Consider the following 138,269-nt stretch of genomic DNA (forward strand, 5'->3'; position numbering starts at 1 on the left):
CACCCAGTCCTGAGTGTCTGGGGATCATCCAACCCTGCCCTGGTCTCCACAAACTCCTGACTTGCCCCCGTGGCATGTGATTCTGGCCTGGGATCCCCCTCCCCAGTAACTCATCCCACCTTAGATCCTCCAGAAAGCCTGCCTTGACCAACCCTGAGGGGAGGATCCTGTGACATGGCCCTTTCCAAGGCCAAGGGAACAATTCTGCCTATCTCTATCCGGCTACTCCTACAGGACAAGAATCGATTCTGCTACATCAAATCATCACTAGTCAGTCCCCTGCAGATGTTTACCTGTGTCCTCTCTTGGGGCATGTGCAGGGGAGTACCCGTCCTCTCCTTTTGCTCCAGTGTTACTCAACTTTCAGTCCTCCGCTCTAAGCCAGCCCCACACGAGCCCACCAGACAGCTCTTCGGACAGTGCCTTCCTGCCCTGTCTCATGTGACCCAAGTGCCAGTGGCCTCTCCCAGAACTGGCTTGTCCTGGGGTTCCCCCAGTAGATGGGCTGTAGGCCAGAGAAGAAAGGGGAACAGCCAGGGTCTTCAGGAAGACCGAGCCCCCCATTCCTTCGTTTCTCACCCAACCTCCAGCCCCTTCTTTGGCTTGAGTATTGCAACCAAGGCCAAAAGGGCCAGCAACCCTATCTTGGTCATGCCGGCCACAACCCCTGCCAAACCTTGGCTGGGAAATGGGCCCAAGAGTGTCCCTTGCAGCCCTCTGCCAGGCTCCTCCCAGTTTGTGGAGCAGGCTGCTCCAGCCTCCCCTTTCCTTGGCTCCTCACACTGGTATCTGACTGTGGGATCTGTCCTGCTCTGCCTTCACTGTCCTTAGCCAGCCAATGGGTACACAATTCCCGTCTTACCACCTCTCAGGCCCGTGCAAGGGAGCCACAGAGTCAGATGAGGAAGTGGGTTGGGATGGTGGAAGAAGCAGAAGGCAGCCCCTGAGGTGATGGGCTGGTCAGACATGCAGGTTGTTCTGGCCTGGCCTCAGCTTGAGGCCTTTAGGAGCTGAGTCAACTCACCCACCACAGTCACAGAGGCGGGATATCTGCTGTGTGGTCATCGCTGGGGGCATGAGCCCCCATCTGTGCCCCTTCTCTTGCTATCTCTTTTTTTCAGCAGGGTCTCATCTCACCCTCCATCCAGTTATATGGTTTCCTCCTCTTTCTCTTGGCATTCTTTGGTCACCCCCGTTTTTGCCCATGAGATGCTTTCTTCCTGACCCTGGAATGGCCTTGTCTTAAGGGCCTACCAATCCTGGCCTCACGGGAGGCCCTTGCAGTTTCACAGGACTGACATCAGACTACGGAGTGGCGCCTGCCTGGGATTTTGGCCTCTACTCCATTTCCTTCTCTGGCACCCAGAACCAAGTTACTCTGAACTGGCCCCAGAGGCCCTGCCCACTCATGAGTAAAGTGGCATACTCAGGGGACACTGCTACAGCCAGGCATGGGCAGGTGTGTAAGCACAAGTGCATGTGTGAGCGAAGGGGGTGGGGGATACAGTGTGGTACTGCCAGGATGTGGGCAATGTGAAAGTGACCAAACATGGGGCAACCATCAGCTTGGAGTGGGGGAAACAGAAGCATCCGAATGATGACATATGAGAGGCCCACAGAGGCCCCCTCTCCACAATGATGGCCCAGCCACCACCTAGGCTCTGTGAGGCTCAGCGCCCTGTGGTCCCCACTCTGCTGCCTGCTTGGCCTGGCAGTGTTTCTGTGCAGCCTGCAGCCAGCACAACCAGCCCCCAGCCCCCACTGCCATCCATGCCAGAGCAGCATTCCGCAGGCCTGGCTGCATCTCCCCAGCAGAAAAAGCAGGAAGGCCTCTCAGCAGCCATCAAGCTACAGGGCAGAGGGACACAGTGGGCCCTGGGCCTCTGGCCCTCACTCTAGTCTTGCCTTCTCCCGGCTCTGGGTCTGTCACATGAAAGGCTTTGATCAATGCAGCTGTGGTTCGCATTCTCCCATCTGTCCTGGGCGTCCCTGTGCAGCCAGAGGCAGCCATCAGGTCGGTATGGATCGACAAGAAGCAAGTCCTGGAGACAGAACAACATAAACCCTGAGCTGCCCTGGGATCGGGGTGGGGGGCAAGCTCAGTTGGAGATCCTAGACTCACCCTCAGGTCAGAGCAGCCCAGGTCAGAGGGTGGGGAAGGCGACCCAGCGAGGATACGCGGGGTTCAGTCCCTCAGTGTGAGGTCGCTCAGGCGAGCAGGTGTAAGCCTTTTCTGTAACTGGTTGGTGGGGGCGGGAGCGTCCAGCTTCCCCATTTCGGGGGCCTCCTCCTATTACGACCCCACCTCGGTGGCGCAGCTGGAGGGCTCCCAGGCTAGACTCCGGGATGAACTTTCCTGCGGAAAGGGGGCTCGGTGAGAAAGAGTAAGTCCAGGGACCATCCTCTAGGATGGGAGCGGCGGGGCCTGGCCGGAGCCCGCGGCGGCCCGAGGCGGGGCTGGCTGCACCCGGACGGCGCGCGCCACGCGTGTCCGCGCCCCCGCCGGCGCGCAGGGCGGCCTGGCCCTTTAAGCGTCCAGACGGCGGCCCCAGCTGACGCGCGGGCTCCAATCGGCGCCCCGCGCCCCCCGCCCGCCGCGCCTGAGGCTCTGGGGCCGCAGCTGCTCGGCGGCTGGACTCGCCGCGGCCCTGCGCCTCCGCCCGCCCGGCCGCGCCCCCGGGGGCCATGGTCGCGGGGCCCTGCGCGGGGGCGGCCCCCAGCGCGGCGCTACATGGAGCGGCCCCGGCCTGGCCGCCGGGGGCAGCGCGATCCCGCGGGGCCCTGTGAGCCCCCAGCGCCACGGCACCATGGTACGCAGGGCCCTGCCTGTCCTCCCACTTATCCGCCCACCTGCCCGCTCTGCCCTCTCGAACGAACAGCCAGTCGTCTCGGCGTGGAGGGGTGTGAGGGATCTTAGCCCTCGCCGGGTCTCCCCTACCCCTTCTCTGGGTCCCTGCGGGCTGGGAATGCGGAGCTCTGACGCGGCCCTGAGTTGGGAAGGGGTTAAATTCCTGGGGTTGGGGCCCGGGCGCGAGAGGTTGAGGTCCTGCTAGGCACGGGCGGAGGGGGGCGCTTCTCTGGGCCGTGGACGGCGCCGCCCTCGGACTGGGTGATGGGGGGAGGGAGGAGGTCGGATTCCCGCCTGGGCCTTGGGCCACGTGGGCGCTGGAGCCGCCCTGCCAGGGGATTCGGGGCTCCTGGGCCAAGCGGGATGGGGGGAGGACGCCTGCGGCTCTGGTCCAAACTCCTGTGTGACCTTGGACCCGTCCCCCGCCCTCTCTGGGCCTGTTTCTCTGGAAGGACGAGTGGCCTGAGTTGAGAGGAGGCTGGCACAGATACCCTCTCCCTAAAAGGAGGAGGCTGTAAGTCATGAGCCTGTGCCCCGCGGTGCTCAGCCTGGGTCCACCCACTGCTGTCTGGGGACAGAAGGATTGACAAGGAGTAGGGGGTGCAGATGGATACCCAGGTTTCACCCTGGGGCCTCCAGGGAGATTCTGGGGGCAGGGTAGGGAGCTAGCTGGTGGTTTTGTGATGGGGAGGCAGGGTACCTCTCAGGAGTAGAAGGCTCTGCCAGTGGTGAGCAACCTCAGCAGGTGTCCCTGGCACCTGGCCTGCCCCCACCAGCCTGGCTTGCGGGGGAGGGTTTGACAGCATGAAATGCCCTGGCAACAGAAGTGCCTGACCACTGCTCTGGTCTTGTATCTTAGCCCAGCTGGCCTGGACTTGGGGTGGGGTGTGTGACTGCAGCTGGCACAGCCAGATGGGGAGGGCTATCTCCAGCTTCAGGAAACTGCCACATCTGGCTGGAGAGGCAGACACAGCTGGTGGGCCCTGTGTGGGAGGTACCAGGCCAGGGGGTAGCCATACGCCACTGAGGGGCTGCCAGATAAGGACTCAGGCAGCATCTATGTGCTTGGTCAAGAAGTCCAGTCAGGGCTCCTGGTTGTAAGATCCTTGGACCCCTCAAGGGCCAAGGATGTTGAAGCCTTGCCTGGGGGTATTGCCTCAGAAATGGAGTCTCTGGGGCAACACTACCCCCTAGGCTAACCTTTCCTCCCCTGCTGAGGCCAGAGGAGTCTTCACTGGATCCTGGGACCAGACGTGCACACAGGAAATGTTAGGCACTGCCCTTGACCCATGGCAGACAGGCACTGGGGGGCATTCTGTGAAGGAGCAGTGGACCTGGGGTGGGTACCCCACAAGGGGTCTGACATTGACAAGTCCTTATCCAAGCTACTTCCCCACCACTCTCTGGCCCCTGGAGGCCCTGAGGAACTTCTGTTACCACCAAATTGCATCCTGACCCCTCACTGACTTGCAGGTGGCAGCAGCTCTAGGGAGGAGAGTACAGGTTGCCGGAGGTGCTGGTGGGGTCTAGGGAAGCACAGCTGGTCCCAAGATGCCTCGGCCTGCTTGTTGAGTCATTAAAGGCCAAGAAATACTTCCACGTGGAACAGTATCCAGTCCAACACAGATTGGGTGGCCCCAGCAGGGCTGAGAGTTCAGGGGCTCTGCTTCTGTTGACTGTGAGACTTGCATTCTGAGCCTCAGTTTCCCCATCTGGGTAATAAAGTTTGGTCCCAGAAGATGAATCAGAATGAGTCAGAGGATGGAGATGAGAGGGGGGGTGGCACCTTATTCCTGTTAGATTGGCCAGGCCTAGATGGGCTAGCAGCCCCGAGACAGAGGAACAAACAAGTGGCTTCTTGGCTGGGGTGAAGGAGGTGTTGGGGAGGAACTCAGGAGAGATGGTGGACTTCCCTGGTGGTCCAGTGGTTGGGAATCTGCTTGCCAATACAGGGAACATGGTTTCAGTCCCTGGTTCCAGGAAGATCCTACGTGCTGCGAGGTAGCCGGGCCTATGTGCCACAACTGCTAGAGCCCACAAGCTGCAGCTGCTGAAAAAAAGAGAGAGCATGAGGTGGGTGCTGCCCTGGGCTACTGGGTATGAAGGGTGAAGCCCAGGGCAGATCATCTCATTCAAGTGACTGAAAGGACGGACATAAAGAGGAGGGGTAGGCTGTGGATGGATGGGACTGGTGTTTCATCCCAAGGCTTCCAGAGACATGCATAGGGTAGGAGAGCTGATGGCTTTGCAGTGCAACAAGGTACCCTCAAATGTAGGAGGCTCTGACTTAGCGGACAGGTCCGGAGGAGGGCCAGAACCTAGTACCTGCAGGGCAGGTTCAGCCAGGCAGGTCGTCGACAGCTGTTAACCGAACATCTGCTGTGCGCTGGATCCATGCAAGGGACTGGGCAGCCTGCCTGTCTGTGCTGCTCAGCTTTTGGGGAAGTTGCTGTGGTGGGACCAAGAATTAAGCCAGCCCTTGCTCTGGGCAATTCACAGGCATTGAATGTGACCCAAGGATCTAATAATCTGACCAATCAGGTTCAAGGGCCTCCTTCAGGCTCCACCGAGATGACATCATCTGGGAACCTCTGGGCCTGTACCACACCTGACCTGAGGTCTGGGGGGCCTAGAGGGAAAGGGTTTGGTACAGGCCTTGGGATGCAGGACTTTTGATGGTAAAACCAGGGCTGTCCCCAGCAAACCAGGACTGGGTCATCTCCCCACAGGCATCCTTTCAGTATTTTCAGGCCCCATGGATTCTCTCCCCTACACTCACTCACAGATAAAACCAATCCTGCCGGACCCCAGACACCTCAGGAACAGAAGTCACCTGGCTCACTGCTCTGCCTCTGACCACTGTACCTCTGGGACAGTGACTGTGACCTTTGTTTCTGAGGGGTCTGGGGCTGGGCAGGATTGGTTTTATCTGTAAGTGAGTGTCAGGAAGAGAATCCATGGGGACCAGAAATACTGAAATTATGCCTCTGGGGAGACAACCCAGTCCTGATTTTTGCTGGAGACGGCCCCGGTTTTAGCATCAAAAGTCCTGCATCCCAGGAAACCCCTAGGTTCCTGGCCCACCCGCATGGTTGGTCACCCTTGAACCTTTTCCTTCCCCTTTCCTCCTTTTCCGCTTCCCTTCCCGGGATGACTACCCCCATTTCACAGTGGAACAGCGGGAGGCCCAGAAAAGTCAACCACTGACCCAGGAGCTGATACACGGCCGCAGAAGGTCACGGCCAGAGTTTGAGCTCTGAGGGAGAGCTGACTCGGGCTTGAATCCTGGTTCCCTGTTGTCTTTGCTTGAGTTTCGGCACCTTCTCTGTCACGTGGACCTAAGAGTGATGGGGCGGGGGAGGGGGCACCTCCTGGCTGGCCTCGACCTGACCTGTGCCCTTGGCCCCACAGTTGCTGGTTGAGAAGACAACGGACTCACCGGCGGCCGAGTTCTCGCTGGTGGAGGACGTGGCGCTGCACTTCGCCTGCTTGATGGGCCGCCTGAACGAGCAGCGCCTGTTCCAGCCTGACCTGTGCGACGTGGACTTGGTGCTGGTGCCCCAGCGCAGCGTCTTCCCGGCCCACAAGGGCGTGCTGGCCGCCTACAGCCAGTTCTTTCACTCGCTCTTCACCCAAAACAAGCAGCTGCAGCGCGTGGAGCTGTCCCTGGAGGCGCTGGCGCCCGGCGGCCTGCAGCAGATCCTCAACTTCATCTACACGTCCAAGCTGCTGGTCAACGCGGCCAACGTCCACGAGGTGCTGAGTGCTGCCTCACTGCTGCAGATGGCCGACATCGCCGCGTCCTGCCAGGAGCTGCTGGACGCCCGCTCCCTCGGCCCCCCGGGCCCCGGTGCCGTGGCCCTCGCCCAACCGGCTGCTGGCTGCACCCCGGCTGCACCACCCTACTACTGCGACATCAAGCAGGAGGCCGACGCCCCGGGCCTGCCCAAGATCTACGCCCGAGAAGGCCCCGACCCCTACTCAGTGCGCGTGGAGGACGGGGCTGGGGCCACGGGTAGCACAGTGCCTGCCGCCCTCGGGCCGGCTCAGCCCTTCTTCAAGGAGGAGAAGGAGGGTGGCGTTGAAGAGGCCGGCGGGCCCCCGGCCAGCTTGTGCAAGCTGGAGGGTGGGGAGGAGCTGGAGGAAGAGCTCGGGGGTTCTGGCACCTACAGTCGGCGGGAGCAGTCCCAGATCATCGTGGAGGTGAACCTCAACAACCAGACGCTGCACGTGTCCACAGGGCCCGAGGGCAAGCCGGGCGCCACCACGGGCCCGGCCACCATGGTGCTCGGCCGGGAGGACGGGCTGCAGAGACACTCGGAAGAGGAGGAGGACGACGAGGAGGAGGAGGACGAGGAGGAGGAAGAGGAGGAGGGAGGAGGCAGTGGTGCGGAGGAGGAGGAGGACGAGGAGGGCGGCAGCCAGGGGGAGGAGGGGGAGGAGGAGGAGGACGAGGAGGAGGAAGGGCAGAGCGAGCAGGAGGAGGAAGAGGAGGAGGAAGAAGAAGGGCACAGTGAGCAGGATCAGGAGAGCTCAGAGGAGGAGGAAGATGAGGAGGACGGGGAGGCGGGGGGCCGGCAGGGCGGGCTGGGGCGCCGAGGCAGCCGGGCCGAGCCCCCGGCCCACAGTCGCATGGCCACGAGGTCCGCCCGGCGACGTGGCCCCCCTGAGCCGGAGGAGGCCGGGCGGCGGGGCGGGAAGCGGCCAAAGCCCCCTGCAGGAGTGGCTCCCGCTCCTGGCTCCCGAGGGCCACAGGCTGCCGACGGGCTGGGGGCCAAGGTAAAGCTGGAGGAGAAGCAGCACCATCCGTGCCAGAAGTGCCCGCGAGTTTTCAACAACCGCTGGTACCTGGAGAAGCACATGAATGTGACCCACAGCCGCATGCAGATCTGCGACCAGTGCGGCAAGCGCTTCCTGTTAGAGAGCGAGCTGCTGCTGCACCGGCAGACGGACTGCGAACGCAACATCCAGGTGGGCCTCCAAGGGGCCTGCAGGGGGCAGGCATCCAGGCTGAGCCAGGCCGGAACTGGGCCCTGGGCACCCAGTGTCCTGCTGCCTGCGTTGTCTGCACAGTCTGCAGAGACCAGGCTCAGCTCCCCGGCCCCCCACCCCACCCCAGGGACAGTGGGACCAGCCCCGGCCCAAGGGTGAGCCCAGGGTGGTGAGAGCTCAGGGGATGACGTCAGGGAGAGCTTCCTGGAGGAGGCAGATAGAGCCGGGCTTCTGCAAGAGCAGAGATGTGCAGAAAGGAGTGGAACAAACAGTACCCTTGCCAGAGAGGCAGAGGGGAGCAGGGCCTCAGGAGAATGAGAAGAGAGAGTTGTCTGAGCATGTGAGGCTGGGGGACAGCCAGCTCTGAGGAGGGATGAGTCAGTGTTTTGGTACATCTTTGGACTGCTGCAAAGCCAGGAGGGCCACCATGTATATAGTTTGGTAGATTGAGCACTGCAGGGGAGGGGGGGCTTGCCCGGAAGGGGGCGCCATTTTCCACTTACTGCAAGAGCTGAGTGGAGCAAGGGGCAGCCAGGCGGGAGGAAACCCCAGCATTCAACTCTTTGGAGGTACCACCTGGCCTGGGCATGGGGAAGAGGGACTGGATGAGCACTTTGGGAAGTGCAGGGGGCCCAACAGGAAGGCTGCCGGGGCCAAACAGGGGAGCTGGGCTGACTGCCAAACCTTGAGCCAGCCTGCATCTGGGCCAGCCTGGCCTTTCAGGGTGAAGACAGCACAAGGCCAGTCAAGTGATTTTTTGCCTTTTTCTGGCTGGGAGTGAGGTTGAGGGGCCATAAGTAGGCGATGCTAATTGCCTGAACTAATTGCTAATTGGAGAAAGTGGTACCTGAGGGTTACCTGGATTCCTGCCCCACCCTCAGGCACACGCTCCCACTTGCCTGCCTGCTGGGCTGCCCTGTGCCTCTCCACATGCACACCCCTGAGCTTCCCTCCTGAAAGGGAAAGATGCTTGTACCTCTTCTGCCCTGGGTACCCTGACCCAATTTCTGCCCGAGCCCTGGCCTACTGCAGGGATAAGGGCCCAGGAGACGAGAAGGAGGGGAGTGTGGTCCCTAGGGTTCCCACTACCAGCTTGTGCCTAAGAGGCCCTTGCACCCGCCGCAGTCCCCCAGCCCTTTGGAACCTGTTCCCTCGGGGACCTCCGTGGTGTCAAGGTATGGGTCCCAGCAGGAGAGGCAGCAGAGATAATGTCTCAGCTTTGCCAGGACCTGTTATCCGGGGGGCTCCCCCTTGAACTGTAGCCTCCTCACTTACTGTGGCCCTTCAGCCAGTTATGTGTCTCCCCTCTGTAGAAAGATGTCTTGTTGAAATGAGCACAGAGGAGGGACTTCGTGGAAGAGGTGGCCCATGACCCTAGTGAGTTCAGGATGAGGAGGGAGGGCCCCAGGCTGCAGCCCTGGGCGGGTGGGCAGGTGGGTAAGAATATTTAGGGATTTACCACCCCTGACTCTCAGAATATCAAACACAGCTGGTCCTTGGCCATCAAGGCCTCGCTCTCCAGCATAGTTCAGGTGGTGAAACTGAGGCCCAGAGAGGGGCAGTGACTTGTCCTAGGTCACATGGTCCTGACCCAGGGCCTAAAGTCTTCTCCTTCCACAGTGTGTGACATGTGGCAAAGCTTTTAAGAAGCTCTGGTCCCTCCACGAGCACAATAAAATTGTGCACGGCTACGCAGAAAAGAAGTTCTCCTGTGAAATTTGTGAGAAGAAGTTCTACACCATGGCTCACGTGCGCAAGCACATGGTTGGTGAGTCTAGGCCTGTGGCAGAACGGGCCCGAGGTCCAAGCTGGGCCAGCTGCTGGGTGTGCTAGGAAGTCTTTCATATCCAGGGACAAGATAAAGGGATGAGAAGGCGCCAAGTAGCTGGGAGGTGGGGTGGGGACAGTAGATGGGGCAGTGGGGCCAGGGCTGCCATGTACGGTTGGGCAGGTTGCACATAGCACAAGGGCTCATGACAGGAGGGCAGGTGGAGACCAGAATCCCGCTAGCGCACTGCTAACCAGGCTGTGCGCCCCAGCACGGGGCTGGGTCCACCAGAGCACCTTCCGCTAAATTACAGAATGCTCGCTGTGTGGGCTGACACAGCCCCTGTCTCAGTCTGAGGACAGCTGTGCCCCTGACAGGGCTTCAGACTTCTCTGAATGCAACCCTCCTCCCAAGGGTCATACCTGGACACAAGTGTGTCTTGGGCCACTTCGCTGCCTTGGGCATGGCTGTCCCTCCCCTCTAGGTGGGCCTGGCTGAGAGTCTGGTGTCTAGGTGGCCCTCCTTTCTTTGCCCACTTGGGGACTGGAGCTCTCCCCACTGTCTAGCCAGGGAGACAGTGAGCCCTGGCCAGGCGTAATGCCCTTTCTCTGCCAGACAGTGCTGGAGGCTTCCAATATGAACTGACGAGGAGCTGGGAAGCTGGGGTGTAGGTATCAGCCAGGAGCATGCTAGGCACCCCAGGATTGGTGGTCCTCCCTGGGCTTGGATTCCCCAGCTCTGAACTGTGAGGGGGGCCCTCCCTGTCTCCAATCGCTTCCTCCCACATGTTCCTTGGAGTTTGTTTTGGGGGGGGGGGGGCGGCGGAGCGCAGATAACTCCTTCTGGATGGCAGGGGACCCAAGGCTGAGGCCTTTAGAGGTGCCATCCTTTGTAAAGCCCAGCCACCTTGGAGACCCAGGACCACTCTTCCTTTTTTTATAGAAGAGGATGCTGAGACTCACTGAGGCTCACAGCAGCCATGCAGCCATGCAGGGAACCAGTGACTGGGCCAGGATTTGAGCCGAGGCTAAAGAACCATGAAGGCCTCTGTGCTTGTCTGAGCAGAGACCTAGAGGGGGGAGAGGGAGGGAGGGGCAGGGAGGGAAGGGGAAGGACCTCGCCTGGGGGACAGAGGGCACAGGGCAGGTCCCAGGGTAGATGGTGCCCCAGGAGGGGGGTTCAAGGCTCAACGTGGGGGGTGGTCCAGCAGGGGTCCCCTGGGGGAAGCCAGATGGGTCCCCCCGAAATGTCATGGCCATCGTGCCTGCCCTGTAGCCCACACCAAGGACATGCCCTTCACCTGCGAGACCTGTGGGAAGTCCTTCAAACGCAGCATGTCTCTCAAGGTGCACTCCCTGCAGCACTCCGGGGAGAAGCCGTTCAGATGCGAGGTGAGTCCACTTCTGCCCCAGGGGCCACCCTGAACAGGGCAGGGATCAGGGGCAACAGCAGCTTAAAAACCAGGGGGTGGGGAGACTGGAGTATAGGGTGCAGAAAGAGAGGGGGCCCTCCTGTCATCTGCCTCCTACTCCATCCTTCCCTGGTTGCCTACCTACACCCACCCCCACATACACACCCTTGCTACCTCTCCCTGTCTCACTGCTGCACGTTCAGGGTGGGAAGTCTGCGTGGGTTGGAACCGTAGGACAGGCTTTCTGGAGAGGTGGAGAAAGACACATCTTAGGCAGAGATCAGAGATGGAGTTGCAGGTGGGGATGAGGGAGGCCTCTGGACGAGGAGGAAGGATGGAGAGTCTTAAGCACAAGGGCTCCCTCCACTCTGGGGCCTTTTCGCACTTCCTGAGCCCCATTCCTGCCTGGGCCTCTCTACCTGTGCCCCGTGCACTGCCCCACCCCAGGGACACCCCCGCCGGCCTTTGCACCCACCCCTCCTTGCCCAGGAGTCCCTTGCGCTGTGAGTCCTGTGGCCCTATGATCTGGGGACCAGCACTCCCCTCCCTGAAGGTTATTCACCCCTGCTCTGCCCTGGGTCTTGCCCCACCCCACCCCGCCCTCAGAACTGCAACGAGCGCTTCCAGTACAAGTACCAGCTGCGGTCACACATGAGCATCCACATCGGCCACAAACAGTTCATGTGCCAGTGGTGTGGCAAAGACTTCAACATGAAGCAGTACTTTGATGAGCACATGAAGACCCACACAGGTACCGCGATCCAACGGTGACGGCCTCCGCTGTAGCGGGCCTCCTTCTCTGCCCTTTTCTGAGGCTCAGCCCCGGCCTCCCTGGCTCCCAAGGTCGGGTGAGGGAGGCTGGCTTACAGGTTGGGGGTGGGGGGCGTGGCGCCCGCCCCCCCCCCCCCCCGCTCCCCCACCAAGTAACTCCCCGAGGCCTATCCCCACCCACCCTGCAGGGGAGAAGCCGTACATCTGCGAGATCTGCGGCAAGAGCTTCACCAGCCGGCCCAACATGAAGCGGCACCGGCGCACGCACACCGGCGAGAAGCCCTACCCCTGCGACGTGTGCGGCCAGCGCTTCCGTTTCTCCAACATGCTCAAGGCGCACAAGGAGAAGTGCTTCCGGGTCAGCCACCCCATGGCCAGCGACGGCGCCCCCGCGACCCCGGGCCTGCCCCCCACCCAGCCCCAGGCGCTGCCCCTGCTGCCCGGGCTGCCGCAGACCCTGCCACCCCCGCCGCACCTGCCGCCCCCGCCGCCGCTCTTCCCCACGGCCTCCAGCCCGGGCAGCGGGAGGCTGAGCACCAACAACTAACTGCCTGCCTGCTGCAAGGGGCCCAGGACCTCCTTGGGGGGCAGTGACACCTCCGGAGTTGGCTGGACACCGGCCTCGCCCTGAGGCCCCTGACCCTGGGGGGTGTGCAGGCTGGCAGCCCCCAGAGCTGGCTGAGGACACCTCACTACCAAGTGCCCCCGTTCAGTGACTTCTTGAAGCCTTTACTTTTTTTGTTGTTTGTTTTTTGGGAAGTGAAGGAAAAAGAAAAGAGAGGAAACCGTTGGCAGTATCCCCCTCCAGGTGAGGGGGGCGCTGGAGGCGGCAGGTAGGGGGGGACAGGGGCCCAGGGAGCAGGTGTGACTGGTCACTCTGCTGAGGCCTAAGCCAGAGGGAGGGGGGGTGGCCCAGCCCGGATCACCTTCTTCCACTTATCCGCACCTCTCCTGGGCCCCCTAACTTGTGCCTCATATCCTGGAGGGTTGGGTAGAAGTTGGAGTGCCATCCCCCTTTGGAGGAGGTGTGGACTCAGTGTGAGGCCTGTGGATATCCAGGCAGAGGCTTGAGCCTGGGTGCCCTGGGAGCGTGCTGGGAGGCTGTGGCAAGGCGTGAAGACTGCAGCTCTGCACAGGGAGGGTCAGGGGGGCGTGGGGCGGGCAGGGGCTGGACCCCAGATATTTGCTTTCCCCATTCACAACCCTGCAGCAGGCACAGGGATCCCCGACCTGCACTAGGCTGCACTGAGGGCCCTGGGTCCTGGAGAAGATGTTCCCAGAAGCCGCTGGGCCTCAGGGTGTTGTGGGCCAGGCCCTGGGTGGACAGACGGGCTGGCTCCCACAACACCAGCTCCCAGGGTCTGCCGCCCAGGAGCCCCTGCAGATGGGTGGACCCCAGGGGCAGGCCCCTAAGGAGGAGGCTTGGGCCAATGTTCTGAGGTTTCAAGGTGCTATCAGTGGGGCGGAGGCCAGGGCAGCTGTTCACAGAGCACCCCATCCCTCACCAGCTGCCCCAGCTGCATCTGCCACACTAGAGATGTGTGTGTCTGTGTCTGTCTGCTCCCTGAAGGCAGCGCAAGCCTCCTCCACTCCCTACGCCTGGTCACAACCCGCCCCTGGCTGGCATCCAGCACCCCTGTCCCTCCTGGGCCTCTGTGCTCATGGGTGGCACAAGGAGCCTGCATGATCAGGCCCTGGGGGTCAGGGTCGGGGGCACTGGGAGAGCCCCAGCCTGTGCTCAATGCTTGCCCTCACGAGGCCAGCACTAAAAGGACATCCTTTTTCTGTTGTCATTTAACGTCTTGATTCCTGCCTTTAAAAGGGGGAGGACGGTTCCATAAGCTACATATTTCCTAGTTAAGCTCTTTCCTATTGTGTTTATACAGTTTGTTTGTTATACTCTTTGCACCTTAAACCCCCATGACTACCCCCACACCACCACCTTCCCAGCATGGCTGGAGTGGGAAGAGGCCTGAGCCCAGGGGGTGGTGGAGGTGGGACTGGCCCCATCAGCCCAAGGGCTGAGGGGGTCGGGACCCCTCAGACCTCCTTGTAAGGTCCATGGCGCTGGGGCAGGGGGCTGGGGACATTTTAATCATCAATAAACGAAGCACTTTATTCTGTACAGATGTGGGTAAGCCCAAGGAGCCCGAATGATTTGAGGATTTAGAATCCAAGCCACACAGCCCAGATTGTTCTCTGGGCTTAGAGGGTTTGAGTTTGGGGCTGTAGCAGGAACAGTGCAAGCCAGAGCCTACGTACATACCCTCAGATGCCCCTGCTGTCCTCTGGGCACCCCCTCAAGAGAGGAAAGCTCCCTGTCTGGTTCCCAGCACTGCAGCTCCCCCACCCCGAGGCTGGGGGTTCTAGCCTCCTATGGGGTCAGGGTTGCACCTCTCAGGCTCCTGCTCTACTCTAGCTCTTTTCTTCTGCACCCCTTGATCTCTGGGCTTCCATGACGTCCTCAGGGTCCCCCCCCCACTCCCCCCTCTCCCTTGCTATTTCCAACCTCCAGTCCCAGTGCCTGGCAGCTCTTCAGAGCTGGCCCACATTTTCCTAAGAAAAGTCTGATTTCCCCAAATGGGCTGTAGGCTGGGACTCCCTTGAGCTTCTCATCCCCTGTGGCTGACACCAGGATCTCCCATTACAGCTGGTGGCCGTGCCACCTGCTACCCTCACTGCAGCCTTAGAGAGCCTAGGGGGCCCTGGCCAGGCTGGGCTTCTGATCCATGAAGTCAGACTTCCACAAGCAAAGGCTGTAGGGAGCTGCTGGTGAGACCCTGCCCCAGGACTCGGGTCTCCTACTCTTGTACGCTTCCCTTCTCAGGGCACGAGAGGGGTCCAGAGAGCAGGCTGGGCACTGGTCAGATGGTCATTGTATTAATAGCTTAGATGGGCGTGGCCAACCCCTCTCCTGGGAGGCCCCTGTCCCAGTGGGGACAGGAGCCCTGTGTCCCTGGTGCTAAATGCTCTCTTCCCCTTGGGCCAGTGTTGGTGGGAGCTCCTTTCTGGCCAGACCACAAGGGTCTGAAGCAATAATGGAACCTCAGCTGTGCCCGTATGGATAGGGGTTCTTGTTTTACCAGCTTTTACATTTCTTTTTTAATTTTTAAAACAAATTAACAAGCACCTGGATATTGGAGCGAGGGGCTTGGGCCATCATACCCACTTCCCAGGGCTGGTGATGGGGAGGGGGCTTGGGGTGGTCACCTCCCACTGCAGATCTGCCAAGGGGGGCCACTTTGTCCATCTGGACTTCTCAGCCCACTTGGCCGAGCCTCAAGTCTGGAACCTGGCCTGCCCCTCCCCATCTCCCCTTGTAGTCCCTGGTCTTGGGCCAGCTGGGGATGAGTGGCCACAGAGATGACCATTCAAGCCCCATGACCACAGTTCTAGGAACCTGGGCCAGGGGGGCTGGCGGTGGGGGCAAATCCTGAGCCTCTGATCCTGACGTTTGCTGCCATGGCCCACATGGCACCCCTTGGCAATCACGGGCAGGGGATGGCGCTCAGTGGCAAAATGGCTGTGCCCAGGCATGTGGACCCTTGATGTCTGCCCTGTGTGGTCGTCCCACAGCCCCGGAGTGTGTGGGGGACTGCAGGAGGGTGAGGAGAAGAGTGGAGGGGAATAAAGGCAGTACAACTGTCCCTTGGCCCAGCCTCTTCTTTACACATGCCACCCTGACCGTGGGCTGAAAGGACTCAGACCAGAGTGAGATGAAGGACAACTCGGCCGCCAAAGACCACATGGACAGCTGTGCCTGGAGCATCCACAGGTCTCGTCTCCCTTGCCTGAGGATGGGCTGGGCTCCTGGGGAGTCTCCAGAGTCCAGAGCTGAGGTCTGGAGGAGCCTGGTGTCTGCGCCCGGGAGAACATCTCAGATGGAAGACCGTGGCCTCCTAGGAGGGAACAAGCAACTCTCCCCGTGGACCTCGGAATTATTTTGCTGGGGCACTGGCTCCATGCAGGATAGAATTCTAGGCTGTGGGGACACATGGTGAATGAATGAATGCCCCCTCACCATGTATGTAGCACTTGGTCTCAGATGCCCAGAGAGGGGTCTCAAGATGAGATACCAGGGTACCTGAGGGGTCTCAGACACCGGGAGGGGCTAGGAAAGAGACTCCTGGGTGGTTCACTAACTGGCCAGGGAGGGGGTTCAGGTCCCCAGGATGAGGACGTTGCCTTCCACACAGCCCCACTTCCTGAGGGGAACAGGGACTCACTCAAGTCACCCTGAAAGTGCAGCTCGTTGATAGGCCTGCGGGCCCGGCTGCTCCCTGCTTGGTGTCTTGTGGGGATTCGGCCTCCCTGTTTCCCGTCTGCTACCTGTCCATCCGTGTGTTGCCTCCATACCACCTCTTCGCACCAGCCCCACTGTACCGTGAGCGACGGTCCATGCCACACAGCATGGTTTTCTAGAGAACCTCTGAGGAAAATATCTATTTTTAAAATTAAAGTTTTATTTGGACATAGTTGAAGAAGCCAAATATTTCTAGAACTTTTTTTTTTTTAAACAAAAACCTGCAGTTCCCCACAACTCCTCCTTTCCAACTCCCAATAAGTGAGCAGTTCCAATTCAGTTGGTATTTTTGGTGTTTTCCTGTCCATGGAAAGCATACCTCCAACACCGCTTTCCTCCTATTTTCAGTTTTAGGCATTGGCTATAGATGTATTTCTTCAGCACTCCCATCACACACACAAACACTATATACACAATTCCCCTTCCTCCCAACATGGTTATGTTACTATTTGAGGTTACATTAATACTTAGTATCTATATTATTATGACTAGGTAGACACCGATCTCAACCAAGCCATATAATACAATGATTCTATTTCCTTTCTCCTATAACTTTTTACTTTTGGCTCTTTTAAACATAATTTACTTTGGTTTCTGGGTGTTTATCACTGCTGCATCCCCAAACCCTTTGTCTATAAAGGGTTTCCAGTATGTGCAAACACAGCGAGTGTTCCATCCATTTCATCACTCTCACAACCAAGGAGCAGTGCAGGAAGATAACCCTAGGAACACACTGTGCAACCAGCTTCCCACGAGGAGACGGGAAACTGCGTAACAGCCTCCCCCGGCCTGTCATTCCCTGTCGCTCTTTGCTGAGACTGTGTCCCTTCAAGTTCACTGCAGAGATCTTTAACTTCTAAAAGGTTTATGTCTTAGTGGCCTCCTTTTTCCTAACCCTAAAATTTACCTTCTCCTCTGGACCACTTCCAGGAATGACATTCTGAAGAGCTAGACTGTATCGCCCTGGGTGTAAAATTGCCTGCGTGTAAAATTCAGGCTGGAAATGACTTCCCTCAGAATTTTAGATGCTGGCATTTCTGTTGAGAAGCCCAATGCTGTAAAGTTTAAAAGGATGAAATGAAATGACAGCCCCCTCTGATCAATATCAAGCCCTGGAGTCATGCTTTCTCCCTCCCACATTGATCCCCGGGCATGTCCTAGGGTGAAGACAGAGTGAGAGGGGCTGGGATGACACAGGGCTGGCCATGACTTCATGACTTGGTAGTTGTTGAAACGGGGTGCTCGGTACATGAGAGATCAGTATATTACTCTTTCCTTGGAAATGTTTGCATTTCCCATCATTGTAATTTAAAAATAAACAGTGGTTCCCCATTTCACAGAGGGCAAAAAAAAAAAAACGGTCTGTACACTGGTCATACATGATACCACCCCCTCTTACCTCTCTGCCTTCATCTCCTACTCACCCTCCTCATTCATTGCTCACTGGCTTCCTTGCTGTTCTTGGAACAGGACAGGTGTACTCCTGCCTCAAGGCCTTAGCACAAGCTGTTCCCCTGCTTGGAATGCTCCTCCTCCATGGTTTAAACCTGCTCAAGCATAGTCATCTCAGTGAGTCCATCCTGACTATTCCATTTAAAATTGTGACCTCTGCCACCCATCATTTTCCATGCCCCTTTCCCAGCTACCTATTACCACAGCAGTTATCATCCGACACCCTGTATAACTATTTACTTGTTGCTGTTCCCCCTTGCCTCAGCTGAAGTTAAGCTCCAAAAAGACAGGAATTCTTACTTGATGTGTTCACTGCTGAATCCTCAACATTTAGAATAGTGCACAGTAGGTTCTCGATGAATGGATGAGCCACATATAAACATTCTAGTAGAATGCCTGGTAGGAAGTGAGCACCATGGGACTCATCATAATCTAAAAATATGCCACTGAATCATCTGATAAATATAAGTTAATTGTTCAGCCAGTACCTTCTGTCCTGGTCTTTGGAAAGTGAGACAACGAATAACGGACATTTTCTTTGGAATCAGCAAGGCAGGGAGGGATTCCCACAGTCTTAGGAAGTGGGCAGATCTGCTTCGAATCCTGGATCAGCCACTCGCCAGCTGTGTGACTTAGCCACATGGCTGAGCTTCTCAAAACCTGGTCTCCTCACTGATGGTGCTGGATGGAAATGTTCTGCAGTATAGGGCTGGGCTGGAGGCCCCTGGGTGAGCCTCTGCCCTTCCCAGAAGATAGGACTATTTCTAGGTGATCCTACCTAGGTGCTATGTCCCTATGAGATCTGCTAGAGGGGTCAGCAAGCAATGGTTGAGAGCACTGCTCAGGAGGGACAGGCATTGACATCACTGGGATCACAAAACTGGGTGGTGACTCAGTCCTGGCCCAGGCTAAGCCCCCCTCGATAATCCCCCCGCCCCTCAAGCCTGAGGTTATAAACAAGTGACTCAGGAATGATGGGAGAATGCCCCATAACAGTTCACACCAGTGTCTTGGGGGCTAAATTTAACCCACAGCTGCAGCCTCTGGCACTTTGGGAACAAGTTAATCTTGGTGGCTGAGGCTGATGTGTGTGTGCATGTTGTGGAGTGGGGGGAGGTGGTCAGCGGTCCAGAGCAGGGTGGGCATTGGGACTGGCTGCCCCAGACCTCTACGCGGATCCCTTAGATACTAGACAGGTGTAGGGACCCCAAGGCTGGGCAGGTTCAGGTCAAGCTTAGGATGGACAAAGAACTGAGCATAGACAGCTTTCCTGGAATATTCAACTCTGAGTGTAACTTTTTGTTTGTTAGTTTTTTGATCCCTGGGTGTTTTAACAGCTAGAATAGTTGAACCTACAAAACTGAATCTAGCACGTCTGACAGCTTACAATGTGAAAGCCTGTGCCTGTGTATTGACAGGGACACAGAACCACAGTGAGTGGTACTGTGTGATTCTGCCCCTGCACAGAACCACAGACTCACACAGCAGTGTGATTCTGCTTTCGAATCACAGCAGAACTGAACTGAAGCCCTTAAAAATCGAACTCACCCGTCTCTTCACTGTGCAGGAAGGGAAACTGAGGTGCAACAGAGTGATCTGGCCTTCTCAGGCCCCACAGGAAAGTGGCAACTTTGTTTATTCGAGTGTCTTCTTGCTTTCTTGCACAGTCCAGGGAAGATCTCCGAGCTGGGGGAGAAAAGTCTTCCCATTTTAAAGCTGAGGCAACAGGTTCCCCAGGCCCAAATTCATTGAGTGGGAAACCTGAGCACACGGTGTCCAGGACTGGGTGGAGGGAGATACACTCCAAGGAGGATAGGAGCAGCTGGGCAGAAAGGCCCAGAAGGCCTGGAGGAAGGGAGACCCTTGAGGGATTGGAAGGCTTATCCCTCCTTGGACTGACAGACAGAGCTTGGGTCATCCCCTTCCCTGAGGGGCATCACCTAGACCAAGGAAAGCTGTCAAGGCCTCACTGCGCTCCGTTTAGAGAGGAGGCAGGGAGGCCCTCATCTTTCAGGGAGGACCGAGACACCCCACCCCAGTCCCATGAACCCCCGGGGGGCTGAGTCAAGGTTGCTCTGGGTGGGTGGGGGGGGGGGGGGGCTCAGCCCAGCTGTCCCCTCTGCGTCATGTGCAGGAGGCCAGGCAGCTCGTCTTACAGGGCCCGGTCCAGCTCTATATATAGCCCGGCTTGGACAGCTGCGTAGACTGCGTGCGACCCAGCAGGAAGGCAGGGAGGGCGGAGAGGAGGCCACCCACCATGGCGCTGGGCTTGGAGCAGGCCGAGGAGCAGCGGCTGTACCAGCAGACGCTCCTGCAGGACGGGCTCAAGGACATGCTGGACCACGGCAAGTTCCTCGACTGTGTGGTGCGGGTGGGTGAGCGCGAGTTCCCGTGCCACCGCCTGGTACTGGCCGCCTGCAGCCCCTACTTCCGGGCGCGCTTCCTGGCCGAGCCTGAGAGCGCAGGCGAGCTGCGCCTGGAGGAGGTGTCCCCTGACGTGGTGGCCCAGGTGCTCCACTATCTGTACACCTCAGAGATCGCGCTGGACGAGGCGAGCGTTCAGGACCTGTTCGCCGCGGCGCACCGCTTCCAGATCCCTTCCATCTTCACCATCTGCGTGTCCTTCCTGCAGAAGCGCCTGTGCCTGGCCAACTGCCTGGCGGTCTTCCGCCTCGGCCTCCTGCTCGACTGCGCGCGCCTCGCCGTGTCTGCTCGCGACTTCATCTGCGCGCGCTTCTCGCTGGTGGCCCGCGACGCCGACTTCCTAGGGCTCTCAGCCGACGAGCTCATCGCCATCATCTCCAGCGATGGCCTCAACGTGGAGAAGGAGGAAGCCGTGTTCGAAGCGGTGATGCGATGGGCAAGCAGCGGTGACGCCAAGGCGCAAGCCGAACGCCAGCGCGCACTGCCCACGGTCTTCGAGAGTGTGCGCTTCCGCTTGCTGCCACGCGCCTTCCTGGAGAGCCGCGTGGAGCGCCACCCTCTCGTGCGTTCCCAGCCAGAGCTGCTGCGCAAGGTGCAGATGGTGAAGGATGCCCACGAGGGCCGCATCACCGTGCTGCGCAAGAAGAAGAAGGAGAAGGGGAAGGAGTCGGCTGGAGCCAAGGCCACTGACAAGGGCACAACTGAAGCCAAGGTGGAGGAGGAGGAAGAGGAGGCAGAGCGCATCCTACCCGGGATCCTTAATGACACCCTGCGCTTTGGCATGTTCCTGCAGGACCTCATCTTCATGATCAGTGAGGAGGGCGCCGTGGCCTATGACCCGGCAGCCAATGAGTGCTACTGTGCCTCCCTCTCAACCCAGATCCCCAAGAACCATGTCAGCCTAGTGACCAAAGAGAACCAGATCTTCGTGGCTGGAGGCCTTTTCTACAATGAGGACAACAAAGAGGACCCCATGAGCGCTTACTTCTTGCAGGTGCCTGGCCAGCCTTGGGAGGGGCGGCCAGTACTGACTTCTGGGCACTGGGGGGCGCCTTGGGATCCAGCAGAGGCCTGTGTCTACTTGTTGGGGAATGTCATTGGGTATAGGCTGAGATGTAGACCAGGAAAGATGAATGACAGCCACTTGCCTGGAGGCTGAAGATCGTTATAGGCAGTTGACAATAAGATGTATAACTTTGGTGTCTCAGTTTCAGGGAGAAGTCAGCTTTCAGATGGTCAATATGTTGGAGGCCCTAGCTCTGTGCAGGGATTGAGGTCAGGGACAGTGAGAAGGAGCAAGGTCAGTGTAGGGGTCCTGGCTAAGACCTGTGCATGAAGCTGGGACTGGAATGTGGAACAGTGTGTCTCAAACAAAGGGGCCATCCTCCCTTCCCTTCCCATTGCACAGATAAGGAAACTGAGGCCCAAGAAGGATCAGGAGAGCGGGGTGCCTGGTTCAAGTTACAATGTGACAGTGGGATCTCAGAGGGCAAACGTCGTTTCCTCGTGACTGGCCATGTAGGTTTAAGCCTTGCCAGTTGGGTGAATTTGGAGACATGGAGGGGAGGGTGCAGTGCTTCTGGGTGGGAACCAGTGAGCACGGAACAGAGATGGGAAGGAGCCTAATGAGTAGTGTGCTTACTGAGGCCTAACCAGGCTGGAGATGGGTGAGGGGCAGCATGGTGCCAGTGTTAAACTGGGGGTGGGGGGTGGGGAGAGCATCTCCGCCAGCCAAGGCACACGGTGGGTGCATTGTGTATTCTCTCTAGGCCTCTGTTTGTAAATGGTGATATTATACTTCCTAGCTTGATAAAGTTGTCTGAAGGTTAATTGATGGTTATAAAGTGTTCATCAGCATAGTGCTCAGCCCTCAGAAAACTCCACCAAAAGATGAGCCACCAGTATAGTTATTAACAGACTGTTGGGAATTCCCTCTTGGTCCAGTAGTTAGGACTCCACTGTTACTGCTGGGGGGTGGGGTTGGGGTGGGGTTCAATCTCTGATCAGTGAACTAAGATCCCACAAACCATGCGAGTGTGGCCAGAAAATACGACTGCTGGAGTGCACAAGGCCACAGACTTATTACACTGTAAGTCTGAAGGAGTGGGTGGCTGTATTTGGGCCTTTCCTGTGTAGTGGGATGGGATGGAAAACGGGGCAGGCACGCCTCAATTCAGGAACTGTACTGGGGAAGGGCCAGGGCGGCAACTGGGCCTCCCTCTCAGAGACTCCTTCTCAGCTCTGCAAGGGATGCCCCATCACGGTGCTATAAAAGTGATCTCCGGGCCCCTGTGGGGTCGGGACCCTCGGCTGTCCTCAGCCCGATAGGAGGAGGGGCACTGCCTCCAGGCACCGCCTCCAGGCTGCGCTGGCCCTACCTGCAGGCCCGGACTCCTCAGGACCCGGGGCGGCGGGTGGACAGAAGGCGCTGGGCCGGGGCTGGGGAGAGGGGTTGATGAGGGGGCGTGAGGAGGTCGCTGACTGGCCGCCCGGTCCGCAGTTTGACCACCTGGACTCGGAGTGGCTGGGGATGCCGCCCCTGCCGTCGCCGCGCTGCCTCTTCGGACTGGGAGAGGCTCTTAACTCCATCTACGTGGTCGGCGGCCGAGAACTCAAGGACGACGAGCAAAGCCTGGACTCCGTCATGTGCTACGACAGACAGTGAGTGCGGGCTGCGGGGCGGGGCCAAGGTTCGGGGGCGGGGCCAAGGATCCGGGGGGCGGGGCGGGGCGGGGCGGGGCGGGGCGGGGCGGGGCTGGCAGGTGAAGTGGGAGCGAGGAGCTGAGCGGTCTGGGGAGTTCCGGTTAACAAGTTGGGTGCATCCCAACACGTGTTGCGTGGTGGGCGGATGCAGAGACTGACAGCGCCTTACTGCCCTCCCCTTTAGGTCGTTCAAATGGGGCGAATCGGACCCGCTGCCCTATGCCGTGTACGGACACTCGGTGCTCTCCCATATGGATCTGGTCTACGTCATTGGCGGGAAAGGCAGCAACAGGTGAGGCCCGGGCTTGGAGCGGGGACTGCAGCAGCCGGGTCGGCGGGCGGAACCGAAGCCGTCTCCCCGAGGCTGTCAGGGGTCTGTCCTGCCTGCCTTGGGAGGCAGCTGGAGGGACTGGACCAAGGGAGAGAGGCGGCTCTTGGTCCCCGCCCCCTCCCCCCGCCTTCTCCTTTCTAACTGCCCCCCCCACCCCGACCCCATAGGAAGTGCCTGAACAAGATGTCGGTCTACGACCCTAAGAAGTTCGAGTGGAGGGAGCTGGCGCCCATGAAGACTCCCCGCTCACTCTTCGGGGCCACCATCCATGACGGCCGCATTTTTGTAGCTGCTGGGGTCACAGACACAGGGCTGACCAGCTCAGCCGAAGTGTACAACATTGCGGACAACAAGTATGGCTGCTTCCCGCCTCCCCGCCCCCTTCCACAGGACAGCCAGGGACGAAGGTCCCCACTGTAACCCTCTGGCCCCGTGGCTTTGGGCCTGTGTCAGCCCTCTCTGTGTCTACCCTGGCAGGAATCATAGCACCTACTTTGGGTCTCCACTGTTGAGCTTGGACATCAGCACAGACCTAGCCCCTTTACTCTGGTCAGCAGTGAGATGGCTTCCCCTAGAAGATGGGGCAAGTGTTATGGCCAGCCAGGTCTGCAGGCAAGAGTTCCCAGGAGATGCCAGGTTCCTCATTCAGAGACTCATACCGGTCACTGGCCTGATGGCTAGAGATAACAGCAGTAACCAAGATAGAAGCTGCTCTGCCCAGGGAGGTCAGGAAGAAAACTGTGCTAGCAGGCCAGTTGGACTCTGCCAGCTAAAGGAGTGGTGGGAGGATGCCTGAAGGCAAAGGAAGGCTAGTGCCAAGGCAGTTAGGAGGAAAAAAAGGCAAGCCCATGGAGAAAAGGGCTTTGGTCAGGCTGGATGGAGTGTGGTGGGTGAAGGGAGGTGGGGTTGGTGGATACTGGGGCTGGAGAGATGGCCAGTTGGGCTAAGGCACTTTATCCCCAGAGTAGTGAAATGCCTCCGATGGGTTTTAAGCTCCCATCTGTGTTTTACCAAGATGCCTCATGGCAGACCATGTAGAGAAGAGATTAGGGACTTCCCGGGAGGCAGGGGTACAGCTGTGTAGCAAGTGCTGATGGTGGCCTGGAGCTGGGGGTACAGCAGTGATGGGGCAGAAAGGATGCACCAGAGAAAGATCTAGGCCAGTGTTTCTCACATGCACAAGAATCTCCTGGGGATCATGCTAGAATGCAGATTCTGAATCTCAGGTCTGGGGAGGGATCTCAGAGTATATTTCTAACAACCCCCCGGGTGATGCTGATAATGCTGGCCCATAGGCCATACTCAGCAGCAAGAGTTCAGGAGACAGAAGCAGCAGGATTTAGTAATTGATTGAATGGTGGGGGTGAGAGGGACAGGTGGATACTTTTGTGTGAGGCTGGGACGTCATTTATTGAGGAACTATTGAAGTTAGGTAGGAAAAATGAGGGTCCACTTAGAACATGTGGATGTGAGATGCTTGGGGGTGTCCAGGAGGAGCCTACAGGACAGAGAGAGGGCTGAGCTGGAGGGTGGGATCTGGGGGTCAACAGTACTCCGTGGGGACAAGCTCCCTCAGGGGAGAGAGTGTGAGTGGGAGAAGCTGAGGCCCAGGTTCTGAGGGACAGCAGGGGCAGATGCTTTATTCAGCAAGGAAACCTACGAGGTGAGGCTGGGGAGCTGCAAGGTGAAGAAAGTCATGTCAACAGAGGTGTGTACTGTGGGCCCTGGATTCCAGAGACCTGAATTCCGGTGCTTGGGAGAGGGGTTTTGGAGGGATGGAGGTCCAACCTCGGGAGTTAGGGGGAGTGAAGGCAGCTTGAGAGGCTCTGGGCTGTGAAGGGAAGAGGGATGGGGCCGGAGTGCACAGGATGGTCTCAATGGCGACTGAGGTGGCCAGTAGGAGTTGGTTTAGGAGCAAAGGCGGGACCTTGGGGAGATCCCTGGTGGGTTTCACGGGGGATAGGTTGGATGGAATGATAGGGGAACAGTGAAGGGAAACGTGAAGGGCAAAAGAATGGGGAAGAAGAGAAGACCAGAGGGTGTTCCTGAGCAGTCAGGGAAGAGGAGGTTGTGCTTGCAGAATGGATGCCTGGGAGTTGGAGTTTGAAGGGTGCAGCTGAAGCTATGGATGCTGGCAGGGGATAGTCACTGGGCTTGCCAAGGCCCATGGGGGCACCCCCCTCATGCCCCCTCCTTCCCATCAGGTGGGCACCCTTTGAGGCCTTCCCACAGGAGCGCAGCTCACTCAGCCTGGTCAGCCTGGCGGGCACCCTCTATGCCATTGGTGGCTTTGCCACTCTGGAGACGGAGTCCGGGGAGCTGGTTCCCACAGAGCTCAACGACATCTGGAGGTGAGCCTGGCCCCAGGGAGGGAAGAGGAATTGTGAGCAAGGCTGGCTGGGCACCGAGGCAGTGCCTGGCAGGCTCATGGGCGGGGCAGAGCTGACCGCCTTTCAGGGAACCCTGTGGGGACGGGACAGCAGACATGCCTTGCTTAGCCCAGGGTCTCTCCATTTGGTTGGGAAAGTCTGGGTGCGCACACATGGCAACGCACCCCACTATGGGGTATCAACAGTGTCACAGTCAGAAGCCGATGCCCAGGTTAGGACCCAGACCCACAGAAATGGGCCCCAGGGAGCAGAGTGGGCTTTTCCTCTCTCCTCCCTCCTGAGGGAGAGAGCTGGACTGGGATTGAGAAGTAGCTGGATCCTAGCTTCTCAGTGCCTTGCTTCTTTGGCTGATCCTACCTGGGGGTGGTCCGGAGAGGTTTCAGCCCTCTGGGGCAGCTTTTGAACCTTCAGTGATGCCAGTACTGCAGGCGGCCTCTAGGGGGCAGCACTGCTGGGAGAACAGGACCCAAGACATTGAGGGTGGTGGGGGTTACTTCTTGGAGGGTTCAGTTCAGAAATTCTCAAGAGGAGGGGATTGAGGAGGTGTAGACCTTCCTGGAAGGAGGTGGACTTCCAGGAGTATGGGATTCTTGGAACTTCCCTGGTGGTCCAGTGGTTAAGACTCCATCCTCCCAATGCAGGTAATGCAGGGGGCATGGGTTCCATCCCTGGTCAAGGAACTAAGACCTCATATGCTATGTGGTTAAAAAAAAAAAAAGAATGTGGAATTCTTGAGAGGGAGCCCTTCCTAGAATGTAGGTGTTCTTTAGGTAGGTGCCTACCCCTTTCCCAGAGCATGAAAAGGAAGGAGGTGGGCCTGGGGCTGGGAGGCAGCACCTCCCAGGGGTGGCCTGCTGCACTCTTCCTGCTGGGTCCCACCCTGGACTTGGCTGACTGAACTCTATGTCCTTGTCCCCACTCCTCCCACCCCAGATACAATGAGGACGAGAAGAAGTGGGAGGGGGTCCTCCGGGAGATCGCCTACGCCGCCGGCGCCACCTTCCTACCTGTGCGGCTCAACGTGTTGCGCCTGACCAAGCTGTGACCTGCCCAGAGGGCCTCAATGTGCCCTGTCCCCCATGCTGTAGACCACAGAGGCCTGGCCTTCTGGGTGGGGACTCCAGGGAGGAGTCCCTGGCAGAGGAGTTCGGCAGAGGCAGAGCCCACCTGGATCCCATCCCGTCATGGTGCCCCAGGAGCTGCTTCAGCTGGGACAGGGAAATCGCTGCCCAGTGCTGGGCCTTCGGGCAGGGATAAGAAACTTTTGGCCTCTCCAGTGTCTCATATCCCCCAGTGTTCTTGGTCTATGAGGCAGAACCTCACGGGGTGTCAGGCTGCACCCTGGTCCAGTCCCAGACTGGCTGTGTGCCGGTAAATGCCCCACAGGACTCAGCCTCCTCGCCTGTCAGGTGGGGAGCAACCCCATCTAATGCACCTTGCAGCCTGAGTAAGTCTCCTTCTGCGAGAAGAATAAAGTGCCTTCCGAGCAAGCAGCTGAGTCTGGGATGAGATGCTCCAAGCAGCAGTGACCAGGTGGTTTGAAGACCTGGGGCTTCTTGTGTTCAGCTGCTGGGCTGCCAAGGTCGGTGGCCTCTGCCCTCCACGTGTGTCTCCTACATACTCTGTGTGTGTCGAGAGTTTGAGCCCCCTCCCTGGACCTCCAGCTCCTCATCTTGCCTGGACAGGGAGCTGGGAGACCACGGGGGGAAGGGGAAGGGAACGGCCGGACCACGGTAGAAAAGTCTTTTATTCTATCAGTCCAGGCCCCATCTGGCCTGGCCTGGACCAGGGCCCAGGAAGAGCCGAGCAGAACCCATCCCGCTTCCCCTCCACCCCTACTCCAGCTTCTCTTTGTCCTGCTTCTGCTCCTCCTCCAGAGCCAGGGTTCGCTCTCGCTCCTTCACCAGCTGGACACCACAGTAGGTGACAAACAGGATGGCCAGCGTGGTCCGGGGGAACCCTGGGTGGGGAACAGGTCATGGGTCCTAGGAGCAGAGCCCCCCTCCCCCCGTGACTCTTCTCTCCCCACTTGACTGCCCCCTCCCTGTTGGGTCCTTGAGGAATCGCGGTGGGGTGGGGACATCTCAGGAGGTCACGATTCTCGAAGTGGACACAGGGCACATTCTGTATCCACTGTCCCTCACCTGAGAGCAGCAGGCGCTGGATGACCAGCTCTGTGAACTCAGGGCTGTTCAGGCTTACAAGGTTGTACATGACGATGGCCCAGAAGTTCATGGCCCCAAAGACGGCTCGGACCCTGCGGGACATCTGCTCTGACAGAGAGGTCTGCTTGGTCCAGGAAAACATTGGCAGTGAGGCAAGAGGCCCAGGGGAAAAGAGGATACAATGAGTCAGAGGCCTTGCCCACATGGCCACAGGATCCTAGGATATGCCCGTGTCTCTGAGACTCACAGGTTAGCTCTCCCTCTTTGTTAAACATGGGAAACTGCACCCTGGAGAGAGGACATGACCTGATCAACACATCTAGTGCCAGGTGCCCCCACCCTGCAGAAGGTAAGGGAGGGCCAGATACCCAGAGGAAGAGTCATTGCCCTGATGACCAGGAGGGTGGTGGTGAGAAAGTTCTGGACTGAGAGTCAAGTGTGACTAGAAGACTCCAGAGGTCAGTAGTGCCACCTACTCCAGGGCCCCAGCCAACCCCAGCCCCAGTCCTTTCCTGCTCACCTCAATTTGCGCTAGGGGCTCCATCTCTGCCAGCTTCTGTACCCAGAGCTCAAAATTGAGCCCAAAGCAGTTAAGGCATGACCACAGGTAGACAACATCACAAGGTCCAAGCCACAGAGTGGTGATGGCAAATGTGGCTATGGTGGCCCCCAGCTCTGGGATCACTGCAGAGTGCTCCCCACCAATGTGGTCATACACGTACCTGGAGGAAAGGTGGAAAAGGGGACTGATGGGAGTGTGGGAAAAGGAAGGTGGGAGGTGGGCAAAGGATACACGAAGTGGGGCAGCTTCCTCAACACTATCATCCGGGGCATATTCAGCATCCTGGGCCTCAGGTGGCTGCTCCTCTTCTATCCAACTTCAAAATATGGAGGGCTCGGCCTTGAACTTCCCGTCTTCTCCAGCTACCTTCCTTCTTCAAGTGATCTCATCCACACCCAAGACTCTGAATGCCATCTCTATGCTGATGAGCCCCAAATGTATCTCCTGACTCATAAGTCCAACTGTTACCAGACACCTCACGGACTCACTTATCCCTGCCCAAACCTACTTCATTCCCATCTCAGCTAATGATGCCACCATCCATTCCGTTGCTGCCAGAACTCTTCGTGCCATCTTGGATTCTCAATTCCCCTCTCCACTCACATCCAAGTGAGCAAATTCTACAGTCTCCACTCAGTCCTGAGCACTGCTCATGCCTCCAGTAACACCACTCGAGTCCAGGCAATCATCTCCTCTTACACAGATTATTGCAGGGACCTAAGCTGTCTCCCTGCTTCTGCCTCTGCCACTGTCCACTGTCCACACAACAGCTTCTGTTGTTTCGCTGCTCAGTTGCATCCGACTCCATGCGACCCCATGGACTGCAGCATGCCAGGCTTCCCTGTCAAGGCAGGTCTTTTAAGAGTATAACCCAGATTACCTCACTTCCACAATTACACCCTCCCTCAATAGCTCCTCATTACAGTTAAACTCAACCACCTTCCTATGGCTGGAAGATCCCACGTTGTCTGATTTCTGCCTCCCTCCCTGACCTCATCACCCACCATTCTCCGCCTCATTCACTGTGCTTTCCCCTTACCAGTCTTTCTGACACTCAGAGACACACAGCTGTTCCTGTCTTGAAGCCTTTGTACCTATTTTTCTCTCTGCCTGGAAATCTGTCCTCCACATTTCCTATCATTCAAGTCTCAGTTCATCTCACAGAGGCCTGCCTGGACCCCAACTAAAGAAGAGTCTATCCCATTACATCCTTTTATTTTCTTCATAACACTTACCACTCTCTAAAATTATCTTTCTCTCTTTTTTTACCTGTTTATGGTCTGTTTCTCCCCACTAGACTGTAACTATCATGAGTTCAGGGTCTTTGCCATGTTCACAACTGTATCCCCAGAGCCTAGAACAGTCAGTGCCTGGCACACAGTAGATAGACACTCAATAAATATTTGTTAAATAAATTTGGTTGAAGACCTGTTGCATAGCTAGTGTCTCTGTTACTTGACCTCATTTCCAGTGATTTCTTCTCCACTCCATCCAGTCACCCACTCCCATGGCCACACCCCAACTTTTTCACCACTTCTTTTAACTTCTTCCTGATTTCCATCCTTCACCCAGCCCCTAGGGGCTGATCTGACTCCCTAGTTCCACTTCTTCAATCTCATTGACTCCCCCTACCTTCCTCATCTCCTGATGCCATTCTATTTTTACCACCCTTCTTAACAGGCTTATATTCAATGAGTCATCATCACAAATAACCTAAAAACCCTTCTCCCTCACTTCTTCTTTCTCACCCATCTGGGAAAGCCCAAATCACCCACTTCCTCCTCACCTTCACCCTAGAAACTAAACCCTGATGGGAAAAATCCCACACCTTGACATATTAGAATCCATAAATCCACCACCTCCCACACTATCTGGGCTGTCAGTGTCAAAGTTTCTCTAGTCAGCTTCTTCTCCCAGGCTCTGCAGTGGCTACTCCACCTTCATTTCTCCAGTAGGTATGAGTGGGTGTGTGGTGATCTAAACAAGGGAGGCACATAGATGCTGCCTCCCTCCATCCCCAAACAAACAGCTCTCAGCAGATGACCTTGCCTCTTATTTCACAGAGAAAATCAAAGCCTTCAGCAGGAATCCCTCACCTTTCCACACTCACCCACCATTCTTCTACATCCACACTGGCTTTTCTTCCTCCTCCCTGTCCTAAAGCCAGACCTCTGCCTGGCACTGGTTCCATTGCCTCTTCCCTTCTCAGGGACCTCCCTCCATCAATCACCCCTCTATCCAACATTGCCAACTTCTTCCCCTCTACTGAATAATTCCTCTCAGCACCCAAGTATGTCTCATTATTTCTTGTCTTTAAAACACCTACTTCTCCCTTCAGCCATTCCTATGTGTCCCCTTTCAGTGCCAAGCTTCTTCCAGGGGTTGTCCACGTCGGAACTCCCCTGCAGTTCCTCAGTGGCCCTCCCCCCAACTTTCCCTCTCCTCCCCTGCCCCTGTGTCTCCCGAGAAACACTGAAAACCTGCAGGGAACCAACACTCATGCTCAGTCTCTGGCTTCAGCAGCATCCAACCTGCTTGCCCCCACCATGCCAGAATGGGCTTCCCTTAGCTTCCAGGGTGTCCCATGATCCTGACTTTTCTCCTGCTCCTCTGACATTCCTTTTAGGCCCTTCTGCCAGCTCCGCCTTCTCCCTTCAACTATAGTCCTTCCTAGCACACGACTTCCTGGGAGTCATCACCCCCTCCTTCCTGATGCCCTCAATCCCGGGTCAAGTCCTGTCCAGGCTGTCTGCTGTGTGTCTCCACTCCACCATTCTCTCATCTCCAGGGCCCCTACCCACGTCCAAACCCCCATCTTTCACTTAAACCTCTACCATGACGACCTCACTCCCACCTTGCTTCCTCTGGCCCAGGGGTTGACCTTTGAAATCGTGGACCCATCTGGACACTGCCCTGCTTAGACACCTGGGGGATGGCTGTGACATCCCTCCACCCCACCCCACCCCAACTCACTTGCAAAGCCAGTCATTGATGCCACGGTCAAAGTGTCTGTAGGAGGAGAGGAGAGCAGACAGGTGTAAATCGTCCAGGCGCCCAGCTCTGGAGCATGGCGGAAGAGGCTAAGGGAAGGTGGGGATACGGGGGGCGTGTCCCCGGACCTCTCACTCACGTCTCTGCGAAGACATAGAGCGCTGTGATGCACTTGGGAGGCTGGGGCGGGTCCAGATGGTCGAGGCGCGCAACGGTGTTGACGACGCCGAAGAGGACAGCCGCTTTCACCCAGTCGTACACAAGATTTGAGTAGGCTAGGCCAGCTGCGGACAGAGGGTCGTTAGTGCCTGGGGGCCGTCACATTGGCATACCCTCCCGCCCCTCACCCTGCCCCGGGCCTTCCCAAATGCAGCGTGGTAGCTGAGCCCAGTCCTACCCTATGGAAAATTACCAGCTCCTGGGGCTGTCCTTGCGCCCGGACCGCCCCCACGAGGCTCCGCCCCCACGGAGGTCCCGCCCCTTCTACGGAGGTCCCGCCCCACTTCCGAGGGCGGGGCTGGCCCTGGGGAGATGCTGTCGGGCTGTGGAAATCGGCCCTAGGCCCCAAGAGGAGTGGGGCGCCCTCTGTAGGATACCCCTCCGGGCCTCACAGGGCAAGCCTACCTCCAAGTCCCGCGCATTTCAAACAGCAAAGCCCCGCTCCCCCACCCTTCCATAGATGCTGCCGCTGTCGGGGGTGGGGGCGGGGGCGGGGGTTGGCAGAGGTCGGTTTTGAGGTGGATGCCCACCCCCGGTCCCTGTGCTGGGCCCGGCGCGCACCCACCGAGGGCGCTGTCCGGGAGACGGTTGACGAACTTGAGGTCACTGGGGATGGTGAGGATGTAGAAGAAGTGGAAGAAGACGTCCACGGCCAAGATGGCTACCACACTGAGTCCTGCTTGGGCCCGGATGCGCCACAGCTCGCCCTCTGGCCGCACGGGCTCCACCTGGCTCACCTGAGGGGACGCCAAGTGTCTGAGCGGGGAGGCCAGCCCTGCCTGCGGGAGGAGCCCTGTCTGAATGGTGAGTCACCAACTGTCTGGGGACCTCTGAGGGTGAGGGGAGACGCCGCTTCATCCCGGCTGCCCCGAGTGTGGAGACCAGGCCCCTCTGGTTCCTGCGAGGGGTTCACTACCCGTCATGGTGAGGGGAAGGGGCTTAGTCCTGTCTTGGGAGCCCACAGGGTGTCCGTCCCCTCACCTGAGCGTGGAAGCGATCAAAGGTCATGATGGGTCCGAAGAAGAAGAAAGGCAGGTAGAAATTGTACTTGAGCAGGTCGGCTAGGGAGTAGCGGCGGTCAGGGTGGGCACAGCTCTCCAGCGCGAAACTGGTGCAACGCAGCACCGTGAAACCGCTGCCCCCGTGAAACAGCACCTCTTGAAGATCAAAAGTCCCTGTTACAAACCCGCTCTGGATGGGAGAGAACAGGCCGCCGGCTCACCAGGATGCCCCTTGTCTCTGGGAAGCCCATCCCGCTTCCAGCAGGGGCCCAGCCTGGTCCTGCCCTCTCCCTCTGCCGGTGCAAGTCAGCACCGTGCCAGTGCCAGTTAAGTGCTGGGGTAGAGCTGGACACGTATGCTGAGGTGGAGGTGACTGCCTCATGGGCCAGACATGCTCTGTAATCAAAGGGTTGAAGACAGGTGGGAAAGTGAAAGACATGCTTGGGGAGACTCTGGAGGCCAAGGTTTTGGGTGGAGTAAGATGTTTGGGGTCCGGTCCCTGCACCCTCCACCCCTGCCCTGCCCCAGCACACACCTGCCAGGAAATGAGGGGGTCCAGCTTGAAAGAGGCAAGGCTGGCCAGGCCGACGCCAAGACAGAGCCAGGGCTGGCCAAAGAGTGAGACAACATAGAGGCCCACACAGTGGCCAAGCAGCAGCAGCAGGTACCAAGGGCCCATGATGCCCACCACGGCCAAGGCCCCATACACAGCGTACATCCAGGAGCGGAGCTGTGGACAGGGGAAGTGTGAAAGTGAAAGTGTTAGTTGCTCAGTTGTGTCTGACTCTTTGCGACCCCATGGACTGTAGCCCGCCAGGCTCCTCTGTCTGTGGAATTCTCCAGGCAGGGATATTGGAGTGGGTTGCCACTGGAGAACGCTTAAGTTACCTCTTCAAGTAAATGGAAGTGGGACCCAGGATGGTCTTCCCACAACCCTTACGAGGGGAAAGGGAGGGGGAGGCTGGGGTGGCTCAGGTCCAGCTCACCTGGGGGGCAACCATTGTGCAGAGTTTAGCAAATAGCACGTGTCCGGAGAGGGTGAAGATGATGACATTGCGGAAGGAGGTGAACCACATGACCCATTCGAAGTCAGCCACATCCTGGGGCAGGTCCCGGCAGGTTAAGGTGGGGTGGAGGCAGAGTGGGCTGGTCAGGGTCCCAGCACCTTCCCCACTCCCAGAGCCTTCTTATACATTAGAGGAGAGCAGTGGCAGAAGGTCCCTGCCTTCCCCTCTTGTGGCAAGTACCCGGAAGATAAGTTGAGAGGAATGAGGGGCACCATATGGGCTGCCCTGCTCCTCAGAGCTCCCCCTCTGCCCAGCACCTTGCCTGACATTCTGCCATTATTGCAGTGTTCTGGGGAGTATGGTGCTGGAGGCCCTGCTGAAGCATGCCTCGAGTTGTTTCTTAAATGAGCAGGGTCTGGGCAGACTTGATGTGACCCCAGGAGGACAGAGGAGGGGCCACTGCAGGAATGGAGGCTGCTAAAATTCAAGCCAGGGCCCCTCCCCAGTGAGAGCCCTCTTGTTATGTGGGACCACTGGGAACAGGGGAGAGTCAAGAAAGGTTTGGGACAGGAAAGGTGTGCCAGGGATCAGGGACCCCGGTCAGGTACCCCGAGGCGTGGGGAACCTACCATCTTCCGACCAATGTACTCCCAGCCGGGTCTCACAGACTCCCGGAAGGCCTTCCTGTGGGCCCCATCTGAGAACAGAGTGTGGCCTCAGGGAGGGGTCCCTTCACACCCATACCTGCTTCTATAGCAAGGCTGATGCCACCCTAGGGAGAGGCGAGGAGGTCTGGGTCTCTCTCTGCCTTTGATTCTCTCTAGGTCTCGTTGTGTGTCTGGGGCCAGGTCTCTGTATTCCCGAGTGTCTGAGCCTCTCTGTTTCTGTCGCTCTGGCTCTGGCTCTGTCCAGGTCTCTGTTGATTCTTCTGCATTTGAATCTCCCTATGATTGCATTTGGCTCAACACCCCTCCCCCCTCCCCCCCGACTCCTTCCCTGCTCAGGGCCTAGGGACTACCCTTGAGTCTGGGGCTTCTTAAGTTTCTACCTTGCTGGGCAGAGAAACTTGCTGAGAACCCCAGGGGAAGAAGGGTCCCACCCCTCTGTCCCCGGGCCCAGCTGTTACCTTGTGAAGCCTCAAGGAGGCCCCGGCCAGCATAGGCTAGGGCCCCACTCAGCACCAGGGAGTACAGGCCTAGCTCTGCCGCGGGCAACGCTGTCTTGATGCCCATAGCCTGGATGGGGCTGAGGGAGAAAGATCCGGTGAGGACCCTGAAACCCCTCAGCACTCCCTCGTGCAGTTCTTGGTCCCTCACTGAGGTGGTAGGTATCCCACTCTGAAGAGAAACTGCCTTTCCTGCCCCTTGGGGACCTCATACCATCCTTCCCCCCCACCTATCTCCCGCTCCTCCCAGGCCCCCTACCACCTGGTGCCCCATCCTAGCTGCCACTCTAGCTCCCTCCCTTCCCACCAAAGGCTCTTGAAAACATTCTGTTCACTCTCAGCCTTCCTTCTTCACCTTCATTCACTCCACCGTACCTTTCAGGTGGACCGGTCCCCACCCTCTGCACAAACTGCTCCTCCAAGGTCTCAGATGACTTTCATGTGGAGAAATTCCCTCTGCATCACCTCCGTTGTATTTCTGGCCCCCAGGGTCCGCACTCCTCTCAGTAAATCTCCCACAGTTTCCGACAAAACCCACCCCCTCGGGGCACCCTTCTGTGATTCCCTACCTGCTCCTGAGCTGCCTTTACTTCCCAGGACCTTGGCAGGTCCTGCCCTAGCACCAAGCCTCCATCCCTCTCATTCAGCCTCTGGCTTCTCACTGACCCCCATTACCTCACCCAGCCCCTGAGCCTCAGCCTGCCACCCCCTTGGCCACACTGGCCCACTCTCTCAGTGCTCTGTGTATTCAGGCCCTGGAAGCTGGCTGGAGGAGTGCTATTTGAAGAGGTGCCCTGGAGTAGTGGGTGTGGGGCTAGGCTGGCCCAGGCAGACACCAGGGAGTGTGCTGGCCCCTGCCCAAGGTGCTGACCAGTCTTAGGCTTAGGGTGAGCCTGGCCACTCCCTCCTGCCAGGGCCTAGCTCATCCCCAGGAGTCCTTCTGGGTCATCTCTGGGACCTCAGTTAGAACCTGTGCCCTCTGTATCCTGCTCCAACCTAAACCAGGACCTTCCCAGGGGCCCTGTGGGTGACAGGCTCAGGGCCCAAATTAAAGGGATGAACGTGTCTAGGCATCTTTTCGGTCTGGGCTGAGCAAGAGGGTGGCTGGCATAGCCGTCTCCTGCCCCAGATCCTCTCCCAAACCTCCCTCACCATTTCTGAAACCAGCTCCTCTGGGCCACTAAAGTCAGCATTCTCCCTGTTGCAGTGATGGAGGGGTCGTGGACCAGAGAGGGGCAGGGACCTGTCAAGGTCACACAGTGGACCAGGGACGGGATTGAGTGGTCTCAGTGAGCCCCCTGGAGTCCCTAACTGGCGAAGCCAATCTGTTGCCCCTGCCACTACCGGGGGCTGCCCGACCTGACTTCTCCACTGCGGGCCTGAGGGCTGAGGCACCTTCTCATGGGCCGGGTGGGGGTAGGGAGGCCCTGAGGATCGGGTTAATGGAGCAGAAGCTTGAAACCGGAGCACGGTGAAGAGCCTGCGAAATAGCTTTGTCAGCTGCCTCCCACTCGCCACTTTCCAATTTTAGCTCCCCATGGCCGGTGCCGGGTATCCCCAGTGAGGCCTGTGTGAGCGCGGCCGGTGCTGGCCCCCAGCCTGGGACCTCTCCTGATAGACCCCCGGACCTGGGCCCGCCTGTGGACAAAGGAGTGCCCCCTGCCCACTGACCTGCCCGCCTCAGGTACACCTGGAGTAAAGCTGGCTTTGGAACCTGAGGTTTGGGATGAGGAACCTGGGGTGGGTTCCTTGGGTCTCAAGGACCCTGAGGTGGCTGCATCCCTGGCAGGCACTGACCTTGAGGCAGCTGTGAGGGACCCTGGCACACTGCCCACCTCGGGGCTCCGGGGTCCTGCGTCCGACCGTGCGACCGTCCGATCAGCTGGGCTCTGGGGCCACGGTGGGGTGTGTCCAGCCCTGGGGTCCCCACCCCCTCGAGGCTGTGATCGGTGAGTGGTGACAGCGGGAGGAGGGGGGAAGGAGGAGGGCAGGGAGGAGGTGGCCTTCCTGGAGCGGAGCTGAGCGAAGTGGAGCAGAGCCGAGTGCTGCAGAGCTGCTGGCCACAGGGAGCTGCAGGGAGGATGGTGGGGGGGCAGAAGGGGTGGCCACTGGCGTCGGCTCTCACCGGGACACCTGGGCCTGTCTTCAGCCTGCCTTCCCTGGTCCAGAGAGCCTGTGTCTCCCTCTCACTGCTCGCCAGGACTCCCCTCTTCCAGGAAGCCTTCCAGGTGGCCCCCGCTGACTTCTGCAGGCTTGTGAGCCCTGCCCTGCCTTGCCACACACACCATGCACACGCTTTGATGGTCAGCTGCATGAATTTCGGCACACACTTTTACGTGTGAATTCTCAGGGCACCCCCACCTAGCCCCCTGTGCTGGTCCAGTTTAGCATGCAGAGTCCTGCCTGGCCAGGCATCAGTGCAGGGGCGGAGGACTTAGTGGCCCAGTGGAACTGGAACTGACAAGAGAGATGTGAACCCCATACCCCGACCCTGTCCCACGGGGAGCTGCCCAGGTGGAGGGGTGCCAGCAGGTCCTCAAGTGTAGGCACTCTCTCCATGCAGGATGGAGGCAGACCGCAGTGCTCCCAACCAACTGGGACTCCTCTGGGGGAGACAGGACCCTCATTCTGGGAAGGGGTAGCCAAGGCCTCAAACCAGCCAACCTGATAGAGAGGGGTATCCTGAGGGCCACTCCACCCCGGCTCCAGAGCCCAGTGGGTCAGACGGATACATGGGTGGATGCCGGACCCGAGAGTTCCCTGCTGGGGCATGTGCCAGGGTCCCTCACAGCCTTCTTAAGGCCAGTGCCACCCAGTGATCCAGCCACTCTGGGATCCGTTGGGGTGAGGATCTCAGTCTGTGAGGGCCTGTTTGTGCACGTGCAAGGAGGGGCAGAGTCGGGGGGGGGGCAGAAGGACCTGTGTGGTGGTCATTCGTCAAGGATAGGTCCTGGAGCCCATGCTGATCCCCTGACCCCCGTCACAGGCTCAGCTGAGACTAGAGGAGGGAGGGGTGCTCTCCTCCATCTGCCCCCAGCAGGGGCACTTCCAGGGCCTGAGCAAGGCCCGGGCAGGAGAGTCCCCTACCTTCCCGTAATGCCTTAAGGCGACAAGCTGCCTCCCAGCACACACTCCCCAGAGTGACCAGAGGCTGGTGTGGCTGGTCCCTGACTCCGAGGAAGCGGTGATTCCTGCCCTGTTGGGGCTGGGTGGGGGCTCCAGTCATGGATCACAAGTGCTGGAGGAGACCAGCATCAGGCAAGGGTGCCTAAGCCAGGCTGGCGGGGTTAGGGCTGGCTTCCTGGAGGAGGTGGGACACCTGAACAGAGTCCCGACGTAGAGGCAGTGATGGTTAGAGGAGAAACAAGTTAATCACGGTAGCCAGGCATGGTTGTAAGACCGTACATGGATTAACTCTTTTTAATGTCACCACAATCCCTCGGGAAGGGGTGGTTACCATTTTTCCTAGTTGACAGAAAAGGAAACTGACATACAAGGAGGTTAGAATCAGCTGTTGGGCCAACTGCATAAGCTTCTGGAACTGGTTGCCCTGCAGGGGCAGGAACCCGGCACACCCACACCCGTGCTGGCTGAGACCAGCCTGGGCCAGCCATCCAGCTGGTGCCCTTGTAAGGCTCAAAGAGAACGACTCTGGGGAACAGATGGGGTGGTCTGGCTTCACCATTAAGAACCCAGGTGCAGCTGGCCCGACTTGAGCCTGAGCTCCGCCTTGCTGGCGATCCACTTCTCTGAGCCTCAGATGGGCATCTGTAAATGGGCACCCTGCCGGCCCTGACCTCACTGGGTTCTTGGGGGTGATTCGACAACTTCCTCCATGGCCAGGGCCTGGCTCACTGGACTGCTCATAGAGAGAAGCTGTTAAGAGAGGTGGTGACCCCTCGCTCATTCCAGAGGCCTGGACAGGCAGCACTCACACACAGCAGGAGGTCCACCAGGCGAGCCCTGCACAGTGGAGTCTGTCGGGAGCTTGGATGGGGTGGACAGCAGGTGGGTGGAGGGCTAGGGAGGCCTCTTGGACCTCGGGTTAGACAGCCTGAGGCCAGCTCCTCCCTGCATGAGGGGTGCCAAGGGGAGGGCACCTGGCACCCACAAAATGAGGGGCAGGAAGTGACTGACTTAAGATCAGCAAGGGCCAGTGGGAAAGATGGGCAGGGGGCCAATTCTCTCAAGTGTCAGAGTCCTTTTTATTTGTTTCTGGTTGCTGCTCATAGTAAAAATTTGGGGAAAGTATGTGTGTGTGGTATGTTTATGGCATGTGTATGTGTGTGTGTGTGTGTGTAAGGCTCAGGGACTGTAGGAGATAGGGTATATGTTCAGGCAGTGCCTGTGAAGATGGAGTGGGTGGGCAGATGCTTCCTTGTATGGTGGATGTGGTCTCGCTGGAGGGAGGGGTATGGGGGCCCGGAGGAGTCCTCTGGAGGGCCAGGGGCAGTGGAATGTGTTTGGGGCTTGAATCAGCCTGAGCCAGACTGCAACCTTATTCAGCTCAGCTCTGGTGCCCCAGAGGCCCCCACAGGGACAGTGGCCAAGCCACACCCATGGCCCAACCAGGTGTCACCTGTCAGTGTTGGAACCTGAGCACCCAGGCCCACAGCCCAAGGTGCGGCCAGGGACAGCCCTCACGTGAGGCCTCTCCATCCTCGGCCTCTTTGTTTGTTGCACTCTCCGGGCACCTGTCTCCTATTCCCACCACCGTGTGGCTCTGGGCAGGGACCTCAGTGTTCCCATCTGTGAGAGAAAAGTCCAGCCCACCGGCTGCCCACCTGCCTGGGCTGGGGAGGTCCTCCTCAGGGACAGGCACTGCTGCTCAGGGCACTCACCTGGACAGGGCACTCACCCCGTCCTTGTCCCTTTTGACAACACTTTCTTCTCCTGGGCCTTCCCCTTCCACCCTCTCCCATCCATACCTCAGGGAGAGCAGGATGGCCCCTGTCCCACTCAGACCTGGGCAGTGAGCCTGGAAGCCAGAGGGAAGGTGGGAGGCTCTGAGGTGCAGTTTTCTGTCTCTGCCTCCCCCCACCCCGCCCCACCTCTTCCTGCTCCATCAGGGCCCTCCGTTTCCCACGCCTCTTTGAGCAGACCAGCAGCTCTCTAAAGGCGGCAGCAACAAGTCAGTTTCACCTCTGGGCCCCTAACAGGCCTGGAGAGGCTGGCATGCTCTTGGCCTTCGGTGACTACTTGACGGCCAGCTGGCTGGGTACATGGTGGCCTGGGAATCTGTCTCCCCAGCTGGTCTGGGGCTTCCAGGATCTCAGGGGCCGAGTCTGCCTTACCCGGCGCCCCCTTACCTGGGGCAGAGGAGCCGCTCGACAAGTATTTGTGGAACTAATAGAGGAGATACTGAGGGCTGACATTTATTGAGTGCTTACTGTGTGCCAGCCACTGTGCCAGCACTTGGCACCTTTTAATTCAGGGAGTCCTGAAGAGGGATTCTGCTGGGGGAGTGGAGCAGACCTTTAAGCTAGCCCCTCCACGTGTGTGTGTGTAGAGGTAGATGTACATTCCTGCTAGAGAAGACCAGTCACTTGTGTCACTTGGGCAGTGACTCACATAGGCGGCGTACATACTGTGAAAACCCCCTCCTCAGGGAAGGCCATCTGCAGCTTCCTGGACCCTGTCTTTTGGAGCCCTTCTTCAAGGATGGGGCTGAGGAGGGAGTCCATGCTGGCCCCCCTGCTCGGAGCCTCAACCCTGCATGGGGTGACAGGTCTAGAGACCTCAGCAAGTGTAGTGAAGGCAGTCAGGATGAAGGGCCCCTGAGGTTTCCTGGGAAGGAAGTTTTTCTCTGATGCCACTTGAAGGGAAATGGCCAGGCAGGACCTATGAGTGTGGAGTCAGCACCATCTGTTGGCACATGTGTATACATATGATTCATACTCCCGAGTCCAGGGACTTGTGTGTGTCTGTGTCTTTGTGTGGGCCCATGAGAGCAGAGATGTGGCTGCCCTCCATGGAGCCACCCCTCCCCATGACAGTAACTGCAGTGGAGGGGGTGACCCAGTGGCAGTCACGGAGGGGCCTGGAGCTCTCCTGCAGCAGCGCTCCCAGCTCAGCCCTGTGCCGTGGGGAGGGAGGTACACTCTTCCTTTGCCTGGACCCATTGCCTCAAAATCCTCCTGCTGGCCTCGCCTCTGCCCTCTGCCGCCAGTGCCTACCAGCTGCAGCCTTTGGGAAGCAAAAAGAGGTGCCTCTTGGAGCAGCTGGTGGGGGGGCAGAGCTGCCCAGCAGTGGGTAGCATGCCCACCCGGGGTAATCAGCTCAAGGAGGCCCAGGCTTTTAGAGGCCCCGGATTTTGGAGGCCCTGGCTGCTGGAGGCATGCAGACCAGAGTTAAATATTAGCTCTGTGTCTTTCCATGAGCCTCAGTTTCTCCATCTGTAAAATAGAGTGACAACCCCCTGGGTTATTGGAGATCTTGATGGGGGTCAGGTTTACACAGTAGATGCCCACTCACTGGGATCTGCAATGATCATGAAAATAATCATTATTATTACAAACCTGAGGGTCTGAATCTAAGGAAGAACCCTAAGGTGTGGGTCGACAAGATGACTAGGAGCATAGTGGCGCCCAAATCTGCAGAGGGAGGGATGCCCACAGATGGAGCCCTGGCTTAGGATTGGCATTGGGCTATGAGGATGCTCTGGTGAGGGAGATGGAGTGCGGCTGGGTGGCTGGGGGATGCTCCCAGCCCAGAGCCCTCTGCATCCTCCTGCACATGTGGACCTCTGTGGGCCTGCAGGGTCCCCTGCAGGGGACAGGGGCAGTGAGCACCTGCCCAAGGGACTGCATCTGTCCATCCACAGCTGGCTTCTCATCCCAGAGCTCTTGCAGATGCTGACAGGGTGTCAGTCTCCTTCCCTGCTGTGGCTAAGCATGCCCAGGGATATTGCCCTCCTGCCATGGGATATTGGCTCTGGTCACCTTTGAAGCACCTCTTCTGGCAGAAGGGGCCCAGATGGCTGTTTCAGGTTGGCTTCCAGGAGCAGATGGAGTCCTCAGATAGAGCCTCGTCCTCTCAAGGCCTAAGGCTGCCCTGTCCAGCCAGGCTGACACTGGGCTGCCATCCTAGTGCTTGTCTGCTTTCTGCTGCCGCAGGGCCTGCAGGAAAACCCCTTTCACCTGGTCCAGGGTCTCATGGTACATTCGGAAGTCCTCCTCCTTTCCCTGCAGGGCATTGCCTAGGGCCGCCTTCAGCATTTCATTCTCCTCCACCTGGATGGCCAGCCTGGACCACAGAGAGAGAGGGCTCAGCATGGCTGAGCTGGCATATGTGAACATATGTGCATGTTTGCGAAGGGCCCTGGGGCTGCCAGCACAGCTGTTCTTCACACTCAGGGTACTCTCTGACCAGTCCCCCTCCTCTCAGGGACCCTCGGGGAATAATACCATATGGGATTCCTCTCTGGGCCCACTCACAGCTGCTGGGCCTAGTATCTGGTAGTTCCCCAAAATGTTGATTGCCTCAAGGCATGAGTAGTAATTTATAGAGGTTCCCCTTTCTTCCTTTCCCACCACTGCATTTGACCTTAAAAAGTTTAGGTTGAATGAGAAAAGTGGATTCAGTAACCCACACATGATAAAGCTTTTCTTGGGACCAGGAGATCTTTAGTCATAGTAGGGTCTCTCTGCCCCCTGATGGCCAATCACTGAATTGCAGGCCTAGAACCCAGGACCCTGCAGGACCAGCCTTCTGGCCAAATAGAAGTCAGGGGGGAAGCGATGTGGTCCCTCTGCCTGTCAGAGCACCTCCACCCATGCAACATCACCCTTTTCAGAAGAAGGGGCAGGGGGCACCTGGTGGTCAGCTCCTCCATCTGGGATTCCATGGGCACACTGGAGAGCTGGGTGGAAGATGGGTCCTTCCTCTCACTTTCGCTTGGGTGGTGCCTGGTGTTTGAGGCAGGCAGACCTGTGGGGCAGCAGTGGCCACTTTCTGTGATGAGACCATGGCCATGTGTTAGCACTTCCCCCCCACCCCAACCCCCAACTGTCCACTTCCTGTTTTTCCACTTTTTGAAACATTATACCTCCTTCAGGGTATAGGCTGCCTCCCTCCAGGCCCTGCTTTGTACTGAGATGGCTCCTCTTGTTAATGTTTCCATGTTGGCATTTTACAAGTTTCTGGAAGTCAGCTGGGCCTGAGGTCTGGCCTGCAGGTTGGGTCTGAGTCTAGGCGGTCATCGGACCTGATGCTCTCTTACCATTGGGCCCCTAACCCCCGGCTCTATCCATACATATAGGGGATCCAGGGTGGCTGGGTGCAGGGGACAAAGAGTGCTCAGAAAAAGAAATCAGGGTCCACCTGGTGGGGAACTCGAGTACTATCACAGCATCAGAAAACCTCTGTGCTGAATAAGACCTCAGGGGCGGCATGGTGCAGGGTAAATCACCTGACATCAGCAGCCCTGGCTTTTACCTCCTGCTGTGTGGCCCCAGGTAAACCATCAACCTCTCTGAGCTGGTTTCCTCACCTGTTTCATGAGGAGAATAGTTCTTGCCTCCAGAGCTCCGTGAGGCCACAGTGAATGCACATCTGGCCCTCAAGGCCTGTGTGATGGAACCACCTCCTCAGCACTTCCTGACTTCCCTCCCTCACTTCATATTCCCCTCCCCATGCTGTAGTCTCACTGCCTCCAAGCCTCCAGCCATGTACCCATCTCAGGGCTTTTGCACTTGTTCTTCCCACTGGTATCTATGCCACATCCCCACCCCCTTCTGCTGTGTTTGCTCAGATGTCAGCTCATCAGTTAGGGTGACTGCTCCACAGAAATCAGCTGCTCTCCGTACCTCCTGTCCTCTTCCTCTGCTGTGAGCCACAGCCCCTGCCTCCATCTGACCACCATCCTTTGCTGGTTTGTTTATTGTTCTCTTCCCCACTGGCATGGAACTGCCACAAGGGACCACATTTCACAATCAGGTTTCCTGTTGTATACGTGAAGGGGTGTGCTGTGCCCCCCAGAGGGGTGGTGCTTCTCCCAGGTCACAGGCCGCATACACAGAAGCCACATGGTCACTTTCTCTCCAGGCAGTTGCCCCTTCCTTGTCCAGGCAGTGCCAAAGTAGTTTTCTTACTGTGGCTTAGCCCTCCCTAGTTGGGAGCTCGGCTGCCTGGCAGGAGGTAAGTCCAAGGTCGGGAGATACTACATCTTGAGGGACCTGTTCCTGAGAGCTCAGCAGAGCTAAGCCCTGTAGTCCTTCCCCAGCCTGTACTCTCAGCAGCTCCTGGAAGGCCCTGGAGTCTTGGCTCTGCTGGTGGGAAAAGGGCTTTCCTCCCTCTCTATGCCCTACTTCTGCCATGTCCTACAGTGTTCTGATCTCACCTTCCTTGGGAAAAAAAGATCTATGTGTCCTTGGCTGGGGGAGGGGTACTGGGGTGTTGAGAGGCAGGGAAGTGGGGACAAAAGTCCACGCCAGAACCTGGAGGCGTTGGGATAGAGATATCAGAGAGAAGCAGATCCATCATCTCCACACTGAAGATTCTCCCTCCCCAAAAATGGCTTCTGGCTCTGGCATCTCGCACCCCCACTTCCCCCGCCCCACAAGATGCTGCTGCTTGTGGTCCAGAGACTGTACCTTAAGAACCACTGTGTTAGAGCCACAGAACTGAACTTTTAGTTCAGGACACCTAGACTTCCCTCTGCAGCTGGTGTGGTCACGTGACTAGGATCTGGCCAATGGGATGAAAGCAGAAGTGACATGAGGAACCTTAGGGTCCTGCCCTTGGAAGCTAAGGGGCTCAGGACAGAGGGCAGAGCCAGTCAGCAGCCCCTCCACCAGGGTAGAGCTCAGCCTGCCTCTGCTGCTGCGTGTCCTCTCCCCCTGGCCCCCCCAGTCAGACAGGAGCCCCAGGACACCATCAGCCCATGTGGCCCTGGGCTGGCCCCACCCCCAGCCCTACCTGTTTTGCTCCTGGGGGCTGCTCTCTGAGAGGCTGACATCCTGCCCGGCTCTAGGCGCATCTTCTCCAGGTGCTGCTCCAGCACCACGGCGCGGTGCCGCTCCTCCTGCAGCCTCCTCTCTGACTCCAGAAGCTTGCTGTTCCTCTCCTCCACCCTGGTGGTAAGAGAACAAGGGTCACCATACTCCCTGGCACCCACCTGCTCAGACCTCAGAGAGTTGGGCACATCTTACACTGGTGGGCACGGGACTCCATTCTTCCTTATTTTTATTGCAGTAACATAGATATGTGCATTTAAAAACCATATAGTTCTCTCTAAGCCTTAAAATGGAAAAAAAAAAAAATGCAGCCTCTTTCCACCACTCCTCACTCCCAATTCCTGCTCTCCAGAAGCAACCACTTACACCACTTTTAACTGTTCCTTTCACTACTGCCATATTTCTACAGATGCTTATGCTGCTATTTTTTAAGGCTTAAATATAATCTTATGAGTATATCTTATGCAACATGAGATTTAAGTTTTATTTTAGTACTTTCTCCTCACCAAAGAGAATCACCTCACCACCTCGCAATGTAGTTATATTACCATTACTGGGGGCTGAATGAATGTTAGGTGGCATATTTGTTTTCTATTGCTGCTATAACAAATTACCACAGACTTAGCTTAAAACAATGCAGATTTATCACCCCATGGTTCTGTAAGTCAGAAGTTTAGCAGGTCCTGTTGGTTTCGGTGCTCCAGGTTTTATAAGCCAAAACCAAGGTGTTGGCTGAACTGGGCTCTTACCTGGAGTTTCTAGGAGAGAATCTGCTTCTAGGCTTATCCACGTTGTTGGAAGGCTTCAGTTCCAGTTGAAGGACTGAAATCCCTGTTTCCTGTTGGTTTGTTGGCTGGGTGACTTTCAGCTTTTAGAGACTATCGGGCCCCCTCCATCTCCAAGGCCAGCCGGGTACCCTTTTCATGCTCTGACTCTGACTTTTTCTGTAGCACCTCTCTGTCTGACCCCAGATGGAGAAATTTCTCTGCTTTTAAGGGTTCAAGTGATTAGATTGGGTAATCCAGGATAATCTTCCTGTTTCAGGGTCCATGATGATTATTACATCTGCAAGTCTCTTTTGCCATATAACGTAAAGTATTCACAGGCACAAGAGTGGGGGTGAAGGACACAGAGAACAAAATCCTGTCTACCACAGGGGGTTACATTAGGACACTCAAGAGGCAGTATATTCATGATTACTTTTTTTTTTGGCCATGTCACACAGCATGTGGGATCTTAGTTCCCGAACCACAGATTTGAACCAGGGTCCTCTACAGTGGAAGCACTCCGAGTCCTGAGCACTAGACTACCAAAGAATTCTGAACATTTTCTTTTTTATTTGCTTGTTGTGCTTAGACTAGTGATTGCTTTCTGTTCATTATTATGATTACTTATTATTTTCTATATACTTGTCATGAATTTATGGGCCTTCAAGTCCTTGTTATTTGGTTATTTCACCAAAGGATCTGATTATTTTCTCACTGAGTTTGAGGCTATGGTCCTTCTTATGGTGAGGTATGGCATTTCAGCCTTTTGTGATACCAAAGGTTCAGCTAGAAGGCCAGGACTGTTTGAGGTTTCACCCAAGCAAAGGATCACATACACACATCAGTTCAGTTCAGTTCAGTCGTTCAGTCGTGTCTGACTCTTTGCGACCCCATGAATCACAGCATGCCAGCTTCCCTGTCCATCACCAGCTCCCAGAGTCTACTCAAACTCATGCCCATCGAGTCGATGATGCCATCCAGCCATCTCATCCTCTGTTGTCCTCTTCTCCTCCTGCCCCCAATCCCTCCCAGCATCAGGGTCTTTTCCAATGAATCAATTCTTCACATGAGGTGGCCAAAGTACTGGAGTTTCAGCTTCAGCATCAGTCCTTCCAATGAACACCCACGACTGATCTCCTTTAGGATGGACTGGTTGGATCTCCTTGCAGTCCAAGGGACTCTCAAGAGTCTTCTCCAACACCACAGTTCAAAAGCATCAGTTCTTTGGCACTCAGCTTTCTTCACAGTCCAACTCTCATACCATACATGACCACTGGAAAAACCATAGCCTTGACCAGACAGACCTTTGTTGGCAGAGTAATGTCTCTGCTTTTTAATATGCTATCTAGGTTAGTCATAACTTTCTTCCAAGGAGTAAGCGTCTTTTAATTTCATGGCTGCAGTCACCATCTGCAGTGATTTTGGAGCCCCCAAAAATAAAGCCTGACACTGTTTGCACTGTTTCCCCATCTATTTGCCATGAAGTGATGGGACCAGATGCCATGATCTTAGTTTTCTGAGTGTTGAGCTTTAAGCCAACTTTTTCACTCTCCTCTTTCACTTTCATCAAGAGGCTTTTTAGTTCCTCTTCACTTTCTGCCATAACGGTGGTGTCATCTGCATATCTGAGGCTATTGATATTGCTCCCGGCAATCTTGATTCCAGCTTGTGCTTCTTCCAGCCCAGCATTTCTCATGATGTACTCTGCATATAAGTTAAATGAGCAGGGTGACAATATACAGCCTTGACGTACTCCTTTTCCTGTTTGGAACCAGTCTGTTGTTCCATGTCCAGTTCTAACTGTTCACACATAGACCCATGCAAATCAGAGTGGGAACCTGGAAGTGTAAGAACAGTGTTGGAGGAAGCATTCTTCCCACCTTCCCAGCGTTCTTCTTCCCTTCCTTCAAGAAGGAACAGAATGGTAACAATTTTGAACAGAATACAACTACCAACACAGAACTGTATGCCAACACAGTATACAGCTGCTAACACAACCTGTTAGTGTTGTGTTAGTTCATTGAAACTAACAATGTTAGTTTCAATGTTCCTTGTTATTTTGAATGTTCCTTGAAACTTTATTTGCTGAAGCAAATGACTAAAACAACCTAAAGGTGCATCAACAGGGGAAAGACCAAAGGTAACATATTCACACCATGGGATGTGGTAGAATATGATGGAATTGTGCTGCTCAACACAGCGGCTGCAGCCTCGTGTCCACATATAGCTATTCAAATAAAAAGTCATGAAAATAAAATAAAATGTAAAATTCAGTTCCCCAGAAGGTCTGGGTATCAGCTGAGAGAGAATCACACACGTGTGACTCTGAGCGTGTCTCTTGAATATTGTACCCTAGGTCTCTCGCCTGCCCCACCCTTACCCCAGCCCTGAATGGAGAGGCCCTAGAAGATGAAGCACCACCTGGAAAGGGAGGCAACGTACAGAACAGAGGCACCCCTACCGAGCTAGCTGAACGGAGCATGTGAGTGATCCCGCTGGCATCACGTGAAGCAGAATTACCTAGGCCGCCCACAGAATGGTAAGAAGAGTAAATCATGTTTGAGGCCAATAGGTCTGGGATGGTTTGTTAGGCAGCAATAGATAACCAAGTCACCTTGCTTCACACCCACACTGCCCCAGACTCAGGTGTAGCTTAAAGAAGATGGGAGAGAAAGCCATAACTTATGTTTCTTCCATTGGATAGGCTGGAGGCTTGTGCTAGCCATTATATTTCAATGACAGAAAAAGAATCAGTGTTACTTTTTCTCATTTGCTTGAGCAAGTCTGAAATACATACCCTCTCTGTGTACATACTACTGAAAAGAAAACAAAGCTGATTGACCCTCACTGCTTAGGCAGTTGCCATCCCAGCACCTCAGCTCCTTGGGTGACTTACTCCATCTTTTCCTTTGGCAATTTGCCCCTCCTCCATTTAATTTAATTTTTTTTTTTTTTGGCTGCAGTGTGTGGCATGTGGGATCTTAGTTTCCTGACCAGGGACCAAACCCATGCCCCCTGCAGTGGAAGCATGGAGCTTTAACCACTGGGCCACCAGGGAAGTCCCAGCCTTCCTCCATTATGTGAGCACCTGGAGGTCCTTCCAGTAAGGGTGTCTGGCCTTTGTCCAGGGTTGACATGTGAGCCACCCAGGCCAGCTAGACCTTCTCTCCCGGGACCCGCTGGCACAAGAACTGAAATCCGCTGGGCCTGCATCATTCTCCTGGCCCAGGAGAGACTACTCCAGGGTTCCTGCTACCAGTATCCCTGGACTTTCTTGGGCTCCTCTTCTGCCCTGCACCTTGGAGTCAGCCAGTGCTTTCCCACACTCTCCTTTCCCTTGACTTAGCCAGAATTGGTTTCTGTTGTCACCAAAGAGCCCTAACTGACATGTGACATGGCCTGTTCAGGGAGATACTCTGTGGTATCCTTTCTAGTTTTCAGTGTGGAGGTCACACGGTTGGGCCGTGTGTTGGCCTGGGCAGCCACCGTTCTTGCCAAAAGTATCACTTGAGCAAGGAACACTGGTTTATCTGAATAGAAATCTGTCAACAACCCCTTAGAGGAAACCAAACCCCCGGTCCGCTACCTCAGGCCACACACTTCCCTCCCCCAACCAGGAAAGCCTCAGCTCCCCATCTCTCAGTGACCCTTTTCCTCTTTGTTATTTCAGGCCTCAGTCTCGCCTGGAACTTCCTCCCACCACAGCCTGCAGAGACTCGGAGTACAGTGCCATGCTCATCCTAGATCTTTCTTACTGGTGAGTGGACTTGACTGATTTACCCACTTCAGAGAGTCCCCTCCTTGAGACTCCCACCTCATGGCCACATGTGTCCAGCAGTCCTACTGGGGGCACACAGGACGGGGCAGGACACAAGTGTGATGACGGGGCCCCGAGACTGAGGGGCACTCGGGGGCACATGAGATGTGGCTGGGAAGGCCTGGGACCAACTCTCTGGGAACCGAGCTCACCAGTGAGGTGGACCTGGTCACAGACACAGCCTAGCCTCTGTCCAAGAGGGATACCCCTGGGTCAGGCTGCCCACCACCAGCCTGCCTGGGCCCACGAGAGTGGTCCCTGGCTCCAGGCGTTACCGTTTTTGCAGGACGGTGACAAACTCGGTGAGCCGGTCGCGCTCCACCTCGGCAGCCTGCCAGAGGGCCTTGAACTCCGTCACCTGTGTCTGCCAGCCTTTTTGTTCAGGGGAGTCCAAGAACCTGGGGACCAGGGTGGGGGCAGAGGTCAGTTAAGGGTTACCTGAAGAGACGCTTATCCCTGTGAGGGTGGGAGGGACTGGAAGGACATTCAGAGGTCCTCAAAGGGAACCAGAGAGAAGGAAGACAGTCCAGTCCCTTCTGGCCTCTTCCGCTAGCTTCTTCTCAGGCCTCCATTCCTGGCTCTGCTGAAGTCTCTCGACTTCACTTAGCTGGCTCCAAAGCTAGACCCCACCAGGACTAGAGTTTCATCAGCACCTCTTGTCTACCCAATCCCTGTAGGGGCCTGGAATCAGTCTGGTTGCCTTGGAAGCTGACTCTTCGGGACCTGGTGGTACCCTGGGAACCTGTGTGGTGTGGGACCTGTCCACACCTCTCTGCCAATTGGGCCCAGCTCCTGTCTCCCTGTCAGCCTGTCTTGGTCCTCCTGTATCTCCTGGTGTGACCCCAAGCCCAGTCCTCTTTCCTGGGCCCTGGACCCTTGCTTTGTAATTTAGTCAGTTTTCTCCAGCCCTGATCCAGCCCATCTCTGGTTCCCTTCTTACCGCTGGACCTTACCTGCTGGCTGGGGTTGGGACCAAAGGGGAGCTCTGCATGCCCCCACCCCAGAGCCCTTGTACAGTGCCAAGCTGCTCTCTGCTTTGCCCTCACCCTTCCTGGGGAGACCTTGGTGAGGCAGACTTCTCTCCCAGAACCACAGGACATGAGGAGGGCTGGGCTGGGGCATGGAGCCCAGAAGCTGACTGGCTCCCCCTCTCTCGGCCCCAGTCCTCCTGCTGAACAGGGGTTGGTTGAGATGGGCTTCAAGGATTGCAGGCTCCTCCCTGTTCTGGTTCCTAAGTATACGCTAAGGTTTTGCCACTCAGTGTGGTCTCTGAATCAGCGAGCTTGCTGGAAATGCAGGATCCCATTTCCAGCAGGATCCTACCTGCGGAGTCAGAACCTGCTGTAACCTGGCAGATCCTCAGTTGATTCGTGTGCACAGTAAGTTAGGAAAACCTACTTTAGTCACCTCTGTGATCTCACATGTGGGAGGAGGGAGTTATCCCCTCACTCCACCTGCCTCCTAGGCACTGCATCTGAGCCAGCACGCTAGCCCTGATAGACACGCTCTCTGGGGTCACTCCTACTCGATGAACATCTGTCCTGTCCCTGATGGGAGGGAACTGTGAGCTCTATGAGGGCAGGACTCACATGTGGTTGGCTTTAGTAAATATGTGTGTCTTGTGGAAGACACAAGCTTAAGAACCAGCAGTCTGGCCAGCCCGGGGCACATTGGCTCCTGCAACCCTTTGGAGTGCAGAGGTCATGGCCACATAAGCCTGGAAGGGACCTTGGGGTCATCTTGTCTATCCTCCTGCTCTCACTACTATGATAACCTCAGAGCGACAGAGCCTCTGTTCTCCCTGTGCTGTGAGGAGGGTGCGACATGGGCCCCTGAGGCTCTGAGTCAGACCCCTCTCCCCTGTGCCCTTGTGGCCCCAGGCTGATGGAGAGGGCATCTGCAGGGCTGGCCTCAGCTCTTGGTGCCTGTGCCGCCAGATGTCAGGCCGGAAGCACCCCCAGACACTTGCTGGGGGACAGCAGCCCCAGGGAGGACTGATCTGCTGAGAGCCACACAGCAAGGCGAACGTGAGACAGAGGCCCTTGAGAGGCCCCAACCGGAACCTGAGCTGACCTGCCCGGGGAGCGGGGGCAGGAGCTGACAGCAGGAGCATGGCTCCAGTGGACAGTACACAGGACAGTGAGGCCGGACAAGGCGGCCCTTTGTCCGTGAGCTGGCAGGAGGAACAAAGGGCCCATTTGAGTGCTACGGCTTGATTCTATCAACAAAGAGCGGGCCAGAGAGCAGAGGGGATATCAGTGGCTTAAAGTGGGACCGTGTGACGTGAAATTCTCCCCCTAGAGACGGACTCTCAATGGGCAAGAGGAGGCAAGGGAAGGTGCTGGGCTCCAGGCCCTGGAAGGTTCCTGGTGTGAACTCTGGTAGCAGAAAGAACACTAGGCCAGGACTCCTATTCTGAAGCCACTTGCCCTTTCACCTTAGATAAGGCCCTGGATCTCCCTGACCCTCCATGTCCCTATGGATCCTGGGAAGAGTCCCCAGACTTGGCCTGGCCCCAGTTTCCCATCCTTGTAATGGGATGGTAACACCGGCTCAGTGATCAAGGATGGGAAGTCCTGTGAGGGTGTGGTGCTGAGAGGGCTGGGCTCCTACCTGGGTGAGGCCCCATGAGGACTGGGCAGGGAAGGCCATGTGAGAGAAGATTCCACCAGTGTGTGGCCCAGGCTGGTCACGGAGCTGTGCGAAGACAGAATGGGCTCATCACCACGGGCAGGCAGGCTGGGCCCGGCTCTGAAGGGAGCAGGCGCCAGCAGGGACCTGGGAGTGGAGGGGGCAGTGCTGGCCCTTACAGCCACTCTGTGGATTTGCTGCCCTCCTTTCCAGAACTCTAGCTTGCTTAAAAACAAGACAGAACCAGGGGACATTAGAGCCTCAAAGGGTCCAACATGGGTCTGTTTGAGAATCCTAGAGGCAGGTGAGAATTGAGGCCAGCTGGGAGCCAATTTTACAGAGAGCTGCAGCCAAACACTCTTGAGGTAATGGTATCTGGAACTCACTGGCCCCTTCATGCAGACACGAGGCTGACTGAAGGGGAGGCCCACGTATCAGAAAGACAACACCACAGACATCATAAAATTGCATCCATGGCTTCCCTCCCTTTCTTCTGAATAATGAAGATGCACTTTCCAACCCCCCCCACCACCCCCCCCCCACCATTTTTTCTTACCGGGAGGATCCAAGCCTGCCAGCATGATTGCCTGCGGAGGCTGGGGGCTTGGTCAGGCCAGGGTCATCGGGGAGCTTGGCCGAGGCCCGGCTGACCTCGGGTCCACTGGAGCCCTCCTCTACTCCTTTATTCCGAAGATACTGCAGGGAACAGACGTGGACTCCATCATCCGGGCCTTGGCTCAGAGGCCTGGAGAAGGCAGGAGGGGGCCTTGGCTTGATTTCAGGGCTTTCAGGGGATATGAAAGAGGCTTCTTTTCAGGAGTGCAGAGCGAGGCCTGTTGGGTGAAGGCACTGCTTGCATGATAATGACAGCTCATAATGCCTCTCTTCAGAAAGGGAGCTTTACAGCCAGAGGAGGGTGACCGGGCCAGGAAGCTGTTCCACATTCAGGTCCCAAGGGGAAGTGAGGGGGCAGGTCCACCTCTCCGGGTAGCCCCACCCACATGGGGGTGAACACCAGGTGTGACTTCAGGCCTTTTTCAGCTGGAGACACGAAGACGTTCCAAACACCTGAAGCCAAGATCAAGGGCCAGCAGCCTGGCCGGGAGGCTGGGCTTCTCAGGCCCCCACCTTCCCCATCCCTCCCTCTTCCAGATGGCTGGTGGGGCCAGTGGAAGGAGGAACGTTTGAGGACCCCCAACAGGAGGTCTGGCCACCATCAACAGTGGGACAGTTGGTGTGAGCCCCACCCACCCTGAGAAAACTTGCCATGTGCGCCCATTTGTCGGGTGGGTAGTGCTCGGCCCCCAACTGCTCGGTGTGACCTCTGAGGTGCAGGTCAGTCCTCTTTTCTGTGCCTGGAGCCAGGACAGCAGTGAGGTGGAGATACTGTGACCTCCAGGCCTCTGCTAAGGCAAAACATCCTCAGGAGCTTACGCGTTAGACAGGCATTTACTGAGCAACTACTGTGTGCTCAGTCCTGGGCCAGGCACCGAGGTACCACAGTCAGTGCCCCCTCAAGGAGAATTTGGGGGAGAAAACAGGAAAATGATCACACCGTGTGACAAAAGTTTGGCTTGGGCATGCACAGGAGTTAGGAGAGTACCCAGGAGGGGCTTGTAATACAGACTGGGAGCCCTGGAGCTTACTGGAGCAGCTCTGGACTAGTAAGATGTCAAAGCTGAGGGGGAGGGCAGGGAAGGCGTGTGCTTTGGGTATGTGCACAGGCCCAGAGTGGGGAGAAAGCAGGGCCATGGGGGAGCTCAGTGGCATCCACGTGGTCAGAGTGGTGGACGGCAGGCAGTGAAGAGAAGATGCAGGAGGGGTGGCAGCAGGAACCAGTCACCTGGTGCCCTGCAGACTGGATAAAGGAGTGTGCTTTGCTTCTGCCATCCTGCTGCCTGGAATGTGGATAAAAGTGCTGGCACTGTGGCCACCATCTTGGGTCATGAGGATGAAGGCCACAGCTGGGGAGGGAGAGGGTAAGCTGGCGGGAGCCTGGACCCTTGAGGACCAGGTGAGGCTGAGGGTGATGGGGAGCCACAGATAGGTTTTACAAGGAGCAGGGAGGCAATCAGATCTGTACTTTAGAGAGGAAAGGTGGGTGTAGCATGGGCCGGGGAGCCAGATGGCAGCAGGGAGCCAAAGCGGGGCCAGGTAGGAGATGGTGCAGCCCGAGGGAACACAGGTGGAGAGAAAAGGAAGTGGCTGAGGTTTCTCTGGGTAATGGGTGGACTTGCCCCGACTTGGGAGCCAGCAGGTTGAACCAGCACCCTGCTCACCTGCAGACTGAGCTGCCCGATCTCCAGCTCCAGCTGCCGCACCTTGGCCTCCCGCTCAGCCACCATGGCCCGCAGTTGGGCCACCAGGCTGCTGCTCCGCTGAGCCTCGCTGTTGAGCTGCTGGTCTAGGCGGTGCTGGGACACTCGCGTCTTCTCCTCCTGCAGACTCAGGCTGCTCAGAATCTCCTGGAGCTGCTTCAGCTGGTCCTGTGGCGCCGGGTGGGAGGGTGGGCGAGGGGAGCCACGACTCTCGATAGAGAAAGGCAAGAGAAGACCAGCAACCCACTCCTTCCCTGCTCCTCGGGAACCTAACAGTGGGACGCTAGTGTTCCCTTGAGAAGGAAGAGTACTTTGCCTGCCCTCATTCAACAAGGTTTTCCTGTCCTCAGCTTCCTTCTCCTTGAGGTCAGGGTTAAGGACATCCAAGGGGTTTCCAGGAGCCCCATCCAAGGAGATTTCACGATCAGATAAGTCTGGTTTGAATTCAGTTGTGTGGCCTTGGATGACTTAACCTAGCTGTGAAATTGGATTATGTGCTCCTAAGGGTTATCTTCCCTGGAAGAGGCAGTGGCAACCCACTCCAGTACTCTTGCCTGGGAAATCCCATGGACAAAGGAGCCTGGCAGGCTACCGTCCATGGGGTTGCAAAGAGTCGGACATGACTGGGGACTCACCATCATAAACCACACCCCGAGAGCCCAGAAGGGTGTGCTGTTCCTACCACACAGACAAGAATATGCACCGGCTCCCCTCAGTCATCCTTTCCATTCCTCCATGAACAATAACCCAGGGTGTAATCACATCTGCTCCCCCCCTCATCCTCTTCTTTCTCCTTTGGGGTCCACAGGCTCAGTGGCTCATGGCCAGCATTAACCTCTCACAGCAGGTCCTCTGCTGGCCCTCTGGCAGCCTCTATGCTGCTTCTGTGCCCAGGGCCAGGCTTTGGGGCTGGACCCAGCAGAGCAACGAGCTCCCGGGTTATGTGGGTGGCATGTTGGGGCACATGAGGACTCTGGGGGCTGGGACTGGGTCACAGGTCTTTGGGTGGGGTGGGGGCCCCAGAGGTGACTGTACCATGAGAGCGTCGATGAGCTCATCATCATGCCGGCCCTTCTCCACAAGGGTCCCCATCTGACTCCTGAGGGTCTTCACTTCACTCGACAGCACCTTGTTCCGGGACCTCATGCCCTCAAACTTCTTTTTCAGCTCTTCGAGCTCTCTCTGGAGGGCATCCCGCTCCGCCGCAAGTTTCTGTAATCAGAGTGGGCAGTCACAGGCTGCAGGGCTGAGTGGGGCCCTGGGTCATGGTTGAGCCTTCACTGCCATTCACTGATGAGGCCAGAGCAGAGAGGGGTTGCTAACCCATGGACTGTAGCCCGCCAGGCTCCTCTGTCCATGAGATTCTCCAGGCAAGAATGCTGGCGTGGGTTGCCATCTCCTCCTTCAGAGGATCTTCCTGACCCAGGGATCGAACCCACATCTCTGGCATCTCCTGTATTGGGAGGTGGGTTCTTTATCACTGAGCCACCTAGGAAGCCCCAGTGTGTCTTCTGAGGACCCTCAATCCCTTCCTGTGTGGTGAAAGAGAAAAGCCATGCTTCGGTGGACAACACTAAGGCTAAGGTTCAAACTGAGGTGTCTCACCCCATCAAGAGCTAGTTTCAGGCCCAGCATCTCCACAACGTCCATAATGGGGCCACCCTGATATTCATGAAATGGGCTTGGGGTGAGGAACCAGGCAGGTCTCTCAGGGTGGACCAACAGGCCATGAGGAACATGCACAGAGGTGACCCCGAACCTCAGAGCCTCTGAGTCTTCACAGACATGGTCGTGGTTTCCCGACCCCACACGCCCCTGACTTCCTGCTGGGCACACTCACCTCCCAGCCTTCCTGTTTTTCCCTCTCCAGGTTGCGGATCCGCAGCAGATTTTTCTCTTGGGCCGACAGCTTCCTTGGGTCAGGATAGACAGACAGCTCACTGGCTGTTTCTTCAGACTGGCTCCGGGTCTGTCCCAGCTGTTTCTCAAGCTCTCGAACCTGAAGGTGGTTCCACAACAGGTCTGTAGTCAGACTCGACCCCTCAGAGGGGCCACCCTATGATGTGATGGTTGTACGACCCCCCTGGACAGACAACACCACAGTTTCAGATGGATGTGGAGGCCGCTAGGAGAGGGACTGCGGTGGGGGAGGGATGGGAGGGGCCTGTGGCAGCATCCTGAGCAGAACAAGGGAAGACACCAGAGAGGCTTTGCTTGACAAAGAGAAACTTCAAAGTAAATGAGAAAAATCACCCTATCTGAGGCCAAGAAGCAGATGTGGAGCCCCGGGAACTTGGGAGGGAAAGGACAGCAGGTCTCAGTACCAGGAATAGCTAACAGACAGGCCACCTGAGCCTGGGGACGCTCCTCGGGAGGCCACGGGTTCCTGCAGGAGATGCTGCGAGGGAGGGCAGGGTGTGGAAGCTGGGAGACCAGCTCAGAGCCTCGCTGGCTGTGTGACTCTGCACAGATTACTTCTGTGAATCTCAGGTCCCTCGTCTGTTAAGGGGGTCTATGAATATACCCTGTATAATGTTATGAGAATTCAGTATCCCAACTTGTCTGAGCCTGGGAATCCCCAAGACGTTTCTTGGGGTGACAAATCTTGGGGCCCATTCCAGGGGAAGAACCCTGGGATCTTCATTTTAAACAGGTGCTATAGATGATTGTTAGGTTAGGCAACTTTGAGAAACCCCAAAATGGCCCAGGGGAAGCCCTCAGCACAGGGGAGGTGGAAGTCATCCTACAAAACAATGGCTTTATCACATTGAGTTTAATGTGGATAACCCCTAGGGCCCTTCTAACCCTGATTTCTGTGTCAACACAACATAAATGGTGTGACCCTGAAAGTGTTAGTCACTCAGTCATGTCCGACTCTTTGCGACCACGTGGACCGTAGCCCACCAGGCTCCTGTGTCCATGGCCAGGAGAAAAATTCACTGGGATCCCTGGTAAAGGGCTGCAGGATCAGCGCCCTCGCATGGCACTGTGTGGTAATTCCATTTAAGCGGTAAAGAACACTTGCTTTTAACCATTTATTTACATAGCTTTACAACACTAACAATAATAACTAAAGTGCTGAATGCTTATTATGGCCAGGCACTGTGCTGGGTGCTTCCCAAACGTTATTTTGTCTAACCCATAACAATCCTACAAAGAAGGTATTATCATCTCCATTTTACATGTGCGGAGACTGAGACGCAGAGAGATGAAGAGATTTGTTCAAAGACACCAAACATGTAGACCAATGACTGAGGCCAGACTCAAACTCAGGTCTCTGGAAGCTCAAGGCCACACACTGGTTGTTAATTACAGTTTTGTAGAGACCTCTTCATTTGGCTTCAAGGATCCCACAGGAGACCCTGAGGGCAAAAGCCACTGGAGAACCTGGGGTGAAGGCGAGCCTGCACGTGGCAAATAGTGGAAGTGGCCCACCCAATTGTGCGCCTCTTAGTTTCGTGGTCCAGCTAATCTCAGACAGCATTTCCTCCATGCCAGGCATGTGGTAAGCGATTTACACATGTGCACTCACTCAGTCCGCCCACAACCTTAGGGTAGATGCTGTCATTATCCATAGTACAAAGAGGAGGAAACTGAGACACAGAGGTGAAGCAGCTTGCCTGAGGCCACACAGTTGGTGAGTGGAGGGCTAATGTTTGCTGTTTTTTAAAAAATATATATTTATGTATTTGGTCATACTAGGTCTCAGTTGGTGCACATGTTAGTTGTGGGATGTGGGATCCAGTTCCCCGTTCAGGGATCAAACCCAGGCCCCCTGCGTTGGGAGCATGGAGTCTTAGCCATGGACCACCAGGGAGGCCCCAGAGAGCTAGGATTTGCATCCAAGCAGTCTGGCTGTGGAGCCCCCACTCCCACCCTCTTTGTTGCTGTTCAGTCACTCATTTGTGTCCGATTCTTTGCAACCCCATGGACTGTAGTATGCCAGGCTTCTCTGTCTTTCACCATTTCCCGGAGATGCTCCAAAATATTTAGAACATAAAAAGGGAGACAGGCCAAGTTTTTTTTTGGTGGGGGGTGGAGTGGGTAATTGAAACTTTCAAAAGCCTACAAGCATCTGGACAAAACTGGAAAAAGCCTACAAGTACAATACTCATGCAAATTTACATGAACTAGGGGGAAAAAAATTTGCCTGGAGTGAAATAAATCAAAGGCTCTGGCATTTGTTGAGCGCCAGTGCCTGGCATGTAGTGTTACATAAATGCTTGTTCATTAAATAACAAATGAAAATCAGGCTGGTTGGGAAGAATGTGAAACAACAGCCCTGCGAGTGCGCTCCGCAGAACCTAAAGGCCTTTTTTGGGTTCTGTGTCTCTTAATGTGGGTCATCGTGGGTCTTTCTAGGGCATCTCAAGCCTTACGTTCAGGGCCAGGAGGTGTCTGATGACTCACTCACCTTGCTCTGCAGGACGAGGATCTGTTGAGCCCGACCCCTCCAGGTCCCAGGCGAGGACAGGAGCTGCTGGATGTTCACATCTTCCCCAACCTCACTAGTCAAAACCTGAAAAAGGTGGGGCCGTCAGTATGACCCAAAGCACAGTATGTGCCCAGTGCTGGGTGCCTGGCGTTCCCGGAAGACCCGGCCTCCACCTGCACAACCACCCCCTCTCCAGCCTCCCCACCTCCCAGGCCAGTTGACCACACTGTACGAACAGCTCTCTCCCTGGGAAAGCAGTAAACCCACCTTTCCCAGCACTTCCCGGTGATGCTTAGAGCAGACAAGGAGCTGGTGACACTGCCCAGGTGGGGCGGCCTGCTCTTGACACATTCTGAGATGAGTGAATCACAAAGATGACCAAGACCTGCTTCCTAAATTTGTTTACCTGTCACCCTGAACTGAGATTGTTCTGGAGGTTACAGGGACGACCTCACCACAGGGCCTTGCCCTCTGTGCAAAGCCACAGACAAGGGGCCGTGTCTGAGTGCAGCAAGGCAGGGGCCTACCAAATGTCAGCTGGGGATGTTTGCTTCCAGAAGGGCCCAGATTTGTGGCTGTTACAGGGAGATGTTCAGGCTCAACCTCGAGGCTTTGAGGTAGAAACAGTACACCCCAGCTTGTGCCCTGGGCCCCTCTGTAGCCTGTCATGGAAACTGATCTAGCGTACCAAGTCTCTGGTGCTTGTTTCCACAATAGAACTCTGTTTTGGAAATCTTGGCTGGTCTGAGTGGTTCCAGCAGGGAAGACAAATGCCAGAGAATTCACTATGTAAATAAAAATAAATAATGAACCAGCTGGGCCTGCCTCCCAAGTCTGAGCATTTTCCTTTGAAAGGGGCCTTTAATCCACAAACAACCTTTCCATTTTCTAATATTAGAGACAGCAGAGGACAGGAGGTGGGTCTTGGTAGGCTTCCAAGTCCAAGGTGGCTTATTAAGGAGACACCCAGGGTCTGTTGGGGTACACATAGCACAGGGATGGTTTAAGGGACTTTCCAGGGTGGACAGCGCTGTCTTCCGTCCAGGGTTGGGTGGGCACCACAAGGGCCTCTGTGCAGGGACCTGCAGCGGCCAGCAATCCCCCTTACCAGATGGGTCTGTTTAAAGAGCTGGTGGAAGGAAGTTACTGGATCTGGAGTCTGACCCAGAACAAGCAGCATGATGCTCACGGGACCAAACTCCTGAATGGAAGCCATTGTCCAGCCATGCCCTTCCCAGCTCTAGTCCCAGCAATACAAGAGGACCTGAACTCTGGCCCGGAAGTACCTTCTGGGCCATCCGGAGCTCCTGCTTCACAGCCTGGATCTGGTTGCGGAGGTCACTCATCTTCAAGTTTGTGGCCGCCAGCCTGTCCTGCAAGACTTTCACCTCTGGGTTCTCCGGCTGGTTGGGAAAGACAGGAGGGAGAGAGGTCACTTGAAGCCTAAACAGTAATAATACTCACAGTCTCCGTTTCTCCAGGTGTGTGCAGGTACCACGCTAAGGCTCAACAAGAGGAACCCATCTCATCCTCATACCCGCTGTGAGGTAGGTCCTGTCGTCAGCCCATCGTGGATGCAGAGCAGAGGCTGGTGGAAGGTGAGCCCCTTGGCTTGAGGGACCTCAAGGGGAGTAGGGATGTGGATCCTGGCAGCCCAACTTTGGGGGCTGAGCCCTGTGCTCAAGTGTGGCACCCCACACGTGTGGACACCTGTGGTTGACCACAGCCCGGGAGCATCTGGAAGAGGCTGTTCGCCACCTCCCAGGCACTCACAGACTGTGGGCTCTCTGCTGTGTGCAGAGACTGGCATCACAGCAAATCCGCCCTCACTCAGGATGAAGAGGAAATGGGTTTATTTATAGAAGCCTGCCCTAGCTTGGCAGCAGGGCCACAACCATTCTAACTCAGGGCCTCCCTCTCCTAGAATCGTCAGACTGGGCCTTGGGCTCCCTTTCCTGGCAGTACGTTCACTAAATAGAAATAAGGACCCAGGGCTTCCCTGGTGGCTCACTGGTAAAGAATTTGCCTGCCAATGCAGGAGACACGGGTTTGATCCCTTATCTGGGAAGACCTCACATGCGGCAGAACAAGTGTGCCCATGTGCCACAGGTACTAAGCCTGTGCTCGAGAGCCCAAGAGCTGCAACTCCTGAGCCCACGTGCTGCAACTACTGAAACCTGTGCGCCCTAGTGCTCTGCAACAAGAAAAGCCACCCAATGAGAAGCCTGCACACCGCAACTAGAGAAAAGCCCAAAACTCGGCACAGCCAAAAACAAATAAATGAATGAATAACATTATTTTTTGAAAAAAGAAATCAGGACCCAGTTTAATCCCCCAGTGCTCCATTTCTGTGGCATAAAGAATTGCAGGAACCATGAAAACTCTGCCTGTTGGAGTTCTTAGCAGTGTCTTTTTTTTTTTTTTTAATAATATTTCATGTAAACTATTTGGATGAAATTTTTCTCAAAATGGCGAGCTAATGTGCTCCGCATTTCTGGCTTCAATAGAAGTTCCTGAGGCTCACAGAACTTTGGCATTAAAGGGACTCCAGGGCCAGCCCATTCAAACCCTTTCCATAGGTGATGAAAATAAGTTCCTGAGAAGGGAAATACATGCCCTCCCAGGCACACAGCTGGCTGAGGTGACAGCAGTAGGATTAGAAGCCTGGTCCTTCCCTTGCACCAACTGATTCTCCCAGTTTAAGCTGGGACTGATGCCTTTGCATAGTGGCAACAGGTACACTGGTTGGTGGGCTGAGGGTCCCACTAGGCAGTGACACTGAGACCATCTGCTCCTGTCCCAAGACATCAGGTGGCTTAAACTTCTGGGAAACAGGGTGGATACCACAGTGGCTTGCTGAATTTTTCTTAGTAGGCACAGATTAAAACCTCCAGGGAATGTTGGTGAGAGATAGACCCCAGGAGACTGGGGGTGGGGAGCCCCATGGACCCCAGAGGTTCTGGGCATCCCCTGTGAAAACCACTGATCAGAGCAACTAGACCTGCACACACAGCCAGGAAAGCCTGGACTCACGGGGTCTCCTCACCTAGGAAATGCCTGCGTCCTCACAGCGCCACCATGAGGCTGAATAGAGTAACCAGTGTGAGCAGAATTTGCAACCTGAGAACTTAGGCAAAACACAAGGGCATCTTTTTATTTTTTTTAATCTAATTTTTTGTCTGTCCCTCCCCCGTCTGGCTGTCTGCCATCCCTTCCCACTGCTGTTGGGGGCCTGTCTGCCTCCTGCTAAGGTGCTGCTTTGAATCTGCCCTGGGTTAGGAAGCAGCAGCCCCTGCCTGACAACCCCCCTCCCGCCCTGTCCCCCAGGCTCTGGTGGGTGGTGGTGCAGAAACTGAGAGAACTTGAGAGCATAAGGGCACAGAAAGGCCACTCAGACTGCATCTCAGTCTGGAGCCCAGGCAGCCACACACCTCTCCAAGCCTCATTTTCTCGTCTGTGAAATGGGGGCATCTTATACCAGCCCCGGGGGTACCTGTGAGTGTTGATGGGATAATGCATGTGCTCCTTGGGGCAGATTCTGACAGACGGTGATGCCCAGGGGGCATAACTTGACTTGGGTCAGCAGCTGGCAAAGGTGGCTGAGGGTTAGATGGTGTTGTGGTGAGGGCATCACCCCATCTGCTCTGTCAGGCTCCACACCTCACCCCCAACCCGGGAAGCTGTGCCAACCCCACCTCTTTGGCATTTCAGAGCTGTTTCTGCCCAGAGTGAGATACCACAGGCTTTCTGGGGGTCTTGGCTTTTTCCCCTGAGGGAATACCTGAAATGGTGTCTAGGGGAGCAGACAGTGCCAAGGCCACACACAACAACAGCTTCACGAGGCCCCATGCAGAGAGGGCGTTCAGCTTCACTCTGGAATGCACTTGGAGTTCTGGGCCCAGACGGGGGTGAGCCCGAAGGCTATGGAGCCTGGCCCAGGCCTGGGTTGACCTGAACAGTCTAATGAAAGGGACATGGCTATTGTTCTCGCTCTCATCAGAAGAGGCTGGGGAAGACGTGTGTCCTGAGGAGTGGAGACTGCAGTCCATCAGAAACCTCCCAGGCTCCCTGCTGCCAGAGAACAAAGTTGGAGCTCCTGCTCCACCTACTGTCAAGGCTTCCTTCCGCAGGTGACCCCACCCCTTGTTTGTTCCCCTTTGTTATGTTCCCCTTTCCCTCCTCATGGGCCCTGGGCTGCAGCCAAATGTTGTCTAACTGATGCCCAGCTAACAGACAGAATAGGAACAGTGACACTTTCCTGCTCTGAGCTTGCGCTGCTTCTGCTGGAAGGGCCACCCCTACCTTCCTACTCCAGCAAGGCCACCTCAGGAAGCCCTTGCCCATCCCACCTCCTGGCCTCGGGTGGAGTGCGTTCCCTCTGTGAACTCCGAGCCAGGGGGCTCTCCCTGAGGGCCCTGTCCCTGCTCCTTCCTTCAATATGCCTACTCATCTCCCCTATTGAGCCCCCTTGTGGACAGTGGGCTGGTCTTTGATTCTCTGTGTTACAGAAAATCCCATCAGGCTCAACAAGTGACTGAATGAGCAGTTTCCCACCCAGCACAGTCCCAGTCAGAGATGGGGACGTACATGGGGCAGCTTAGCAGCATCCCCCAGAGCTGGGCAGAGCGCTGAATGACACCCAGTCTGGCCCCCATTGAGGGCAGAGCCCCTCCACTGCCTCCCTAGCAATGAGACAGGTCTACACAAGACTAGCCTTCAAGAGATATGTCGCCCTGTACATGGAGGGGCCCATCACTGTACACCGAGGAGAGGACTGAATTCTCCTTGAGACAGGCATGATGTGGCTTGACCCTGAGTCATAGACAACAGGGACGATTGGGTGGAAAGGGGGGCACTGAACTGGGAGTACTGAGGCTTAGATTCCGTTTCACCAACTCATTTGGCTGAAGAAAACAATGGGGGGATTTCCTTGGCTGTCCAGTGATTAGAACTTGGTGCTCTCACTGCTGGGGCCCCAGGTTCAATCTCTGGTCAGGGAACTAAGATCCATAAACCATGTGGTGCAGTCAAAAAAAACAAGAACAAAAAAAAAAACTGTGGGGAGGCCTCCTGGGATGTTCTTGAGTGTGTGCTCAGTTGCTCAGTCATGTCTGGCTCTTTGTGACCCCATGGACTGTAACCCATCAAGCTCCTCTGTCCATGGGGATTCTCCAGGCAAGAATACTGGAGTGGGTTGCCATGCTCCTCCTCCAGGGGATCTTCCCAACCCAGGGACTGAACCCTCATCTCCTCTGTCTCCTACATTGGCAGGCAGATCCTTTACCACTGAGCCACCTAGGAAGCCTGTTCTTGAGACTCTGAGCTATTTATTGTCTGGCTTGGGTTCGGTGCCCCTCACCAGTAGCCCACTGGGTCAGACTGCCTTCCTTCATGGAATTGTAATTCCCATTTCCTGGGTTTCATGGAGGCTCACTGGTTTAGTAAAAACTGGAATCTTGGAAACAGCCCCCATTCCCAGTAATCACTTTTACTCTGTAGATTTGGAGTTCCACCAAGGGAAGACTTACCACAATATGGATTGCCTCCCTCTGAAACCAGGGTTCCATTGAGGAAGAGTGAGCTCCCTGTCGCTGGGGTAAGGTAGAGGCTGGATGTCTCCCAGTGAGAAGGCTGTAACAGAGATCCTTCATGGCTGGGCTGAGAGCGGGAGGCCAGCTGGACCAGGCCTTCCCTCCTGATCCTGAAATTCTAGAATTCCAGGGTCCTCAGGCCCCTCCTAACCTCCCTCTCTGGGAACTAAATCAGTTAGACCCTCAGTAGCCTTCACTGGGGCATTCCTGGCCTCAGACGGTAGACTCGGTCACTGTGCCCTGATGGCTACTCTGAGGATGCTGCTGCAGTAGCAGCACTGGCTCAGCAGCGGGGTGGAGGTGGACCCCCGAGAGAGACACCTGCGCCCCCATGGAAGAGGGGAGCCCAGGCCTCACACACTCCCCAGCACAGAAGAGAATTCATACCAAGACTTTGTCTCCCATCTGGGTCCTCGGTGGCTTGGCTCCTGCGTCAGTGGGTCCCTTGGCTGGCAGCCTGGCCTGCGTCATCTGCAGCTGAAAAAGCAAACCTGGCACTTAATATTTGATTCTACTCAGTGGTTGTGGCACCTTGAGTGAAGGCCTCTGGTGCTGCCGTCAGATGTGTAGTCACTGATCTCAGTAGCCTGTCTCTTCAGCTCACTTTAAGGCCCATTAATGGAAGAACTGTCTTTTACAAGCCATTCTGCGATGGGAAAGGGTTTAATTGATTGTTTGCCCCATTCCCAAGTCACGGAATGGAGCAGTCCTAGGATTCATGAACAGCTTAATAAATAATGATTCTGCAGCCATGATCTGCATCTAATAACAGCCTGGGAGACAGAGAGAAAAGGAATTACAGACTTCACCTTACACTCAAGGAAACAAGGTCAGAGACTCTAAGAAACCTGCCTGACAGGCTTGTGGGCTGGCCAAGACCGCCGCTATATACAGACAGTCAACCAACCCTTTAAGGGCTTCCCAGTTGTCCTTCACACCAAGACCACCCCTGTCTGACACGGCTGGGCATGACCCGCCCTCCCACCTCTTTGACCTCACCTTGCTCCACGCTCGGTCACACTGGCCCTCTTTCAGGCCTTTATCCATATTTAGGTCCTCTGCCCCTGCTGGGTCCCCTGTCTGGAGGCCCCAGCCTCAATCCTCCGAGTCTAGCCCCTTTTCATCCTCCAGGGACCCACTATGCATGCTACCTCCTCGAAGGGGCCTTTGCTGCTGGTCTGACTCCAGGAGGAAAAGAATAGGACTATTTTGCGCCTCACAGTCTCCCCAGGGCCTGGCACAGAGCCTGAGATGGTTCTCAAAAAAAATTTGTTATAGAATAAAGAGGTTCTAATGCAATGCCAAGTATAATGCCTGAGGAGGGTTTTGGAGAACAACAGAACTGGATTTGAAGTCTGGCACCACCACATGCTGTGTGACTTGAGAAAGCCTCTTAACCTCTGCCAGCCTCAGCTCCTCCAGCCACAGGAGGAGAAGCTATGCACGTAGGTTCATTCCAGCTCTGGAGGGACCATGAGCCGCTGGGGCTGTGCCCTCGCTCAGCTGGAGGCGTTTATGATCAGCTGTGAGAGGGTAGGGGCAGCAGAGAGGGAAGGTGGACAAACATGGGACAGACTGATGGAATGTTCCTGGTTCTAGCTTCAAGTTAGCCAGAATCCCTGATAATGTATCTAACAACATCTTTTTGGTGCTAACTACCTGCTAGGTACTGTTCTAAGCATTTTACAACATTAAGTCATTTAATCCTCAGAAAACCTTGAGGTGAGCGCCATTATCACTGCCATGTGACTGGTGGAGGAAATTGAGGCACAGAGAGACTGTAACTGGCTCAAAGTCACAATGCAAGTTGGTGGTGGAGCTGACATTCACACCTGGGTGGTCAGGCTCCAGGCTCGCATCCTCTCCAGTGTGCTGGGTTACCTCTCCAGGCCTGCTTCCTCCTTGCTTCCCAACACTCCCCTCTCAGGATATGACAGACTGAGGGACTCAGGGCAAACACTGGCCCAAAGTCCTTGCGAAGGACCCAAGGCATCTAAGTGTGTTCCCTCTCTGGAGGAGTGGTGTGGGGTGTGAGGAGCCCACGGCGCACCTGAGATTCCTCACCTCCTGCTCCAGTTCCTGGATGCGGTTGCTCAGCTGCCGCACCCTGGTCTTCGCACCCTCGGACTCTGCCATCAGCACCCGGTTCTTTTTGGACAGCTCGACGATTTTGGTGGCAATCACATCCCCAGCCACACCAGCTGTCCCTAAAATGAAGGGAAACGGTGAGGTCCATTAAAAACACAGGCCTGCATGTTGAACAAGCTTGCTGCTGCTGACCTGGGCCAGGCAGTGACTGGGGAAACTAGGAGTAGCCCTCGGCCACCTCATGTCGAAGAGGATGATGACACGTAAGGAGAAAGAACCTGGGGAAGGAAACAAAACCTAGAAGTGCAGATGGTCCAGTGGTGAGTTTTCTGGTTATGTTTCCCTCCCAGGACTCAAAAGCATTACAAATCCTGGAACTAGACATCAGAAAGCGGTCAAAGTGATCTGCCCTCTCTCGTCCAAAGGGCAGGCAGTGGGCTCAGAGCGAATGGGGGAAATCCTTTTCTTTTGCTTATTCTTTCCCAACTCTGTCTCCAGACAAGCCCCACTATTTTTTAAAATAATTTTATTTATTTTTGACTGTGCTGGGTCTTCATTATTGCAGCAAGCAGGGGCTACTCTCTAGTTGCGATTCACAGGCTTCTCAGTGTGATGGCTTCTCTTGCTGCAGAGCATGGGCTCGAGGATGCACAGGCTTCAGTAGTTGCAACAGCTCTGCTCAGCAGTTGTGGCTCTTGGGCTGTAGAGCATAGGCTCAGTAGTTGTGGTGCATGGGCTTAATTGCTCTGAGGCATGTGGGATCTTCCCAGATCAGGGATTGAACTGGCGTCTCCTGTACTGGCAGGTGGAATCTTTACCACTGAACCACCAGGGAAGCCCAAGCCCCACTCTTGAAGCCGCCATCCCCATGATGATAGGGGCAGCAGTAAATGGGCAAGCACAGAAATGCTAAAATATCTGGGTAAATAGAATATTTTATATCGTCAAGTTCTTTAAAATGTGTATTAATATAATTCAGTTCAGTTCAATCACTCAGTCATGTCTGACTCTTTGCAACCCCATGGATGGCAGCATGCCAGGCCTCCCTGTCCATCTCCAACTCCTGGACTTAACTCAAACTCAGGTCCACAGAGTCAGTGATGCCATCCAACCATCTCATCCTCTGTTGTCCCCTTCTCCTCCCACCTTCAATCTTTCCCAGCATCAGGGTCTTTTCAAATGAGTCAGTTCTTCACATCAGGTGTCCAAAGTATTAGAATTTCAGCTTCAATATCAGTCCTTCCAATGAATATTCAGGACTGATTTCCTTCAGGATGGACTGTTGGATCTTCTTGCAGTCCAAGGGACTCTCAAGAGTCTTCTCCAACACCACAGTTCAAAAGCATCAATTCTTTGGTGCTCAGCTTTCTTTATAGTCCAACTCTCACATCCATACATGACTACTGGAAAAACCATAGCTTTGACTAGACGGATCTTTGTTGGCAAAGTAATTTCTCTGCTTTTTAATATGCTGTCTAGGTTAGTCATAACTTTTCTTCCAAGGAGCAAGCATCTTTTAATTTCATGGCTGCAGTCACCATCTGCAGTGAAAAATAAAGTCTGTCACTGTTTCTGCTGTTTCCCCATCTATTTGCCATGAAGTGATGGGACCAGATGCCATGATCTTAGTTTTCTGAATGTTGAGTTTTAAGTCAACTTTTTCACTCTCCTCTTTCACTTTCATAAAGAGGCTCTTTAGTTCTTCTTTGCTTTCTGCCATAAGGGTGGTGTTATCTGCATATCTGAGGTTATTGATATTTCTTCTGACAGTCTTGGTTCCAGCTTGTGCTTCATCCAGCCCAGCATTTCTCATGATGTACTCTGCATATAAGTTAAACAAGCTGGGTGACAATATACAGCCTTGACATACTCCTTTCCTTATTTGGAACAAGTCTTTTGTCCCATGTCCAGTTCTAACTGTTGCTTCCTGATCTGCATACAGATTTCTCAAGAGGCAGGTCAGGTGGTCTGGTATTCTCAACTCTTTCAGAATTTTCCACAGTTTGTTGTGATCCACACAAAGGCTTTGGCATAGTCAATAAAGCAGAAGTAGATGTTTTTCTGGAACTCTCTTGCTGTTTTGATGATCCAACAGATGTTGGCAATTTGATCTCTGGTTCCTCTGCCTTTTCTAAATCCAACATCTGGAAGTTCACGGTTCACGTATAATGGTTGAAAGAAAATATGATAGGATTCTCTGATGAGATTTCCAACATACACAGATACAATACTTAAGAGTTGTACTGTAAGGGGGAGGGTAAAGCGGTCCATATGGTGGTAAAATTTCTTCATCCCACTTGAGTGGTAAAATAATACTTCTAAGTAGGCCATGAAAAGTTGTGTGTTGTAAGCACTAGCGCAATCATTAAAGAATTGTACAAAGAAATGGAAAAACTAAAGCAAACATGAAAAATCCAGCCAAAGGAAACCCAGTTTATCAGCTGTCAGCAGCCTGGTTTAAAAACATGAACTGAGCCTGTCAGACTTTCCTCTTCAAAACATGAAGACATCTCCTCTCCCCTTGGAGCCTCTCAGCCTTGAGAGACAGCCTTGCAAAAGCTGCCCCTTTGCATCTGAAACCCAAGCCAGGTTAGGTGTTGCCTTCTCTTCAGTATAGCTTTATTTTAGACAGAAAAGGCCAAAGAATGGAGGGAGGCGTAAGAGTTTTTAAGATACCAAATTCTCCTTGCATTTTAATTCAGCACTGGTCCTCTGGGTGCACCTACTCTTAAGGGCATTTACTAGCAAAGGCAGAGTGGATGCTCCGGCAGATGCCAGGTGAGGCATGTTGCCCTCTGTGATTGGTGACACTGACTTTGTACTTTCTTAGTCAGCCACCTGGGAATTGCTCAATGCATGGAGCAGAGGAAACCAGGGCCAAAGTCTCCACCACATCTGTTAGAACAAGGTCTAGCTTAGAACCACAGAGTCAGTGGTCATGTCCAGTCCATACCACAGGGCTAACATACCCAAGGTCCCTAACAGGCCCATGGGGTCAAGGTCTCAAGCAGCAGAGCCAGGGTCCAAGTCAGACTTGAAGGGACAAGGTCCACTCTAGATGCCGCTGGATTCTAGGAAATCCCCCGGGAACAGCCAAATTCCCTGTCTTATCTACCCTTCTGGCCCAGTAACAGTAAGAGGTATAGAGTAAATGCCTATTTCTGCTGGGGCTTTTCTCACGTCCATGTTTGAGCCAGAGCATCGAGATAGAATGGATGCCATCAGCCCACCGAACATGCAGCAAATGCCACGGAGAACTGTCATGAGTCCCAGCGATTCACCCACACTGCCTGGAATGCCTGCCCTCTGCCTCTGATGTTCTCGTGCTCCCGGTTCCTGGCATGCTGGCCCACCCTGCCTGCTCCATTCCTCTCCCCATCCCTCATTTCTGGAACTCGGGACAAGCTTGATTACAGCTGACCCTTGCACTCTCTCTTCACACTTGCCCTCCGGAACTTGTTTGTCTGCCCCGTAGGCTCCATGGTAGCTGGGCCAGCCGACCTGGACGTCAGGGTAGGAGCTGTCATGATAGTGGTGCAGTTACCTGTAAAGGCAAATCTGTCTTCTTCTATTTTCTTCTTGAGATGTTTGATTTCAAAGTCCCTCTCCTTCAGCAACTTATATAATCGCCCGTTCTCATCCACTGTTTCCCGGAGTTGATCCCGAAGCTGTTCGATCTCATCTTCAAGCACCCTGCAAGGGAAAGGCAGAATCACAGGCGGCTCAGGCCTCCGTGGCCCAGGTTTGTTGTCCCTGGCTGGGTACTGGGTGGTGACTAGAACTGTTCTGTATAAAACAGGAAGGAGAAATTAAGGGGAATCTCAATGAGCAGATTTTTAGCATACTATTCTCAAAATAGTGATCAAGGACATGCACATAAGTGAAAGGAGCAACAAGCTTTGAATGCTGTGGTTTATTAGGGGTTCAACAGAGCTACGTAAAACCCTGCCCAGAGAATTCATACACCTTCCCAGCATCTATGGGACATGCATAAAAATGTATTGTAGGCTTCAAAGGCAATCTTATCAAACTCCAAATAATGAGCATCATGCAGACCATTTTCTTTAATATTAATTGTCTAAAATCAGAAATCAATACTAAAAAAGGGCAAAAATTCAGAAAAGAACTCCAAAGTTGTCATATGCTTGGAACTAAACTTACACATACACACACGCTGGTAAGTTATTTATGGGTTAAGAAGAAATCATAATGTGTATTATGAAGCATTTAGAATGAATTGACTGTAGAAGCAATATATCTGAGAGCTTGTGAACAGCAGCTAAAGTGATACTTAGAAGGAAATTTATAGTCTTAATTTTTTAAAGATTTTTTGATGCGGACCATTTTTTAAAGTCTTTATTGAATTTGTTACAATATTGCTTCTTTTTTTATAATTTAAAATTATTTATTTTAAAATTTTTGGCTGCACTGGGTCTTGGTTGCTGCATGCAGGCTTTCTTCTAGTGGTGGTACATGGGCTTAGTTGTCCCACAGTATGTGGGATCTTCCTGGACCAGGGATTGAATCGGTGTCCCCTGCATTGAAAGCTGATTCTTAACCCACTGGACCACAAGGAAAGCCCTGCTTCTCTTTTTTGTTTTGGTTTTTTGGCCCCGAGGCATGTGGATCTTAGCTTTCCAACAGGAATCTGCAGCCCTTGCACTGGAAGGCAAAGCCTCAACCAATGGACCACCAGGGAAGGCCCTCTAGTTTTACTTGCATATTGGATCATAGAAAAAGTAAGAGAATGCCAGAAAAACATCTGCTTCTGCTTCATAGACTATGCTAAAGCCTTTGACTGTGTGGATCACAACAAACTGTGGAAAAGTTCTTAAAGAGGTGGGAATACCAGACCATCTTACCTGCCTCCTGAGAAACCTTATGCAGGTCAAGAAGCAATAGTTAGAACCGGATATGGAACAATGGACTGGTTCAAAATTGGGAAAGGAGTAGGTCAAGGCTTATTTAACTTCTATGCTTATATTCACCCTGCTTATTTAACTTCTGTGCAGAGTACATTATGCGAAATGCTGGACTGGATGAAGCCCAACCTGGAATCAAGATTGCTGGGAGAAATATCTATAACCTCAGATATGCAGATGACACCACCCTTATGGCAGAAAGCAAAGAGGAACTAAAGAACCTCTTGATGATGGTGAAAAAGGAGAGTGAAAAAGCTGACTTAAAACTCAACATTCAAAAAACAAAGATCCTGGCATCCAGTCCCATCACTTCATGGCAAATACATGGGGAAACTATGGAAACAGTGAGAGGCTTTATTTTTGGGGGCTCCAAAATCACTGTGGACAGTGACTGCAGCCATGAAATTAAAAGACGCTTGCTCCCTGAAAGAAAAGCTGTGACAAACCTTGACAGCATATTAAAAGCAGAGACTTTACTTTGCCAACAAAGATCCGTCTAGTCAAAGCAATGGTTTTTCCAGTAGTCATGTATGGATGTAAGAGTTGGACTGTAAAGAAATCTGAGTGCTGAAGAAATGATGCTTTTGAACTGTGGTATTAGAGAAGACTCTTCAGATCAAGTCCCTTGGACTGCAAGGAGATCAAACCGGTCAATCCTAAAGGAAACCAACCCTGAATATTCATTGGAAGGACTGAGGCTAAAGCGGAAGCTCTAACACTTTGGCCACCTGATGTGAAGAACTGACTTATTAGAAAAGACCCTACTGCTGGGAAAGATTGAAGGCAGGAGGAGAAGAGGACCACAAAGGACAAGATGGTTGGAGAGCATCACTGACTAAATGGACATGAGTTTGAGCAAGATGGAGCATCTGGGAGATGGTGAAGGACAGGGAAACCTGGTGTACTGCAGTCCACGGGGTCACAAAGAGTTGGACGTGACTGAGTGACTGAACAACAATTAGAAGACCAAAGAGGACTGTCTAAGCCTTAAGCTGAGGCCAGGGCTCTGGGTCTCAGGTTAACCCAACAGGAAATCAGAATAGGCGACTGGTATTGTATGTTTTACATTGTCTTGCAACACTTTTTTCAGAACTTTAAAACATGAGAAATGTGTGATTGATGGGTCTGTGATCGTTTCCATCATTAGGCATGAAGCCTGCTCCATAGAGGCAGTTGCTCAGGAAGTAAATAAGTTATAGAAATTATGCATGTGTGTCTGCTCAGTTGCTTCACTTGTGTCCAACTCTTTGCAACCTATGGACTGTAGCCCGCCAGGCCCCTCTGTCCATGGGATTCTCCAGGCAAGAATACTGGAGTGGGTTGCCATGCCCACCTCCCGGGATCTTCCCGACCCAGGGATTGAACCTGCATCTCTTATGTCTCCTACATTGGCAAGCTGGTTCTTTACCATTAGTGCCAATTGGGAAGCTCAAAGGTAACAGTAATTATTGTTGTTTTGTTTAGTTGCTAAGTCATGTCCAATTTTCTTGTGACCCCATGGACTGTAGCCTACCAGGCTCCTCTGTCCACAGCATTTCCCATGCAAGATACTGGACTGGGTTGCCATTTCCTTCTCCAGAGGGTCTTCCCGCCCCAGGAGTCAAACCTGGATCTCTTGCATTGCAGGCAGATTCTTTACCACTGAGCCACGTGGGAAGCTCAACTAATTATTAGATAACGGCTATTATTAATAATATCGTTGGATACCAACAGCTCAAGTATCCACAAATTCCACTTTCTCCGACTTGGGGAAAGATCATTTGGAAATTGGTCTGGGGTTAACTTAGATCTAATATTTAGGAGCCCTATGAATTTTTTCAATTATTGATATCTTAATTTTTTCTAATTAGCATTTTTCAGTAGATCATTGTGAAAACTGAGAAACCATGAAAAGTAGAATTGTAGATGGAGAAAATAGATTCTAGGTGAAACCAGAAGCAAAGAGATAGCTCAACAACTGTGCTTTTTTTTTTTTTTAGCAAAATGGCTAGCAAACTTTTGTATCAATGGAGACTTCTGCTTCTAATAGCCTATATAAATCACTGCATCTGTAGGATACCATCAAATTTAGAGCAAAATGAGAAGATTTTGGACTCTTCAACTTTTTCACCAACTAGATAAAAGCAAGGAACCCATCAAGTGCTTCTTTATGAGAGGTAGGTTTATGTGTCCTTATGTGTCAGGAAAGGGAAGTTGGGGCAGAACAGTCTCAGGTGAGGTTTGGAGCAGTGATCATCTGTGAGATATCAGAGCCAGCCAACTGGCTCCTCAAAAACCAATTTTTTCTTAATAAACTACACCTTGATGGGTTTCAAAATTTTCCATTTGGCTTCACATGGTTTTTGAATAAATTTCATGCCAAGTTATGTCTATATGCCCACAGACCCTCTATCAGATGCAAGAGTCTTCAGTAACAATCTCTATGTCAAAACCTCTTGAGTCTCAGTTGATAAACATACATCTAGCCAACTGGACTGTCGAACTGTCTGCAGTCATTCTCCCCTTCTTCCCTACTTCCCTGCAGTGCCCCTGGGAGAGTCCAAGCTTACATTTACCTCTGCTCAAAGCTGGTTTTCGAGTTCTGCTCCCCAGCTTGGAGGACGCTGAGGCCATCAGACATCTCCAGGGGCTCTCTTTGGTCATCACCTCTGCTTTGGAGGCTCAGTTCTTTTTCCTTCCGTTTCTCCATCTGCTTCTGTAACCTTTTGTGCTGCATCTCTTGCATGGCTCTAAACTGGAGCCTCAAGGTGTCCTGTGAGCCTTCATCCTCTGTCATCTTGCCCTCGGAGTAGGAAAAGGAGCCTGAGCTGAAGCAAACTCTACGAAGTGCTTCTTTTTAAAGAGTGCTCAACTCGTAGTAAGCCCTGTTTACAACTCCCCAAACCTGGAGTTTCCTGCTTAGCTTTGCAGGTGTCCATGTGGAAGCTTGGAAGACCCACCCTCACTTCAGATCCCCTGAAAGCAACAGCTGAACTGTACTGAGCGTCACCGCCCCACCCCACCCCCGACACACCCTTCCATCCCTGACTGTGCCATCAGGATACTCTCCCCATTACTCAGAGTCAACAGTTGATTCCTTCCTATCCCTGTAAGCAGTGGCTGTCAACTCTAGCTGAACATTAGAATCTCCTAGGAGCTTCTAAAATATAACAATGCTGTGGCACATCCCTGGACCAATTAAATATCAATTCCTAGGAATGGGGCTCAGATATCATTCCTGTTTTTTTGCTTTTTTTTTTTTTAAATATTTATTTGGCTGTAGCAGGTCTTAGTTGCAGCATACAGGATCTTTAGTTGTGGCATATGGGATCTACTTCCCTGATTAGGGATCGAACCCGAGCCCCCTGCATTGGGAGCGCGGAGTCCTAACCACTGGACCACCAGGGAAGTCCCTAATTACTGCTTTTAGTTGAGGTATAATTTTTAAATTGAATTATAATTTACATGAGTAAAGTGAGTGTACAGCTCAATAAATCTTTACACAGGTATACACCCTGGCTCCGGCCAGGCCTCCTGGCGGCTATTTGCTCCCTTGACTCCAGCCGGAACCATTCTGTAGTTTTCCCTGCACTTACAGTGTTTGCTCCGCTGCTCCCCATCTCTAGCTGCAGAAGCTCCGTCGCCTCTTCAGACGCTGTCCTGCGCTGTCCTGGCAACCGTCACCAGGGAAACCAGCCACGACGCCGCGTGACGTCATCATGCGTCTACGGCGGCCAAGAGGGCGCCGGGAGCTCGGAAAGGGACGGAGGTGCGGACTACCTGGGTTTAGTAGGTAAGTCAGCCATTGCGGAGGGGTAGTGGAACGGGGCGTCTTGCGTCTTGAGACTTTGAAGTTGAGCTAGTGGTCCGCTTCTAGAACGTGTTTTAAAAGTTTTGTGGGCCAAACGTTCTACGCAGAGATGCGCATCCCGCAGTCCTGCTGGAAAAAGGTAAAGGGAACGATCCCACCATGAAATTTAACGTAGCCTTTCAGAATCTCTTTGGAAAATATAGAACAGTGTCGGGAAAAGGTTATTTTGTGCCAGTGAGTGTAAAAGGCAAGGCACGAAATAGTAACTGCTAAATAAATGTAGTTATGTTTTTAAAACTAGGACCAGAGGGACTTCCCTGGCAGTCCAGTGGTTAGGGCTCTGCGCGTCCACTTCAGGGGGCGCGAGTTCGATCCCTGGCCTGGGAATAAGATCCCGCCTGGCGCGGCCAAAACAAAACAAAAACTAGGAAGGGAGCATGACTGGGGAGGAATGCAAAGAAATATTAAAGTTAAAAATGGTTGTATTCGAGTGCTGGAATTGCAGTGGTGTGTTTTTATTTTTGCACTTTAGAGGATTTAAAAATATAGAGTACATGGTGTATTTCCATAATGGAAAACATTTGTGTGTTTGTTTGTTTTCTTCTTTAAGATACTTCCCAATTTAAGTCACTACTAGATGCAGGTCTTCAGAAAGTCTTCATATATTTCATGGTTTTTTTTTCTTTTTTTCTCATAAGGCATTCACTCCACAGACATGCGTGAAGGAGGGGCACGAGACCACATATTGCAGAACTCTAGTGCAATATCACAGCCAGAATATTGATGTTGATCGTTGTACTTGTATTCATTTGTGTGTATGTTTACTTTTATACTGTTTTATCATGCTTAGGCTTGCATATCCACTATCATTTTCAAATATTGAACACTTAAATCACCACGAGAATTCCTCTTTTTGGGCTTTTATTACCACATCCACTTTCCTCCCTCCTCACTTCCAAAAGGCGTGACCACTAATCTGTTCTCTATTTCTAAAATTTTGTCATTTCAGAGATGTTATATAAATGGAATAATATAGTATGTAACCTTTGGGGACTGACTTCTTTTATTCAGAATCGATTTCTGGAGATTCATCCAGGTTGTTGTATGTATCAGTTTGTTCCTTTTCATTGCTGAGTAGTTTTCTATGATATGCATGTACAACATCTTGTTTAAACCATTTGCCCCTCAGAGGACATCTGGGCTCTTTCTAGTAGGGGGCAGTTACAAATAAAGGGGCTTCCCTGGTGGCTCAGACGGTAAAGAATTAGCCTGCAGTGCAGGAGACTCAGGTTCAATCCCTGGGTCAGAAAGATCCCCTCGAGAAGGGAATGGCTACCTACTTCAGTATTCTTGTCTAGAGAATTCCATGGAGAGAAGATCCTGGTGGGCTACAGTCCATAGGGTCACAGAGTTGGACAGGACTGAACAACTAACAGACACATGAGGAGGATTACAAATAAAGCTGATACAAACATTCGTATATAGATTTTTGTGGGAACTTAACACTTTCATTTTTCCAGGATAGATGCCCAAGAGTCCAGTTGTATAATAACATGTTTAGTTTTATAAAAAACCATCAATCTTTTCTGTAGAGTGCTTCTACCATTTTACATTTCTATCAGCAGTGTATGAGTGATCCACTTTCTCCGCATCTTTGCCAGTACTTGATTTGTCACTATTTTTTATTTTAGACATACTAATAGATGTATAGTGCCATCTCATTGTGGTTCTACTGTGCATAAAAATAATGATATTGAACATTTTTTTCAGGTACTCATTTGCCACCTGTGTATCTTTGGTGCAGTTCATGTCTTTTGCCCAACTTATAGCTATTGATTTTTGAGAATTCTTTATATGTTCTAGATATTAATCATTTGTTGGACTGTAGTTTGAAATTCTGTAGTTTGCAATTCTAGCCCATTCTGTAGCTAGCTTCTTCTCTTTACATGAGTTTTCACAGAACAAAAATTTTGACTCGTTCCAATTTACCCCATTGTCTTTCTTTCAGTGTTGAGTGTAAGAACCCCTTGCATAGCTCTGGATCCCAAAGATTTCCCCTTATGACTTTCTAAAAGCATTAGAGTCTTATGTTCATGATTTATTTTGACATAATTTTTATGTAAGATGTGAGGTTTAGGTTGAGATTCTTTTTTTTTTTTAACCTATGGATGTCCAGTTGCTTCAGCACTATTTGTTGAAAAGTATCCTTCCTCAACTGAATTGCTTTTGAGTCTTTGTCAAAAATCAGTTGTGTAAATTCAACAACAAAAAGCCACCCACTTTAAAAATAGGCAAAGGACTTGAAGAGACATTCCTTTCAAGAAGATAAACAGATGGCTAATAAGCACATGTAAAGATGTTCAGCATTACTATCCATTAAAGAAATGCAAATCAAAGCCACAGTGGTATACCACTCCATATACATTAGAATGGCTATTACTTTTTTTAAAATGGAAAATAATGTATTGTTCAAGAGGTGGGAAAATTGAAACCCTTATGCATTGCTGGTGGGAAAGTAAAATGATGCAGCCATTGTAGAAAAGTTTGGAAGTTCCTCAAAAATTTAAACATAGATTATGATCCAGCAACTCACTTCTGAGTATATGCCCAAAATATGAAAGTAGATGGATACTTGTACACCATTGTCCACAGTAGCATTATTCACAATGCCCAAAAGATGTAAACAATCCAAATATCCATCTCCAGTTGAATGGATAAGCAAAGTGTAGTAATATCCATTAAATGGAATATTATTCACTTGTAGAAATGAAGTACTGACACATGCTCCTACATGGATGAACCTTGAAAAACATGCTAAGTGAAATAAACCAGACATAAAAGGACAACTATTGTATGATTCCATTTATATTAGGTACCTCGAGTAAAGACAGGTAGTAGAACAGAGATTGTAGGGAGCAGAAGAGAGAAACGGGGAGTTGTTATTAAAGAGGATGAAGTTTCTGTTTGGAATGATGAAAAGGTTATGGAGGCCGATGATGGTAATGGTTGCATAGTATTTTAAGTATACTCAGTATCGCTGAACTGTACACTTAAAAATGCTTAAAATAGTTAATTGTTATGTATATTTTGGGCTTCCCTTGTGTCTCAGCTGGTAAAGAATCCACCTGCAATGCAGGAGACCTGGGTTGGGAAGATCCCCTGGAGAAGAGAACGGCTACCCATTCCAGTATTCCGTCCTGGAGAATTTCATGGACTGTATAGTCCATGGGGTTGCAAAGAGTCAGATATGACTGAGCGACTTTACTTTCACTTTTCTTTCATGTATATTTTACATATAGTTATTTTTTAATTAGTTGAGCATGTTTGTGTGGATCTAGCTGATCCTTGTTCTAATCCCTAAATTAGGTCCTTCCCACAGTTCAGCATAACTCCAACTTTAAGCTGGAACCTTTATCTTTTCTAAGATGATAAGATAGATTTCCCTTCACTGAAATAATATTCTCTTTCCCACAAATAAGTAAATATAACATAACCAGTCAGTGATGTTACCCTTACTATGAGAAGCAAAGTTGAAGAAAGTCTATCAGAAGTAAGAATACCTAGGTTTTAACTCTTGGACATTAGTCAAGTCACAAACCTCAACTTTCTTCTTAAAATAGCAATAGTAAGTTTGTTTTCATGATAATCAAATAGGTCATGAAAGTGATCTGTAAACTGAAATGCTCTTCAGCTGTCATGCATTATTACAGCCTTAGCTGTCTAGTCTCAAAATGAGAGTAAGCTTTGCTGCAGCTTAAAACCAAGGTTCCATTTGTCTCTTGCCATTTCACAGTTCTCTTCTTAATGGACCTCGGCTTTGCAGGTCCAAAATCTAATTTGGTCATGAAACCAGGAGTGTCATTTGGGACCAGACTTATGTCATCCATGATATTAAGTGATTAACCTGTAAACAAGAACACTAAGACACTAGTTTATACTAGGCGATTGTGACCCATATCCAGAGCTCCTCCTTTCCCAGGATCAGACACTCATGAAGCCAAAAGAGTCATCAGAAAGATATTGTGGGCAATTGAGAGCAAACAGAAGCAAACTGCATTGAAATATTTTTAACTTAGGGTTAGAAAGAGAGAGCTAAGTCACGTCCAACTCTTGCGATCCCATGAACTGTAGCCTGCCAGGCTCCTCTGTCCACGGGATTCTCCAGGTAAGAATACTAGAGAGAGTTGCCATTTCCTTCTCCAGGGGAACTTCCCAACCCAGGAATTGAACCCAGGTCTCCCAAATTGCAGGCAGATGCTTTACTGACTGAGCTACGTGGGAAGCTTTATTAAATAGTCTATTTCACAATCAGAAGCATGCTACAGATAAAAATTGTCCATTGTCTCCAGGTTCAAGTTCCTTTCTCGCCGGAAGGTGCTGGATACACATTGCCAGTTTTCTTCTTCATCTCATCATGGATTTGGGCTTTTTTTGTTGGCCACCAGCCTCTCAGACTCCCCCGTACCCCACCCCGCTGCCTCTCTACACTCTGTGTTTTAATTTAACACCATTCTGGCTATAGTCATGTCCTATTTTCTCTGTGGAGCAATTTTGTCTTAAGATGTGTTTGTATATATGGTGATCTCATTCATCATACATTGACTTCATTAGAAAACTCAGTGTTCTGCCAAGATTCATCAGTCCTTAGTTCTAGGGGACCACTCTGATGGCTCTCCTCCAAGCATAATGTACTGGTAATATATTTTATATTTTCTCCCCAAATTTCTCAGTTTCACTCTTGGCTCACATCATGGTTTTCAAAACATTTGGATGAAAGTCACCTTTTCTCAGAGGTAATTGGTTTATTCCATGTTGATAAGGTCCCCAATACCTTGTCTGCTTACTAGGTTTTAATTTACTGCCTCCACAGTAAGACCATGTATATGTGAGAATCTCAACTTTCTTTTTTAAAAACTGAAGTATAGTTGATTTAAAATATTCTGTTAATTACTGCTGTCCAGCAAAGTGATTTACTTATACATATTACATTTTTATATTCTTTCTAATATGTTTTATCATAGGATATTGAATATAGTTCTGTGTGCTATACAGTAGGTTTTTGTTGTTTATCCATTCTCTATATAAAAGTTTACATCTGCTAACCCCACCCTTCCACTCCATCCCTTCCCCAACCCCTTTCCCCTTGGCAACCATCAGTCAGCCCTGTCTGTGATTCTGTTTTTTTCATAGATACGTTCATTTGTTTCATATTTTAGATTCCACATGTAAGTGATATCATGTGGTGTTTGTCTTTCTGACTTACTTCACTTAATGTGATCATCTCTAGTTGTATCACTCAGCTTCCTTCTTTATAAAAGACCAAAACAAATATTGGCCGAGGATTTTTATATATGAAAAAACCTGATAATAAAGCAGATATTGGAAAAAAGTATTGGATTTGGGACCTGATGGGAACTGTATGTGTGTGTGCAGTGAGAGGGGGAAAGGAAGGGAAGGGAAGAGCAAGTATTTTTTGGATCGGCCCTGCTTTATGTATATGCCTTCTGTTCCATCATGCAGTCTTTCCACGGGACCGAGGTCTCAAGTTCTGGATTTGGGTCCCAGCTCTGTCATTTTTCAGTTATATGGACTTGAGTAAATTACAGCTTTCCACATTGAAAAAGCCAGGATAATACCTACTTCAGTTTTTGTGAGGGACTAGTAGAGAGTATGGGCTTCCCCGGTGGTTCAGTGGACTTGGGAAATGGCTGCAGGATTCTTGCCTGGGAAATCCCGTGGACAGGGGAGCCTGGCAGGCTGCAATCCATGGGGTTGCAGAAGAGTCAGACCTGACTTTGTGACTGAACAACAGCAGAGTGGAGAGTATAAACACATTCTATTTATTTTTGGCTGCGCTGGGTCTTCCTTGCTGTGTGCTGGTTTTCTTTAGTTGCAAAAGTGTTACCACAGTGGACCTTGCATTGTGTTTTAAACTCAAATATAGCAAGATTTATAAAAAGGTAAAAGTTCACTGTGGCCTGGAAGAGTTCAGAGTAGTTTACCAAAGGTAGAATAGGGTTGGGTCTTCAAGGAGTACACTGAATTGACTGGGAGTGGGGAAGGGGAACATTCAGGAAAGGACTAGATGCCGAGTAGGTGTCAGGGACAGTGGTGGGCACAGGGCTTTGGTGTCAGGGGCTCTGCTGGAGCTAGGGGGCAGGACAGGAGGTGAAGGGCCTCGGTTTAGTGCTGGCAAACAAGGAGAAGAAAAGAACAAATCTGAGCAATGAAGGACTCAGCTTATGAAAAATGGCAGGGCTTAACAGTCATCAAGACAGTATGGTACTGGCACAAAGACAGAAATATAGATCAATGGAACAGAATAGAAAGCCCAGAGATAAATCCACGCACCTATGGACACCTTATCTTTGACAAAGGAGGCAAGGATATACAATGGAAAAAAGACAACCTCTTTAACAAGTGGTGCTGGGAAAACTGGTCAACCACTTGTAAAAGAATGAAACTAGAACACTTTCCAACACCATACACAAAGATAAACTCAAAATGGATTAAAGATCTAAATGTAAGACCAGAAACTATAAAACTCCTAGAGGAGAACATAGGCAAAACACTCTCCGACATAAATCACAGCAAGATCCTCTATGACCCACCTCCCAGAATATTGGAAATAAAAGCAAAACTAAACAAATGGGACCTAATGAAACTTAAAAGCTTTTGCACTACAAAGGAAACTATAAGTAAGGTGAAAAGACAGCCCTCAGATTGGTAGAAAATAATAGCAAATGAAGCAACAGACAAAGGATTAATCTCAAAAATATACAAGCAACTCCTGAAGCTCAATTACAGAAAAATAAATGACCCAATTCAAAAATGGGCCAAAGAACTAAACAGACATTTCTCCAAAGAAGACATACAGATGGCTAACAAACACATGAAAAGATGCTCAACATCACTCATTATTAGAGAAATGCAAATCAAAACCACAATGAGGTACCATTACACGCCAGTCAGGATGGCTGCTATCCAAAAGTCTACAAGCAATAAATGCTGGAGAGGGTGTGGAGAAAAGGGAACCCTCTTACACTGTTGGTGGGAATGCAAACTACTGCAGCCACTATGGAGAACAGTGTGGAGATTTCTTAAAAAACTGGAAATAGAACTGCCATATGACCCAGCAATCCCACTTCTGGGCATACACACTGAGGAAACCAGATCTGAAAGAGACATGTGCACCCCAATGTTCATTGCAGCACTGTTTATAATAGCCAGGACATGGAAGCAACCTAGATGCCCATCAGCAGATGAATGGATAAGGAAGCTGTGGTACATATACACCATGGAATATTACTCAGCCGTTAAAAAGAATTCATTTGAACCAGTCCTAATGAGATGGATGAAACTGGAGCCCCTTATACAGAGTGAAGTAAGCCAGAAAGATAAAGAACATTACAGCATACTAACGCATATATATGGAATTTAGAAAGATGGTAACGATAACCCTATATGCAAAACAGAAAAAGAGACACAGAAATACAGAACAGACTATTGAACTCTGTGGGAGAATGTGAGGGTGGGATATTTCAAAAGAACAGCATGTATACTATCTATGGTGAAACAGATCCCCAGCCCAGGTGGGATGCATGAGACAAGTGCTCGGGCCTGGTGCACTGGGAAGACCCAGAGGAATCGGGTGGAGAGGGAGGTGGGAGGGGGGATCGGGATGGGGAATACGTGTAAATCTATGGCTGATTCATATCAATGTATGACAAAACCCACTGAAATGTTGTGAAGTAATTAGCCTCCAACTAATAAATATTTTTTTAAAAAAAAGAAAAAAAACAAGAAAAATGGCAGGGCTTGGTGTCTGGCTTAGTCGTGATAAATTAATGGGAGGAGGGAGAGACATTTCTAAGAGTTTGAGCCCAGGGTGTGACGGTGGGAGATGGAGGTGACTAACAGGAACGAGTGATCTCGGAAGGAACGAGTGATCTCGGAAGGAGCACCAGTGGGGAAGAGAGGAAGTATAGCTGTAGACAAGCTGATGAGGGCTCCAGCTGAAAGGTATGGTGATGGCATTTCTACCTCACATGGTAAACTTTTAGTCTCTCTGTGACACTTCAGAGTGACACTGAGGACAGGAAAAAGACCTAACACGAATGCTGTGAGCAACTGATACTACAGAGGGGGCCAGCCAGATGCTAGCCTCCACTCTGGAACTATCTATCACTACTTAATTTAGGAGAACATTTCATAACTTTTGTTTTGTTAAAAAACAAATGATTTTGCCTCATTTCAGTGGCTAGAGGGAAAGCAGGCCCTCTTTTTTTTATCTAAGAATAAAGCCAGGATGCATGAGTATTACTGGCTCTTCCATAAACTTACGACAGGTAAATCTTTCACTAAGAAAGTGGCAATCCAGGCACGGCTGGTGCATGTTTGGTCTCCTTCCTCCAGTTTCCTGTCTGATTTGAAGAGCTTTCAAACAGGATTAAGTATGTAAATAATAGTTGGCAGTTCCACTGTTTGACACGAGAACTTTAGAATACCTTATGTTCCTTCAGCTTTGTTCCGGCCTGTTTCCATGGGCTGTGGATTTACCTGGGGATAGAGCCTAAATTTCAAGTTCCTGAAACTTTGAGCAGTGTTTCCTCATCTGTGAGGCAAAAGAAATGGTCTAAATGACCTATCCTCTACTCCAGAGTTCTGACTCCAGGATACAGAAGCAGAGTGTAGTTTGGGGATTTATGTGTGCAGTCAAATTCCAACTCTCACCACCAGATGGCAGTGTTGCCTGTTAACTAGAAACAGGTTGGTGACTTTTTTCTGGAAACAGAATCCTGAATGTCAAAATATGACCTACTTATTCTAATTAATTCAACAAACATTTATTGAACATCTGTATGAGCCAGGCATTAATGCCAGCTGCTTTGGATGACAAAAGATCATCACACCTTCATAGTAGTAGAAGAGAAAGGCATGGAAGCAGTCATATACCAGTGCAACAGTAAGCCAAGGAATCTCTCAGAGAAAAATCATCTTAAGTTACATCATGGCTTCCTTGGGGTAACTTCTCTGACTCCAGCCCTAGGTTAGGTCCCCCGGTCTTCCGCATCCTATTCCTAGTATTCATCACGCTTTCTGAAGTCAGTGATCTAAAGTCAGCCTTTGCTGCTGGACTAAATTGTGAGAGGAGAGCCCATGTACCTCCTGTGCTGCCACATTCCCAAGCTTAACATTTAACAATGGTAAAGGCAACCATTCAGAGATTACCAATGTATCAGGCGCTATGCTAAGCCCTGTCACAATCACTACTGCATTTAATCTTCCCAACAACCTAGAACATTTAACAATGGTAAAGGCAACCATTCAGAGATTACCAATGTATCAGGCGCTATGCTAAGCCCTGTCACATTCACTACTGCATTTAATCTTCCCAACAACCTGGGCCACTGACATTGTCCCCACTTTATAGATGAGGAAACCATAGCTAATAACTGGCAAAACCATGAACCTGGGTCTGACTCAATAAACAGTAGTATCACATCCTCTTGAGCCACTTTTAATAACTTCCGTAATCTGAATATCAGCCTATTCATGCACCCTAGTTTATCAGTCTCTTCTTCTTTACTCATTTTCTCCTGATTACTCAATGCTCACTAGTCTCAACATTTTGCTCCTGTTCTTATGTCCTCTGGCATTTGTCTAGATCAATTTCTCTCAAATTAGTATTCATTTAACAAAATCAGTAATGTACTCACCCACTAGAAAGTTTCTGAAACTTGTTTTCAAATTTATTTTTCTGTAGAAGGCTTATCCTTAATGAAATTATTGTTAGGACTGCCTACGAGCAACTCCTGTGTCTACTGGAGGCTGAGAGGAGTTCCTAGTAATAGCTTTTATTTTTTTTTTCCTTGTTTTTTATTTTCAAATCTGAGTACAAAACAAATAAGCACACAGTAAACAGCTTTTAAGTGATCTTTTCTATTTGCGATGATCTATAAATATTAAATATTCCAACCAAAAAAATGGTTCTATATAGTGAAATCAAATATTCCCCCAAACCAAAAAATAAAGCCCGTGAACTATATGAAAGTGACAAACTCTCCACATCTCCGTTCTCTCAATTTTGTTGTTATTGTTTAGTTGCTGAGTTGTGTCTGACTCTTAGTGACACCCCCCACCTCCTATGGACTATAGCACGCCAGGCTCCTCTGTCCCTGGGATATCCCAGGCAAGAATACTGGAGTGGGTTGCCATTTACTTCTCCATAGCTTTTATTTTCAAAGCACATTTCCCATAGACCCATATCATGATCTATAAACTAGATAGGACTATAGTAATTACCTAGTCCAACCTCTGTCTCTAACTAGGAGAAAATTGAGAAAACCCTGATTTGGGCCAGGTTACATAGTCTGGAGTGGTAAGTCAAGACCATGTTGTACCCTCTTGTCCAATAATACTAATCTATGGTAACCGCTCCCTCTCCAGCATTAATTTCACAAAGATCAACATTTCAAGTCTCTAACATGTTGGCTTCTACCACATGGCTGCCCAGGTTTCAGTCCCAAACCTACAGCTTTCTCTACCTATGTGACCTTGGGTTAATTACTTAAAACTGTTTGTATCTCAGTGTCCTTCTCCATGAAACAAGGATCACATTCTTAGGGCTGTTAGGAAACTTAAATTTGACTTTATACATGAAAAGTACGTGGCACACAGTAAACACTCATAAATTTTTAGCTGTTATTCCCTCTTTTCTTGGAACTACTTGTGCTACTTCAGAGACGATGGTTTTCCCCAAATTCAAATAAATACAAGACATTTGATGTGTTCATTTACTTTAATAACACTACATTTACCATGTTATCACCATGGAATGTAAATTCAGGTTAGACAAGAGAATTTCACAAGTACAACAAAGCATTCTGTGATATACCAAAGTTTGTATAATGTCTGACCAAACCAGCTTGCTCATCAATGACTTCCATTATAGGCATTTTATTTAGTTGATGATTCTTTTGGAGAAAATAAACATACTGCACACATTTATAAAGTGTTTTTCATTTACCTTTGCATTAGCACTTAAAATACATGTTTCAAAATAATTTAAAGTTATTCTAATATAACAGCAGCAAAATATAATTCTGCAATTACAAAAGAGCTAAAAGGGATCTACAATTTAAGTTACTCTCATGTTTATAACTATGATTCTAAAATAAATACTACTTCAAAGTGGCTCTGTTACCAGCTTTTTAGGTTTGGTTTAAAAACACACATAGACTTGCAGGGAGGTTTATAATGTTGTATTCCATGCACTGTTCTGAAAGGGTTCCTCAAGAGCCAACCAGCCCTTAAAACAGTACTCAGTCCACATGGCAGTCAGAAAGTTAAATTAACTGGGGTAAATAGGATTCCTATATTACATCAAAAGCATATGATATTCTGCAGCAACTGGGAGCATTTTCAGGACTGGCATGTTGTCTTCTTTAGAACTAATTTCAACAGAAGGGTTTAAGAAGGTGGACAGGTACCACTATCAAGTGTATTTAAAAGTGACTTGTTTCTTTTGTGCTGATCTGACTCCCCTGAATGACCTAGCTAGTGAACTAGTCACCAGTAACTTGGTCACCAGGCAAATCGAGCCTGCAAGAAAGGAAGCCAATATTCAAATTACCATGTTCTTGTCTGACCCAAACCATTTATTTTCCGCATAAACATATAACCTCAATATGAGATGTCTAACTAAAGCAAGCACCACCAGCAAGACCAAGACAGCATCTCCTCTTCTAAGGTTTAGGTTTTCCCCAGAATTCTTGATACAGGGAATAGCCCATACCTAAAGAAAAAGAATGCCAGTTAAGCATTTAAAATTTTTCTTCAGTATTAGAAAATTAAAAACTGTTCATAAAACAGCTAAAAGTAGCACTCTTACTAGCATATAATACTTACAAAGAGAACAAGACCCTAGGCTGCTTACATTCTTGCTTTCTTAAGCAATTCAAATTTCTAAAATTCTTTTTACACAGCTTCTGAAGTATTTTTAAGATTAGTATGATTAGCTCAGATGGCTAAAATATCAATATTTATCTGGCAACTAAAGCAGATAAAGTCAATGAATTATAAAGCCTCCAAAAGCATGTAGTATCTTTTCCACCTTCAAAAACTCAATAAAACAGCCATCATGTCTCTTGGATCTTACTACCAACCCTATCTGTATATATAGACTCCTCACTGACATTATAATGGGCACTACTATCTTTCTTTAAAACCTTAGTAAGATTATTCATCATAAATAGTAAAACTATATCACTACTTGAACTATTTTTACTCATTCAGTTTTTAGGTGAAAATGAATAAGTGATATTTGCCAACTGCTTCAAAGTCAGTTAAAAGTATCTACCTTGTTTTATTTACAAAGAAACCATTCATAGGGAATCAAAAATTTGAAAATGTCCTGTAGGAACCTACCAAGAGTCATTGCTCCCACAACAAAGCCTTGGGCTGCCACACGCATGTGGATCAGGTGGACAGACATTTTAGTATTTCCCCTGCTCTTCAATCTATATAATCCATATGCAACAATTGCTGCAAAACCTGCCATTCCTGTAAAAGAAATAGTCACCAGTTATGTCAGATGCATTGGGGCAGGGAATCAAGATGAGTTTATTATTAATCAATGTTCTATTTTTTATAAGGATGCTTTATAAGGATGCATTACCCAGCTAGCATACAAACTGAGGTTTTACTCCCCATCCCCACCCCCATTCAGAATTAAAAATTAAAAATTGGTAGCAAACAGTAGCAGATCTAGAAAATCAAGATCATCTTTAAAAAATGGGCTTGTGAAGCCAGTAAATAAATTCCTTTAAGAGTGCTAGGGGAATTCTCTCTCCTACTTCCATCCCTGAAGGAAATCAGTTAAGGAATTGCAGCAGAGACTAATAAACCACAACTGTGAGTTTATAACAACTCTTGAGTCTTGTGAGTCCTTGCAGCAAATCACTGAAACTGATGGTGGTCTTGAGGTCGAAACACATTCACGGAAATAAGTCAATAAAACAAGATGTATGATTCGGAGAAGAATTTTTACGAGAGTTATACCAATCTAAGCATATTTCAACATATGAAAAAATATTAAAAAATAAATGCTTCATCAGGAAATGCTTGATGAATGAAACAAGTTGCCCACACTTCTACTGTGTTAAAGCTTATTAGATCATCAAAGTCAAACTTACCAATGGGGACAAATGGTGCCTCTCTAGCTTTTCGGATAAGTTTAGATCCCTCATCTTCATCATATGAAGAAAGAGAAATATCTGTGTCGCTTGACATAGTGATTGAAGAATCTTCCTGAAACACAATTGCCATGAGGTTCTGCAGTTAAAAGCATACTTCTTTTTTATAAGATTATTCCTTTAAGTAATACCAGAAAAAAAGGCAAGACACTGGCCTGATTATATGAATAAGAGGGCAGGGTAAAAAAAAGATTAATTTCCATAACAAAGGGACCAAGGCTCCATTCTCCCTTTTCAGTCTTTTTTTTTTTTTTTTTTAAGCACAGGAAGCTAATAGGCATTTCATCACAATAAAGTAATAATTCAATTTCACCTTAGTCACAGTCACTGTACATACTTCCTTCTGACCTGAACAGATGATAAACTTCACCCACAGATTAAAAAAAGGGAGTCAGACATAGTATATAAGCGCACAAATCTCTGACTGATGTTAATTACAATGAACTGTTGTAATTGACATCAGTCAGATGTCATTTACAGATGACATCAAAAAGTTAACTACCCATCCCATTATCTGTATAGTCTTACCTTATGAATTTTTCATGTGCATCACACTCCCTCCAGTAATAAATGGCTCTCATTCAACACTTTGCTATCCAAGGGGTTTAATAGTAATCAAGGTTCCCAAAGAAAATCCAACTCTAGACGTGAGGCTTAGTGTTTAGTTTGAAAAGTGAAATTGTCCCTCTAAGCCTCCATCCTCACTGGGAAGAGTACAGTTCTGTCATCTGACAGAGAAGACCTTAATCCAGATGATCTGTACAGTATCACACAGATAGAATCAATTAGAACTAGGGCTTCCCTGGCGGCTCAGATGGTCAAGAATTTGCCTGCAATGTGGGAGACCTGGGTTCGATCCCTGGCTTGGGAAGATTCCCCTGGAAAAGTGAAAGGCTACCTACCCACTCCAGTATCCTAAGGGCCTGGAGAAGTCCATGGACTGTATAGTCCATGGGGTTGTAAATAGTTGGACACGACTGAGTGACTCTCACTTTGACTTTCTCTTCTTTCTTGTACTCCATTACCTGCTAACTGAATGAACCCCTACTTTCTCTGAGCTTTTATTATACACAAGGTTCAACAAGCTCAAGGTTCAGGATGCTCATTATATATTTGAAGAGATTAAAATGTAAACACTGAAATAATGTTTCATAAATTAGATTCTTTTAAAAACATGCCAGAGTATGTACACTTTGCCAAGAGCATAACAGAGACAGTGAGAATTTAGAGTGTGATATCTTTTGGATAAAGTTTGGCAAGTTTCAGAGAAATATCTGAGGTTGGCTTTCAACATACTACATAAATGAGGGCTTCCCTAGTGGTCCAGTGGTTAAGACTCTACACTTCCACTGCAGGGGGCCCGGACCCTGGTCTGGGAACTAAGATCCCACATGCTGCGTGGTGCGGCCAAAAAAACCCAAACAAACCAACCAACCCCAAGATACTACATAAATCGACTAGATGGTAAGATTAAACTATTTTAGGCCAGTATGTTTATTAGTTCCCTTCATAACCAATCTAAACTTCCCAAAGGCAAACATTTCAAAATCTTCCCTATTTTATCACAATTCCTCCTTCTACCTTCCTCACCAATCCCACATTCTAATCACATTAAACTTCTTATAGTTTGTTGAAAAATATTACTTCAAAATTTATTCAACTATTAAAATTATTCTCAGGCAATTAGGAATATTTAGTGAAAAATAACAATTACACACATTTGTAGAGTTTCATCAGTAAGAAAAATGTCAAGCTGTATGTACATAAGTGCTAATTTGTCTGTTAATCTTACATTGCTCAATGAAAGAACACATGATAACCTGAGTAGGTTTTGGATCCTTGCAATCACAAGGAAAAAAACCATTATATACCACAAGCCACTTTTAAAAACTAGCACCTCTTTTTGCAGATACAAAAGCATGTTTTCTTCCTTTGTCTTAATTTCTAGATAACTAATTGTCCAACAGATAAGTGTAGTGAAAGTTCGCTTTTCCTTCCTTGCTGCAGTTTCTATGGATAGGCCATTTGATCTGGCTTTAGAAAGCAGTCCCTGGGGTAAGAATCAAGGTATGAAGGAACTGTGTAGTCATTATTTGTCTTAACTGACTAAGGATAATTTGTCTCTGGTACAGAACACCTTGTGTGCACATTTCAGCATAAAAGAAAGGGGAATATTAAAAGTCCAATACATCACAAAGTTAATTTGTTATTCTATGGTTCAAATTCTATTTCTAACATGACATTTATCTATAAAACTCCCTGAGTGTAAGATTTTAATAATTCTCTTCCTAATCACCTGGCAGTTTCCCCAAGTATTCATGATTTACAGCCACCTAAATAAAAAATGGTTAACTTTTAAAGTATCAGGGTCAATAAGTATAAGTCACTTCAGAATAAAAACTCAAGTATCAATCCATGCCAATAGCCTTATTTTACAGATGGAAAAAGAAAGCTTATGAAGGGTGAAATAAACTGCTCAACAACAGGAATCTCTGGCAGGGCAGGATTAGAACCCAGCTCTCCTAATACACAGCTGTGGGTTCTTTTGATTGACAATATATTGCCAGATCATTTGTCTTTTATTATGCTGGTGTACATTTAATCTGAAAAAAATTGAAAATCCACTCCTTAACAGAAGCCTGCATCTCCTTTGAATTGTGAAAAATGTCTGTCATGCCTAAAGTTAAATGGAATCTTTTTCCCCAGTGACTTAATTCATCTAACATTTTCAGCTGTGATTTGAATATTTTTTCCCCTAGCATCACTTCTGGATTTCCTTTATCATTTTCTTATCCACCCACAGCAACTGACACAGATCTGCCAGAAAGTTGAACATTTACAAAAGGAAGCACCTAAAACCAGATACTCAACGCCAATTTGGAAAACACGAATTAGTGTGTAAACTAAGATACTACTGAAGACCTTTCCAAGTGCATGGGCACCTAGCAGAGTCATAAGGGAACAGGAGCCGCCCGGCATCACGTGATGTAAAAAGATTTAAAGATCTTCACAGCTCGTCATTTTTGTCACAGGAGCGTCTAACAATGAATTCCAATTTTCATTTTGAACCCGTCACCTGTCAGCCCGTTTTAAACGGCTGCCAAGTCCCCACCCCAGGAGATTCTGATTCAGATGGTCTGGGGCAGGTCCCAAGGAATCTATATTTTAAGAAGACCCGTTCAAGAGATTCTGGTGCACAGGGAATCAAGAGAACCACTGGTGTACAAAACTCAAATACGATTGTCATGCTAGGGCCTGGTACCACTTATACAACTTTTCATCCCAGGCACTTGTGGAAGCATAGATTCCATCTATAAGGGGAATAATTGATTCCCGCACCGGTAAAATAAAACAGGAGAATAAACCTGCCGAATCATTTCGACTGCTCCCAATTCTAATCCTGTGCTATGTTTTGTAACCTCTAACTTGGCAGGTTTACTTTTGAGGAAGAAATGTAAATTCCGTCAGAGGCGCTTGATAGAGGCCCTGGTCCTTCTTACCTTTCTGGGGCGGAAGAGAGTCGCCAAAGGTGGAAGGGAATACCGGCCCGGGGAGAAGAGGAAGCCGATGGCGGGAAGGTCGTGTAGTTTTACGCCCTCCCCTCAACCCTTCAACCTTCCTCCCCTTTCCCTTCCTGTGACCTTGTCAGGACTCCTTGGCCGGACCGCACGCCCTCCCAATCCCTCCTCACCCACCCCACTCTCAAAGAAGTGCCGGACACGCTCGGGCCTACGGGCTCCGCGAAGTCGGCCCCAGCCCAGCGCCTCCCCAGATGCATCCCCGAGCCTTCCAGTTCAGCCGCGATTCGCTTTACAAGCCTTTTCGGCATCCCCTCATAGGCTCCGTACGCTCTCACCAGCCCTCCCCGGCACCACGAAATGAGGCCTGAGCCCCGCCAACCAGACTTCGCCCCTTTCAGCCTAATCATCAGCCCCCTCTCCCAGTCCCGCGACCGCCAACACTCCCAACGTGCTCTCAACGCGGCCTCACTTCTCCCCACTCCACCGCCCGGAGTCACTCGACCCCCAAAGTCCGCCTGCATCACTTACGGACAACTTCAAGACGTTTCAGGTTCCTACACGATTCTGACCCCACTCCCGCACCCGCCGTCCAGCCGGCTTCTCTTGGTTCCGCCTACGTCCGGCTTCAGCCAATCAGAAGCCAGCAACTGGCACGCGTGGGTCAGGGCCGGTGATGGGTGCGTGCGTGCGTGTACGCGATGGGTGGGGCGATGGAGAGAGCCCCGGATTGGCTGGGGCGACGTGCGCGGGCGGTGACTTCTCGTCCCTGGCTCTTACGTACGGATTGCATCAGAGGTGAGAAGTCGGCCTCTTATCTACCGGGGAGGACGTTCCAGGGTGCTTCTCGGCCCTTGGCCGGGCGGAACTTGACATTAGCTTCGCTGTTTTCCTTTTGGGAGGGGGCAGCAGCGAGCAGCAGCGAACGCAGCGGGGCGGGACTGAGGCTGAGAGGCCTCAAACCGCGGCCGGTCCTTCAGAGGCTGCGGGTGAAGAGGGAGCAAGTTTCTGCCTTAGGGGCCGCCGGCGGCTTTAGGGCGCTGGATTCACTCTCATGCCCTGGCAGTTATCGGCCTCAAATAGGCGCTATGGGCCTCTGAGCTTGGCGCTTACACTCTAGTCGGAGGCAGCCATTCATTACAAGCACGGGTGACTCCATACTCACCGGCGTGGTTTGCTTGAGGAAAGAAGTCACAGGCACCTTGTAACGGTGAACTTCCAGGGACAGAACCCCTAATTTGCCCGTAGATCACTCGGTAACTACCTGGCGAATTGGTACAAAGCATCAAGCACTGCCATGAGAACTGTTTGCTAACTAAACTAGAATCTCTGGATATAACCATGAAACGAGGCAGACTGCCAAGTGCTCTACCCTGCAGGTAGAAGCTCAGTGTCATAGGCTCAGGATCTTGAAAATCTTTTGTCAAAAAAGTCTCATAATTCAGACACAGGTAGGAAACATTCCCTTGTGGCTCAGCTGGTAAAGAATCCGTCCACAATGCGGGAGACCTGGGTTCGATCCCTGGGTTGGGAAGATCCTCTGGAGAAGGGAAAGGCTACCCCCCTCTAGTATTCTGGTCTGGAGAATTCCATGGACTGTATAGTCCATGGGGTGGCAAAGAGTTGGACACGACTGAGCAGCTTTCACTTTCATTTCAGGAAACATTCATCATGAGTACGGTAAAAACTCCTTACCTTGGTCGTGTGGAGTGCTTTCAGCTCCTTGCAGGCACGTGTTTTGTCAGGTTCGTGGCGATATCTCCCTGAACACTATCTTTGAGCTCTGGAGGGCCTTGATAATGTTAAAAGAGGCGACAACGGATACAAAGGGGTCGAAAGATAAGTTGGAAGATTAGAAGTTCATTTAGGATAATTAAAACAATAAAAGAGGGACTTCCCTGGTGGTCCAGTGGCTTAGAGTCTGCGCTCCCAAAGCAGGGGACCTGGGTTCAGTACCTGGTCAGGGAACTAGATCCCATATGCAGCATGAAAGGCCCAGTGCAGCCAAATAAATATTTAAGAAAATAAGAGAACCTGAGATTTGAATATGAAAGCCATATTTATAAGTAATGCAGAAGTCATCAAGTCCATTAATTCTGGAAATACAAAGGCTAACTGCAGCAATGACCATGGCCCATTCTTTGAGTCAAAATGGTGTTGTTTATTTACTAATTTCTAGAGAATGGGATTTGGGGTCAGGCAGACCAGTGCTAGTCCCAGCTTGGCCATATACTAACCATGACTTTGAACTTCACTTTCTCCCTTTGTAAAATGAGGATAACAGTAGTAGTGATTAATGAGGAAACAAAAATAAAGTGTAAGCTATTACTTTAAAAATTCCTATGGTATGCATTGTGCGGAAAGAGGCAGACTCTGCCCTATTTGTGTAAGAAATGATCTCTTTCTGATTAGTATGTAGAAACCAAAATCTTGGTAAATGGTAATGATAACTATCAGATGATGCAGAAGATTTTTAAAAGATTATTCTGCTACACTTTATTCAGTATCATAAAACAACAGTGACAACTGATTAAAACTATTAAATTTTCGTAGTACAGACATTATTATTATTAACGTACAACATGTATTATTTCATTCTCCTTACTCTGTGTCGTTTCAAAGAATAATACAGAAGACAAAAAAATTTAGGTCCTCATGTGTTAAATTAATCTACATGTAGTATTATAATTCTATAAACTACATGTAGTTTATAGAAAGGCAGCACAGGAAGTGTCTGCCAGTTTTGGCTCATTTCCCCTCTTTAGAGAGTCTAACTTTTCAGGCTCCAAGTAGTTGTCCACATATGATCATATCCACTATAAAAGAAATGGGCTTCTAAACTCAGATGTCTATTTAGGTTACGGCTCAGCTTAGAGCTAGCTACATAATCCAGTTTTTGACGTCCTTAAAAAATATTGTGTGATCTTTGTGGCATTTTGTCTCAAATCTTAAGACTTTTGAGAAAAATTGAGTATCTATGAGTGTTTTAAAAATAGAAGTGAGAGTCAGGATCACCAAATACTGGACATGTATATTGTGCCTGGTACTGTACTGGACTCAGAAATTAGAGTCAGTTCCTTCCCTGAAGTAATTTATAATCTGATTAGGTCAAAGGAATAGGTGTAGAAAAACATCAAAAACAGTCTGTGAGAAGTGCTTTGAATGGAAATCCAGGTAGATATCATAGTGAGTGAGCTATTTCAAAGTAGGCTTCTTGGGACTGGGGCTTGAATGTGTGAAGTTTGAAGGATGACTAGTGTGTAAATAAGTTGGAAGAATATTCCAGAAGAGGAAACAGTGGGCGGAGGAATAGAGGTAGATGGTGAAATTGTAGCTCTTGTGTGAAGGACAATGGGTGGGGAAAAGGCAAACATGTGTGACTAAAGCACAGTCAGAGAGTAATGGAAAGTAAGCTCAGTGGGGAGGACCTTTAATGCTAGTAAAAGAACTTGGACAGTACTGTGTTAGGTGGTCCTTGAAGATTTTGGAGCTGGATGTTTATAAGAGCTGAATGCGTTTGAGTTATTTGAAGTTGAATGCATTAGAAAGGGACTATCAGCATTTCTCTGCCAGAAATAATATTCTTTGTATTGAGGCCATATTCTAGGTCTTAAGGCTATGGAAGGCAGCTACATGCGGAAGCGTCATTCCTCTACTACCTTGACAAGGCCTGCTGCTTTAAAGCAGTAATAGTCCATACAGACCAGTGCTCAGGGAGCCTTGACCAGGGTCCAGGCCATCATAAAATTCCAGACTCTGTAAGATGGCTGTAACTGAACTTAATTATCGCTCTCCTGTCCTCCCCGCTGCTCTGGATACTCCTTCCTCATATGCCTGCACTTTCTCTTAAATTCTCTGACTTGGAAAACCTGCTTTCCACCCCATTAACCAACCATGAAACCTGGGTAAATCCCTGATGCTACTTCTGCTTTTGTGTACATGCAGCCAGTGACATGTGGGCAGATAACTAAATGACAAGGGGCCAGCGCTCTAAAGAACTGTGGCAGAGATCAGATGTGTCTTCACTCTCAGTAATGTGCTCTGACCAAACTGGCCAAAATTTGCCCGATTTCTGTATACACTGATGTCAAGAGGATTATTTACACGAGAAAGCACTTAAAACAGCTCAAATAAGGAAATACATTTGCGTCCTTCTAGGTTTGATGCAAGACTTTTCACTGACAATATTTTCTAACAAAAAGCCATGCGGTTGTCACTAAAAAATGGATCTTGGATTCACTGCAGTTCCTCCGAATTCCTTTTTGTTCTTCCTGTTAGTTATTTGGGGTGCGTGGTGGGTAGGGAGAGGGGAAGGTGGGGTGGTGGGTATGTAACTTCTCTAGCTGAGCTGAAGGCCACCTGTCTCTTTCCCTTGTGTTGGAAATGGTTGGATTTGGAATTAGCAACACAACCATTTTGTCTTAAAATTTGATGTAATTTTATATCCCATATAAATTTATTAAATATGTCTTTTGGCAGAGAGTGAGTAGACAGAATTTGGTGTCTCTAGCATTCAGTTTTAGGTAGTTTATATCTTGACTTTTTAAAATTAGAAAATTTATAATCTTATATAAACTATGTAAGTGAAAAGGTTGACTAATTTTTATTATTTGTATTTATACAGGTAATTTGACTAGATTACGCAAAGAAAGAATTGACCACTGGAAGCAAAACGCTTTCTGTCTACCACAGGTAAACAGCTCTTTCCACTAGAAAGAATAAATGTGATTTTCTGCCCGGGCTCCCCAGCTGGCTCCTGGTACTTGGTGTGATGGAGAGTCGGTGGTTATGTGTGAACGTTGGCTTGCAAGCACCCTGGCAGCAGAACCTCCATTACGTTTCCACCCACAGTACTTGGTGGTATCCTGCACATGGAAAATGTTGGTTGAATGACTCAAGACTATTTCTCTGCAGAGGTGAGTACTGGAGTTCAGTAACTCTGGCTGCATTTCTGCTACTGGAGTGCGGTAGCTGGGCAGGGGCTGTGGGCTCCTGTGGCTTCTTCTTTTCTTGATCACCACCCCATAGACAGTCTCCCTTTCAGAACCCTCCTCTCCTCTCCCCAGCTGCCTTGGGTACCCATTGGCTCTCTGCTTTCCCCCACTCTTTTTTTTGTCTCTCCCAGTGGTGACTTAGGGCTAATTTTACAAGTCTGATAATTCTCTGAGACTGCAAACAGGTTTTTATTGACTGATCTCCACTCTCTGAATCATTTTGCCGTCACATTGATTGCAAGGCACCATCTGTTTGCCTTGATGACTTAATGAATTGAGGGCTCATGAATGTAGCTGACCTCTAAATTAGATCCGTATCTCATTACAGACAGGGTAGTGGTTTCCTTTGCCAGAGACAATGGACAATTATTTTATAACTCTGAGAGAAAAATGGATTATGCAAATAGACACTTCACCCAAATTGGTGGCCCTCATTACTCTCCCTATGCTGATGCTTTTGTTCAGGGACAGGGACATGCCTGTCCTGTTTCATGAAAAACCAGAAAAGAAAAATTATCTGCCTGACCTAAGTTCACTCATGAATCAGCAGACAAGTGCTAGCCGTCAAAGGCCTCCTGCTGTTTTCTTTTATGAGTGTCAGAAGGGTTTTCTGAGAGTGATGAGTATTAAAATAACTAGATACAATGAGCTCATAACCTTGGTCTGTTGCCTAGTATAGTATGGCTGATTAGAGGGAAATTGCAAGCTGTGAGATGGCTAAATATTGTGTCCTGTGCAGATTGTGATTGCTTGTGAAATTAGGTAAGCTGTTGCTTAAGGGGAGTTCACCAACAGTTTAAAAAGACCTATGACCACTTCTGGCTAATTTGAACTTTCATATAGCTGGGATCTGGAATCATTGTGATCTCTGAGCTATTGCTTGCCTCGGACTGGTAAGGGGACGAGGTGGGAGGTTGCGAGACAAAGGGCAATAGGGAATGATAGTTAATGGGTATCACCCAGATTGGACATGATGAAAATGGAATTAATCTGGAATTAAAGGTGATGGTTATACAACTTTGTGAAGAGATTAAAAACCACTGAATTGTACACCTTAAAATGGAGAATTTTATGGTATGTAATTGGAGAAGACTCCTGAGAGTCCGTTGGACTGCAAGGAGATCCAACCAGTCCACCCTGAAGAAGATAAGTCCTGGGTGTTCATTGGAAGGACTGATGCTGAAGCTGAAACTCCAATACTTTGGCCACCTCACGTGAAGAGTTGACTCATTGGAAAAGACCCTGATGCTGGGAGGGATTGGGGGCAGGAGGAGAAGGGGACAAGAGAGGATGAGACGGCTAGATGGCATCACCGACTCGATGGGCATGAGTTTGAGTAAACTCCGGGAGTTGTGATGGACAGGGAAGCCTGGCGTGCTGTGATTCATGGGGTCGCAAAGAGTCGGACACGACTGAGCGACTGAACTGAACTGAACTGAATTTACCATACCATCTGTTTGTCTTGGTGACTTAATGAATTGAGGGCTCATAAATGTGAGAGAGTGTCCCTGGCCTTCCTCTTATCTGTAAGTATCTTATATTAGAAGTAAGCAGCACCAGGGACTTCCCTGGTGGTTCAGTGGTTAAGACTTTGCCTTCCAATGCAGGGGCTGTGGGTTTGATCCCTGGTCAGGGGTGCTAGGATCCCACACGCCTTGTGGCCAAAAAGCCAAAACATAAAACAGACGCAATATTGTGACAAATTCAATAAAGACTTTTAAATGGTCCATATTAAAAAAAAGAAGCAGGCGACACCACATGCAGCTACCCAGACAGCCTGCTGTTCAACACCAGCACACGCTCAGCACCTCCCATTCTCTGGGCAGGATGCTTCATACCTGATGTTTGCAAGTGTCTGATCGCTGAAACAGCTCGATCAAGTAAATATTGGCTTCATTTTACACATGAGGAGGCTGAGGTTCAGCATGGATCAGTAAGTTGCTTATGTTTCCATAGAAGCAGAGGCAGGATTTGAATCTAGTCTTGTTTAGCTCATACCCTTTCTGGAAGGTTCCATTGCCTGTCTGTGCTTTCTTTTCCTTTTTGTGCCTGGTCTCTTTGTTACCTTCCATTTCCACTGTTAGAATCCTTATCAATCACAACTTTTGAAATATACGTGTAGTTATATCTTTGTATCTAGATATATATCTACATATATATCTATGAAATATATGTGTTTGTGTAGTTATGTCTCTATATGTATGTATATATTCACAAACACATGCACTTTCATATCTGTATGTCTATATTTATAGATATTTATGTTATCTAGAAATATTTATAGATAGACACAGATACAAATAAGATGAGGAAAACTATACCTCTTAAGTATTAATGATGGTTTTATCTGAGTAGTAGAATAATAATTTGCAATTTTCATTTTTTCTCTCTGTGTTTTTCTGTATTCATCAAACTAAATTTATTTTATTATTGTGATCAGAAAATAATTTTTAAAGTCTTTCATATCCTTTCACCTTCGTTTGCCACTACTTTTGTGAATAAAATCTTTCCTGATCTTTAAACTGATGCTACCCTGTTTTGTTTTTCTTTTTTTTTATCACACTGTGTGGCTTGCAGGATCTTAGTTCCCCAACCCAGGATTGATCCCATGCCATGGCAGTGAAAGCACTGAACCCTAACCACTGAACCACCAGGGAATTCCCTGACGTTACTCCTTTTTCTTTTGAAACACACTGCCTTTCCCTAGCACTTTTTATTTTCCTGAGTCATTTTTAACATTTTGCTTTGTATTCTGTGTAACCTGAGTTTCTTGGGGCCCCCCTCAGAGAGGAAGAGTAAGGGAGGCACATCTAATAATAGAAAAGGTAGCAAAAGAGTTTTGCTCCAGTCTATCCCCATGAAGAAAGCTAGGATCTTCCTGATTTATCTATTGTATCCCACTCTTAAATCTCTTCATATCCTTGTGATCGTAGTTGTGTTGTGTCTCCTTTACGTTGCTGTTCCCATGAGTCAATTGTCATGCTCACTCTGGTGTTTATATGGGATTCTGTCCCATCTCCTATCACTTAGTGATAAGCTAGGCACCATTATTCCATCAGGCCCCACATGGTCCAGGTTGTGCCTCTGTTCTTCGTTGAAGTTGGGGAAGGGCATCTCTTCCCACCCAGGTTGTACTATGTCTTTTCTTTATTAAATTTATTTATTTGGCTCTATTGCGTCTTAGTTGTGGCACGTGGTCTCAGTAATTGCAATGAGGGATTCTCTAGTTGTGGTGCATGGGCTAAAGTTGCCCCGAGGCATATGGGATATTAGTTCTCTAACCAGGGATTGAACCCAGGCTCCCTGCATTGGAGGTGAGGAGTCCTAGCCACTGGACTACCAGGGAAGTCTCCTTTTTCTTCTTTTTAACTTTAATATATTTTATTTTGGGTTTTTTTGGCCGTAACGAGAGGCGTGTGGGATCTTAGTTCCCTGATGAGGAGTCAAACCCACGCCTCCTGCAGTGGGAGCATGGAGTCTTAACTATGGGACTACCAGTGAAATCCCTCTTTTTTCTTTTTTAACATAGGCATTTACAGCTATACATTTCCTTCTGAGCATTTCTTTTGCTATATCCTGTAAATTTTGTGTGTTTTGTTTTAGCTGTCTTTCATCTCAAAGTATTTTATAGTTTCCTTTGTTACTTCTTTGACTCATTGGTTACTTAGGAGTGTGCTGTTTAATTTCTGCATAGTTGTGAATTCCCTAAATTCCCTAATGTTGTTGATTTAATTTAATTCATTTGTGGCTGAAGAGCATACTTTGTATGATTTGAGTTCTTTTAAATTTATTGAGATTTGTTTTATGGACTAACATGTGGTCTACCCTGGAGAATGCTCCACGTGCACTTGAAAAGAAAGTGTATCCTGGTGTATCGTGCTATCACTGACTGGGGTGTTCCATCCAAATTTTTAGGTATTCACTTCTTACCTGGTAAAACACTGTTCATCCTTTGAGTCCCAGTTCATCCCCAGGTTCAGAGGATTTCGTCTGTCAAATATTTCTTCATCCATCTCACAAGCAAGAATGTTCAGTTTTTCTCATTTGAACTTCTGTCTCCCATAACTGTGATTTCTGGATATGCCAACACCCATAACTATGAGATAGCCTTCATTACAAGTCAGTCTTTCTATACACTGATGTTACGGGGTTTCTTTTGTGCAGGGACCAAGTCTTCACTGTATCTCCATATCCCTGAATATGGAGTATTCAGGAGTAACTTTAAAGCATGCCATTAAAAGGATGAGAGAATTTGGGGGGTGTCATTGAATACCTTTTAAACAGTGAACCCTACGCTATGTACTGTCAAGAGAGGCAGTGGACTCTGCCTCTGGGGACCTATAAAGGCACTATAGGTCCTATAAAGGCACTATAAAGAGAGGCAGTGGACTCTGCCTCTGGGGACCTATAAAGGCACTATAGGTCCTATAAAGGCACTATAAAGAGAGGCAGTGGACTCTGCCTCTGGGGACCTATAAAGGCACTATAGGTCCTATAAAGGCACTATAAAGAGAGGCAGTGGACTCTGCCTCTGGGGACCTATAAAGGCACTATAGGTCCTATAAAGGCACTATAAAGAGAGGCAGTGGACTCTGCCTCTGGGGACCTATAAAGGCACTATAGGTCCTATAAAGGCACTATAAAGAGAGGCAGTGGACTCTGCCTCTGGGGACCTATAACTTAGGTGAAAAGACAGTGTATCTGCACAAGACACCGTGAATCCAAGATCTGCTGAAGGGCCAAGACAAGTGCTGTGGGGGTTGGACTTCTCCACTCTCTCTCTCTCTCTCTCTCTCTCTCTCTCTGCGTAGGAAAGAGACTCATTGAGTTATGAGGTTGGAATAATACTCAGGACTCCTGATTTCCAGCTGTGAATCAGTGTAGAATCCTCTGGCTGCCAATCACCCAGCCTCCACTTGGATACTCTCACCCACAGGGAGAAAGCCCAACACTCCCCAGTCAGGACTTATGATGGCTGTTTGCTAATTTGGGGTGGTAAGGGGAAGCTGAATTGCTTTTTTGCTACCATACACTGTTTAGTCTTCCTCATAAAATAATCTATACACCTGAAAGAATATGTGTAAAGTCAACAAGGAAGGAAAAGAGTTCTAGTCATACACTTTAATCTCACTAGGCTAGGTCACAGGATGTTAGGTAAGGAAAGTCAGATCAGGTTGACTGTACAGGGGTCACTTCTGGGGGAAACAAAATGAATTATCCTGAGTCCTATTATTCTCCCAGAGCCCACCTATATGTGAATGTTCTAGGAAGATCTGAGGGTATGAGATTTGGAGAGGTAAATTCATCCCACACGCCAGTTAGATATTTTATTCCATCTAATTTAGGATTAAAGACCAATGATTTTGGGGGCTAATTAGGGTATTTCTGGAGGTTTCTTGTCAGGAATACAGTGTAGGAAGGAAGGTTTTCAAGCCAGAATGTAAACTCTTTCTCTAGAAACCTCTGAAAACAGCATTGTGTTAGAAAATAAAATTATGTTGTGATGTATCTACCGTTTTGGTGGTGTGGACTAAATAAAACAGGAGGATGATGTAAGGGGCTGGCCTATCACTGTATATAATACCTGACTAAATGAGTAATATCTTTGTTACAGTCTCCAAAGACACATTTATTGACAGGCAGTCAGAACACTATGAGGTAGAACAGTCTTGAGGGCAGGGACATCAAGCCATCTGACAGTGTGGAATTAGCAACAGAGCTGGTCTGGGGATAACCAACTTAAACAGGGTGGAAGAATGGGCAAGCTTTGGATGGAGAGAACAAGAGATGAGGGTTGGTGACAGGGCTACAGAGGTTGAATGTATAAGATATGCTGTTTGATCAATGCAAAGTACCTAGAAGGCTGTAAACCTGGGCTTTGGTAGAGGCAAGGCACAGGAAAATTACCATCTCTGTGTCCACATAGGTGTGGCAGAATTCATGCAGCTTTGGAACAAGATTAGCTCACAAAGTGCAAATAAGTGATCCATGTGACTCTTAGTAGCTTCTACTGAGTTGATGACTAAGGCTGTGTCTAATGTGCATGACTTGCCAGAATTTGTCTTCCCAAGAGGTCAGAGGAGAAAATGGGAGTGGTGGGCCAGGAATAATGGGCAGTTCTGGGTGGGCCAGAGTGAGTCACCTTCCTCAGTGCTAATACCAGAAGATCAGACCAAGGGCTTTTGTGTCTGCTCTTTATTCTCTTCACCTTTTCCCAAATCCTGGCTCAGTCACCTCTTTCATCCTTTGACTTTTCTGATAGGGCCCTGGAGTTGAAACAGCTCTAACTTTACAGATAGAGACCCTGCGGCCCAGAGGGGCCTTATTCCTACAATGTGTCAGTTTCAGAGTTGGGGCTAGAAAGGCCTCATGACTACCAACCGCTTGCACTCTGTCCTCCCTCAACGAGGCTTTCCTCTTTAAGTCGCCTCCCTGTGTGCCAACCAAGGGGCAAAAGGGACACAGGACAGGACATGGCAGAAACTTGAAGTGATGGTCTCTCGAATATAAGGTGCCCCAGGGAATGTGAGGAGAGGCAGGAGGAGTCAGGCCACAGGCTTATCTTCCATGACCCCATTCTCTCCCATATTTTTTTCTGCAATATAGTCCCTACAAGTGAAAACATCTTACCTTGGAATTTTGTCTGTGACTCTGCCACCCCTGACAGCCTGGCCTCATCAACAGGATAAGGAGCCACATGGAAGAAGAGCAGAAGGTGTAATGTAGGATGAAGCAGCAAAGCTCATGAGATCCCTTCATGCCTTACTTTTATCTTCTCCTCCCTTGCCTTCTACTCCTGGCAGTGCTGTACCTAAGTTCTGTCCTTGGCTGGCTTACTTTTCAGAAAGGCTTTGTTGCTTCTGGCAAGCATCAAGTTAAACCCGTTGGTCTATCTGTTTGACCACCGCCGTAACCCCCTCCTCTCAGACCCCTCAAAATCAGATGTACACTCTTTCCCCATAGGTTAGATAAATGTTCTATTGATGCTTCTGTTTGGATCAGGAAGGGAACTCCCAACATCCTTTCAGTAGCTTAATGTAAAACATTTTGATCCCTCTTTTGTATAATTTGGGATTGGTAATACCAGATGATGGCCCAGAAGTTCCAAGCCTGATCCTGGGACCATAATTTCGCAAAATGTTTAAGGCAAACAAAGAAACTCTCAACATTGCCAGACTGAGTCAGAGATCCGTGAGAAAACAAGGAAGTGGCCACCCAAGCAGAGGTTGCAAAACCTCATTAAGGCTGTTGGTGAAATCCTTTGTCTTTTATGTACCTCTAAGGAGTCCGTGAAAGCAAAAGAGCAAGCCCTCCTTAGAGAAGGTGTGCCAGTTGTCACTTAATATCTCCTTATTCCAAATCCACCCTTCACTGCTTTGCTTGTGGTATCACGTTTCTTCCTTGTCATCAGGCTCACTGTTGAACTCTGTCAGTAGGGGGTGCTGGAGGACAAATTTCATCTGCATGAATGAGTGGTTTCTTCATCTTCTGCCTACTAGAGTCCCAGTCATGGAGGAGTCCTGCTTGCCAGTCAAGGCCCAAATAATGAATTATTTTCAGTATATTATCAATATTAAATTATTGATTTAAGAATTATTTAAGATTTAAGACTGAGAAATTTACATTCTTTTATTGTGCTAGGTCTTTGAAATCTGGTGTGTGATTTATACATGTAGCGCTTCTCAGTTTGGACATTCAATTGCTCAGTAGCCACGTATGGCTGGTGGCTTCTGTATTGGACAGTGCAGCTCTGGAACATGGTTTGCCTACACATACTTAATGAGAATGACACTTTGGGAGACAGTTTAAAAAAAGGAAACTGCATAAAAAATATTAGACTTAATCCTGTAGCTTTATTGACCATATTAATGTATTTTTAAATTATTTTCTTGTGCTAGATATAAGTAAACATAGTAGTGATTATGTGTATTATTTTAGGAATCAACATTTTCAGTATAAAAGTAAAGGAAGTACAATCACAGAATCAAGAATTTAAGTAGAAGCACTGTTGAACGTTACCATTGAGTTTACTACTCAATCGTGTTGATATTAATTATCATCTAATTAATTATTTAATTAAGTAATGCATTTATTAGTGTCATGAAGAATACAGAAACTGTTAAAAATAGCAATTAGGAGACATTTTCTGATTCAAAGGGAATGTAGTATCATGAATCTGTAAGTTCTGCCATTGAGTCAGAAGAAAACCTTGTGAAATATTCAAAATCCAAATGGATCTAATTTTCAAGATCCTCAAATGTTGCATATTTCTATGAATATGAAAGAATGCACATTTCCATTAGGTCTTCAGTGGTCTCTAGAGATATTTATGTAAAGGTATTTCCATATCTAAACATGTATATTTGGGCTTCCCAGATGGCGCTAATGGTAAAGAAATTGCAACACAGGAGATCTAAGAGACATGGGTTCAATTCCTGGGACAGGAAGATACCTGGAGAAGGGCATGTCAATCCATTCCAGTATTAGTGCCTGGGGAATCCCATGGACAGAGGAACCTGGCGAACTACGGTTCATAGGGTTGCAAAGAGTCAGGCACAACTGAAGCGACTTAGCTCACAAACATATATGTTTATGTATCTTAGAATTTCAAAACTTAGTCAATAATCAGTGTGGGTAAGAGCTGTGGAGTTTTAGGGAGAAAAAAATACACAAAATAAAATAAAACAAATAAATAAGTAAAATAAGGGAGAAAAATACATAAATAAAATAAATTTAAAAATAAATAAAATTAAAATAGAGAGGGGTAACAAGATGGCAACTGAGACGGTGGAGCTTCGTGAGCTGAAGCTTGCTAAACTAAAGCAGGAGTGTCTTGCTCGTGGTTTGGAGACCAAGGGAATAAAACAAGATCTCATCAATAGGCTCCAGGCATATCTTGAAGAGCATGCTGAAGAGGAGGCAAATGAAGAAGATGTACTGGGAGATGAAACAGAGGAAGAAGAACCAAAACCCTTAGAACTGCCTGTCAAAGAGGGAGAACCTCCTGAAAAAACTGTTGATGTGGCAGCAGAGAAAAAAGTGGTAAAAATTACATCTGAAATACCACAGACTGAGAGGATGCAGAAGAGAGCTGAACGATTCAACGTACCTGTAAGTTTGGAGAGTAAGAAAGCTGCCCAGGCAGCTAGATTTGGGATTTCTCCAGTTCCATCAAATGGTCTGTCATCTGACATCAAGCCTATGGTTAACCTGGATAAGCTAAAAGAAAGAGCTCAAAGGTTTGGTTTGAATGTCTCTTCAATCTCCAGAAAGTCGGAGGATGACGAAAAGCTGAAAAAGAGGAAGGAGCGATTTGGGATTGTCACTAAGTTCAGCTGGAACAGGAACCACAGAGGATACAGAGACAAAGAAGAGGAAAAGAGCAGAGTGCTGTGGAATTGCCTGATGAGAAGCTTTTGACGCTTTCTGTTCTCCAGGGGTTTCCACCTCTTTGACTCTTCCTGGTCACCTACATACCTAAATGCACAGTTATGTGCCTAGGTCCTGCCTTGCAATGAGGGAGCATGTACCCCAGGTACATCTGTGAACTCCAGCAACAGTTTGACTTATTGCAGTTCCAACTTTAAGGTTTTTGTTGTTGTGTTGTTGTTTTTTAATTATTATTTTGCTTGTTAATTAAAAAAAATAGAAAAAAAATAAAATAAAACTTGAACACAGGGAAATGGACTAGATGATCATGCCCACATTTATGTATTTAGGTATATATTTTCATATTAACTTTTTTTCCCCTAGAGTATTTTAAAGCAAATCCAAGATATTATATATTATATACTATTTCATCCAATTATTACCCCTTTGACGTTATGGAGTGATTAACATAACCATATATAGAATCCAGTGTTGCCCATGGGTTCTCAAATAAGCTTCTCCTCCTCCCAGCCCAAGAGTCTGCTAGCAGACATTGGTATGATAACTGTCTGCCTTAGGTGCATAAGCATTTTTTAACCTGGAAAGCTTTAGAATAAAACATAGGAATAGTTAAGGAAAAGACCCATTAGCATTAACATTTTTGTGTGAAGTAAGTGGCTTACTTACTTTGATATTTGATATTTTATAAATTTATCACAGTAAGGGTGATCTCGATCTAGTAGAATGACAGCTTTGTAACTGGTTTGAAATGTTTGAGCAATGTGCATTTTTTAAGGTGAAATCTTATTAAATTATTCTTGATATTGGAACACTTGGAGGCCTTTAGACTACTAATATTTAAAGTTTAGAGTATTGGATTTATAAGTATGAATTTCTTCCCAGGAAAGCTTTATGAGTTAAAGAAGTTCAAGTACATAAAGGGAAATGCTTGAGACAAAACTGGCCATTGTATGAATATGTTTATATGCTCCCTGTTCTGGTCTATAGCCCCTTGTCACTTTCCAGTGTAAGAACCACCGAAGAGCCTAGAAAATGGGGCCTCATACAGAAAAGGCTGCCCACACACTAGCAGCTTGCTCTCCTGTGCTTCCTATTTATAGCCTCCACTAGGATGGGCAACACGTGGTCCCAGGCCCCTCTTCCTCTTTCCTGCCTATCTGAGCTGTCGTCCTAGGGCATAGTCAGATGAAGGAGCATGATAGAATAAAAAATGCTAGGCTTGACCTGGACTTTCCAATTTATTGGTTTATTTCTTAAGTGCACTGCCCTTCTTCTGTCACTGGTAATGGAGGGAAGCACCCCAAAAAGATGATATAAGTGTCAGTTGTCATCCACTGGATTTGAGTTGTTAGGCTTATTCTCTGAGTATCCTCAGGAAACCCTTCCTGGAAGGAAGATCCTACCATAGTCAGAAGGACTCCAAAGATGCATTCTTCTCTGGGAAAAGATAGATTCGTACCTAACTCAGACTAATGTTCTCAATTTTATGAGACAGTTTTTCAAACATGTTTTTATAAATTACAAACCACATATCCCTTCTAAATTCCAAAGCTCTGGTGATCTAGTGGCAACACTATGGAACTAAGCAAAACTAAACAAAACTTAGCAACAAGGAGGCTTTACATGGCCTGAAGCCCTTTTGAGGATCAAGATGAATGCTAATGCTGCAGTTCATCAACCAACCAGATCTCGAGACTCAAGCGGGTCGACATGTAGTGTCACTCCAGCCCTGGGAGCTGTCTTACTTGTCTTTTGCATTCCTGTTGTCAGGTTCTCAACTATGTCCTGGGGTCCTCTGCAGCCCAGGTCACCATAGAATCCATATAACACATATTTTCCAGCAGGATACAGGTCTATGAAAAGGAACTTCCATAAAGAACCTAGATGGAAAGAGCCCTGTGATGTTCTCTTGGCCATCTCCACAGGACTCTGTGGGGCCCTTGACCACGCTCAGGAATGCTAGCGTGACTGGCCATAGCTGCATCAAAACTGATAGTGAACAAAGTAAATCTGGATGTAATTCATAGAGACCACAGAGCCCTGGGAAGTCTTAGCCTGGGAAGAAAAGGAGGTTATTTTGTGGCATTCAAGATAGACAGTGAAGACCACAAGAGTATGGGACTGTGTGGAGTTTCCAGGTAAATACCCTCAAGTCTAGAGCATGAAAGACTGCAGGACTGGTAGTAGGATTCTTAAGTCCTCACCTAGCTTACCACTGTAGTTTACTGCTGCGTTTCAGGAGCCTCTTGGCTTCTCTGTCAAATGTCTTTTGCACTGGTGACCCATGGCTACCCAGTAGTTAGCGCACAGACTTTAGCATTGTCTCTGAAGTTCGCTGACTGCTGCTTACTCTGCCTTCAGTACACAAGGTGATAGATGCTATAAAAACTTCCCTTGCCTAAAGGTTACCTAAGTAAAACATGGATCCTCCCTGACACAGCATTTTTGCTGGTTAGCTGCTCTGCAATATAGAGAACTAACAAACATTTGGCTTTATGTCCTTTTTCTAATCCTTGGAACTGGGTTTTGGTTTTTAACTTGAAAAGTCCATTGTAAAACCAGTGGGAATTCTAGAACAAGGCCTACTGCAACTAATGCCATTGGGGCTTCCCAAACCAACGAGTTGTCATTGCCTCTGTAAAAGGAAGAATAAAATAGCTCATGAACTTTAACTGTGGCTCAAGGTAGATAGAAGATAACCCATAAAATGAAAGAAGTATCCCAGTTTCTTCACTCCACAAGATGAATAATTCTTCTGTTGGTTCAGGTAGATCCTAGACATTGGTGGGTGATTGTTAAAAGTTATTCATTGCAAATTAACAATTATCCTGATCACACAATGAACTCTCTCTGTATTTGTTATGCTACTTAGGGTTTGTTTGTCATATTACATTAGACAAATCTCCCTCCCAACTCTTAACTTTTTGAAGGGCTTAACAAATGGTCCTCTTAGGAGCAGAGAAGCAAAACAAAGACTGTGAAATTATTTATAGACTGAAAGGGCATATTTGTACATAAATATTATGGAGAAGGAAATGGCAACCCACTCCAGTACTCTTGCCTGGAAAATCCCATGGACAGAGGATCCTGGTGGGCTATAGTCCATGGGGTCGCAGAGTCGGACACGACTTCACTTTCACTTTCACATAAATATTATACTATATAAAGGTGATACATCTATCAAAGGGAGGATCCAGAAAGGAAAGCAGCCCCCATCATCCCTAGAACTTCTTGCCATTTTTTTCTGAATTAGCAAAAAATCTTAACTTTTGACTCTATACACAGAAACTTTGGCCCTCCTAATCTATCTTCAGTGTTTTACTGGAAATAAACTCTGACCTCTTTCAATGTATCCATTATCAGACCCTTTTTCAAATACCTTCTGAAGTTTGCTAATATAGGCTCAGCAATCACAGGCCTAAATGTAAAACTGAAATTATAAAATTTCTAGAAATCTTTGTGACTTGAGGGTAGGCAAAGATTTCTTAGGTAAGACACAAAAAGCACAATCTGTAAAAGAAAAAGTTGTTTGTACTTCACTAAAATTAAGAACTACTGCTATTCAAAAGGCGCTGTTATGATAACGAGAACACAAGTCACAAACTAGGAGAAAATATTTGCAAACCATCTGCCTGATACAGAACTTGTATCCAAGATAAACAGAGAGCCCACTGTACTCAATGGTAAGAAAACAGCTCAGCTTTAAAAACGGACAAAAGATTTGAAAAGACACTTCACCAAAGGACACATATGGATGGCAACATATATAGTCATCCGTATATGTTCAATGTCATTAGTTCTTAAGGAAATACAACTCAATACCACAATTAAATACTGCTCCACACTTAACAGAATAACTAAAAGTAAAGACTGACCAATTTGAGTACTCAGGAGATTGTGGAGCAGTGTGAACTCACATACTTTGCTGGTGGAGGTGCAAAATGGTACAGCCACCTTGGAAAACAGTCTGCCTGGTTTCTCACAGAGCACAACATAGACTTACCATACAGCCCAGCTGTCCCATTCCTAGTTTTTACCCAAAAGAAATGAAAACCTGTGTTTACCCCAAAACCTGCATATGAATGTTTGCAGCAGCTTTATTTGTAATCCCCCCCCCCCCCCCGCCAAAATGGGAACAAACCAAATGTCCCTCAGCTGCAGGGTGGATAAACAAACTGGTACAGCCATAAATATTGTTGAAGGGATCGTAATTTGGTATAATCACTTTGAAAAATTGTTTGGCAGTATTTACCCAAGACAAACATATTCCCCAGCAATTGCAGTCCTAGAGACACCCACCCATTAGAAATGTGTGATATGTTTGCCAAAAGGCTTGTACAAGAATGTTACAGCAGTACTAATAATAACTGTAAAAAAAAGAGTGATTCCATTTTTGATGTTTGACCATGAGAGCCTGCAAACCCCATCATTCCTCTTTTCCTTTTCACTCCACTCCTGGACATGCCAATAAGAAAAGCTAGATACTTGCTTCCTTGGCATGAGTAGCAAGGGAAGACTACTCAAACTCCAGCCAGCAGGAGAGGGTGTCTTCATCCTTGATCCCCCTCTCTCCACCCACTGTTAAAAACTAGAGCCACTTGCCTCTTCTGCGCAAGCCAAACATGCTGGTTTGAGTATGGACCCTGCTGTCCCCAGAAAGCTTTACTGTGTGATTAATCTTTCAGATTCTCTTGTGAGTGTATTGCATCATTAATCCCCAGCTCCAAACCAATTTTGGTTGGGTGGAAGCATGGATGCCACCCTCCAGGGAGCAACCACAAAGCAGAACCCTAAACTGGACTCTATTCAAATACCAAGTCAACAGATACATGGAAAAATAAATTATTGAATATCCACTCAGTAGAACCTATAGGGCAGTGAGAATGGATGAAATACAACTGCATACAATCTCACAAGCATAATATGGAACAAAAGAAACCAAACACAAAAGAATATATTTAGTATGTGTTTGTTGCTCAGTGGTGTCCCAACTCTATGCGACCCCATGGACAGTAGCCCACCAGGCTCCTCTGCCCCCGGGATTTCCCAGGCAAGAATACTAGAGTGGGTTTCCATTTCAAAATGTATGCCATGGGGTTGCAAAGAGTCGGACACAACTGAGTGGCTGAACAACATTTAAATAAACTTAAAAAGCAGGGCAAAGCTAATCTATGGTATTCAAAGTCAGAATGGTCACCACCATTCTAAGAGCAGTACGTTACTGGAAAGGAGCACAGAGGGAGCACGTTTCTGTAAGGCAGTTTCCCTTGGGGAAGGGGGTGGGGGTGGGAAGGGACAGTGAACGGAGGGAAGCAAGGGCTGGATAGTGAGATGGTCCCAGCGGAAGTGTTCTGGCGGCGCTCCTGGTCTTGCTGACAGATTGAGGGTGTGAACCAGCCCCGCCCAGTGGACAAATGTGGAAATGCGTGTCAGTGCTTAAAAGAGGGAGGTGACTGGCCCCTCCTGTGAGCCTCATTATGTCAGCCAATTTGGGGAGTGGGGTGCAGATTCTGAGCTCAGAATGGGGATAGAGCATCTAAGAAGGGTCTGATGTTAGCCCTTAGTCCAGCCACAGGGAGCTGGTCTCAACCACACCGAGGGGGACAAATGGCTTCTGTGACAGGAGAGGTGGGCAACTGAGGGCTCCACTATGCCCAGGCCTTGTGTGCCTCACCAGGCAGTCTAGGCTGGTTTGGAATCAGTCTTATTCAGGTGCTAGATGCTAATCCAGTAAGGTAGGTAGTAATCCCCATTCTACTGATGAAGGGACTGAGGCCCAGGTAACTTGTTTTGTAAATGGCAGAACTAAGGTTTGAACTCAAACGCAGCTCTTAACTTTTTTGGATCATGGTTTCCACTGGCAGCCTGGTGAAACCTATGGGCCTGTCTCAAAATAATGTTTTTAAAAGTATAAAATAAAACATCAGATTACTGATCCTTTTGAAATTGCCAAGAAATGCCAGTCCTATTAAAATACAGATGCTAAGCTATTTTTTCCCAACTGTGGCATGGTATGTGCTATACATGTGTTTCTTTACTGACATCTTAAATACAAGATACAACTGTGGGTCTGAAAACCAAAATTTTTAGGAAGTGATGGGTGTATTTTGTGATGTCTGCTGCAATGGTGATGTGAAATGAAACTATTAGTGACTTTGCTAGTGACCGAGTCACAGGTCAGATTCCATTAGAAGGAAATACTGAATTTCCATCAGAGGCCAGTGACAATAAGGGTGTGATCTTGTTCCACTTAAGTTCAGAGACCTGTATCCTAGGCATGGGTCCAGTGGGGATCTGTGGACCACAGGTTAAGACCCCTTCATTCTGTGTCTCTGACTTGTCTTCCTTTCCCTCTGACGGTTACCAGGGCTTCACTGGAAACCAGCCTGTGAGCTGGTAAATTGCAGAGTGCTGAGTGTTTGTTAAATAACAAGGAAAGATCATAGGGTCCAAGAGACAGTGAGTGCCTCTGATGCCTCAGACAGCTATTGGACACAGAGATACATAGAAGAATAAGATGTTGCCATCCTTTCAAGAAGCTCCCAGCCTGGTAGAGGCAGCGTATCCAAGCAGTTTATGATTGACCTCCAAGTGAGTTAAACAGGCAATAAGTGAGTGCTTTGGTAACACAGGCAGAACAATATTATGGGATGCGTAGTCCAGGATGGTATCCTGTAAGAGGCAACAGTAGGGCTGACATTGGGGATGGGCACCTTCAGAGGGGGGCAGTTAGGCACATAGGCTCTGCTTTCAAATGACCTGGGTTCAAAACATCCTAACTATGGACAAAGTCTGCCTCATCTCTCCATACCTGCTTCCTCAGCTATAAAAGGGAGTGACCTGACCAAGTCACAGGGCCAGTGTGAAGACTGAATGAGTTTAAATGTCGTTAGCCATGATGACGGTGCTGATTAACATTGGGGAGGTGGACTGTCTGTCTGGAAGGACAAAGCTTTCATAGGGGTTAAGGACAGCTCGAGCTATACAAGGCTGGATTATTTTCTTGTGAAAGGTGCAGGACAGGCAGAGCCAGCAGTTCTGGAATTTAATGTGAAACACAGAAGGCGTGTTTTATTTTCATCATTTGTGTTTTATTTTGCATCAAGGAGTACATTCAAACCTTTGATTTCCATAAGACAAGGCTAGTATGAGTATTTAAGTTTTAAAAAGTGATGAGTTGATTTAGAATATTCATACAATAATTCATAGTACAGGTGATATCAGGTGTGGCAAAGGATGTGAAAGCAGTGGCAATGCCTGGTTTGAATCACTGGATTAGGAGACAGGAACCACCTTCACCTTACAGAATTTTATATTTTACTTTTAAAATTTTACTTTATTGAAGTATAGTTGATTTACAATGTTGTGTTAACTTCTGCTATATAGCAAAGTGCATAGATACTCATTTTCATATATATTAATACATTCTTTTTCATATTCTTTTCCCTTATGGTTTATCACAGGATGTTGAATATAGTTCCCTATGCTGTATATACACCAGGACCTCGTTGTTTATCTATACTAGTTTGCACCTGCTAATCCCAAATGACCCATCCATCCCCTCTTCCTCCTTGGCAAGCACAAGTTCTCCGTGTTACTTTGCAGAATTTTAATTTCCGGGCCTAGCGCAGTATTCTCTGCAGCCTTGGATGGGACATGGAGGCTGACGGTAAGTACACAGTATTTAGGAAAAGCCTAGAATTCCTGTTCACATACTTTCATTTCTGGATACATTCAAGGGCAGTATTTCAAACTGTGGGTCACCACCCAGAAGTGAGTTGTGAAATCGCTTAATGTGTTCTGTCCAGCATTTTAGAAATATGAATCAGAATAAAACTGAAAATATCAAAATGCGTTACGGATTGTCAGGGCATTTATTTTTTTATGAAACTTGTGTAGTCGCTTGCTGGGTAAAATGCATTTCCTGTTGGGTTACAGGCAAAAGTATCTGCTTGGAGAGAAACAGGCCTGGCTTCTAGTCCAAGTTCTGCTCCTGCTCTACTGTCTAGCGGGGTGATCCCTACACCCTCTGAGCCATGGAAGCAGATTAATTTTGCTGGGTGGCTAACATGCTATGTTATGTTTGGGATTCAGACTTGGCCAAGGTGTTTTCCAGCCCATTTATATGCCCAGAGCGCTCCCCCTCCCCCTCCTAGGGATTGAGTTCTCTAGGACGGAGGCCTGGGATCAGGCCAAATAGGGCCCCGGAACTTTTTACGGTCACCATCCTGAGTTCATACAGATATTCCTTTTTGCAGATTTTCACTCCACACCCAGGGTTTCAGCTTCCAAACATTGCATCACATTTCCAATCACGGCATTTCCTTATCTCACGGTTTCCTCATTTTGTGGCCACACTTCCCACTGTGATATGTACTATCTGGGTGGAGCATATTCCCAACCTGAAGCAGCCTCTGCGTTGTTTACCTAACCTCTCCTGTGAACCAGAGGAGGCACACTGGGCCTCTCCAGCTCCCAGGGGATCATTCCCCTGAATTTGGTTCAGCATTTTCCTCCCATTGACCCACTGCAGAGAGGGTTTGGTGGCAGCTCAAGGGGACAGTTCTTAGATGGAGTATGTAATACATAAATGTCTTAGCAGACCCAGAGACAGGGATTTGAGTGTAGATTTTAGTTTCAGTTTTATAAAGTTGCATTCACTTTTTAAACGTACAGCAAAGAAGGTCAGCCATTGGCAATGTCATGTGGTTCAAGTAGTAGTTTATTTGGGAGGTGGAAACACAGGCAGGGTAGTGGGGAAGTGGGACAGGGGAGGGAAGGTCATGTAGTCCCGTTGGGGAAATTCAGGATAACAGGACAGACCGTTCACCTGAGGGTTACTGGTGGCTTTTTTTTTTTTTTTTTAAAGTATATTTGTCTGTGCCAGGGTTAGCTGTGGCACAGGGGATCTTTATCCCCTTTGCAGTATGTGGGATTTTGTTCCCTGACAAGGAATCTAACCCGGTTCAGTTCAGTCGCTCAGTCGTGTCCGACTCTTTGTGACCCCATGGACTTCAGCACACCAGGCTTCCCTGTCCATCACCAACTCCCGGAGCTTACTCAAGTTGATCGAGTCGGTGATGCCATCCACCCACCTCATCCTCTATTGTCCCCTTCTCCTTCTGCCTTCAGTCTTTCCCAGGATCAGTGTCTTTTCAAATGAGTCAGTTTTTCACATCAGGTGGCCAAGGTATTGGAGTTTCAGCTTTAGCATCAGTCCTTCCAATGAATATTTAGGACTGATTTCCTTTAGGATGGACTGGTTGGATCTCCTTGCAGTCTAAGAGGCTCTCAAGGAACTGCTGTCCTGCATTGGGAGTGCAGAGTCTTAGCTACTGGACCAGCAGGGAAGTCCCTAGTTGAGGGCTCTTGAGGTGGTAGGAAGTGTTGTATCCCTGGAACTTCTGGCCCAGTCATTGGTTGCGGACCCTTGATGGGGTGGGATGTTTTAGTTCTCTGGAACTTCTGGCCTGGTGATTGCTGAGGGCTCTTGAGGGGGTGAGAGCATTATTTCCTTGGAACTTCTGGCGGACGGCACTGATGAGGAAGCAGAGGTGAAACAGGCTTTGTTAGCCAGAGCAAGCCCTCAGACACAGCACAGTGGGTGTTGCCAGCTGGGAGCCAGCCAGTGTATACCAAGTGGGTATAAGTAAGGGTGGGGTCTTGGAGCACCAGCAGGGGCACCTGCTGCAGAAGCCGTGCCCTTGGATTCTGAAAGTGCCACCAGCTCTTGAACACAAGCTCAGTACACAAGAAAGTGTCATCATATTTTCTAGAACAACTTATTTGCTGTTTTGTGACTGCATTCCACAGGATAATGGAAAATAAATATCAGCCAGTGTGAGGGTCACCCTTTGCCCAGAATTGCATCAGGTCTAGGAGACTCAGTCAGTGCCAAGGCAAGCACTGTGCCACATGGTTCTTGGTGGAATCTGCCCATACAGGCCTCTACTTAGACATCTGCCTGCCTCCCAGTTGGTCACCAGCCCTATATGTCCACACTCAGGATGGTCCACCAGCACCTTCAGGCCTGGCAGTTCACTGAGTACCTCATTTTGTTTCATCTGTGCCAAGCTCAGGAGTGGGATGGGGCTGCCTGTAGCTGTGCTCACCTTAGACCCACAATGTGCCATGTCCCTCTTTGCCTTGATCCCACAAACCCCAGGTCTCTGATGGGGAAGCAGAGCCCAGGGTCATCTAGTGTCTAGAGTGACGGGCTTCCCTCAGGCCCCTCATCTCCCCAGCCTGGGGAATAATTTTTTAGTTTGATGAAGGGCAGAAAGAGAACCTTAACATCCTCAAACTCCTGTACTTAAAGAACAAGGAAAATTGAGACTTTTTGTAAATTCTGGCTACTTGAGTAAAGGGAAAGTCAATATGGGGAAGCATGAATTGACATTTCAAAAATGCCCCACGCCACCATGACCAGTGCAGTGTGACCACCACGTCGTCCACAGATGCTTCCACTACTACTCTTTACCCTCTGTGTTCATTACAGCTTGTGAAACAGAGGAAGGAAAGCTGTTATTTTAAGCAGAACTGGAGTCCTTAACTTGGGGGCCCGCGATATGACTCAGGGAGGGAACCCTGAATTTTGATAGGAGGAAAATTTACATTTTTATTTTCAATGTGTGCATGCTAAGCTGCTTCAGTCGTGTCTGACTCTGTGAGACCCCAGGGACTGTAGCCTGCCAGGCTCCTCTGTCCATGGGATTCTCCAGGCAAGAATACTGGAGTAGGTTGCCACACCCTTCTGCAGGGGATCTTCCTAACTCAGGGATTGAACCCGCATCTCTTACATCTCCTGTATTGGCAGGTGGGTTCTTTACCACTACCATCACCTGGGAAAGCCCTTTATTTTCATTAACCTCTGACAAAATTAACATGTTTGATTATGACTGTAAGTGACCAAACAGTAGTAGTATTAGCAGGATCTTATCACAGGTATCTTAAAAATATAATTTATGTTTATCACTGTCATGGTAGTTACAAGATTTGTTGCTGTATCTTTTTAAATGTGTTAATAAAGAAAGGCATATGTTACTATATCATAAATGTGTTTTTAAAAATACTTTAAGAACTGTATTTCAGAATAATTTTTTACCTTTTAAAAAATTATCTTACCATAATTGTAGACTTGCATTTGCAAGAAAGAATACAGAAAGATCCTGTATCCCTTTCATCTAGTTTCTCCCAGTATAACCTCTTGCAATAAGGAGATCATGATCTGAGCCACAGTCAGCTCTCAGTCTTGTTTTTGTTGACTGTACAGAGCTTCTCCATCTTTGGCTGCAGAGAATATAATCAGTCTGATTTCAATATTTGCCATCTGGTGATGTCCAAATGTAGAGTCTTCTCTTGTGTTGTTGGAAGAGAGTGTTTGTTGTTAAAACTCTGTTAGCTTTTTCCCTGCTTCATTTTGTACTCCAAGGCCAAACTTGCCTGTTACTCCAAGTATCTCTTGACTTCCTACTTTTGCATTCCAGTCCCCTATGAGGAAAGGATATCTTTTTTGGATGTTAGTTCCAGAAGGTCTTATAGGTCTTCACAGAACCATTCAACTTCAGCTTCTTCAGCGTTACTGGTTGGGGCACAGACTTGGATTACTGTGATACTGAATGGCTAGACCATTCACCAGGCCATTCAGGTATGACCTAAATCAAATCCCTTATGATTACACAGTGGAAGTGGCAAATAGATTCAAGGAATTAGATCTGATAGACAAAGTGCCTGAAGAACTATGGACGGAGGTTCACGACATTGTACAGGAGGCAGTGATCAAGACCATCCCCCAAAAAGAAATGCAAAAAGGCAAATTGGTTGTCTGAGGAGACCTTACGAAGAGCTGAGAAAAGAGATGCTAAAGACAAAGGAGGAAAAGAAAGATATACCCATTTGAATGCAGAGTTCCAAAGAATAGCAAGGAGAGATAAGAAAGCCTTCCTCAATGATCAGTGTAAAGAAATAGAGGAAAACAATACAATGGGAAAGACTAGAGATCTCTTCAAGAAAATTAGAGATACCAAGGGAACATTTCATGCAAAGATGGGCTCAATAAAGGACAGAAATGGGATGGACCTAACAGAAGCAGAAGATATTAAGAAGAGGTGGCAAGAATACACAGAAGAACTATACAAGAAAGATCTTCAGGACCCAGACAATCACGATGGTGTGATCACTCACCCAGAGCCAGACATCCTGGAATGCGAAGTCAAGTGGGCCTTAGGAAGCATCACTAGTGGATAGGAAGCAAAGCTAGTGGAGGTGATGAAATTTCAGTTGAGCTATTTCAAATCCTAACAGGTGATGTTGTGAAAGTGCTACATTTAATATGTCAGCAAATTTGGAAAACTCAGCAGTGACCACAGGACTGGAAAAGGTCAGTTTTCATTCCAGTCCCTAGGAAAGACAATGCCAAAGAATGCTCAAACTACTGCACAATTGCATTCACCTCACACGCTAGTAAAGTAATGCTCAAAATTCTCCAGGTCAGTCTTCAACAGCCCATGAACTGTGAACTTCCAGATGCTCAAGCTGGATTTAGAAAAGGCAGAGGAATCAGAGATCAAATTGCCAACATCTGTTGGGTCATCAAAAAAACAAAGAGAATACCAGAAAAACATCTACTTCTGCTTTATTGATTATGCTAAAGCCTTTGTATAGATCACAACAAACTGTGGAAAATTCTTCAAGACATGGAAATACCAGACTACCTGACCTGCCTCCTGAGAAATCTCTATGCAGGTCAAGAAGCAACAGTTAGAACCAGACATGGAACAACAGACTGGTTCCAAATTGGGAAAGGAGTACATCAAGGCTGTTTATTGTCACCATGCTTATTTAACTTATATGCAGAGTATATCATGAGAAATGCTGGGCTGGATGAAGCGTAAACTGGAATCAAGATTGCTGGGAGAAATATCAGTAACGTCAGATATACAGATGATACCACCCTTTTGGCAGAAAGCAAAGAAGAGTGAAAGAGCCTCTTGATGAAAGTGAAAGAGGAGAGTGAAAAAGCTGGCTTAAAGTTTACCATTCAAAAAATGAAGATCATGGCATCCAGTCCCATCACTTCATGGCAAATAGATGGGGAAACAATGGAAACAGTGAGAGGGCTCCAGAATCACTGCAGACGGTGACTGCAGCCATGAGATTAAGACACTTGCTCCTTGGAAGAAAAGCTATGACCAACCTGGACAGCATATTAAAAAGCAGAGACAGTACTTTGCCAACAAAGGTCCATCTAGTCAAAGCTCTGGTTTTTCCAGTAGTCATGTATAGATGTGAGAGTTGGGATATAAAGAAAGTTGAGCACCGAAGAACTGATGCTTTTGAACTGTGGTGTTGGAGAAGACTCTTGAGAGTTCCTTGAACTGCAAGGAGATCTAACCAGTCAATGCTAAAGGAAATCAGTCCTGAATATTCCTTGGAAGGACTGATACTGATGCTGAAACTCCAGTACTTTGGCCAGCTGATGTGAAGAACTGACTCCTTGGTTAAGACCCTGATCCTAGGAAAGATTTAAGGCAGGAGGAGAAGGGGACGACAGAGGATGAGATGGTTGGATGGCATCACCAGCTCGACGGACATGAGTTTGAGTGAACTCCAGGAATTGGTGTTGGACAGGTGTCGGGAGCCATTATGGGAGGTCCCACCCGTGATGAGGTCATGAAGATACAGGCAGGCAAGGCCGTCCAGGATCCCATCCATGACGAGGTCATGAGGAAAATACAGGCAAGGCCGTCTAGGATAAGGGACCCTCCAGGTTGGCCTCAGCCTCTACCCTACCCTATATCCTCCCCCCTTTTCTGCTGTTCATGTTTGCCCTGCTGCAGATTCCTGTGTTGCCTGCCGAGAGCTCTCCTGCTCCTCTTTCACTGAATAAAGACCAACTTAAAAGCTAATTAATTAATCTCCTGGACACTGGTACCCTATGAAGGGGCCAGGGATGAAGGAAATGCTTCAATTCAAACCCTTTTGCTGGCCTTCTGGCTTGTTTGATATATATGTGCTCTCATTGCACAAAATGCTCATGATTGTTCTAAACATCCTAAGCACAGTATGCTAACAGAATAAACTATTAAGCATAGGTCCCTCTGCGGGGTGAGAAAAGCCCCACAAATATTATAGCCACAAATGTGCCTAATAGAAAATAGTTTAGATAGAGATTAGCTGGTGACTTCTTGCAGGTAATTAACTTTTGGACTAAGAGCCTGTTTTGTGCCATATCTGCTGTTTTTGCAATCCTTTGCATTTCTGTTCTGTAAAAAATGTAATCCTATCTAGTTCCCATGGAGATGATACCTAATAGAAAGAAAATAGATTAACCACAAAAAAGACAGTGTTGGCTACTGAAGTTGCTTAAAGTTGCACCAGGTGCAAGCCATAAATTGTCAACAGGCCTGAAAGCCGAAATATATTATACATAGAGATTAACCATTAAAAAGGCCCTAACAGGCACAGAGCCCTTTGGGGTGTGAGGAAGCCCTATTAAAAAATACAAAACATATTGTTTTAAAAGTGGTTATTGGATCAACGTTTGATTGATGTTAATGTGCTGAGGTTGTGCAGTGGAAACTATTGTTAATATAGTTGGAGATCTAGAAAAATATGAGTTTAGCCCTAGTGTAAAGACAATAAGATAATTGATAATTTTAACCAAGAGTGCTAAACAGGGGCTGCCTCACCAGAGCCACAGAGTCGTTGTGTGTTAAACTTTTTAGATAAATTTAGCTGAGAATTTCCGCAAAAAGATTGACTTTTATGTTAAAAGGATTGTATTTCTATTATGTTGCAACCTGCTGTACCATGAGACTGCCACTTTTCTGTTTTCTGCTAAGCTCAAGGCCAGAAGATAATGTACAAAAAATCTATGGGAAAAGACTCTCATAAACAAAAAATATACAGAGCACACCTGGTTTCGTGAAGGACAAGCTGATATAATGTTAAACTAAGTCTGTATGCTTATCTGCCCCTTAGAAATGTACCAACTTAGGGTATAAAGGCGATGGTGAAAAATAAAGCAACCGCCAGACTCTGCCGCATATCCTGCTCTGGTCTCTCTCTTTCTCTCTCTCTCCCACTCCTCCTAGCAGACTTGGCCCTATCAAGGCTGATCCTACGTGTCTCTCTCTTGCCGACGCCGTTCATCCTGAGGGTTCCCCTGGATCCTGCTGGGGCTGGACCCCGGCAGACAGGGAAGCCTGCTGTGCTGCCGTCCATGGGGTTGCAAAGAGTCAGACACGACTGAGCGACTGAACTGAACTGAACCTCTTGCAAAATTATAGTACATTGCCACAACTAGCAAAGTAACATTGTTATAGCCACTCACATAACCTTATTCATCAGTTTTATATGCACTTGTGTATGTGTGTGTGTGTGGGTGTATTTTGTTCTATGCAGTTTATCACATGTGTAGATTTGTGTGACTGCCATCAACTCCATCACCACAAGGACCCCTCATGCTGTTCTTTCATAGGCTGACTCTTGCCTCCCTCTCCCTTCCTAAGGCCTAGCATCCACTAATCTGTTCCCAATCTCTACAGTTTTGTCATTCCAAGACTGTTATATAATGAAATCACTACCCTTTTGAGGTTTACATATTTTCAAAAGTGTGACCTTTTTGAGATTGACTTGTTTTCATTCTGTGTAATTCCCTAGAGATGTATCCAAATTGTTGTGTAGATAATATTTTGTTCCTTTTTGTCCTTGAGTAGTATTCCATGGTAGGCAATACCCTAGTAGTTGAACCAGTTTTCCACTGAAGGGCATTTAGGATTGTTTCCAATTGTGGGCTATAATTTACTTTTAACGTATTTTTGTGTTTTTTAAAACATTCTTCTGAGAGTGAGTCCAGGGCTTTGCCACACAGACCACAGATCTGTCATCACAAAAACGATGGTCTAAGGTCTAAGAATACATGTTGTCACATGATTCCCTTCTACTCCCAGGAACTGAGTGAGGATGGAGATAGGGCAGGGCAGCATCTCAGAGCTTCTGCCAGGTCTTTGGTTCTGCCGGCTGAGACCTGAGGCAGATGGCCTCTGGCATTGCAGAGACATCACTGAGCTGATCTTCACTACTGAGGGGAGTGTGTCTGTGGGGCAGGGAGTGTGTCCGTGGGGAAGTTAGTCAGAGGGTGAAGTGTGGCCCAGGCACACGACAATGTGAAACTCAACCATTGCCCCAAGCCTAAGAAGGATCACAGATGAATCACGTGAGTGACTCTGAGGAGACAAAGTCAAGTGACAGGGGTGAGTTGCACATCTGGAATAGCTGGGGCAGTGAACGGCTGTGGGAGGTGAGCTGTGAGGTGATCATCATGATAATCGCTCGGCCTCCTGCCCCCCAAGAACATCCCCCAACCTGGGTCGTTTCAGGTGGAACTTGTGCTGTCTCCTGTTTATTAGGCCCAGCTCTACGTGGTACTGTGTGACCTTGACAGGAGTCTGGTGGCCAAGTGCCAAGTAACGCCTGGAGCTAAGAAGCCATTCAGGAGGAAGACCAGAACAAGGTGAGGGCCGTGCAGGAATGCAGGAGGAGACTGTAAGTCTTAGTGCACCAGCGCCATGCATGAGCAGCAAAGATTGAATGGGGCTGCGCATTGAGCATCAGTGCTGCTCACCTTTCCAGAACAACATCGGCTACACAATATGTGCCTCCTGAGGAAAGAACAGACTGGCCTGTGAAGCTGTAAGCCTGGATATGATGAAACCTCTCACTTCCAATTCGCAGGAAATATGGAGGGCAGAGGCACGTGGTAAACAGCACCATGAGGTTGCAATCAGCACAGTCCAGGCTATGGGAACTTTACATACAGGATGAACAAGCAGGTTCTTCAAGAAATAAGTTGCAAGGAAAAGCAAAAAGGTGGAGGTGGAGAGGGAACCTACACATCTAAAAAGACTTAAAATATGTATCAACCGCCAACCATGTGTGGACCTTATCTGGATTGAAGAAACAAACTGTGAAGGGAGACATTTATGAGACCAGTGACTGGATAGTTGATATTAAGGAATGGGTGTTAATTTTTAAGGTGTGACTGTGGTGAAAGTCATTATCTTTTAAGGGCACATACTCAACTCTCTATAACTTGCAAGTTATGACGTCTGGTGTTTGCTTCAAAGTAACACAATTTTGCCACTGGTGATAGCAAACACCCTTTTCCAGCAACACAAGAGAAGACTCTGCACGTGGACATCACCAGATGGTCAACACCAAAATCAGATTGATTATATTCTTTGCAGCCAAAGATGGAGAAGCTCTATAAAGTCAGCAAAAACAAGACAGGGAGCTGACTGTGGCTCAGATCATGAACTCCTTATTGCCAAATTCAGACTTAAATTGAAGAAAGTAGGGAAAACCACTAGACCATTCAGGTATGACCTAAATCAAATCCCTAATGATTATACAGTAGAAATGAGAAGTAGATTTAAGGGACTAGATCTAATAGACAGAGTGCCTGATGAACTATGGACGGAGGTTCGTGACATTATACAGGAGACAGAAAGCAAAACCATCTCCAAGGAAAATAAATGCAAAAAAGCAAAATGGCTGTCTGAGGAGGCCTTACAAATAACTGTGAAAAGAAGAGAAGCAAAAAGCAAAGAAGAAAAGGAAAGTTATACCCATATGAATGCAGAGTTCCAAAGAATAGCAAGGAGAGATAAGAAAGCCTTCCTCAGTGACCAATGCAAAGAAATAGAGGAAAACAATACAATGGGAAAGACTAGAGATCTCTTCAAGAAAATTAGAGATACCAAGGGAACATTCTATGCAAAGATGGGCTCAATAAAGGACAGAAATGGGATGGACCTAACAGAAGCAGAAGATATTAAGAAGAGGTGGCAAGAAGACACAGAAGAACTATACAAAAAAGATCTTCATGATGCAGATAATCACGATGGTGTGATCACTCACCCAGAGCCAGACATCCTGGAATGTGAAGTCAAGTGGGCCTTAGGAAGCATCACTACGAGCAAAGCTAGTGGAGGTGATGAAATTCCAGTTGAGCTATTTCAAATCCTAAAAGATGATGTTCTGCAAGTGCTGCACTCAATATGCTAGCAAATTTGGAAAACTCAGCAGTGGCCACAGGACTGGAAAAGGCAGTTTTCATTCCAATCCCTAAGAAAGGCAATGCCAAAGAATGCTCAAACTATCGCACAATTGCACTCATCTCACGTGCTAGTAAAGTAATGCTCAAAATTCTCCAAGCCAGGCTTCAACAGTACATGAACTGTGAGCTTCCAGAAGTTCAAGCTGGATTTAGAAAAGGCAGAGGAATCAGAGATCAAATTGCCAACATCCTCTGGATCATCAAAAAAGCAAGAGAGTTCCAGAAAAACATCCATTTCTGCTTTATTGACTATGCCAAAGCCTTTGACTGTGTGGATCACAATAAACTGTGGAAAATTCTGAAAGAGATGGGAATACCAGACCACCTGACCTGCCTCCTGAGAAATCTCTATGCAGGTCAAGAAGCAACAGTTAGAACCAGACATGGAACAACAGACTGGTTCCAAATTGGGAAAGGGGTACATCAAGGCTGTATATTGTCACCATGCTTATTTAACTTATATGCAGAGTACATCATGAGAAATGCCGGGCTGGATGAAGCACAAGCTGGAATCAAGATTGCCGGGAGAAATATCAATAACCTCAGATATGCAGATGACACCACCCTTATGGCAGAAAGTGAAGAGGAACTAAAAAGCCTCTTGATGAAAGTGAAAGAGGAGAGTGAAAAAGTTGGCTTAAAGCTTAGCATTCAAAAAAATGAAGATCATGGCATCCAGTCCCATCACTTCATGGGAAATAGATGGGGAGACAGTGGACACAGTGGCAGACTTTATTTTTGGGGGCTCCAAAATCACTGCAGATGGTGACTGCAGCCATGAAATTAAAAGACGCTGGCACTTTCTTAAAGTATATATATGAAAATTGCCAGAATAAATAAACTTGATAAAACTATAACACATGTGGTGAGGAGAAAACAGCTGGATTTGGAAGGAAGTTGCCATGAGTACCTGGCTGGGGGCTGAGGGTGGGAATGCAGTCAGGCCCCCTGGGCCTGAGACAGACATGTGGGGAGGGCCTCGGGGTTGGGCAGATGGGGTGAAAAGGTGAAGGAGTGTTTGGCAAGGCTTTCAGTTCTTAACAGTTGATGAACAGCTTTCACAGTTTCCAAGACTGTAAAAATGTTTGGAAGAAAATAATTCCACAGAAATGAACTGGCCACAGAAAGCTGGCACCTCAGCCCATCCTTGCCTCCTACCTAGTTTCGGGCTTTGCTGTGAGCACCAGTTTTCAAGCCCTACACAGTGTCATCCCTGCTTGGAACCCGAGGGTGTATGCTGCTGCTGCTGGTTGCTGACCCTGACCTCACTCTGGCTGGGTGTCAGTCATGTTCTCATGGGCAAAGTCCCGGAACCAACAACAGGGTGACCCAGCTGGTGGAGCATGGATGTCATCAGAGCCGACCGACCTTCTACAACCACTCTCCAGAGAAGCCCCAGGGAGTGGATTTAAGTCATTCTGGGAAGCATGTGCTGCATGCTAAGTCGCTTCAGTTGTGTCTAACTCTGTGTGACCCCATGGACTATAGCCCGCCAGGCTCTGTCCATGGAATTCTCCAGGCAAGGATGCTGAAGTAGGTTGCCATGCCCTCCTCCAGGGGATCTTCCTGACCCAGGGATCAAACTTGGTCTCTTACGTCTCCTGCATTGGCAGGCAGGTTCTTTACCACTAATGTCACCTGGGAAGCATCCGTTCACCGAGTACGCTTGTATTACAGTTCTACTTCATGTCAAGCCCTCGCTGGGCTTTTCTGTGAGGGATTTGCAGATGAGTAAGAAATAATTTCTGTCCTAAAACAGTTCATTAGGTCTGAGTTGGAAGGGAGGGAGAAGGAAGAAGCAAAGAATTAAACAGAGTATTCTCATACATTGTGGGCAAGAGAGCACTCGGGTGGGAATCAGAAAGTCCAAGGGCTCCTATCAACTGCAGGTTTCTGGTCAAGTGACTTTCCCTCTCTGAGGGAAAGGCAGCTGCGTCTGCAAAAGGGTGTGATAACCTCAGCTTGGCCCAACCCACAGAGAAGGTATGTGGAGAACCACTGCATTAACATGGAATATGTGGTTGAAGGTATTGTGTTAAAGGAATAAATATGTTGATTTCAAACAGGTATGTTTGTACCCTGGCAAGGGGATGCTGAGTGGTGAGAAGATGACATACCCCCTCCCACCTTAACTGAAAGCAGCCCCCTCATGAGACCCTGAGCACCAGACCCTGGGCAGATGTACGGAAGGGGAGACCACACATGTCTGGGGTGTCTGGAGGGGGCCAGAAGGTGCAGAAAGAGGAGATGCAAGAGGTGAGATAAACATCATTTCTCTCCTGCTGGGCCATCAGTGGAGCATAGTAGAAAGAAGCTGCTCTGAGATTTGTCACAACATTTAATCAGTGACTCGACATGGGCACCTATAGAACTTCTGAATTGGGCAGCAAGTCTGTGCTTTAGGATTTCCAACTCTAAAACCCTGCAGTTGGACCAGACTGATGCTCTCGTGGGCCCAGCCCAGAATGGGGTGAGCTTTGCCAAGGATTACAGAGAAAGAGAGACAGCGAGTGAGACAGAGGCTGAGGCTGGGCCAAACCAGGGCTCCTCCCTCTAAAATCCAGTTTGTCAAGTTTGGCTAGACTCCATCAACAAGTTAACCAGCTGCCTCTCCCGTTCCTGTGTAGTGTGGGTAGCGCCGGGTACTCTGCGTGCAGAGTCTCAGAGCCAGGCATCAGGGTGGGCTGGAGGGACTTGGGGAGGCTCATGGCGGGGGAGACAGCCTTCAGCTGGCTCATGGAGGACAGGTTGCATGCAGAAGCTTGGCAGATTCACAGCCCATGCTCTGCTGAAGAGAGAAGCAGGTGTTTTGAAAATGTGATGCCACTTTTCACTGTAGTTAGGAAATGCGTTCAGTGAGTTAGGAATATGTCGGAATAGTAAAGATTGTCAAGTCACAGACCTGTAGTCCAAGGGTACTGTGCCTTGTGGGAGAGGCCTGTGAGCATCTTGGCTGTCTGGCTTCAGAAACTGAGTCCACTCCTTCTGCAGGTCAGACTGTCTTATTGAAGAGAGCAAAGAGAATGAGTTCAGAGCCCCCCGTCTCCCTCAGCTCCCTTGGACTCGGGCCAGTCCCGCTGTTCCCTGGCCAGTTTCTCTTGCTGCAGCGCTGCGCTCAATGCCCTTGGAGCTGGTGGAGGACAGCTGGCAGCTATGTCTTTGGTGGAGCACAATTCCTCTTTATGAATCTGGGTAAATGTTGCCCAGCTGTCTGCCACCCGGGCTTTTTAGCAACTCTCCCTGCAGCAGAGCAGAGAAAGGGGAGTCAGGAATGAAAAGCTCAGGGCATGAGGTTGGCTGGTACTGCCATGGGCCAGGTCAGGATTGGGGTGGAGAGCGGGATGATGGACTGGAAAGCAGTGGAAGGATGTGGACCTACCTGGTCAGCCCTTCCTGGCATTGGAGCCCATGACTGACTTCCTCTGACTGAAACCTGCCTATTCCAGGAAAAGGCCCAGCTCTTACTGGGAAGATGCCTGAGTGAATTTTAGGGAAACCTGGCCACTCATGTAAAGACAGCTGCCCCAGTATCCTGCCCTGCCCACCATGGTGGACTGTGGCTGGGAAATCAAGTCAGCAGGAAGCAGATGGTTTGAAGTATTTCAAAAGAACATAAAAAATGAAATGAAAGTAATACTCATGAGTCTCTCAGTTCAGTTCAGTCACTCAGTCGTGTCCGACTCTTTGCGACCCCATGAACCACAGCACGCCAGGCCTCCCTGTCCATCACCAACTCCCGGAGTCCACCCAAACCCATGTCCATCGAGTTGGTGATGCCATCCAACCATCTCATCCTCTGTCATCCCCTTTTCCACCTGCCCTCAATCTTTCCCAGCATCAGGGTCCCCTCAAATGAGTCAGCTCTTAGCATCAGGTGTCCAAAGTATTGGAGTTTCAGCTTCAACATCAGTCCTTCCAATGAACACCTAGGACTGATCTCCTTTAGGATGGACTGGTTGGATCTCCTTGCAGTCCAAAGGACTCTCAAGAGTCTTCTCCAACACCACAGTTCAAAAGCATCAGTTCTTTGGCACTCAGCTTTCTTCACAGTCCAACTCTCACATCCATACATGACTACTGGAAAAACCATAGCCTTGACTAGACGGACCTTTGTTGGCAAAGTAATGTCTCTGCTTTTTATTATGCTGTCTAGGTTGGTCATAACTTTCTTCCAAGGAGTAAGCGTCTTTTAATTTCATTGCTGCAGTCACTATCTGCAGTGATTTTGGAGCCTAGAAAAATAAAGTCAGTTTCCACTGTTTCCCCATCTATTTGCCATGAAGTGATGGGACCGGATGCCGTGAACTTAGTTTTCTGAATGTTGAGCTTTAAGCCAACTTTTTCACTCTCCTCTTTCACTTTCATCAAGAGGCTCTTTAGTTCTTCTTCACTTTCTGCCATAACGGTGGTGTCATCTGCATATCTGAGGTTATTGATATTTCTCCCAGCAATCTTGGTTCCAACTTGTGCTTCCTCTAACCCAGCATTTCTCATGATGTACTCTGCATATAAGTTAAATAAGCATGGTGACAATATACAGCCTTGACGTACTCCTTTTCCTATTTGGAACCAGTCTGTTGTTCCATGTCTAGTTCTAACTGTTGCTTCCTGACCTGCATACAGGTTGGTTTCTCAAGAGGCAGGTCAGGTGGTCTGGTATTCCCATCTTTTTCTGAATTTTCCACAGTTTATTGTGACCCACACAGTCAAAGGATTTGGCATAGTCAATAAAGTAGAAATAGATGTTTTTCTGGAACTCTCTTGCTGTTTTGATGATCCAATGGATGTTGGCAATTTGATCTCTGGTTCCTCTGCCTTTTCTAAAACAAGCTTGAACATCTGGAAGTTCACACTGATATATATATAAATAAATAGGACAAAGGACCAACTCTTAATGGTAAAATTCCAGTTAATAAATATAGAAAGAATGATGGAAATAGAAAACCACCATTTGTCAAACACCACCGTGATAACTGTTGTCAGAAAGCATCATTTGATGGGTGCTAAAACTAGTAGTGAAAGTATAAGAAGATACAAGATATTTACATAGTTTCAAAATACCTCCCCAGAAGATGCTTATTAATTACAAAGGGTTAATTTCACTGTCATTTCACTGAGGAAAAACCTGGCAGACGCCAGCTTACCCAGTGACCAAAATTAGCATGGTCAGTAATGACCCATATTGAAATCAGTTACCTCTGGTATCATGTAGTGAGAAGGACACTTCGCTTCTCTGGCACACATGTTCCTACCCAAAATGCATAGCCTCAGTCTAATCATGAAGAAGCATCAAACCAAAATTTAGGTTCATTCTACAGTTCTCTTCAAAATGGTGAAGGTCATGAAAGGCAAAGCAAGGCTGAGGAACTGTCCCAGAGTGGAGAGACCACGGAGGCACCACCGCCAAATGCAGGATGGGGTTCTGCTTAGGATCCAGGACCAGAGAGGACACTCGTGGGACAGGTGGTGACATTCGAGTAGGTCTGTGGATTCGTTGAAGTATGACCCCTTGGACTGTAGCCTGCCGGGCTCCTATGTCCATGGGGTTCTTCAGGCAAGAATACTGGAGTGGGTTGCCATTTACTTCTCCAGGGGATCTTCCTGACCCAGGGACTGAACCCAAGTCTCCTGCATTGGCAGGTGGATTCTTTACCGCTGAGCTACTAGGGAAGTCCAGTTAATGATATTATGTCGATGTCAGTTTCATGGTTTAGATCATTGTGTTATGGTTATGTAATATGTTAACAAGAATTCTATGCACAGTTTTTACAAGTCTAAAATTTATTTTAAATTAAATAATTAAAATAAATTTAATTTTAAAATTTTTAAAAATTAAAAAGGGGGTGGTAAGGAAGAAGCCCAAGTTCTAGAACTTAGCTGTTCCCCTAGATGGAACCACGACTCTGTGGCCTTATTCTCCCTATTGGTAATTAACATTTGCCCCAGAGAGACTTGGAAACCCACGAGGAAGGTCCCTTGCTTCCCACTGTTGGGAGTGGAACCCATCACAGGCTCGGCCTCCTGTGGCCTGTGGACCCCAGAGAAAGGCAAATGTCTGTCTTTGTCCACCTCTCTGGGGACACTTAGTTCTCATGCCTGTCTGAGGGAGACACCAACCCCACCTCCCCAAAAAGATATGAAAAGCAAGGCTCAGAGAGGTGAGGCTACATTCTTTAGGTCACACAGCCCGTACAGAGCCAGATTCAAGCCCAGCCCTGTGTGACCCTATCGCCAGTGCCTGTAACCACCTGCCATTATTCTGTTACCTGCTCGGTTCAGATAGGGGCAGTGAGCATTCACCAAGCATCTGCTGTGTGTCAGGCTGGCCGTGGGGTTGGAGGTGAAGGCAGCTGAGACTCACAGTGGACCACAGGTGCCATCCTGGCGGACAGGTACCCTCATACTGCCGAGCACATGACAGGCAGTGTTTCCACACATGTATTCGTTCATTCGGTCTGCTCTTGCCTGGCCCTGGGCTCAGCCTGGTGGGTCACATATGGTCCTTGAGCAGACCTGTGAACAGACAGCTAGCTCTGAAGAGATTCATGCTGTGATGGGACTGGCGGGGGGAGCAGGGAAGGGGAAGGAGGGGAGTTGGCCTGAGAAATCTAGTAGATGAGAGAATTGATGTCACTGCGGGTGAGCCAGACATAGCTCTGATTGTGCGGAGTTACCGTCAGAGGAGGAGAGTTGGGTGGTGGGCCGGGGAGCGGCGGGGGGCGCAGAATCCAGGACTGATGAAGCTGGTGGCTGGGAAGGCTATTTAAGATAGAGGAAAGAGTAAGTGAAAGCCTGGAAGCCTGGACTGAGGCGTTTCGTGTCCTTTGCTCAGCTGCAGGAGAACGGTTCCAGAGAAGTGTGATTGGGGACACATGTTTTCTAAAGTAATTAGTGTATCTTTGGGGGTGGTGTTCTTTCAACAAGGCGGTCATCTGAGCTTGACTCAAGTTCAGTGTGCAGCCGAGGTGGGGCTGGGGCAGGCACAGGGGATATGCAAAGAGGATGCAGGCAGGAAGCCTTCTGGGGAGGGGAAGAGCTTATAAAGAAGAGTCACTCCCTCTGTGCTTCCCAGAGGAAGAGGGACAGAGACGCTGCTGCTCTCCTCCTGAGTGCGAGGTGGATGTCCCCAGGCAAGTGGGTCTGGCTCTGGTAGGTGTCAGCCACTCTGGGAATGGGGTGGGGGGCCCTATGCAGGGGCCACAGGGAGAGACCAGATCCCGTGGTGGGAGAGGGGACAGGTGTGGGGAGAGACAGGAGCCAAGTAGGGTGAGCGTGGCACTCTCTCTCTAGAACGGCTGTTGGAGCAGTGGCCCAGGCAGCCGGGGAGGAAGGTGGCCTGCTGGCCCCTTACGCCCTTGACTCTGGCTCTGAGGCTCTGCTTTGTGGGTTTGGGAAATCCCTGAGGGTTGGTACCAGATGAGGCTGGGTAACCTCAGCTGTTCCCTTTCCTCTCTGGGCTGTACTATGATGGGGAAAGATGAGATAGCCTCTAAGGGGCCCCGCTCCCAGGGCTGAGGTTCCCAGCACACATCCACACTCTCTTCTTAAAAGCCCACATCCTCTCTTTTTATCCCCAAACCTGCGAAGATCTCAACCCCTCCATCTGTCCCAAACAGTCACAGGATATCCTTTTATCCATCCCAACTTGAGCTAAGTGTCATTTTAGGGCCTGGAGGGGAAACCAATAGTCATGTGCCAGACACTTATTTAATTATTAATTAATATTATAGAAACACCACCAGGGAAGCATTTTAGAGTTGAGAAGACTAAGGCTCAGAGAGGTTAAGTAATTCGCTCAGGGATGCTCAGCCATGAAGTGAACCAGCCTGTAGTCTGTTCCTCCATGCTGCACCATGCTGAGTATACCACTCTCCCTGGGGGTAGTGGCAGTGGGGTGGGCATTTCATTTTGACCCCAGCATAATGCTGAAATGCAAACAAGGAGCTCAAGTGGTGAAAGTTCAGGCAACGAGAAGCAAAAAAAAAAAAAAAAGGAGGGGGGAGCAAAAATGATTCAGGAAAGATGTGAAAATCTTCCACAGCAGCTCCTTGAAGAGCCGGGTTCTAAAATTACCTAGTTTTTATTAATTGAAGGAAACTTTGGGTGAAGGGGTTGTTGTTGTGATTTCATCAATGTCACAAACATCCCTGTTTCCTGATAAAAGCCAGGAAACATTGAGTAATGTGGGGTCCCAGGGAGCATGGGGAGTGGGTGGGCCTCATGGATCCCAGGGAGCAGGAGATGGCATGTCTATCAGGTGGCTGCAAGGGGCCCCCTCCTCCATGGGGACTGGGCAAGGCCACTTTCTTCTGGCCAGGAAGCCAGCAGGTGACTCACACACCCAGGAAAGATCATTGCGGCAGATGGGGACTCTGGGCATGGAAAAGAAAAGATATACCAGCATGTTCCCAAGGGTTACTTTGGAGGGGGGAGGGTAGGATTAGGGATTTTTAGGTCCTTTTCTGTTTTTTCTTCTATGTTCACATTTTACATTGAGCATATATTACTCTGGTAATCAGGAAGAATGCATATTAAAAAAGCAAAGAGGGATCGTGTGTGCAGTGGTCCAGGACTCAGTCAGTGATCGGGACTCTAGTGTCAACTCTGCCTGGCTTGTGGTATGGCCCTGGGCTTCCTGTGAAACCAGGGAGGGCATACCTGCTCCCCTTCTCACAGGGAAGCCAGGAAGACCTGCAAGCACTGGGGTATAAGAAAGCTTCCCATAACTGTCAGGACTGGTTTGTATTGTTTTCATTGTGTTTTATACATTGCTGTGAATCCAAATGCCATGCTTCTCAAGGGGGGCCATGCAGGGGGCAATTGTCGATTTTGTGAGTGTGAGAGGGCTCACAGCAGCTCCCACTGCATGGTTCGAGGCTTCAGATCTAGAGCCAGCTGCTGGGACTTGATTTCTAATCCTGCAGTACACTTGCTGTGTGTCCTTGGGAATGTTACCTGATGCACTCAGTGTTTTAAGTTAAATAAACAGGGTGACAATAAACAGTCTTGTTGTACTCCTTTCTCAATCCTGAACCAGCCAGTTGTTCCATACAGGGTTCTAATTGATGCTTCTTGACCCGCATACAGATTTCTCAGGAAACAAGTAAGGTGTTCTGGTATTCCCATCTCTTCAAGATTTTTCCACAGTTTGTTATGATCCACATAGTCAAAGGCTTTAGCATAGTCAGCGAAACAGAGAGATGTTTTTCTGGAATTCCCTTGCTTTGTCTATGATCCAGCAAATATTGGCAATTTGATCTCTGGTTCCTCTGCCTTTTCTAAACCCAGCTTGAACATCTGGAAGTTCTTGGTTCACGTACTATTGTAGCCTAACTTGGAGGATTTTGAGCATAACCTTATTAGCATGGGAGATGAGTTCAATTGTCCAGTGGTTTGAACTTTCTTTAGTACTGCCCTTCTTGAAATTTGGGATGAGGATTAACCTTTTCCAGTCCTGTGGCCACTGCTGGGTTTTCCAAATTTGCTGAAATATTGAGTGCAACACTTTGATAGCGTCATCTTTTAGGGTTTTAAATAGCTCTGCTGGAATTCTGTCACCTACACTAGCTTTATTGATAGCAGTGCTTCCTAAGGCCCACTTGATTTCATACTCCAGAATGTCTGGCTCTGAGTGAGAGACTACTCCACTGTGGTTATCCCGATCATTAACATCTTTTCTGTACAGCTCTTCTTTCCATTTCTTCTTGATCTTTTCTGCTTCTGTTAGGTTTTTTTTTTTTTTTTACCATTTCTGCCATTTATTGTGCCCATCTTTGGATGAAATTTTCCTTTGATATTCCCAATTTTCTTGAAGAGATCTCTAGTCTTATCCTTTCTGCTGTTTTCCTCTATTTCTTTGCATTGTTCATTGAAGAAGGCTTTCTTGCTTCTCCTTCCTATTCTCTGGAACTCTGCACTTAGTTGGGTGTACCTTTCCCTTTCTCCCTTGCTTTTCACTTCTCTTCTTTTGTCAGCTATCTGTAAAGCCTTCTCAGTCAACCACTTTACCCTCTTGCATTTCTCTTTATTTGGGATGGCTTTGTTTGCTGCCTCCTGTACAATATTATGGACCTCTGTCCATAGTTCTTCAGGCACTTTGTTTACTAGATCTAAAACCTTGAATTCGTCACCTCCACTGTATATTCATAGGGAATTTAAGTTGTACCTGACTGGCTTAGTGGTTTTCCCTGCTTTCTTTAGTTTAAGCCTGAATTTTGCTATGAGGAGCTGATGATCTGAGCCACAGTCAGCTCCAGGTCTTGTTTTGCTAACTGTATACAGCTTCTCCATCTTCGGCTGCAGAGAACGTAATCATTCTTTGGTTTTGACCAAATACCAAAAGACATTTCGATATTGACCATTTGGTAACGTCCATGTGTAAAGTCATCCCTTATGTTGTTGAAAAAGGGTATTTGCTATGACCAGTGCACTGTCTTGGGAGAATTCTGTTAGCCTTTGCCCTGCTTCATTTTGTTCTCCAAGGTCAAATTTGCCTGTTACTCTAGGTATCTCTTGATATCCTACTTTTGCATCCCAATCCCGTATGTTGAATAGGACATCTTTTTTTTTTTTTGGTGTTAGTTCTGAGGTCTTCTAGATCTCTCCTTCATGGTTCACTGCTTTGTCATGGTGAAGGGGCTTGTGTAACTCAATGAAGCTATCAGCCATGCCATGTAGGGCCACCCAAGACAGCTGGACCATAGTGGCGAGTTCTGACAAAATGGGATCTACTGGAGCGGGGAATGGTGAACCGCTCCAGTATACTAGCCAAGAGAACTCCATGAAATGTTTAAAAGGCAGAAAGATATGACCCCAAAAGATGAGCCCCCCGCCCAGATTGGAAGGTGTTCTATATGCTACTGGGGAAGAGTGGAGAACAGCTACTAATAGCTCCTGAAAGAATGAAGTGGCTGGGCCAAAGCTGAAACTGAAGCTCTGTTGTGGATGTGTCTGATGATGAAAGTAAAATCCGATGCTGTAAAGAACAGTATTGCATAGGAACCTGGAATGTTAGGTCCATGAATCAAGGTAAATTGGACATGGTCAAGCAGGAGATGGCAAGAGTAAACATCGGTATCTTAGGAATCCATGAACTAAAATGGACAGGAATGGGTGGATTTAATTCATATAACCATTATATGTACCACTGTGGCCAAGAATCCCATAGGAGAAATGGAGTAGCCCTCATAGTCAACAAAAGAGTCCAAAATGCAGTACTTGGGTGCAATCTCAAATATGACAGAATGATCTCTCTTCATTTCCAAGGCAAAACCATTCAGCATCACAGTAATCCAAGTCTATGCCCCCACCACTGATGCTGCAGCAAGGATCGTCTGTGTGATTCTCATTCTGTTCGCACTGTCACAGCTCAGCAGCTTCACTCTCCAGCAGCCTCAAATGCTTCTCCTCTGTCCTAAACAGTTGCCCCAATGTGAACTCTGACCCCTATTTCAGTTCCTCCACCTCCCAGGTGCAGGTCCAGTCCTGCTCACACTCCTCTTTTTCCCCCTACTTCCTTCATCCTACTGAGTTTTGCGTGGTTCTATATATTCTCTTCCAGTGGTCAGGTACTCCTGTCCGCTCTCAGCTGGCGTTCTGCAAGATCTTCTGTGTCTGAAGGTGTATTCCTGATGAATCCGTGGAGAGAGATGTACTCCACGTCTACCTACTCCTCCACCATCTTGTTATTCCAAAAATACTTTAAAAATAATCAAAGCAAGGGAAATCCTCAAGTGACAGAAGTAAAGAGAGCTCAAAGCCAGAGTGGGCACACCAGCTATTTACAGAAGAAGCAAGCCCACTGAAGAGAGACTCTTTTAAAAAAACACTGGGACTTCCCTAGTAGTCCAGAATTTAAGACTCTGTGCTTCCATTACGAGGGTGTGGGTTCAGTCTCTGGTCAAGGAACTGAGATCTCCCATGCCATGCAGTGTGACCTGAAAGTGAAAACAAAATTATAAGTCACACAAAGAAGAAGAATTTTAAGCCACACATGAGGAAGGGTATACAGATTTAATAAATAGGTGAATTGATGTGTGCTAAGTTGCTTCAGTTGTGTCCGACTCTGTGCAACCCTATGGTCTCAAGCTGCCAGGCTCCTCTGTCCATGGGATTCTCCAGGAAAGAATATTGCCGTGCCCTCCTCCAGGGGATCGTCCCAACCCAGGGATCGAACTCGTGTCTCTTACATCTACCTGCATTGGCAGGTGGGTTCCTTACCACTTGTGCCACCTGGGAAGCCCAGGTGAATCAATATCCCTCAGGAATAAAGAAGACAGAAATGACCTTCTCAGTCTTTATAAATGATGAGGGACAAAATAAAGAAGAGAAGTGAATACTGTGAGAACAGCTGAGGTTACGTCACCTACCCAAGATGACCTCACTATCACGTGGTAGCCTTGGGCTGCCCGCACTTGTACTCCGAGTCCCTAGCCTCCAGGTACCGGTGTAAGTGTGGAGAGTCCATTGGACACCCCAGAAAAGGGGCTGCAGTGGGTTTGGAGAGGGCGGGAAGGCCTGGATCCGTCTCCTGTGGCTCACACTGCTCTCTGGCCCGCAGAGCTCCAGGACTGGGTGCATCCTCCCGCCATGGCCACCACCGCCTCCCCTCTGCCGCCCACCACCAACGTGGCCAGTTCCGAGAACAGCAGCTCCTTCTATGACTATGAGTACTACCTGGAGGACCTGATCTTCATGGTGTGCAGGAAGGACGAGGTGCTGTCATTCGGCAGAGTCTTTCTGCCTCTCTTCTACAGCCTGATCTTTGTGCTGGGCCTGGTTGGGAACCTCCTCCTCCTAGCGGTCTTGCTCCGGTTTGTGCCTCGAAGACGGATGACCGAGACCTATCTGCTGAACCTGGCCATCTCCAACCTCCTGTTTGTGGTGACGCTGCCCTTCTGGGGCATCTCTGTGGCGTGGCATTGGGTCTTTGGGAGCTTCTTATGCAAGGCGGTGAGCACCCTCTATACCATGAACTTCTACAGTGGCATCTTCTTCATCAGCTGCATGAGCCTGGACAAGTACCTGGAGATTGTCTGCGCTCGGCCCTACCACCGACTGAGGACCCGAGCCAAGAGCCTGCTGCTTGCAGCCACTGTGTGGGCTGTGGCCCTGGCTGTCTCCATTCCTGACATGGTCTTTGTGAGGACGCATGAGAACTCCCCCGGCGTGTGGGACTGCTATGCGGACTATGGGGGACATGGGACCGTCTGGAAGCTCTTCCTGCGCTTCCAGCAGAACCTCCTGGGGTTCCTCCTGCCCCTCCTTGCCATGACCTTCTTCTACTCCCGCATTGGCTCTGTGCTGGTCAGCCTGAGGCCCCCGGGCCAGAGCCGGGCCCTGCGGATGGCCATAGCCCTGGTGGTGGCCTTCTTTGTGCTGTGGTTCCCGTACAACCTCACCTTGTTTCTGCACTCGCTGCTGGACCTGCAGGTCTTTGGGGACTGCGGGCTCAGCCAGCGCCTGGACTATGCGCTGCAGGTGACGGAGAGCATCGCCTTCCTGCACTGCTGCTTCACCCCCGTCCTCTACGCCTTCTCCAGCCGCCGCTTCCGCCAGTACCTCAAGGCTTTCCTGGCCACTGTGCTCAGAAGGCAGCAGGCCCTGCCGTCCAGCTATTCTGAGAGCAGCAGGCTCACTGCCCAGGAAGATGTAATGGGCATGAGTGACCTCGGGGAGAGGCAGGCTGAGAGCTCCCCCGACAAGGCTCTAGATCTCTAGCGGACGCTGGGACTTGATGGCTAGTCCTGGGGTATACTTGCTGTGTGTCCTTGCGATTGTTACTCCCCCTCCCTGAGCCTCAGTTATCATTTGTAAAATGGAAATAATAATAGTGCTTGTCTCAAAAAGTCTTTATGAGAGTAGTGTGTATCGTAACATACATAAAACTTGATGATGAAATTGGGGGTGGGTGGGACTGCAATTCGCTTGTTATTTTCTTTGAGAGGGAATGTAATTTGGGGTTTTAGAAATATGGACTCTGGCGAATTCTCTGGCAGTCCAGTGGTTAAGACTCTGCACCTTTACTGCCAAGGGCATGGGTTCAGCCGTGGTCAGGGAACTAAGCCATGCTGCATGATCCAAAAAAGCAGGCATGAATTTTGGATTTTAGTTTCTGGTGTACCACTCACTTGCTCTTGGGCCAGTTCCCTAGTCTCTGTGCCTCAGTATTCA

At 49.5% G+C, this 138,269-nt stretch overlaps 7 protein-coding genes, 1 long non-coding RNA gene and 1 pseudogene across 24 annotated transcripts in view; 5 read left to right on the forward strand and 4 right to left on the reverse strand.

Annotated features, from left to right (window-relative positions):
• Positions 1-1,871: 1,871 nt before the first annotated feature.
• Positions 1,872-15,437, forward strand: ZBTB47 (zinc finger and BTB domain containing 47). Of its 3 annotated transcripts, none has more exons than XM_043886145.1 (6): positions 1,872-2,014; positions 6,260-7,819; positions 9,461-9,608; positions 10,884-10,999; positions 11,626-11,770; positions 11,979-15,437. In XM_043886145.1, the coding sequence occupies exons 1-6, from the start codon at positions 1,931-1,933 to the stop codon at positions 12,335-12,337; spliced, it is 2,412 nt and encodes an 803-aa protein (XP_043742080.1). In that variant the 5' UTR covers positions 1,872-1,930; the 3' UTR covers positions 12,338-15,437. The 3 variants fall into 3 exon arrangements, with proteins under 3 accessions (XP_043742080.1, XP_043742082.1, XP_043742083.1); XM_043886147.1 differs by lacking the exon at positions 1,872-2,014 and adding an exon at positions 2,573-2,810; XM_043886148.1 differs by lacking the exon at positions 1,872-2,014 and adding an exon at positions 4,897-4,921.
• A 4,311-nt stretch (positions 15,438-19,748) lies between these two features.
• On the forward strand, positions 19,749-26,886 carry KLHL40 (kelch like family member 40). Its single transcript, XM_043886716.1, has 6 exons — positions 19,749-20,963; positions 22,470-22,630; positions 22,857-22,964; positions 23,171-23,356; positions 25,208-25,354; positions 26,327-26,886. Exons 1-6 carry the CDS (start codon positions 19,803-19,805, stop codon positions 26,436-26,438), a joined length of 1,875 nt encoding a protein of 624 aa, XP_043742651.1. The 5' UTR covers positions 19,749-19,802; the 3' UTR covers positions 26,439-26,886.
• Positions 26,887-27,122: 236 nt separating this feature from the next.
• Positions 27,123-36,579, reverse strand: HHATL (hedgehog acyltransferase like). Of its 2 annotated transcripts, none has more exons than XM_043886717.1 (12): positions 36,301-36,579; positions 34,465-34,583; positions 33,968-34,035; positions 33,318-33,431; positions 32,867-33,061; positions 32,312-32,521; positions 31,896-32,067; positions 31,251-31,395; positions 31,094-31,129; positions 28,079-28,280; positions 27,538-27,679; positions 27,123-27,353 (listed from the first exon to the last, which is right to left on the reverse strand). In XM_043886717.1, the coding sequence occupies exons 2-12, from the start codon at positions 34,568-34,570 to the stop codon at positions 27,229-27,231; spliced, it is 1,515 nt and encodes a 504-aa protein (XP_043742652.1). In that variant the 5' UTR covers positions 34,571-34,583; positions 36,301-36,579; the 3' UTR covers positions 27,123-27,228. The 2 variants fall into 2 exon arrangements, with proteins under 2 accessions (XP_043742652.1, XP_043742653.1); XM_043886718.1 differs by lacking the exon at positions 36,301-36,579 and adding an exon at positions 34,879-35,022.
• A 1,285-nt stretch (positions 36,580-37,864) lies between these two features.
• On the reverse strand, positions 37,865-74,233 carry CCDC13 (coiled-coil domain containing 13). Of its 6 annotated transcripts, XM_043886715.1 has the most exons (15): positions 73,584-74,233; positions 69,651-69,799; positions 66,083-66,225; positions 64,406-64,495; positions 59,714-59,830; positions 58,407-58,511; positions 55,833-55,991; positions 55,028-55,204; positions 53,954-54,160; positions 52,231-52,370; positions 51,657-51,740; positions 49,319-49,441; positions 44,422-44,576; positions 42,318-42,432; positions 37,865-41,748 (listed from the first exon to the last, which is right to left on the reverse strand). In XM_043886715.1, exons 1-15 carry the CDS (start codon positions 73,802-73,804, stop codon positions 41,589-41,591), a joined length of 2,145 nt encoding a protein of 714 aa, XP_043742650.1. In that variant the 5' UTR covers positions 73,805-74,233; the 3' UTR covers positions 37,865-41,588. The 6 variants fall into 6 exon arrangements, with proteins under 6 accessions (XP_043742650.1, XP_043742645.1, XP_043742646.1 ...); XM_043886710.1 differs by lacking the exons at positions 64,406-64,495; positions 66,083-66,225; positions 69,651-69,799; positions 73,584-74,233 and adding an exon at positions 59,965-60,336 and having other exon boundaries at positions 37,873-41,748; positions 42,318-42,456; positions 53,954-54,202; XM_043886711.1 differs by lacking the exons at positions 64,406-64,495; positions 66,083-66,225; positions 69,651-69,799; positions 73,584-74,233 and adding an exon at positions 59,965-60,334 and having other exon boundaries at positions 37,873-41,748; positions 53,954-54,202.
• Positions 74,234-85,600: 11,367 nt separating this feature from the next.
• Positions 85,601-92,254, reverse strand: HIGD1A (HIG1 hypoxia inducible domain family member 1A). Of its 2 annotated transcripts, none has more exons than XM_043886732.1 (4): positions 92,124-92,254; positions 88,015-88,129; positions 87,248-87,382; positions 85,601-86,615 (listed from the first exon to the last, which is right to left on the reverse strand). In XM_043886732.1, the coding sequence occupies exons 2-4, from the start codon at positions 88,109-88,111 to the stop codon at positions 86,566-86,568; spliced, it is 282 nt and encodes a 93-aa protein (XP_043742667.1). In that variant the 5' UTR covers positions 88,112-88,129; positions 92,124-92,254; the 3' UTR covers positions 85,601-86,565. The 2 variants fall into 2 exon arrangements, with proteins under 2 accessions (XP_043742667.1, XP_043742668.1); XM_043886733.1 differs by having other exon boundaries at positions 88,015-88,140; positions 92,124-92,236.
• GASK1A (golgi associated kinase 1A) overlaps positions 92,203-138,269 on the forward strand; it is a 154,859-nt gene continuing 108,792 nt past the window's right edge. Inside the window, exons 1-2 of one of the 2 annotated variants that reach the window (XM_043886707.1) lie at positions 92,203-92,390; positions 96,217-96,284. In XM_043886707.1, coding sequence (XP_043742642.1) covers positions 92,294-92,390; positions 96,217-96,284 — 165 coding nt within the window. In that variant the 5' untranslated portion in view covers positions 92,203-92,293. The remainder of the gene's footprint in view (positions 92,391-96,216; positions 96,285-138,269) is intronic. The other variant, XM_043886705.1, reaches the window with a different exon arrangement.
• The window catches only part of LOC122683131 (atypical chemokine receptor 2-like), a 45,966-nt gene continuing 34 nt past the window's right edge, over positions 92,338-138,269 (forward strand). Inside the window, exons 1-4 of one of the 6 annotated variants that reach the window (XM_043886725.1) lie at positions 92,338-92,390; positions 93,252-93,337; positions 96,217-96,284; positions 136,657-138,269. The exon at positions 136,657-138,269 is cut by the window's right edge and continues 34 nt beyond it. In XM_043886725.1, coding sequence (XP_043742660.1) covers positions 136,686-137,816 — 1,131 coding nt within the window. In that variant the 5' untranslated portion in view covers positions 92,338-92,390; positions 93,252-93,337; positions 96,217-96,284; positions 136,657-136,685 and the 3' untranslated portion in view covers positions 137,817-138,269. The other 5 variants (XM_043886726.1, XM_043886721.1, XM_043886722.1 and 2 more) reach the window with 5 other exon arrangements.
• On the forward strand, positions 105,344-106,223 carry LOC122683133 (annotated as a pseudogene). The gene has a single exon (XR_006337633.1). The product of XR_006337633.1 is annotated as an SAP domain-containing ribonucleoprotein-like (transcript).
• Positions 117,263-134,585, reverse strand: LOC122683136. The gene is made up of 3 exons (XR_006337635.1): positions 134,442-134,585; positions 125,466-125,468; positions 117,263-117,285 (listed from the first exon to the last, which is right to left on the reverse strand). It is a non-coding gene; the product is annotated as an uncharacterized LOC122683136 (long non-coding RNA).

The sequence above is a fragment of the Cervus elaphus genome, chromosome 24 (genome assembly GCF_910594005.1).
Source record: "Cervus elaphus chromosome 24, mCerEla1.1, whole genome shotgun sequence".
In the NCBI taxonomy this organism is placed as follows: domain Eukaryota; kingdom Metazoa; phylum Chordata; class Mammalia; order Artiodactyla; family Cervidae; genus Cervus; species Cervus elaphus.

What these genes read in the sequence shown, in the direction of transcription:
- ZBTB47 (XM_043886145.1), top strand. Translation starts at nt 1,931, where the DNA reads ATGAAAGGCTTTGATCAATGCAGCTGTGGTTCGCATTCTCCCATCTGT. An exon ending in CAGCCAGAGGCAGCCATCAG is followed by an intron (nt 2,015 to 6,259) that starts GTCGGTATGGAT and finishes TTGGCCCCACAG; the next exon opens with TTGCTGGTTGAGAAGACAAC. An exon ending in GCACATGAAGACCCACACAG is followed by an intron (nt 11,771 to 11,978) that starts GTACCGCGATCC and finishes CCCACCCTGCAG; the next exon opens with GGGAGAAGCCGTACATCTGC.
- HIGD1A (XM_043886732.1), bottom strand. Translation starts at nt 88,111, where the DNA reads ATGTCAAGCGACACAGATATTTCTCTTTCTTCATATGATGAAGATGAG. An exon ending in GGCACCATTTGTCCCCATTG is followed by an intron (nt 87,383 to 88,014) that starts GTAAGTTTGACT and finishes TTTCTTTTACAG; the next exon opens with GAATGGCAGGTTTTGCAGCA. An exon ending in TGTGGGAGCAATGACTCTTG is followed by an intron (nt 86,616 to 87,247) that starts GTAGGTTCCTAC and finishes CTTTTTCTTTAG; the next exon opens with GTATGGGCTATTCCCTGTAT.
- KLHL40 (XM_043886716.1), top strand. Translation starts at nt 19,803, where the DNA reads ATGGCGCTGGGCTTGGAGCAGGCCGAGGAGCAGCGGCTGTACCAGCAG. An exon ending in GGCGGGAAAGGCAGCAACAG is followed by an intron (nt 22,965 to 23,170) that starts GTGAGGCCCGGG and finishes CCGACCCCATAG; the next exon opens with GAAGTGCCTGAACAAGATGT. An exon ending in GAGCTCAACGACATCTGGAG is followed by an intron (nt 25,355 to 26,326) that starts GTGAGCCTGGCC and finishes CTCCCACCCCAG; the next exon opens with ATACAATGAGGACGAGAAGA.
- HHATL (XM_043886717.1), bottom strand. Translation starts at nt 34,570, where the DNA reads ATGGGCATCAAGACAGCGTTGCCCGCGGCAGAGCTAGGCCTGTACTCC. An exon ending in TCTCCCGGACAGCGCCCTCG is followed by an intron (nt 31,396 to 31,895) that starts GTGGGTGCGCGC and finishes CTCTGTCCGCAG; the next exon opens with CTGGCCTAGCCTACTCAAAT. An exon ending in CCAGCGCCTGCTGCTCTCAG is followed by an intron (nt 27,354 to 27,537) that starts GTGAGGGACAGT and finishes TTCCCCACCCAG; the next exon opens with GGTTCCCCCGGACCACGCTG.
- CCDC13 (XM_043886715.1), bottom strand. Translation starts at nt 73,804, where the DNA reads ATGACAGAGGATGAAGGCTCACAGGACACCTTGAGGCTCCAGTTTAGA. An exon ending in AAAACCAGCTTTGAGCAGAG is followed by an intron (nt 69,800 to 73,583) that starts GTAAATGTAAGC and finishes TTTCCCTTGCAG; the next exon opens with GGTGCTTGAAGATGAGATCG. An exon ending in ATGGAGGAGCTGACCACCAG is followed by an intron (nt 41,749 to 42,317) that starts GTGCCCCCTGCC and finishes TCTGTGGTCCAG; the next exon opens with GCTGGCCATCCAGGTGGAGG.